This window comes from Camelus bactrianus, chromosome 31, assembly GCF_048773025.1.
Source record: "Camelus bactrianus isolate YW-2024 breed Bactrian camel chromosome 31, ASM4877302v1, whole genome shotgun sequence".
Lineage (NCBI taxonomy): Eukaryota > Metazoa > Chordata > Mammalia > Artiodactyla > Camelidae > Camelus > Camelus bactrianus.
The window spans coordinates 10,338,100-10,459,995 of NC_133569.1; the positions used below are offsets into that span (position 1 = coordinate 10,338,100).

At 45.5% G+C, this 121,896-nt stretch overlaps 3 long non-coding RNA genes and 2 pseudogenes across 3 annotated transcripts; 3 read left to right on the forward strand and 2 right to left on the reverse strand.

The window, feature by feature from the left end:
• Nucleotides 1-7,350: 7,350 nt before the first annotated feature.
• On the forward strand, nucleotides 7,351-29,792 carry LOC123618459 (uncharacterized). Its single transcript, XR_012503488.1, has 3 exons — nucleotides 7,351-7,531; nucleotides 20,479-20,591; nucleotides 28,979-29,792. It is a non-coding gene; the product is annotated as an uncharacterized LOC123618459 (long non-coding RNA).
• Nucleotides 29,793-45,793: 16,001 nt separating this feature from the next.
• On the forward strand, nucleotides 45,794-67,365 carry LOC123618458 (uncharacterized). The gene is made up of 6 exons (XR_012503489.1): nucleotides 45,794-48,921; nucleotides 49,699-53,125; nucleotides 64,049-64,860; nucleotides 65,079-65,580; nucleotides 66,040-66,134; nucleotides 67,229-67,365. It is a non-coding gene; the product is annotated as an uncharacterized LOC123618458 (long non-coding RNA).
• Nucleotides 65,579-121,690, reverse strand: LOC105073359 (uncharacterized). The gene is made up of 10 exons (XR_012503490.1): nucleotides 121,389-121,690; nucleotides 120,457-120,566; nucleotides 116,851-117,185; nucleotides 112,968-113,017; nucleotides 100,023-100,112; nucleotides 96,897-96,939; nucleotides 93,020-93,293; nucleotides 90,979-91,794; nucleotides 67,544-67,747; nucleotides 65,579-66,717 (listed from the first exon to the last, which is right to left on the reverse strand). It is a non-coding gene; the product is annotated as an uncharacterized LOC105073359 (long non-coding RNA).
• On the reverse strand, nucleotides 111,315-112,673 carry LOC105062922 (EMI domain-containing protein 1 pseudogene; annotated as a pseudogene).
• LOC105062923 (uncharacterized) lies at nucleotides 114,020-114,903 on the forward strand (annotated as a pseudogene).
• Nucleotides 121,691-121,896: the final 206 nt, after the last annotated feature.

A 121,896-nucleotide genomic window follows, 5' to 3' on the forward strand; every position in this document is an offset into this window, starting at 1 on the left:
TGTCATTATATCTGGATGACATGACACTATATATAGAAAACCCTAAAGGCTTCACAGGAAAAAAATTGACTAGAGCTGAGGAAAGAATTTGGCAAGGTAGCAGGACACAACAACAACGTACAGAAATCAGTGGCATTTCTTGACACGAAAGTAATAATCCCTTTTAAAATGGCATCCAAAACAAGACAACACTTAGGAGTACATCGGACCCAGGAAGTGAAAGACTTCTATGCAGAGACCTACAAAACCCTGGCGACGGAAATTAAAGAGGACTTCAAGAAATGGAAAGACATCCCATATTCTTGCACTGGAAGAATTAATCATGTTCCAACGGCCACACTGCCCAAAGCAAGCTACAGATTTAATGTGATCCCTATCAAATTACCCAGGACGTTTTTCACAGAAATACAACAAAGCATCCTAAAATTTACATGGAATCACAAAAGTCCCAGAATGACCAAAGCATTCCTGAAGAAAAAGAATGAAGCTGGAGGAATAATCCTCCCAGACTTCACACAATACTACAGAGCTACAATCAAAACAGCACGGTATTGGTCCAAAAAGAGACACATGGGATCAGTGGAACAGGACAAAAGTCCAGAAATAAACTCACACACGTATGCTCAATTAAACGATGATAAAGGAGGCAAGAATATACAGCGGAGGAAAGACAGTCTCTCCAATAAGTGGTGCTGGGAAAACTGGACAGCTACCTGTAAAAGACTGAAATTACAACATTCTTTGACAGCATGGACAAAACTAAACTCAACATGGACGAGAGAACTCAATGTAAGACCAGATACTGTAAAACTCCTAGAGGAAAACACAGGCACAACACTCGCGGGCGGACATTACAGCCATGTATTTTTTTGAACCAGCTCATGGAGTATTGGAAATAAAAGCAAAAATAAACAAATGGGATCCCATTAAACTCACAAGCTTTTGCACAACTAAGGATACCATCAACACAACGAAAAGACAACCTACACAATGAGAGAAAAATCTTTGCAAATGATGTGACTGACAGAAGACTAATTTCCAAAACATACAACCAGCGCATACGCCTTAAGACCAAGGAAACAAGCAACCCCATCCAAAACTGGGCACAAGACTTAAACAAGCAATTCTCCAAGGAAGACACACAAATGGCCAACAGGCACAGGAAAAAATGCTCAGCATCGCTACTTGTCAGAGACATGTAGATCAAAACTGCAATGAGATATCACATTACACCAGCCAGAATGGCCACCATTGAGAAGTCTACAAATGATAGATGCTGGAGAGGGTGTGGAGAAAACGGAACCCTCTCATGCTGCTGGTAGGAAAGTAGTTTGGTGTAGCCATTATCAAAAACAGTATGGAATTTCCTCAAAAAACTAAAAATAGACTTACCCTATGATCCAGGAATCCCACTTCTGGGTATATATTCAGAGGAAATGGCAATGCGAAAAGACACATGCACCCCAATATTCATAGCACCACTATACAGAACAGCCAAGACATGGAAGCAACCTAAATGAAACAGATGACTGGATTAAGATGTGGTATATTTATAAAATGGAATACTACTCTGCCATAAAAAAGATAAAATAATGCCATTTGCAGCAATATGGATGGAACTAGAGATCGTCATTCTCAGTGAAGTGAACCAGAAAGAGAAAAATGCCATATGACATCACTCATATATGCAATCAAAAAAAAAAAAAAAGAAGAAGACACTATGAACTCATCTACAAAACAGAAACAGATTCGCAGACTTAGTGAGTAATCATGATTACCAGGGAAAGGGGGTGGGAAGGGATAAATTTGGGAGTTTGAGATTTACAAATATTAGCCACTAGTTATAAAATAGATTTTAAAGAAAGTTTCTTCTGTATAACACAGAAACTTATGTTCAATATCTGGTAATAACTTATAATAGAAAAGTGGCTACAGCCGCCAACTGAGGAAGCAAGAGAAGAAAGGAGAGTGAGCCACGGAGCCCAGTCCTCCTAAAGTCCTTTCCCGCTGCTGACGCTGCCCCCTGACCGCACTGCGCCCTCCTTCCAGGAGCAGGCTGACATGAAGACATGCTTCCTGTGAACCTGGGGCAGCAGAGGCCGCCCCCAGGACAGGCCCCAGGGGACATGGGAGCAAGTCAACCCCCTCCCAGCCGCCCCGCTCTAACCGCACCGCTCCTGCCTCCCGGGAGCCAACTGACCAGGGAAAATGTGTCCGATGAATCTGGGACACTGGGGCCACTGCCGCACCGCACTCGCCTTCTGGGAGCAGGCCATGGCCTGAGGGCCAGCTGGATGGTCCCCAACACCCCTCAGCCTGTCCCCACTTCATCGCGGGATACCCCCTCACTCAGAGTGCACCCTACCTGGAGCTTATACCCTCACCCCTTACTCTGCGGGTGGGGCGGGGAATTCTGGGCTCCACCATGGCGACTGCCACCAGTGGGAGATCAGGCCTAGTGTGCCACAGCACAGCCAATGTCTGAGACTACAGGGTGCAGTGGTTACACATATTTAAGAAATCAAAATGATAATTAGTCCATTGGTGGCCTTATTATTATTATTATTATTTTTTAGAGTCATATGGCATTTTTCTTTCTTTCCCGTCCACTTCCCTTAGAGTGACAATCTTCAGGTCCATCCGTATTGCTGCAGATGGCATTATTTTCTTCTTTTTTATGGCTGAGTAGTGTTCCATTGTATATATATACCACATCTTCTTATCCAGTCACCTGTTGATGGACATTTGGGTTGTTTCCATGTCTTGGCTATGGCAAATAGTGCTGCTATGAGCACTGGGGTGCATGTGTCTTTTTGAATTTTATTTCCCTCTGGATATATGCCCAGGAGTGGGATTGCTGGATCACATGGTAGGTCTATTTTCAGTTTTTGAAGGAACCTCCATACTGTCTTCCATCATGGCTGCACCAGTCTACACTCCCACCAGCAGTGTACAAGGGTTCCCTTTTCTTAACACCCTCTCCAGCATCTATCATTTGTAGACATCTCAATGGTGGCCATTCTGGCTGTTGTAAGGTGACATCTCATTGCAGTTTTGATCTGCATGTCTATGACAACTAGCAATGCTGAGCATTTTTTCCTGTGCCTATTGGCCATTTGTAGGGCGGTAGGGTGGTAGGGTGGTAGGGCAGGCCCACCCCTTCATTGGGGAATTGCTGGGTTGTAGGCTGTGTTTTCCATAGTGGCATCCAGTTTATACTCAGATGAGCATGTGGGAGCTTCCCTTGCTCCACAGTCACCAAGCACCTGATGTCCCACTTTTCATTTTGTCTGCTGGCTTTGTGATGGATTCTGGTGGAGGTTTTAATTTGCATTTCCTTGGTGGCCAAAGAGATTGGGCATCTTTTCATGCTAACTGGCTATTCGAAAGAATTTTCTAAAGTACTTATTTAAGTCATTTGCTGGTGTTTTGTTTTGTTTTGTGTGTGTGTGTGTGTGTGTGTGTGTGTTTGTCTGTTGGCATGTCTATCTTAGGGATTTTTACAAGTTATTTTCCATATGCAAGCTTTCTGTCGGTTATACGTTTTGTAAATATTTTTTATTCTGTGGGTTGTGTTTCACTCTCCATCTTAGTCTTTTTGTACTGCTATAACAAAAACACCATAGACTGGGTGGCTTCGACAACAGACGGTGACCTCTCACAGTCCTAGACGCTGGCAGTCTAAGACCAAGGGACAGGCAGAGTCCATGTCTGGTGAGGAGAGGCTGTTTCTGGGTCGTAGTCTGCTGTCTTTTTCTGTGTCCTCTAAGGAGCTCTGGCGTTCCTGTTATAAGGGCACTAGTCCCATTCACGAGGGATCCATCCTCATGACCCAGTCACAAATGTTCTTAATTGTAATGTGGTCCTGTGCATTAATCTTGTTTTATGGTTAATGCTGTTTGTGTCTTGATTAAGAAAAATCCCCCTACCCTGAAGTCATGAAGATATTTTCCCCTGTTATTTTGTTAAGAGCTTTATTTGCCTTTCACATTCAGGTCTATAATCATCAGAGTGATTTTTGTGTGTCTGTATGGATTAGGGTGTATTTAGGTTTTTTTCCGTGTAGACAGATGGTTGTCTCAATGCTGGTTACTAAGAAAATAATTTTTTACCCACTATTATAGAGCCACATTTGATATGTATCAAAGGTCATATATAAAGGAGGGTCTATTTCTAGATTCCCTATTCTTTACTGTTGGTTATTTTTCTAGCTTTATGCCAAGAGCACTCTGTTTTAGTCACTATAACTATAAACATTCTCAGTACATGGTAAAGGAAGTCTGTTTGTCTTATCTTTAAGAATATCTCGACTATTCCTGGGCCTTTTTAATATTATCATGTAAATTTTAGTAGAGTTTGTCACAAAAATGTCTGTTGTTTCTTCTTTTTTTTTAAATTGAAGTATAGTTAATGTACAGTATGGAGTAAGTCCCTGTTGGATATTTTATTGACATTTTATTAAGTCTATAGATCAGTTTGAATCTTTCAATTCGTGAACATGGAATACTTCTCTATATATTTGGGTCTTTTTAAATGTCTTTAGTCTTTCCCATTGACTTTTGTCTTCATTCTTTTCTAGGTATTTTTTAATGCTATTTTTATTTTAAAATTTAATATTCTATCTGCTGGTATATTTTGAAATTCCATTTTGATTGGTTTTTTAAAAATTCATCTCCTTGTTTAATTCTTATTAATTCTAATGATTTCTGATGTCTTTAAGGTATAGTCATATCACTGGTAATTAGTGACAGTTTTGTTTCTTCCTAACCCTTGTAGCTTTCCCCTCCCCATCCGCCTTTCCTTGACTGCACTGGCTAGCACCTCCAGTAAACTGTTACATGGTGATGGTGATTGCAAGTGTTTTTTTTAAAGGACTGAAAAAACAAAATAGAACATGCAAACCCTAATCCAGAGAAAATCGAGCCAAATTCTGCATTGAGGTCTGTCTTAACTATGCAGCTCTGGGTTTGGGGTTTTCTTTGTTTGTTTGTTTGTTTGTTTTTACCATATATATTTCTATTATTATTATCTAGTATTGCTAAAAGATAATGATTCTTTTAAAGATTATTACATCTAAAAAATGAATAAGTCCTTATAATCACATTTCCCCAATTGTTTCATTAAAGGGGCTTAAAGGTTGGGCATTAGACGTTGTATATAGTTATATAGTTATAATGGTATATTCATCTACTGTGCCTCCCTGATTCCCACACCTCAGAGAGGTTGTGATTTATCCAGAATCCCACATCAAGTTGCGGTTAGAATCAAGGGTGAATTTGGAAGTGGAAATACCTTCCTTTCCTGAATTTTAAGCCCTTTTTTGTGCTGCCACTTTAGTGTTTTTGTTCATCGGAGGTTACATCTTGAGCATCCCATCCCCTCCTCCAGCTGTGCCTAGGAATTCTTGAATTTGTCTTCTTTCTTTAACTGTAATTCAAGTTCTCAGTCTGATAATATCTAATCCGTGTCAAAGTCCTTCAGTCCCACCTTCCAGTTTACCTTGTCCTTTTCTAAAGTGTCCTTTGAAAGCTCTTTATCCTGAGTAATAATTCTTTCACTCTAAGAGAAAGTGGCAGCCATGAACCTCATAAGCATGAGAATTTGTCTGAAATTTTAAAAAAAATTTTCAGATTGATTATTACAAAAGTAATCACTTATTTAAAAAGTAAATAAGTAATATATTTGTTTTAAAATTTTCAACAATGTGGAACTATATGAAGTAAAACCTGACTGTACCACGGTCCTGCCCACTTCTACCTCACTGCTTCCTCAGTGCTAACAATTGTTAAGTTTGCACATCTCATTCTAAACTTAACCTTAAATAGATACACTCTATATATTATATATACATGTATACATACATAATTTTTTGTTCTTTTAAGATACTCAAAAGGTTTTACTTATGCTACAGAACTTTTACTTATGCAACAGTCAATATATTTTACAGGAAAGGTATTCTTCCCCCTGCAGTTAGTGCTGGATAGCTGTCCTTTCCATTTTTCCTGTATGACTACGTTGTAAATCAGGAAAAACAGGTTAAGAGAGTGCCTACAAATACCAGGAAGACCTGTAGGTAGATTTTCACTTCATATAAAGGCATAAAAGGATGTAAGTAGTATGAAAACTAAACCATTTATAAATGCCATAAAGCATGTATTTTTGAAAAGTTTTTGTTTGTTTCTTTGTTTTTTAGTGGAAGTGCTGGGGATTGAATCCAGGACCTTGTGCATGCTAAGCATGTGCTCTACCACTAAGCTATATCCACCCCCCCTTAAAAGTCTTAAAATAGAACTTAACCTACCAAAGTACCAAAAAGGACCAAATTTACAATTAGTTTAGCAAAGTTAGCTTGTTTCAAAGTTAGCTTTCCTTGTTAAAAAAAAATTTTTTTCAAGAAAATTTGAAAAATACAGAAAACAGAAAAAAAAAAAAACCTACGCATGGTCATATCATAAATGTTAATAGCCAGACTCAGGTAGATTATAGCAGTAAGTAGTCCGGATTTCTTTCTCAGAACCCTTTCCCCCAAATCCCAGGTGGGATTTTATAAGAAGGTCTCTCTTTCTGAGGCTCAAACTTATTGCAATATAAAAACTTTATTTAATCTAATTTTTAAAAGATCCCAAATAACTAAAATGTACTAGACAAATTGAATAGAATTTCTCTCTTCTCTTTATTGCCATGAGTCCACTCTTTCCTTCTCTTGCTCCCAAGTTTCATATAAACGCACTGAATTGGAGAAAACCTTAGGGTTGGCCCGTTTGGTACTTAGGAAAACAAATTTTACAAAGTCCTTTGGCATCGCTTCTAATGAATAGCACATTTTTGTTTAGTGGCCCTGCGGCAACATAGTATTTCAGAAGGAGAATCTCCTAGCCTAGAGGAATCCTCTGAGAGCCGGCTGTGACAATTTGAACTCAGCTTCAATGAGCATCCGCTTTTTTTTTTTTTTCCTCCATTTGGAATGACAGTTTGAAACTTTAGAAAGAGTTCATTTCTGAATTTTATAAAATTTCTAGCAAAGAGACAACTGAAGTACCCCTCGAGACACATTTCACTAAAAGCTTTTTTTTTAATTTATTTATTTATTTATTTATTTATTTATTTATTTATTTATTTTTTTGAGCACAACAAAATCTTTGTGAGGTAGGAAAAGGAAGAAGCTGGGAGAGAGGAAAGCCTCCCACCTAGGAAATCTCTCTGCGCATATTTCATAACTAGCTAAGGTACTTGGCACGGTAAGTGCCTTTCTCCTCCAGCCTGGACGTGTTGCTGGCTCGCTCCTCCAAGGAAGGGAACGAGCGGTTGACGAGAGCCGCCCGTCGCCCGGGAACCGGCGCGCGCGGTGACGTCACGGTGGAGGCTGCGCCGCGCGCCCGTTACGGCGGCTCCTGGGGCTGCAGGGGCACGGCAGTGAGCTCGCCGCTCCGGCCTCGTCCGGCGTCAGCCATGGACGCCGCCGCCGGGGGACTCTTCCTGCCCTACGACGGGGGAGGAGACGCCATCCCGCTGCGGGAGCTGCACAAGCGAGGTAAGCGGGCGGCGGTCCCCGTCCCGCCCGTTCCCCGCGCTCCCGCCGTGGCGCCGGTGGTCACGGCCCCCGGCGCGCGTCCAGGTGCCGCGGGTTCGCCGCTGCCGGGCACCGTGCAGACGGCGCGCAGGAGCAGCCCTGCCTGCGTCCTAGAGCGCTCCGGCGGCGGTAACGATGAGCGCGCTTCTATAGTAACACTTAATTTTATACACGTTCAAGTGGTTAGCTACAGTGCCTGCCATAGGGATCTCGTAAGAACTTACTTGATGAAAACATAGAGGATAATTTTCACACGTCAGAAAAAATAATAGTAGTTTGTAAAAACCAGAAAAGCGCCCAGCATACATGTAAACCGTTTGGCAGGCACTGCCAAAACTGATCACATGTTAAACTGCCTTTTTTTTTTTCATTTTTCTTAGACTGATTATTCTAAAAATAGGCTGACAGTTCTAGAGAGATAATTGAACCTCAAGAAAAATCTCTTAGCTAGATGACTTTGTTTATGAGCCACATTAGTTTGAATTTCCTGCATATTGTAAACTCATTTTATGGTTTAACCCGAACTTTAATTTATGAAGAAAATAAGGAAGTCATGATTTTCCTGAGCGTGTTTAGCCTCTTTTATTTAAAATAGGATTTGTATTCTGAGAACACTTTTTTTTTTAAAGCATTAAGTTCCATTAGGATTAAGAAATGGTAACATACCTAACAAATATTTATCGGTTGCACTGTGTCTACCAGACCAGACAGTATTAGGCTCTGAACAGTGGTAACATTATTTATACATATCCTGTAGTATTCTGTTGCTAGTAAAAGCTTGATTTTCAGATTTTGAGAAAAAATATATGACGATCATGTTATGTATGTTGTGCTTTCTGTTAGTTACCTTCTTAGTAAAATACATATATGTATATATAAATTATTCTGGTGCATTTGTGAAATATCTAAAAGCACAAAGAAATTAAAATTTAATAGTCTTAGCACCCAGAATTGTTGGGTTTGTTTGTTTTTCCAGTTCAAATGTGTTCCTAAGCTCTCCTTTTTCCTCTGTTCCCATCATTCCTTTTTTGGTAAGGCTTTAAACAGGAAGCTACGTGAATGAATGGTGACCTTTAAAATGTCGCAGTATTTGCTAATCAGTGATTAAACTGTGTTTTCTCTGAGCTATTATAACATTTGTTTGTTGATTTATAATAAGCCAGAAGACCTGGGCTTGGGAAGTTTAAATTCCTAGTGTTAAGTTTGACCATCTTGGACAGAATTTATATATGGACCCCACCTCTGCATGGGAAAGAAGTCATAGCTTATGTGAGTGTAGGCATGATTACTGGTATGGTTATTACTAAAATAAAAGCTTTTTGTTTCTATTATATTTTCATAAATAGTCCTTCAGGAATCTTGCTCAAGGTGGAAATCAGTCCCACTCTTGGCAGCCTAAGTAGGTTTCTTATCCTGTGATGAGCGCTTACTCAGCAGAAGCCAGGGTTATTTGAAAGTAACATTGTGTCTTTGAGGTGCAGAACAAGCTGGGAATTAGGCTCACTTGACTCTACTGTAGTATGCTCGTATCTATGGATACGAGGTTATTTGTTATCCATAGTTTATGACCTTTTGTGGCCAGGGGTCAAAACAAAGGAACTGGAGATGCAGAGACAGGCAGCTAACATAAATAAAGAAGAGGAGTCGGCTTCCCTGTGAGGACAAAATTAGAATGACTAGAAACATCTCTTGGGGCTGATAAAGAGTGAGGTGGCAGATAATCAAAGTATAAAATTGTAAAGGATAGCAGCAAAGTAAACACGACTCTTCAGTGAATCCCTGAGTGCTGGAGTTAGGGATTACCTTTGTGGAGCAAACTGAATTTGATGCTACTTGTCACGGTGAGATGGTAAATGATGAAGGTTCCTATTTAAGTGAGTAATATAGACACTGGAAATGCACGGAGATTAGAATTTGTTAATATATTGCTGGTAGATCAGAAATTAAGGTGACATTTTAGAAATTATTATCTTTTGGGGTATATTTCTTATACAGAAAGTTAAGTTCTTTCATAAAATGTCTCTTACAATTTTATCAGGGAAAATAAAAACCTTTGGTTTATTTAGATTGTAAGTTTTATGCTCTGACTTTCTTCCCTGTTAATGACGTTTAGGTAGCTTGGAGGTTGAATGACTCTAACAGACCCTTAGAGTGGTTTGATTTGGGGGACCTTCAGCATCATTTAAATATTTCTTGTTTCATTGGAAGTGTTTATTGAGCTCCTGCATCTGAAAGACACTTGTCAGGTGCTGTGGAGAACCCATGGTGGTAGTAATAGTAAAATTAACAACAGCTAGTACTTAGACGCTGTTGTAAGTGCTTTATGTGTATGAATTCATTTATGTGTAACAAGACGTTAATCCTCGTCACAGATTATGAAGTAGGAACTGTTATAGTCCCCGTTTTCTGTTGACAAGACTGAGGTAAAGAAATGTTACAGAGAAGTCAGGGCTTGTGGCGATGGGGAGGTTCATACTCTCACCTGGGGATGCACTGCTTTGCACTCTGTGTCCCTTTAATAGCTTGCGGGGTGGAGTCTGGTGGGGCGTTAGAAGGGTTCCCGGGTTTAAAGACAAAGAAACAAAACCTAAGGAAGTTAGTATGTGTCCTGTGAATGGTATAGGCTGCATGTTCTGCGGGACTTTGGGGGTTGGGGGAGATCAGTCTCCTTTTAATGAGCGTTATCCAAGTCGGCGGAGTTTCCACGTGCACACGGGGGTTTGATGGGCATCCCTGGTGGACAGGGTAGCAGCGCACGTGCTCTGGTGGGAGGGAGTGCCTAGTGTGCTGTTCCCTGGTCCGCGCGTCAGTAGAAGGGGTGCTTCAGGAGGGGAGAAGAGGCCCGACCCTAGAGGAACTTGAAGGCCAGACTCGTAGCAGTCTCAAACCGCGAAAAATGTGGCTTTCCTTTGAAATAAAGTTTGAAGTCTTATTTTTTGTACATTTCTACCTGAATTCATTTCTTGACATCCATTAGCTCAGAGATCTATTTAAGTAAAGGTTTTTCTTCCTGTTATAATAGATGAATTTGTTCATTTTTATTCCCTCCTTAAAGTATCAGTAGTTAGCATTTTTTGCACATTATTTGGAAATCTAGGTGTTAGATGATATTCTTATAGCCACAGAAGCAATCCTATAGATTCTTTGTGAAATGATTTTGGGATTCAGGTCCTTATTATACTTTTAGTCAACTAGAAAACTGAGACTCTTCTTACAAATTATTTCATCTAAAGTGTCTATAAATTAAAAAGACAAATAGAGATTATTTGAGATCAGAAACTCTTTGTATTCTAAAATAGTATAAAACAAAACTGTGTTTAAGTTTATGTTGCCCACAGTATATGGATTTAAAATCTTCAGTAAAATATGGTTTGTTTACTGCCTCTAGTTCTATTTATTAAAAACAACTGGCACTCTTAGTATGATTAATTTTGTACCATCTCATAGCTTGTTGTGGTTAAAATGCTCTGTGTTTCAAGGTATCAAAACATGAGCAGATCTCCTGCCATGTAGATTAGATTTGGGATTTTGGCTGTTTCCCAGCATTGGAGTCTCTGTTTTGTGCTGATACAAGACCACAGGAGACTGGTGGCTTAAATTGTATTTTACAGTTTTGTTTCTGTTTTTCAATAGACGTGCTTAATTTGTAGTTTTTTGCAGTTCTATCAATTTATTCCTGCCTCCATTTAAAAGAGCAAGTTTCATGAATCTTTTAATTTATGTGATATACAAATCATTTTACATGCAGAGGTCCTAAACAAACGTGGAACTGGTTTTCAGTTATGCTGATGTCTTAATATCCGTTTTATCACCCCAGCCTACGGATACAGCCTTTTATTTTCAAGTATCAATAGAATGGAGAAGGAGACAGTGAATTGGGTGATTCAGCATCGCCACTTACTGATTGTGTATCTTCTGTCAACTTTGGAATTTTGATGTCAAGCAGGACTCTGTGGGCTCCCCCCCCAACCCCTGCCTCTTGTTTGTAGAACAGCTGACATCTCCCAGGCCTCCCTGAGTCATAGAAGAGCAGACTCCAGCAGCTGATTAGGACAAGCCTACAGGCACTGGGGGAATGACAATTCTGACTACCTGTCTCATTGATTAACTGAGATTACTCCCCCGTTTCCCTTTAAAACTTTCATGGCTGAACAGAATCTTTGGAGATGATTTCTTGCGGTAGCATACTGGGTCCACCAGGTTGCAGGCATTCTGACTGAAAGCAACTTTCCTTTTTGTTACCAAAGCTGTTGCCTCCAGGGTCAAACCCCTGCCCCTCCCTGGACTACAAACCAGTTACTATTATCTAAGTCTCAGGAGGCAGCTTCAGAGAGAAGAAACAGAACTGGTTAGAACCATAGGAGCCCAAGATGACAGGATCTGGCTTCCAGTGGACCTTGGGCCTCCTTATATGCTCCTTATATGCTCGTAGTAATATGTTAATGACATACCCACCAGTGCCACAACAGTTGGCTGTTGCCATGGCAACAACCAGAAAGGCCCATACAAGGGCTGACTGGCTCCATCACACCCATAAGGAGGACATGATGGCAGAAGCCTCCCATAAAAGTCCACATGGCCCGACCTAGGTGGAGCTGTCTCCACCGGCCAGCTTGGCTGCCGGCTCCCCATTCAAGCATCTTTTCCTCACACAAGCACTCTTCTTCCCTTCTCTCTGCTCCAGCACTTTCCTTCCATTTCCTCGTTTCCTAGGTTGAGAAAGAAAGCAGCTTTTGCTGTGTCCCTCTGCTTCAGCTGTGAATTCTTTCCAGCTGGCAGGGAAGATCCCACCTTTTGTGGGGTCTCCATCCTAAGGAGGAGTCTTCTTCTGCTGACAGTTGGCTTTACTTTCCAAGTCTTTGCAGTTTAAATAGATGGCAGTTAAATATGACTGTGGATGGCGGGATGAAGTTAAGGAGCAAATGCTCCATTACCTTCGTTTACCCAGCAGACGTGTAGCTGGCCACCTGCCGAGTACAGGCTCTGTGTTACCTTGTTCATCTTTCATTTGGCCGTTTGCTGACATTCTGGAACTTCCACTGTCAGCGTACCACATTCACTTTCCCCTCCCTCACCAGGGTAACCATTTCTTGCCAGTAAGGTGGCCGAGGGTGGGAAAAAACACCCTGGGAACTAGACTTCCGGCTCCGAATGTACGGCTGAAACTGGGTTGTCAGGGAATATGTAGAATTTTAGATTTCTGCCTGCCTTCTTTCATAATTTTTTTTAAAAAGTATGTTTTGTGTGTGTGTGATAGGATAGTCATCTGCCTGTAAGCTTAAGTGGCAGGGATCACTGCTGTCACATCTTTTGGGATTGACCCCGGAGGTGACAAGTAGCAGTCTCAGTAGACAAATAAATACCTACTTTTGCATGTAGAACTACTGTTTGGACATTCCTCTTTGAGAAGAGGCGTAGACTGCTGAAGGTGTGTGATGGTGAAATTTACTAATGAATTCATTCAGTTTTAGGTGTAACAGTTTAGTATTTTTTTTTCAGATCAGTTCAGCAAATGTATGTTGAGGACTAGTGGTGGGAATATAAAGGCTTTTATTTATGGGAAAGCAGATAATTTCACTAATGTCTGTATTTCTCTAGTTACGTTTGTCCAATTACAGGTTTCATCATGTTGGGTTGTGACCAGTATTTTAAAAAATAAAGGAAGGAAGGAAATAGAAAGTAGAAATATCAGAATATATGCCAGATATTAAATATGCTAAACTTTGGTTTTACTCACGTGTGTTATCTGTACACTGCGTCAGTGGGAAATGTTTCTTGCTCTGTGGGCCACAGTCAAAAGAGTTTCAAAATCAGTTTCTAAGTATATACCTGGAGGGGCACTTGGGTCTACCTGAGGACAGAAAGAGTGCGTGTTCTGTCCTAGACCTCTGCTGAGGCATGGGGTGTGAGGCCGGTACCAGAGCAGCGCTGGTGACAGCTGTTGCAGCAGAAGGCGGTCTGGAGCCAAAGGCAGAGGGGGCTCTGATGGCAGCTGGGCTGTCCTGATAGTCTGAGTGCTAGGTGCATCCTGGGAGGAGGTAGCACCTGACAGTTCCTAGCCTGCTTGGAGAGAGGCGTGTCTATGTGTCCTAAAACCTGCCAGCCAGTAAACCATAGAATTATTTTTAGGCAGTATTTTAGGCCATACAGCGTGTAGTGGTAAGAAATATCTCTGGAATCAGAGTATTGAGTTTGGATCCCTGTTCCACTGCTTCCTAGCTGTGTGGCCTTGGGCATGTCTCGTAACTCTCTGGGTCTCATCTTTCTAGTTGATAGAATGGAGATCTTAATACCTGTCTCCTGGGTTGTTGCGGGGGTTAAATGAGCTAATACCTGTGAAGTGCTGAGAACCACGTGTAGCACACCGTACTTGCTCAGGATGTGTTAGCTGTTTTGTCACAACACAGCGCCTGGCCTCTCAGTGGGAAAGGTTGGTTTGATTCTGATGTCATCTGGTTTACTATGTGTTTTCTTCTGCCACCTGTGCTTGTTTTATCTGCACCCAGGATCACAAAGATTTGCTCCTCTGTTTTAGGCATTACAGTCTCAGCTCTTACATTGAGGTCTGTGACCCGTGTAGAGTTAACTTTCATGTATGGTGCGAGGTAGGTAGGGTCTGACTTCGTTCTTCTACATGTAGGGAGCCAATTGTCCCAGCATCGTTTGTTGAAAAGACTGTTCTTTGCCCACTGGTGAAAATATTTCTTTAAATAATAACATAAAATTTAATTTTCCTACAGATAATTTTTAAACTTTTTGTTTAGATTATAGATATTAATAAATAATAAATTTGTGTTTACATGGGTATGCATGAATTTTACAAAGTTTTGTGTCGGGAAAAAATAAACAAGGCAAAAAGTCCTCTTATCAATAAAGTTATTTTTGCAAGAAGGCTGCAGGCCAGTTACAACTCATTGACTGGACAGTTTTCCCTCCTGGCTGAGGTATTTTAGTGTTAGTCATGCTTGAACTATGAGGTATTGTTGTGATATTTAAATTATAGGATGTCCACTTCATGGAAAGATTGGTCACTGAACATGCATTCTAGAAATTTGTTTTTCTGTCCATACCAGGCTTGATTATCTGTTAAAAATCTACAGAATTTTTGCTCAGTATGCAGTTGTAGAGGAACCCAGAGCTTAAATTTGTGAAACACTTTTTTCTCCTCTTTGTCATATTATTCTTTTGGTTAAGATTAATACCATGTGAGTAATGAAATACAGCTTGATGAAATATTAAATGCCAAAATATTTAAGCAGAAACGATAACTTGCATTTATTGATCTCCTATCTGTCGAGGTTATTAATAGGTATCTTACATGTTCTGCCTCTGGCCCACGCCCCATGCTCTGGAAGGCTCTGGAAGCGGGTGAGAAGACCCAGGCACCTGTAAGAGGTTACTAAGTGGTCTGTGCTGCGCCTGCAGCCGGGCACGCAGTGCAGCTGGAACGTGACTCTGGGCTTTCTGACCTCAGAGTGTGCTAAGGTCATGGAATCTCTCTACCAGGCCACTCTGGAAAGAAAGTGATCTTTAGTCTTTTCTAGATGCTGTTTTCAGCCATTAGGTAGTAGAAGGGTGGTCACTGGCAACTGGTAGTCAGACCTCCAGAAAAGTTTTTGTCTTAATTTTGGGTGTTGCTACTTTGAGATCTCACTGTCTTACAGTCTGAGGTGTAGGGATCTAGGTAATGGGGACTGTCCTGTGTCCTTTAAAGATCAGTCGTTAAGATTAATAGACTTCCCCTGTCTTTGTATCACTCTGCTCGAGGCTTGCATATCCAGGAGGCAGAGATTGATGAGCCTACCCTCGGTAGCATGCTGTTTCCTTAGCTGGGGAGGGGAAGATTGCTCTGGTTGACATCCTGCATTCAGTGCTTGCTAGAAGTTTTCAAAAAATAATTGGCTTGTTTCAGAAATTTGGGGAAAGGGTTACCAGGTGGGCAGAAGCAGCATTCATTGTTTAAAATAGTAAACCTTTCTGTATTAATTCCTGTTCTCACTGCCTTTCTGAGTGATCAGGAAGGAGAGATTGCAGCCCACAATGCAGTTCACTTGGCTTCTGCCTGCACAGTCATAGAATTGGTCCCCGTATTGGCATGGTGGCTCTGGGTACCTCCCTTCCACCTCCTGCAGTTGATTCATGACTGTCTTCTGCTCTGATCGAGGCAATTCTGATAGCGGCAGGGGAAAATCCAGATTCCAGCTTTGCCGCACAAGCATTTTGTGAATGGCTCAGCATTTACAGTAGTTTCTTTGTTGGTAAACAAAAGAGGACACACGTCAGTTTAAACCATCAGACTTGTAGAAGAGGAGTTTGGGAATTTTGCTTTTCTCTTAGAAGCCACAAAATAGAACAGGTTTCATTTTTACAGTGCTTGTGTATATGTTAGTAGAGTGCCATGCCTTATGTTCTGTATCAACTAGTACATTTCCATTTAAATGACACACTACTAGGTGTTTATTTTTGGCATGAGGACTGTATTACTGCCACAGAATATGAAGATGTAATTAATCACTTATGCTAAAATCATCTATTTGAAAAATTATGTACCAGCTTTGCTAAGTTTTTAGGGCTTTAGAAAAATTTTGAATGCCTTTTTGCTTATACATATGTCTTTATTATAAGGTATAACATATACCTTGTAGATGCTTAATATTTAAAGATGACTTTGTCCAAAGTTACTTAGCTGGGTAGGACTAGAATCTGGGCAGTTGGTAGCAGAAACAGTTCTGTTTTGTGAATAAGTTCATTTGTGTCATTTTTTTAGATTCCACATGTAAGTGATATCATATGATACTTGTCTTTCTCTGACTTACTTCACTTAGTATGATAATCTCTCAGTCCATCCATGTTGCTGCAAATGGCATTATTTCATTCTTTTTTATGGCTGAGTAATATTCCATTGTGTGTGTGTGTGTGTGTGTGTGTGTGTGTGTGTGTGTACCACAGCTTCTTTATCCAGTCATCTGTCAGTGGACATTTAGGTTGCTTCCATGTCTTGGCAGTTGTGAACAGTGCTGCTATGAACATTGGGGTGCATGTATCTTTCTGAATTGGGGTTTTCTTTGGATATACACCCAGGAGTGGGATTGCTAGATCATATGTTGGGCTACATCCTTTTTAAATGCTGCATTGTATTCCATTGCACAGATGTCCATCATTCATTTAATTACCTATGAATGGGACATTTCTGTTGGTTTGACTTTTGCAGTATACAAGTAAAGTTTCAGTGAGAACTTTTAAGTCTTTGTGCACTTGTAGAATTGATTCCTGTAAGTGGAAACTTTATATTTTGATAGATATTTCCAAATTGTCCTTCCATATGTTTGCATCAGTCTTTACTTCCACTAGCAGTGGAATACTCAAGTTTGATAATTTTCAATCTTGGGTTAGGGTAAATGTTTCTTAGCTAGGCTGGTTTTTGTCCTTCATACTCTTTCCTAATGGTGTAATATAAGCTTTCACAGTCAGTATTCATATCATATACATGTTTCTTTTTTCAGAAATAGGTATAAAGATACCTAACATCAAATATTTAGCTGTAATTATTGTGAAACCGTAGCATGATGGTTTCAAATTACAATTTAAAATTTACATTCTTAAAGAAGTTTTCTTAGACTAATCCCACCTAATTATAAATACTTCAGTCTTAAGATTTCCTTATAACAAATTAAAAATAGGTAACGCAACTAAAATTGATTTTATAGTGCTTTGATATTAGAACTTGGTTTTAAAGTATATTTTGAATTGGGAATCCCCAACTTGTACCTTAAAAGGGATGATATTTTTGTTACCTTTGTATCTCCTGTACTATCTAGAAGAGTGCCACTTACATAGAAAGTTCTTGGTAAGTGTCTTCAGGTGACTTTGGCTTGTGCTGTGGAGACTGCAGGTCTGGGGTCGAGCCACACCTTGCTCTCACGTGTGTCATAAATAAAGTGTGATGATTGAAACAGCCATATCCGTTCATTTATGTGTTGTCCATGACCTCTTCAGTGCTTCTGTGGCAGAGTTGAGTCGTTAATGACTGTACGGCCTCCAGAATCTCACATGCTTATGCCCCAGCTCCTTTGCCAACCCCTCTTTCAGATCATAAGCGCTTTGGCCTTCATTGTGCTTGCTTTCTAGAGCACTGGGAAGGTGTCCTGCCCCTGTGCATAATTTATGGATTTATGCAGGTTTAAGTGCCGAAAAATTCTGGAGGTGTGCTTGCTGGGTTGGAGGGCATCTGTGTAGCTTTGCCTTCCCAAAGAGGTTATACCATTTTATATTGGAACTAATGATTTTTGTGCCAGGGGACCTTTTCTGCATAACTTTGCCAACTCAGTGCATTAGCTAACTGTTTTTATCTTTACTAATCTGATAGAAGAAAATGAAATTATAGATTTGATCTGTGTTTCTTCTTTTTTTTTTTTTAAATGCACCTCTACTTTTTATTTTATTTTTTGGGGGAGAATAATTAGGTTTGTTTGTTTATTTTTTAATGGAGGTACTGGGGATTGAACCCAGGACCTTGAGCATGCTAAGCACACACTCTACCACTGGGCTGTACCCTCCCCTCTCTGTTTCATTTTTTTGTGTTAGACTGAACTTCTTTTCAAGTTTAAGAGCCACTTCATTTCTTTATTGTGAATTGTCTTTCAGTCTCCTTCCTTGTAGCTTCAAATCTGTTACACTCTTATAAGGTATAGGGTGGACACTTGTCAAAGATTTCTGTAACTCTGGTGAGGGGACCAGCTGGATGAGGAGCTGATTCAGAGGAGGATGTGCGAGGCTCCCAGACACAGGTAGTGCGTGGAGGGATGGACTTTGTTACAGGTCGCAGTCAAACAGCAGGACCAGCACTGCAGCTGGGGATTCTCTTTTCTACTAGACAGAAATCATTTACATTCTTACTAGATGACAGTCATAACTTTTGATTTACCAATCTCCTATAAGTCATTATCTAACTAACTTTGCAGAGTCTGTGCCGTAATCAACAGTAAACAGTAAGTTCAGCAGAGTTCCCTCCTCCAGAGCGTACGGTGACTGTTAGGCAGGCGTGTTTGATTCTCCAGCAAGAGTTTGAAAGGATAGGCCATAGTCTTTCTGCTTTATTTCCATTTTCTTAATGCTTTCCTTCCTCTATTTTATTGCAGTTATTTCAAGTGATACTGTTTCTTTATGAATCACTAATGAGCTGCTAAGAAGGTCGCATAGTTCACCATTGTCCCTCATAAAACAGGCTCCTTGTTCCTGTTTTGCTCCTTAGGGACTCATTACACCATGACCAACGGAGGCAGCATCAGTGGCTCCACGCACTTGCTGGACCTCTTGGATGAGCCGATCCCGGGTGTCTGCATGTAGGATGACTTCCCACACCATCGACTGGGTGTGGGAGAAGTGTCAGGGTTCCGGGGGCGGCGTGGGTAGGGAGCCTGTAGCGGGGAAGCCAGTCCATTTGCTCCCATCTCCCCCGCCGTCTGTCCTGGGGACAGTCCTTTTTGCCTCAGGTTCGCCAGATGCCTGCCTCCAGGTCAGCCTGCTCCCCAGAGGAGGCCACTGTGAGGTCAGGGGGCGGGAGCGGTGGCGGCTGCGGGGGGAGGAGGCAGCCTTGCGGAGCTGGTGGATTGGTTCCCGTCTTCCCAGCGGCCTGGTTGGGAGTAGCCTCTACTGCCCCAGGTCGCCAGACACACCTGTCCCACTCAGCTTGCTGGGGGAGGGAGGCCGGGAGCGGTGCCGTTAGGGTGCGGGGATGGAGAGGGCCGGGGTAGAGGGCCTGCCGCAGGGGAGCCGGTCAGTTTGCTCCCCTCTTTCCCGGGGCCAATTCTGGGGGCGTCCTCTGCTGCCCAAGAATAAGGTCAGCTTGCTCCCGGGAAGCGGGCCCGGCCCGGTCATGGGGCGGCGGCGGCGGCGGGTGGAGAGGGGCTGTCCCGGCTGGCGGGTCCATTTCTTCTCTCCTGACCTGGCCTGAGAGTCGCCTCTCCCGCCCAAGATTCACCTGACACCCCACTCCCGGTCAGGTTGCTCCTGGGAGGCGGGCGCGGTGCGGTCGGGGGGCGGTGGCGGTGGAGTGGGTGCTGCCTGGGTCCAGCCAGTCAATTTGCTCCCTTCTCCCACGCGGCCTGTCCTGTGGGCGTTCTCTGCGCCCAGGGTCGGGGGGACACACCTGTCCTACTCAGCCTGCTCCCAGGAGGCCGGCGGGGTGAGGTCGCGGGGCGGAGCTGCCCCCGGAGGAGATGGTGTATTAGCTCCCATCTCTCTGGCGGCCTGGCCTGGGGGCAGCCTCTGCTGCCCCTCGTTCGCTGATCACTCTTCTCCAGGTCATCCTGGGGGCTGTGGGGTGGTGGCGGGGGTATGGAGCCTGCCATGGGGGAGCCGGTGGATTAGCTCCCGTCTTCCCTGCAGCTTGGCCTGGGGTCGACCCCTGTTGCTCCAGGTCGAAAGACACAGGTTGCCTGACGGCCTAACCACTGGAGTCAGGGCACGTTGCCCTGAGGGGGCTGCCCCTGGCCAGCTGGTCAGTTTGTTCCCATCCCCCCTGCAGCCTGGCACAGGGGCAACCTTTGCTGCCCCAGGTTCACAGGACGCCCATCTCCAGTTTATCCTGCTCCTGGGAGGCAAGCACAGTGGAGTCAGACCAAGAATTGGGCTCTCCCCTGGGGAGGAGCAGAACTCTCTTGGTCTCCTTTGTCTTTATTCTTCAACAAAGGGGTCAATGGAGCCAGTTCTTCACCCTGAGAAAATGTAGCCTGTGTTACGGAAGAGCTGCTGGACACAGTGTGGTTTCTGGGTCAGTTTTCACATCAGCTGATGCTCCAGGCAGGCAGGAAGGCTATTACTCAGAGCTTCTTAGCCTGGAGTTGGGGGACAGTCCCGCCATCCTCACCATGTTTTTTCTAAATGTGTTACTCCCCTCTTTTTCCTAGGTGACGTTTTAGGTTATTGGGTCGCAGATTGCTGGCACACTCATCCCTGTTCTCAAACATCTTTTAAACTTGTGTGAAGTGACAAGTAGGGGAAGAAGATGATTTACTGAAAGGTAAGACTACTTAAATTTGCATTAAAGCTGCATTCTGTCAGTCTTTCTCAAATGATTTTTCTGAGTCTAAATCCACAACCTAGTGAGTATTGCACTCCTGTGTAAATCATTGATCTTCACATTTGTTGAGTGGGCGATGAGATCTGTTAATCAGGCTTACCCTGAAAGGAGAAACTGAGGCTTTTGAGCACAATTCCTTGTCTGATGTCACCCAGGCAGTCACAGTAGAAGACAGAGCTGATATAAAAGTCTCTCAGCTGCCTCAACTGCAAAGCTTCTGGGATTACTGATCCTTGAAGTGCAGGTGACTCGATGATAATTTGGAGGTTAGTTCATATGATCAGGTTTTTCCCATCCTGTAAATGGGTTCCGTGGCCCCAGCCCCAGGAGAACTTGGTCATAAGGGCCATGTTGTGAGGGGTGGGTGGGAAGGCAGAGGCGTAAGAGCTGGAATCACTGAGATTCCACACTTGCTAACCACAGACTCCAGAGCCGAAGTGTTGTCAGGTTCTGCTCTGGATTTGAAAGCGTGTTCAGACATGATTCTTGCCCTTCAGGAGTCACTGCCTGGGTGGAAGTAACCTTTACATAAACCTGGAAAGGACAGCGATTAAAGTAGATGGGCAGTTACGTTACTCAGTGTGCCCAGGCTCACTCTTCCAGGCACTTGTGGGCCTAATTGAGAGTTATGTTATTCATTCATTCACTGATTTGTTACCCTTGAATTGATCATTTGTCCCACAGTAAGTGAAACAAGGGATCAGGAATCTGAGTTTTGTCCCCTCTCCTATCACTGATTTTATCGATCAGTAGGGCAACCTGCGTATGCACTGTGAAATGGTGTGGCATTTCTTGCCCAGTGGGACTGCACTGGTCAGTTTTGAGGATTGGGAGATACGTGGATAGGACAGTGCTTTGACAAACATGAAACCTCTTTACATTGTCACCTGGGAACTTCTCTCTCCATAGCTAGCTCTGTATTATTATTGTTGTTGTTGTTGTTGTTGTTGTTGTTATTTAGCTCTGTATTATTTTTGTTGTTGTATCTTATGCAGCATTACTCAAAGGTTTACTTAAAAAAAGATCCAAATTAGCTCTGTTCACCTGTTTACAGACCTGAAAGCTTCAGTTCTAGATTATCTGTTTGAGTTTTCTTAAAAATGCATTCCAGTATATTTCTCTGATGAAAATCTTTATCCTGTTATCTATTTCCCCATCATTTCCTTATTTTCTTGAATATATTAGAAGTAATCATTTTATAGTCTTTATTGTTAACTCTGAGGCCAACATCACCTGGGGGTTTGCATCTGTTTAATGTTTCTTGTTCTCATAGTATCAGTCATATGGTCTTGACATGTTGCATGTCTAGAAATTCTTTATTACGCAGCAGACATTGTGAATGAGAAAACCATATGTTGTCTTCCATGAGAGGTTTTCTACCTTCCCGTCAGGCAGACAGGGTGAGGGACTGATCATCTCACTCCATTCAGGCGCTGAGGTGGATCAGGACTGAAGTGCCTTTTTTCTTAAAACAGCTTTGAGGTATACTTGGCAGAATAATTTTCACATATTTAAAGCATACAACTTAATACACTTTGACATAAGTATATCACCAAGAAACCATGACCACACTCAGGACAGTGAACATACCCATCACCCACAAAACTTCTCTCCTGCCTTTTGTTGTCCCTCCCTCCCCCATCTCTTCCCCTAGAAACCATTGATCTGCTTTCTATCACAACATATTGGTTTGCATTTTCAAGATCCTTGTATGAATGGATTCACGCACTATCTACTCTGTTTTGTCTGACTTCTTTCATTCAGCATAATTATTTTGAGAGCCATCTGTGTTGCTGTATTAATAGCTCATTTTTCTTACAGCAGAGTATTGTTTAGTGCTGAGTTATTGCTGAGAAGTTTATTGTGTGTAGTGTTTGGATAGACCATCATTTGTTTATCCATTTACTTCTTGATGGATGCATGGGTTATTTACAATTTTGGCTATTATAAATAAAATTGCAGTGAATATTTGGTTACAAGTCTTTGTATGGACGTATGCTTTTGTTTTTTAAAGCACCCAGACGAGAAATGTCTGGGTCATATGGTAGATAGCTGTTTAGCTTTTTTTTAAGAAACTGCTAAACAGTTTTCCAAAATGATTGTATTACTGTAAATTCCTCATGGTGTGTATCAATTCTGGTTGCTCTACTTGCTTGCCAGCACTTTGTGAGGTCTTTGTAATTGTATTCATTCTAGTTTGTATGTGTAGTAGTATCTCATTGTGGTTTTAAAAAGCATTTCACTAATGACTAAAGGCATCTTTAATCAGCATCTTTTCATGCTGATTAGTCATCTGGATATCTTTAGTGAAGTGTGTTTTCAGGTCTGGCTCATTGTCCTTTGATTTATTACTGAGTTTTAAGAGTTCTTAATTCTGGATCAGATACAAAGAGAGACCTTTATCAGATATATGATCTGCAAATAGTTTCTGTCTATCTATGGCTTGTCTTTTCACTTGCTTAGCAGTGTTTAGGAAGAGCTTTGAAGAGTCTTCATTTTGATAAAGTTCACTGTATCAGTTTCTTTTTTAAATAGATTTTGGTGTCATAGCAAAGAAATATTTGCCAAACCCAAGGTCATAAAGATTAAGCCTATGCTTTTTCTCCTGGATGTTTTATAGTTTTAGATTTTCTATGAAGATCTATGATCCATTTTGAGTTAATTTTTGTGTATGTGGTGAGGTGTGGATCAGAGGTCATTTTTTTTTTCTGCATATGGATATCTAATTGTTCCAGCATTGCTTGTTGAAAAGACCCTTCCTCCACTGTATCCTTATTGAGAATCAATTGTCCATGTAAGTGTTGGTTTAGTTCTGAACATTCTATTCTGTTCCATTATTCTGTTTTCCTGTTTTACATCAATACCATAATTTCTGATTACTGTAGCTTTATATTAAAAAGTCTGAAAATCAGATAGTGTAAGTCTTCCAACTTTGTTTTTCTTGTTCAAAGTTGTTTTGGATATTTGGGATCCTTTGCATTTTTATATGAATTTTAGAATCAGTTTTTAAATTCTCTTCCTTATTACATCCTGTTCTGCCAAAATTCCACCCATGCCTTTGGCCATCTCCAAAGCCACATTTTCTGAAGTCTCTCTAGACCCAAGGTGAAACGAATTCCTCTTTCTTCTGTGCTCCATTCACACTTCATGATATTTGATTGCATTTATTCATATTTGGCTGTTTGGACTTGTCTGATCTTTCCTGCCATGTAGTAAACCTCTCAAGATTAGGAATTTTGATGTGATTCCCTCTGTCTGCTGAGAAAACTAGCTGTATGCTTTGCAGGAGTGAGCCCTGCAGTAAGAGGTATCTGCAGCCAACATCTAGCTCATTGCTCGCATACTGTCAAGGAATCCTGCAGATTTAGAATTGTTGTTTGTTATCTCCAAGGCAGCTCAGTCTTTATTATTTCTATTGCTACTGCTGTACTTTCAAAGAGCAATGGGCTAATTATTTTCCAAATATCAAAACATGCTGTAATTGACTTGTGATGCTAATTATGTGCTGCTGTGTCTTAACGTGCTTAGTGTTCACAGGCTCCTTCACTCATGGAACTTTTGGGAGGATGTCATATCCTTAGAGGTAACAATGCTGTCTTTGGCTACCTGAGCAGCAGTATCTGAACTCACTCCTGCTGTATTCCCAGTGTCCCCTCTAGCCCTCCTCCAGCCCTCCATGGGGGACCTGCAGTTCTGCCCTCTAAAAGCCTACTGTTTCTCAGGAAGACTTCCCTATGAAATATAATCTTGTCCCTCTTGTGGGGATATTCAGTCCAGAGATCTGGCAGCAGGGGAAAATGTTTAGCCTGCTTTTGGTAGAGTCTAAACTGTTCTATGCTTATTTTAAGCAAGTCCAATGAGGAAATCATGTTGGCATCTAACAAATCAGCATAAATGTCTGATGAGGAAGGTCAGCTTCCCCGTCCCACTCAGGCGTCATGTTGATGTGACGCTCACCTTGGCTCACATTTTCTCCTGTGAGCAACGTAAGGTTCAAGACGTTATGAATGGCTTTTTGTTTCTCTTCTTTAGTCTTTCCACATTCACTGTGTCTGGTGAGATTATATGAATCCTGTTTATTTCCAGACCAGCACTCATCTTTTTAGAATCACGTGTTTAAAAGGCCAGTGGACAATTTGTTAGAAGATAGAAATCCTCTTAGATTTCAGTCCTAAAGTCAAATTTTGGTTAGTGGTGAATGAAAATTCCCCCTTAAAATTTTAAGTACAGTGATACAAAATTTTTAAAATAATTAAATATTAGTCGATTTCATTAAACACTGTATCACTTATTTACCTTTAAGCCTGTTTCTGTGGCAGTTTTGCAATGATTCCCTCTCTTTATTGATTCCCTATGTATCAGAGTCCTTGAGAGGCCCCTGTCATCACTGTCAGGATCATCAGCACCATCATGGAACTGATTCCTCTGGGAGATTCTAGGAAAATAGAGATGGATGGGTGGGATCATGTAGGTGAGTGTGTGCATATACAATAAGAACAATTATCAGACGTTAGATGCACAATATCCACTCCATTTAGAGAAGAACGTAGCCATGAAATCCTGCTGTGGTGAACAAAGGAAGCGGTGGGAACAGAATGGTCAATGGAAAGGAGGAGGCAGTGAGCAAAGCTGGGAGCACAGATCCTCGGTTAGGAGACCAGCACATTGGTGTGAATGAGGGGAGTGTGGTGGCAGAACAATGTGCGCACCCCCCCCCCCCGGCAGCATAGCCACCTGTGACATGTTACTGTACACAGCAAAAGGGACAGCAGATATTTTAGGACAAAAATATTAGGGGATTTCTGTCTTCTAAATTGTCTACTAGTTGGCCTTTTAAACACATGATAGATTATTAAAGATTAGTGCTGGGCCACAAATAAACAGGATTCATACAATCTCACCAGACGTACTGAATGTGGAAAAACTAAGGAAGAAAAACAAAAAGCTGTTCAGTGTCTTGAATGTTAAATTGCTCACGAGAGGAAACATTACCCAAGGTGAGTGTCACAGCAGCATTCATAATGCCTGAGTGGGGTGGGACAAGGGGATCCTGAGATGAGGTGATAGGGCGAGTAGCCTGGATTGTCCAGGTGGGCCCATTGTAACCACAGGGGTCCTTAAAAGCGAAGGACATTTCCCAGCCGAGTTTAGGGTCAGAGGGAGGTGTAGCCATGGAGCAGTGTTCAAAAAGGTTGCTGGCCATGAAGATGGAGGAAGTCGTGCGGCACAAGCTAAGGAATGTGGGTGACCTCTGGAAACCGGAAAAAAAAACAAGGAAACATTCTCTTCTAGACCCTCCAGAAGGCAGGCACCCTGCTGGTACCTTGAATTTAACCCAATGAGAACTGTGCTGGATCTCTGACCTCCACAGCCATAAAGTGATAAATCCATGCTGGTTTAAGCCATTAAGTTTCTGGGAATTTGTCACAGTAGTAATAGAAAAGTAACGTAGGGAGGGGTTGTGTAAGGGATTAAAGGTCTGGGATGGGGTGTGGAGAGGATTCTGACATTTACACCTGAAAAACAACAAGGTGAGGTGGGAAAGTAGTACCCTCAAGCCGAGTTTTAGAGAGAACTACCTGGCAGGGCTGTGAAGCAGACTGGAGTGAGGAGAGCATTGGAGAAGAGGAATCAATGAAACCTCTACCAGGAAAATAAGGAGTAAAATGTCACAGGGCTTCAGTAGTAGTGGACGTAGGAATGGAAATGGGCAGAGAGATGTAAGTGTTACTTTGAAGGAATTAGTATAGGTTTGATGACTGCATGTTGGGGAGAGTTAGCCAATGTGCGGACTGAATGTTTGCGTCCCCTCGAAACCTGTATGTTGAAACCTGGTCTCCCACTGTGGTGTTGTTGGGAGGTGGGGCCTTTGGGTGGTGATTAGGATAAAATGAGATCATGAGAGTAGAGCCCTCATGAATGGGATTTGTGCCCTTATAAGGGGCCCCAGAGAGCTCGCCTCTCTCTGCTCTCCGCCTCATGAAGATAGTCGGAAGACAGCCATCTTCAAGCCATGAAGCCAGTCCTCTCCCAGATACCTTGACCTTGAAAGTCTCAGCCTCCAAAACTTGAGGAATATGCTGGTTGTTTAAGCCACCCGACCCATGGTGATTACAGCATCCTAGACTGACGAAGACAGAGGAGAATGCCTCCGAGTATGGAACTGATTGCCTTGAGAATGCTGAAACCCAGGGAAGTGGGCAACACATACGTTAACTCACTTAATCCTGCCAGCACAGTAGGAGATAGTCTACATATTCCTCACCACTTAAAAGGTAAGGAAAAAGAGGCACAAATAAGTAAATAATTATAATAGTAATAATAATAGTAATAATAATAATAATTAATAATAATAATAATAAGTCATCAAAGATTCACACAGAACCCCCTGGAGGCAGAGTGAGAATTTAGACTCAGGCAGGCTGGCCCCAGAGCCCCTGCTTTAACTACCAAATCAGATGGCCTGGCTTATGTGGATCAATTTTTTTCAACTGTGATATGAGGGTACTGTGTCCAGTAACTTATAACTTCAAAATACCTCACTATAAGGGAGTCGCTAGTCATAGGCATTACAAACCACAGAAAGCTAGACACACAAAACTTAACTCATTAGGGCAAGAAAACCACTAATGTTTCTAAACATTATACATGCTGAGCCTTTGTAGTAAAATGTTTGTTTATAATTCTGCCTGGCTACAGAATAACTTCATAATTCTACACCTGGCTGGTGGTTCCCAGGGTAAACAGCACTGGCCTAGATAATTTAAATGACTTGCCCAGCCTTGGCCAGGAAGCTCGTGGTGGGATCAGTTCTACAGTCTGGGACATTTCCTTCCTATCCAGCAAGTCCCTCATGGGGCCTTAGAAGCTTCTCCTTTGGTGCCCAGCTGTCTATCCGTACTTATGACATCTTGTCAGGTGTCCCAGCCTGCTCCTGAACACCAGCCAGTACCAACTTCTGCTCTTTTCTGACCAGGTAGTAACTCTTAGCAACTTCCATTGCCTTCTTGGCATCAGTTCTTACCTGGAAGGGTAATGGCTCGAGATGGAAATGTGTCTACATGAGCAGCTGACAGATTTTTCATAAACAGCAGGAGTAGGCAAGAAAAGGAAAATTCAGGAAGAAAGGCCAGTGGAAGCAAATCATTAAATACACCAAATGGATACTTTCAATGTATGTTTGTGTTACCGAGTCCATACTCGTTTTGCTCACTGCATGACAGGCCAGTAAATCGGGAGACCAGGTTTTGGGGCAAGGAATGGCAGCTTTATTCAGAAAGCCAGCTGACCAAGAAGATGGCCAACTAATGTTCTGGAGATCCATCTTCCCCAAGTCAGAATTCAGGCTCCTTTTATATTAAAAAGGGGAAGAGGGAATGCCTGGTTGTTGCAGACTTCTTGGTGTAGGTATTCTTTGTTGTTAGAATCCTTTGTTTTTGCAGCTCTTCACCTGGGTCAGATCCCTGTAAACCTCCAACAAAACAAATGTGATTTTCTATTCTGCAACTTGTTATCTTTGTAGGAGTGCAAAAGTGTTAATATCCTTAATGGTCAGAGCCTTGAGAACAGGCTCCCCTGTCTATTTCAGGCTAAAGGCAACATTGTTTCACAAAAGGTGCAGAGCTGGCCAGACTGAGCCTGGAAAACAGGGCACAGGGTTAAAGCCAGAGGAACAGATCTAGTATGGAGTCAGATTTGTTCTTTTCTATTAAAGGGGCAGAAGCAACTTGAAGATGATGTTTATTTGATTTATAATTTTCTCTCTCATTCTTTTGAACTCTTGCTCACTTCCATTCCATTTGCTTGTTTTGAGTCGCTCACGGTCTCTGTACCCTTCAGTATAATTTAATGTGATCTCAGTGCTGTCTAGCCTTTGTGTTGTTTGTGCTACTTCCATTTCACCTTTTTTGCTCTGATTACTTTTACTTTTCTATTTATTTTCTGTAGTTTGCCGACTCATCTTTCTGTAGGCTTCCCATATATTTCTGAAACTCTTGTTTATCTTTGTTGTACTTTTGTTTTGTAAAAATGATTGCTTTAAGTCATGTTTCCCATAATACATTAAGTAACACCTTTCATCATTCTTGAAAAGCTGTTTTGTTTCCTAGAGTGTTCCATTATCTGCCACTTTATTATATTCTTTTTTAATAGTATTTTTGTATAAATACTAAAATACTAACTAGCTCTTTTTTTTTTAAGAACTTTTTTTTTTCATTTCAACTAGAAATCTAGGCCGAGCTCTTTTCCAAATATGTAGAGAGGTACCCAAGTCATGTGCCAGTCCAGAAAGATGAAATTAGAATTTTTTCATTGTTGTTTCTCCCCAGTCTGCCAGAATCAGTTTTGCAGAGCTGCTCCCAGTGTGCGTTTTCCCCGTGTCCATTGCCTCGTGTCCTGCTTCCTGCACATGCAGCTTGTCTGTGAAGATTGCCCGTGAGCTCTCCTCCTCTCTCGGAACCAAACCTGTGCACATTCCCAGTGATGTCCTCTAGGCGCTGGTCCTGTTGTTACAAAGAAAAAAAATGTTGCTTTTGCTCTAGAGTGTGCTACTTACACTAGAAAGATAAGCATTATCAACACTTTCTGAGCTCCGAAGTCATGGGCATTCTGTAGCTTCATAAGCACAGTCTGAAGTCAGGAAGTGTGACACCTCCAGGTTTTGTTCTTTTTCTTCAAGATTGCTTTGGTAATTCTGGGTCTTTCTGGGTTCCATACAAATTTTAGAATTATTTGCTTAGTGAGATAAGTCAGACAGAGAAAGACAAATACTCTATGTTATTACTTATATGTGGGACGTGAAAAATAATACAAACAAATGTATAACAAAACAGAAACAGATTCATACAGAGAACAGTGGGGAGAGGGAAAGGGGGAGGAGCCAGATGGGGGTAGGAGATTAAGAGACACAAACTACTATGTAGAAAACAGATAAGCAACGGGGATATATGGTATAGCGCCAGAACTATAGCCATTCTTTGGCAATAACTTTAGATGGAGTATAACCTATAGAACTACTGAATCCCTATGCTGTGCACCTGGAACTAGTACAATATTGTAAATTAACTGTACTTCAATAAAAATAAGTGAATATAAATAACTAAAATATAAGTGAATAAATAAAAAATAAAACTTGGGACATTCTTTTCCCGTGTCCTTCTCTGTTTTATATTTACTGATTTGGGCAGCCCCCTCCTATTTTGTTGTTCAGGAATTTAAGTAGTCCACATACCTCAACAAAACATTAGATTTATATTTTTATTTCTAATTTTTCCAGTTGCTTTTTTATATTTCAGAGAATAAGTGAGAAATGAAGGCTTTGATCAGCCACATTAGAATGGAAACTTTTCAGTGCCCTTTTAAGAACACATTTTGTACTCTATTTTGTGTATCTTGTTTATTTGTAATTGGTCTGTCAGGATTATCTACTCTTCTTGCCTCAATTTTAGGAATTTTCATTTTTCTTAGAAACTGTACTTCATTTAGATTCTAGATTTTTAAAATATATGCATTATTTTACATATATAGATCTCTTTTAATGAAGAAAGTTTTCTCATTATTTGTAGTTATATTCACTTACCTTATTTCCTTCAACTAATTTGCAAAGTAGGTTGGTGTGGCTCTTTTCAAACTACCATGTATATTTTTATATTTTAAATACCGTTTAATACATTTTTCTTAAAAAGTCTATTTTGCTTACACATTACTTATCTGTTTATAGATTTTGAGTAGAATACTTTAAAGTTTTTTTCAAGTACTTTAGAGCATCATGAATTAACTGATTATTGCTTTTATTGTCTCATAGGAATTGATGAATATTATTCTCACTAATTTTAAGTTTATTTTTTATTGAAGCATAGTTTCAGGAGTACAACATAGTTGTGTTAAAAGAGTTTGTAATGCCAATTTTGATTCTCAAAATTCATATTAAAGGCCAATAAAGAATTGTAACAGTTACCCATTTTTTTATTTCTATGTGAAGTGATTTATTTGGCTATTATTTTATTTCATTGCACTGTAGTTTAAGGGTATAGCTTGAGTGTTATCCATTTCTTATTTTAGTTTGTCAGTTATTGAGATAGTGATTGATGCTTACCATATGGTAAATTATTTGTAGGTATTTCAATAACGTTAGGGAAATAATGAGTATTCCTTATCTGGGTTATATACTTCTATGTCTAGTAAACAAGTGTTGCTCGTTGCAGCTTTTAAATCTTCTATACTTGGTTAGTTTCTAAGAAAAAGGCATTAAAATGCTATGGAATATCAAAGAGCAATTCAAAGAATGAAGGAATCTTTATGTGCCAACAAGAAAGGTCCTCAGGATACAAGTGCTAAAACCCAGCTTGGGAAGAAGCCCTCTTCCAGGGCTTTGCTCAGACCTTCCCTCCTTGGGAAGCTGGCTGCACGCCCTATTTAACATTGCAGCGCCCTACACTGCGCACACAGGGGCTTCTCACTCTTTACTCCGCTTTGCTTTTTCCACGGCACTTGATATATTCTGCAATTTTAAATTATTTAATTTATGTTATGTTTACTGTTAATTGCCTGATTTTCTCCACTCAGATATAAACACCACAAGCCCAGTGATGTCTGCTTGTCTTGGTTGCCCATGTATCCCAGTGCCTGGTGTTTAATAGATACATATTAAAAAAATGTTTATTATTATAATTCATGTAAGAATAAAAATCCAAAACTATTTTTTTATTTTTTTTAACATTTTTTATTGAGTAATAGTCATTTTACAATGTTGTGTCCCAAACTACTTTTAAAACACATAATATGGAAATACATAGAAGAGACCCATAAATAAACTCACAGATTTGTTAAGTGTTTGATTCTAGGAGGGAATTGAAAAATCAAGGAGGCTTTTTACTTTTAATGTGATATCCTTCCTCATTTGATGGTTTTTATAATAAAAAATATGTAAGTATTCAGTATGTAATCGCAGTGTAAAAAATTAAATTTGAAATGACAAATAGCTCAGAATAAACAAGATGTTTTGATAAAGAAGAGTAATAGGTGAGAATGAACCTTACTGTGTATGAAAGGAGACTTCTAAGCTTCTCTGTAGGATGGCACTGATAAAGCAATAGACCTACACATCACAGAACCAGCCAGATGTTCTGTGGGATCGATTCCTTAGCAGAGATGAGAAAATACTACATAAGAAAGGCATGTCAAGTCAAGGAGGGATAGAAAAACGTGGAAATAATTACTGAGCTCTTGGGGTTTGGAGTGAAACAGTGTGAATTTCACCTTACATCAAAAAGGAAAATATAAATAGAGAAATACAGACACATTATAGTACTCACCACAGGAAACACCATAAATAAAATGGAAGGTCCAATGCTACCTTGAAAAAAGTGCTTAACAAATATAGAAGATACTGGATTGAGATTCTTATTGAACCAAGGTCCATGCAACCAAAAGAAAAACACTAAAACTCTGGTAAGTGTACAAAGCTCTTAGACATGCAGTACTGATTCAACCAGAATCCACCAATTTGCTTCTTTCCTTAATGGTCAGATAAGCCATTTACAGATGGTTAGTTTACACTGAGTGACCCTAAGAGCAGTCTGAAATCTACAAACAGTATACTTGCAGAAGTTTTAAAAGGCTTTAGGATCATAGAGCACTGGTTTTGAATAAAGTAAGACTTCCTACAGTTATTTTTTATTGTAGTTTAAACACAAATCAAGGATGCTGGTTCAGTGGCAGACCCATGCAAAGGAAACTGGGATGAGAGGCTATTTAATTGCCCAGAACAGGGAGAATCTGTCTATCATCCCTGTCAATAATAATTAGTGCTTTCTGAAAAGGATGTTGTAGATACACAGTCAAAATGATCCTTAAAGGGGGGATGTAATTTGGCTTAGGGAAATCCATCACCAGGAAATAACTGCTTGTGAAGGAAAAATACAGCAAAGCACCACACTTGGAAGTAATAACCACACAAAACACGACCCCACACCCAGGCTCGGTCTTATATAAGAAACTATCATATTGTCAATTAAATAGTAACTTCTCAGTGATGACACTTTGAAATGGCTAAATACAAAACTGAGAGAAGAAAGGAATTGCTCCCAGTCACCTCTCTGTCCCCCTTCCCTGCCTCCACAGCCCCACAAACAAAACAGCACAAGAGAAAACCCAACAGCCCTGTTTAGAGTGATTTTCCTGGCTCACTTTCACAAGAGACCTAGAAATAACATCGCATCAGTATGTAAACCAGACAGGGCCTGGCCTGCTGTGTCAACACAGAAAATCAATCCTGGAGTCCCAGCCCTGCCTTGTGGCCTTTAGGACTGCATCAGAAATCAATCCTGGGGAAGAAAAAAAGGGCAGCGCCACCGGGCTCGGGGACACCCCTCACAATCTGAGTTCCAGCTGTGGCTGTGCCAGGGAAAACAGTCCTGGCCACGCACGCATGCTCTTTCTGGGTGCTGCCAGCCCTTTCAGGCTGAGATGCTGGAGGACTTTGTGGGTTAGCTACTGAGCTACAGTTTTGCATGAATTACCTCATTTCGTCTCCACAGCAGCCCTTTGAGGAAGATGCTATTCTAGTTCCCTTTTGCACAAAGGAATAAAGATCCTTAGAGGGAGTCAGTTGGCTAAGGTGCTGATCCAGTGTGTAAAGTTGGCCCTTTTTACCTTAAGTATTTAAAAAATAAAATATTTTTCTGGCATCTTCGTGTTCATTTATTTGGACAGCCAGGGCAAAGTACCACGGACTGGGTGGCTTAAACAGCACAGATGTCTCAAAGTTCTGGAGGCTGGAGTGGAAGATCAAGGTGTTGGCAGGGTTGGTGTCTCCTGAGGCCTCTCCCTTGGTTTATAGATGACTGATCGTTCCTGTGTTTTCACATGATCTTCCTTCCCTTTATGTGTCTCTGCCTCCTGGCTTTCTCTTCTTCTAAGAACACCAGTCATTGGATTAGGGCCAACCCTAATGAGCTCCTATAACCTAATTACCTCTTTAGAGGTCCTGTGTCCAAATATAGTCATGTTCTGAGGTACTGAGAGTTAGGACTTTAAACATGAATGTTGGTGCAGGGTGGGGGGGACACATCTCAGGCCATAGCAACTTTATTATTGTAATTTTTACAGACTTAACCATTTGAATACTTTATGAAATAATGACCATACATCCCACTCTGCCTATCCAATAAAAAATACCTCATTTTGTCTGGAGAAAACCCTGCAAGACGCTAGCTGACTCGTCTCACTTTGCATGTTCTTGGCATTCGAGGTAGTTAGGGTGACCCCCAAAATCATGCACTAACTCCCTGTCCAGCGGCTTGGAAACCCCAGTGTGCATCAGGGCTTCGGGGGCCCGGCTGGGCTGAGCCTCCGAAATCAGGTCTGAAGTGGGGCTGAAGGAGGTCCTGGGAATCTGCATTTCTAGCAAGTTCCCAGGTGACGCTGTTGCTGCTGGTCCGGGGTCGCCCTTTGAGAAGCACTGTTCTAGTTCATTCCCAGCCCCCTCTCTAGGTGACTCTCCCGCACCAGCCTGCCCCTCGTGAGACGGGACCTGCTGAAACTCCCGCCGCTGCCTTCCCCCAGCACCGGAACCTGTGCTCACTCGGCCTGCCTGGCTGTTTGGAAAGATAAGATTCTCTATGGTCTTTCTAGAGCCCGTCCTTCCACGTGGCTACTCGATCCCAAAACCCTGTTGCACACTCAAGACATTAGTCCATGCATTTTCCCTGTCTCTCCTACATTAACAAGTTTTTTCTCTTTAGAAAATCATCCTCATCAGCACATACGCATGATATTAATTCGCTCATCTTAAAAAGCAAAACAGAAACAAACAGAAAACACATCTTTTACTGTCCTCTCCCTTCCCATTAGTTGTTACTCTATTTCTTCTAGTCTTTGCAACAGAACCCCTGGAAGGGATGGTCTTTACTCAGTCTCTCCAGTTTCTCTCCTAATCTCTCGTAAACTCCCTGTGACCAGACCTTCACCCCCACTATTTCACCAAAACTGCTCTTACTAAGGTCACAGATGACCCCCAGATTGCTAAATCTCATGGCCCACCTTCTGCCATCTCACATTTTACCCCATGTGGCAGACGTGACATTCCTTGTTCATACACTTCTTTTGGCTTCTAGGGCAGCTGGTAATGGGATTATTATTGTCATCTAGAATATATGAATGATTAAAATTCCAAAAAGCCTTTAGCTTTCTTTCTAATAAGGTAAATATAAATAGCTATGATCTACATTAAAAAAAAAAAAAAAAGTCTTTGGGGCTTTCCATGATTTTGTAAGACTGTAAAGAGGCCCTGACACCAGAAGCTCGAGAAGCTCTGCAGTCCTGAGTGCTCCGGAGTTCGGGGCTTTCTATTCCATTGTGTCTCCAGCGTTTCTACGTAGAGTTCTGGGGAAAGGTGGGTTATGTATTATTGTCCCATGGATGATGAGGATGTGATTCTCAGAAAGGCACCACCACACACACAAAATACACATCTTTTTAATGTGGTTAAGGTTTAGATTTTTCTCCTTAAAGAGGAAGGAGCAATACAGAGAAGGGACAAAGCTTTCAGGGTTTCAAATCCTACAAATTCCCCAGATGCCAATGGTAAGACCCCATCAGGTTCTTTGAAAGGTGTTCCTTTGCCAGTGGTATTATTTCAATTACACAAATAAACTCTCAAACAAGGATGATACAGCAAACTGAGAAAAGTTGGTATTCTGTCCTGGCAAGACCCCATACTGCATTCCTTTAGGGGGAAAAAATACTGATAGCCAAATTTTATTGAAATATTGCAAAAAAGAAAAACAAAAAAGGAAAGAAAGAATTAAACAATGCATAGAACATTTTTATTATTTTTCCCTGAGTTTCAAAATACAATTCAGCCATTGTTTCTTCCCTGGGAAGCCAAACAAATATTAGTTTACAAACTAAGCAAATAACATCAAGAGAAGAAAATAGACTTCTTTTTATTTTCTCTGCCATTGAAGTGCTACTAATGTTAGCAGAGAAGAATCCGTTAATGCATAACAAGTTACAGTGCCCTATGACTTTTATTCTATCTCAACCTAAACAGGGAAATTATAATTCTGAGTATGCACCTCTTTTTTCCTCTTTGTAAAAAGCTTTCAGGGATAAGATATTGCATTCCACTCTTTCTGAATCCAAAGAACTGTTTGCCCATGAAAAGAAATCTCACCAAGTTAGAGACATTATTTTAGAGAAGCAGTAGAATACTCTTTCTGCGAGATAAAGACCGCAGCTCCTACAGTTTACTCTAGCACCTGGAGGTAAATGGTCTTCTCAATCTACATCACAACCACAACCTTTCCACTACACAGGGTAGCTGTGTGAGGGCAGAGGCTGTGACTTCTTGGTCCTTGGACCCAATTATTCCCTGCTTCAAAGTAGGTTCAAGAAATGTTTGTTAAATTGAAAATTAAATATTGTCATCTGAATCTTCAACAAGCACTACAAATTCAGTATCTTCTCCCATCGTTATCTATCTTTGTAGATTGCTTCATCACCTATCATTTTCAAAGCCAAAAATGTTGGCTTCAATGACCAGGCAGTCTGCCACTTTGAACTTTATATCCAATTAACGAATCCAACAGACTGCAAATTCTCTATTGGTACACAAATTTGGGTTTTATTATTACTTACCAAAATATTACTTTAGATTCATTCATTTTCCCTAGTATAATGCTTTCTCCAACTCCTCACTTTAAAGTTGGCAGTATTTGCTTTCCAAAAGGTGGAAAAAAGAAGTATAATTGATATGCTAAGACAGGAGAAAAAAATCAAATCATTAATTGTTCAATTAAAAACACAAAAGGCAGAAAAAAAGTGGAAGACAAAAATAGTGACAAAAAACAAGGGCAACAAATAAAAAACAATAACAGATATGGTAACTATTAATCCAAACTATATCAATGATTACTTTAAATATCAGTGGTCTAAATGCACCAGTTAAAAAACGGAGATTGTCAGTATGGATCAAAAAACAAGACCCAACTATATTTTTACATAAGAAATCCACTTTAAATATAAAAACATATCTTGATTAAAAGTGGATGAAGAAAAATAGGTCATGCTAATATTAGTCAAAAGAAAGTAGCAAGACTAATTTCAGACAGAATACAATGTAAGGAAAGTTATCAGGGATAAAGAAGGGTACTACATAATGATAAGTAAATTCTCCAAGAATACACAACAATTTTTAACATATAAGCACCTAAAAACAGAGTGTCAAACTACATGAGGCAAAAACTAATAAAACTGCAAGGAGAAAGAAATGAATGCACTATCATAGTTGAAGACTTCTACAGCAGACTTCAACATCAGTTGAAGACTTCAACCTCTTTCAGAAATGGACAGATCCAGTAAGCAGAAAATTAGTAAGGACATAGCTGAACTCTACACCACCATCAATAAACTGGGTAGTTAACAACTATAGACTACTTCATCCAACAGACAAGATAGACCACATTTTGAGCCATAAACACACCTTAACAAATTTAAAAGAATAGAAATCATACAATGACCACTCTCATACCACAATAAAATTAAACTAGAAATCAATAACAGAACAGTAACTGAAAAATCTCAAAATACACAGAGATTAAACCATATTCTCCTAAACATAACACACAGATCAAAAAAGATATATCAAGAAAAATGTTTAAATGTTTTGAACTAAATGAATATGCAACTTATCAAAATTTATGAAATACAGTGAAGGTAGTGCTTAGAGGAAATTTTTCAGTATTGAATGTATGTATTAGAAAAAACAAAAGGTCTAAAATCAGTAATCTAGGTTTCCACTTGGAAAAGAAGAGAAAATTAAATCAAGCAGGCAGAAGAAAATTAATAAGAATTACAACAGAAATCACTGAAATTGAAAACAGGAAATAAATAGAGGAATTCGACAAAACCAAAAGCTGGTTGTTCTGAAAAGATCTTTAAAAATCAATAAGCCTCTAGCCAGGCTAACTAAGAAAAAGAGAGAAGGGGCACAAATTACTAATATCAGAAATGAAAGAGAGGACATCACTACAGATCCCACTGGCATTAAAAGCATAATAAAGGAATACTGTGAACAACAAAATGCCCACAAATTTGGTAACTGTTGGTCTGCACCCTGCAGGCCTGTAAACCCTGTGCTTGCCCAGCCTCGAGACTGAAGAAAGAGCTCAGAGTCAGTGACAGAGACATCAATGGTTTAATAGATGGGGATCATATACGTCCAAAACAAGAGGGTCCTGGAGTTACATCCCACTATGGACAGCCAATGGCAGGAAGGACATAGCAGCAGTCTGCAGTACCAGGGGAAGAAGGAGGTTACCAGTTACAGGGGAACTTGACATCAGGTTGGCTTACCAGTTACCGGAGAAACCAGCAGAGGAGCTTGCCCCTCACCACCCTTTTGATAAACTAACATAGTGGAGTCATTTTGATTTGAAGATTAGAACATCCACTAGCTAGGAACAGAGGCAAGTACATAAGCATTTACTGATTAGGCTCTGTGATTAAGAGGGAAGGTCAGTCGTGTGAGTAGGGTGTTGGTAAAGCAGGGACTAGTCAAGCAGAAGGTGTACAGAGAGCAAGAGAACAGCCATATTGGATGGCCTGATCATACCGTAACTTAGATGAAATAGGTCAATGCTTTGAAAGACACAATTTGCCAAAACTCACACAAGAAGAAATAAACAATCTGAATGAGTCTATATCTATTTTAAAAATTGAATCAATAATTAATAGCTTTCCAAAACAGAAAGCACCATGTCCAAATAGGTTCACTGGTGAATTCTATCACAAATTTAAGGAAGAAATTATACTAATTGTCTACAATCTCTTTCAGAAGATTAAAGGAGAGGAAATACTTCCTTACTCATCTTATGAGGCCAGCAGTACCCTAATACCAAAACGAGACAAAGACATTACAAAAAAAGAAAACTATAAACCATTTTTCTCATGGACATAAATGCAAAAATTGTCAATAAAATAATAGCAAATTGAATCTAAAAAATATTTATAAAAAGAATTAAACACCACAACCAAGTGGTATTTATCCCATTCATGCAAGGCTGGTTCAGCATTTGAAAAGCAATAATGTAATCTCTTCCAACCACAGACTAAAAAGGAAAAACTGCATGATCATATCAATAGATGCAGAAAAAGCACTTGGCAGACAACACACATTCATATTAACTCTCAGTAAACTAGGAATAGAGGGAAATTTTCTCAACTTGATAAAGACTACCTACAAAACTAAAGCTAACAGCCACAATGGTGAGAAACTTAAAGCTTTCTTACTATGATCAGGTAGGAGGCAAGGTTATTTCTTCTTACAACTCTTTTTTAACATCAGACTAAAAATCCTTGCTAATGCAATATAAGAAAAGGAAAGAGGTACACAGATTGAGAAGGAAGACATAACAATGTCTTTGTTTACACACGTTCTTCTTTGTAGAAAATCTGAAATAATTGACAAAAAAAAAATCCACACAAACAAAACCTTCCTGTAATTCATAAGCAATTATAACAAGGTTGAAGGATACAAAATTAATACATAAAAGTCAATTGACTTCCTCTCTAACAATCTGAAATTACAAACACAATACCATTTGCATCAGCACACCAAGAATGAAATACTTAGGAATAAATCTGACAAAATATGTACACAATCAGTATGAATAAAACCACAAATTCTGATGAATGAACTCAAAGAAGCACTAAATAAATAGGGAGATATTTCATGTCCATGGACAGGATGACTCAATATTGTCAAGATTTCAGTTCTTCCCAACTTGATCTATAGATTCAGTGTAATCCCAACCAAAATCCCAGCAAGTTGTTTTGTGGAAATCAACAAACTGATCTAACATTCATATGAAGAGGCAAAAGACGTTTTAAGACTTACTGTAAAGCTACAGTAATCAGGACAGTGGGTACTGGCAAAAGAATAGGCAAATAAGTCAGTAGAGAGCCCAGAAATATGTTCCCACAAATAGTCCACTGATCTTTGACAAAGGAGCAAAGGCGATGCAATGGAGCAAAGACTGTCTCTTCAACAAGTGGTACTGGGACAACTGGACATCCACAAGCAAAAAAAAAGAAACTAGACATAGGCCTTACAGCTTCACAAAAATTAAATCAAATGGATCACAGACATAAATGTAAAGTGTAAAACTATGAAATTCACAGAAGACAACATAGAAGAAAATCAAAACAATGTTGGGCATGACCTTTTTAGATGAAGTGCCAAAGACACAATCCATGAAAGAAATAATTGATAGGCTGAACTTCATTAAAGTTAAAAACATCTGTTCTGTGAAAGATGATGTCAAGAGAACAAGAAGACAAGCTGCAGAATGGGAAAAATATTTGCAAAAGATACATCTGGTAAACTATTTTCCAAAATATACAAAGAATTCTTAAAACTCAACAAAAAAACAGCAACAACAAAAATACTGATCAAAAATAGACCAAAGATCCTAATAAACATCTAACCAAGAAGATACATAGATTTCAAATAAGCATAAGAAAAGATGATCCATATCGTGTATCATCAGGGAAATGCAAATTAAAACAGTGAGACATCTATTAGAATGGCCAAAATCTAGGGCACTGACAGTACCAAATGCTAGTGAGGATGTGCAATCACAGGAATATTCAAAGATTGCTGGTGAGAATGCAAAATGGTACAGCCATTTTGGAACACATTTTGATGATCTCCTATAAAACCAAATATACTCTTACTATATGATCCAGCCCTCACACTCAGGTATTTATACAAAGAAGTTGAAAACATGTCCACACAAAAACCTGCACTCAAATGTTGATAGCAGCTCTGTTTATAATTGCCAAAACTTGGAGGCAACCAAGATGCCCTTCAGTAGGTGAAGGATAAATTAAGGTACATCCTGATGCTGGAGTATTAGTAAGCCCTAAAAAACAAGCTGTCAACTCATGAAAAGGCATAAGGGAAACTTGAATGCGTATCTCTAAGTAAAAGAAGCCAGGCTGAAAAGGCTACATGCTGTAGAGTCTAACTACAGAACATTCTGGAAAAGGTAAAACTATGGAGACAATTAGATCAGCGGTTCCTGGCAGTTGATGGGGAAAGATAAACAAGCAGAGGACAGAGGATTTTTAGGGCATTTTTAGTACTCTGGATGATATTATAATGATGGATATATGTCATTGTACATTTGCCCAAACCTTTAAAATATACAAGACCAAGAATGAACTCAAATGTAATCTATGGACTTTGGGTGGTTACGAGGTAAAACAGAGATGACAGCACTACATGGTGATGTTGAAGGAAACTGTGAGTGCAGGCTTCATCCTTGCTCATAACGGTACCATTTTGGTAAGTGGTGTTGATAATGAGAGAGGCTTTGCGTATGTGGTGGCATAGGGTCTGAGGAAAATCTCTTTACATTCCTCTCAATTTTGTTGTGAATTAAAACTGCTCTAAAAATGATCTTTCTTTAAAAATGGATATAAAATATTGCTTCTGCTTTCTTCTCAGTTTTCCCTCTGCTTAGACTTTCAAAGGCTCTTTATTTTCTGTATTAGTCACATACTTACAGTATTCTGCTGGATTTTACTATATGACTCCAAACAACAGTGTCCTCATCAGCTCCCGTCTACAATTTCCATACGCCCTGTATTCCCAACAGGTGTCTCTGTCTTAAGGTGGTTTCCCCTGAAGCAGATCCAGAGGCAAGGATTTGTGTGCAATTCTTTATTATATGGGAGATGTCCCCGTGAAACACCATAAACATTCAGGAAAGGAAGACAGGGAAAAAAGAGAAACAATAAGGTGTGCATTATAAGTAGGTTTTAGAATGAGGGCAAATACAGATCAATCTCACTGGGGAACCCTGGGATACAGTGAGGAACACTCTTCCCTGTTATCCAGTGCCCAACCCCAATTGCTTTCAAGGGGTATGTATTCTCCGATCAATTTGCCACTGGCCAAGAACTGCTGCTGGATGCATCTACTCCCTAGCATTTTTAGCCTGCCTCGTGCATGAACAGATAGAATGTCTCTGGCAGAGTTACAGGTGCTTCCAGCTGAACGCATGTTACCAAAATGGTGACTGCCAAGGACATATGGGTGGGTGCAGACACAGGACTATTTTAGTGGACATGACACAGTCTCACTTATACTTCTGTTGCTGTGCTTAAACAGTTACTTGTGTAGGGGCTGCCTTTTTGGTTGTTGTTACCAGTGAAATTCTGCTCAACCTCTAGTCCCAAGGTCAGCCGTCACTTACTCTAATTCCATCCCTAAGGAAGAATTAATGATTTCCTCCTCTGTACATCCATCATACATCCCTAGAGATCAAAATGTCAACCTGTACTTCCACATCACCATGCAGTGCAATCATCTCTATTTTACAAATGAAGAAACAGACAGGTCTGCCCAAGAATATCTGACTCCTAAAAGTTGGAGCCCAGACTCCAACCTAGTACTGTTAACCCAGAATCTTCCACTTAGCTCAAGAAACCAAACAACTTTGAAATGAACTCAACTTGTATCTTTTCCATAAAATAACCGAAGACCAACTGGCCCCAATAAGTCCCCTGACATTCCAAGAATCAGAACCGCAGTGTGAAACAGATTTATCTGAACACAACCACTTTATATAAATGATTTCTATATGAATATCTCCACAAAATCTGACTGCAGATATGAACATATCTGTATTTCCTATCAACAACTCAATCATTACCTGCCTTATAAAAAGAAGTGCGGTTTCTCCCTCTTGATGTGCCTCATTTCCCTGTTTGTTTGTTTGTTTGTTTGTTTCCAGAATCATGGCAGTTTACACAAACTAAAAAGATTTTACAGCCTTCCACACCCAAGCCTGCAGAGATTCGGTGTCTCAAATAACCACTTCCTTTGCATCCTGCCGCAACACAGTGGACAATGGAAATCGGTCCCACACAGTCTGCTTGTCAGTGCTAGTCTCCTGCTGTGACTGTCTCAGGGGTCTAAATGCTACGCAGCTGGTTTTCAGGGAATTGCACTCATCTTGTGCCCTCGGCCTTCCAGCACTGATTGAAGCACTTAGTGCTCAATCTTTTCAGTCTCCTATGTCGTCAGCTCACGGGGTCTGCTGGCCCCAGAGTACAGGATAGGATGGTTCTGGTACCTAGCACTTTATGTAAGGATGTTCTTTTTCCTTCCCTGTTCTCCCTTGTCAGCCCCACTCCCTGTATCCTCAGTCCAAAATTAGAGTCCTTGTGCTTCTTGACCCTATTAACAGGGGTGATGCTCAGCCCATAAATTCAATTAAGCAAGAAACAGACAATCCTGTGCAGCATAAAACTCAGCTTAATTTTTATTGAGACTCACCTTACCCACAAAGGTAATGGGAAACTTAAGCTCAGTCCCACTCATAATTTTCTGTCTCCTTCTGGGGTCTTGGAGGGTGCCTTGGGATTCAGGAGTGGGAACTCTCTGATCCTCAAGCACTCGCCCATACAGATAGCCGCTGGGACACCCTCAGCGCTAATGTGCATGCTCCCTTCTAACCCACTGGCTCACCCGTGCTATCAGCACAGCGGGGTGTAGGACTCCTCTCTGAGCTGATCTATGAATCCCATCTCCTCAGACACCCACATAGCCATGTCCACTCAGAGATTCTGCCCTCGCTCACCATGCCTGGTGACGGCCGAGGCCCCAGCCACTACCACACCGGGGCCTGTGCGTGCTGTCTTGTTTTCTCCCTCCAGACTGACACATCCCTCTAGCGGTGCGGGGCCGAGTCCCGCTCTGCCTGCTGCTTTGGGCCAAGTATTTTGTCCAATCTGCCACTGCTCTCTCCTCTATGGGGCTTTTGAAAATCAAACAGATAAGATAACAAATAAAAAGCCCCAAAGATGAGCAAGCTCTTTCTACTTTCTGCTCTTTCATACCTCTTCCCTGAATTGGATGGAAGGAAGAGAGAATAATTTAGGGAGAAAGATTCCAGAGCAATATTGCAAACTGTTACCTTAGATACACGTACAAGATAAAAATAACCCTTTCTACAGGTTCTGTCTTTACTCTCCACAAAGCTAACACCCTAAACCCTGCTCACAAATATCCCCTTTATACTGCATTTCTCTCCAAACACGTCCTTTTGCCCTGTCCTGCTCTTGTATATATAAAAAAATTTCAATTCTAGAAAGTCCTGTCCATCTTTTAAAGATTTGCTTCCTAAAAGTCCAAGGTGGTTCTCTGAGTACAAATTTATTCTTTAATGGGCTATTCTACAAAAAAAAATATAATAAGAAAAAAATTAAATGTGTCAACTGATATAACTTGATAAACCTTAATATCAACAGTTACTCCCAGAGGACACAGGTGGAGAGGACAGTGAAGCTAATAAGTGATCGGGAAACTTAATTCTGAGTTAGAACCTGGTCTTCTGTTTCTAAAAATATCACTTCATTTTAAAAGACCTAAATATTTCTAGATAAAGCAAACCTTTACTTTTGCCCAAACAGGGAAAAATAGTTTTATGAGTGTCTGTTCTTCTATTTTAACAAGCATCATGTTAGACAATAAAAGAAATGATCAGAAAATTGCTTAAAAAAACCCCCAAATCTGCTATTCAGATACAGGGATCATAGTCCTCCTTTTATGCGATACTCTGACGATGCTGCTCAGAGACTGCTCAGGAGGAAAAAAAGAAAAATGCAACCGTTAGGTCTCAGGTAAATAACTGTCTATTGCAATTTAAGCTAATAGTTATTCATTATTCAGTCAACTATTTGGTACAGATAAAATATTCTCCCACTTGTTAGTCCCTGGGGCCTTTCTTAATCCTATCTGGGTTTACTTTCAGTGAATTTCTGAGTAAGCACGTTATAGGTTGGCTGCATCTTGAGCTAGGGACACCCAAGGTGTAACTGCTTCATTTTTTTTTTTTTCAAAGGAAACAGTCCATCCGAAGTGAAACCTGCTGTGTTGTTTTAGTGGTAGAGGATGTTTTCGTCTTTGTTGGTGGTGTTACAGTTGCTGTTGTTTTAATCAGACAGTTACATCAAACAGAAGCAATCAAGTTTCTTTTTTCATTGCCACCTCCCTCCACCCTTTCCACTCAGTCCATGCTGTTAAGAAAATACCCTGTTAGTAAAGTGATTCATCTCCTTTTTGTGCAGCTGAGCAGCTGGAAAGATCATTGTAAAGGAATCCTTCCAGATGGTCAGTATAAGTTAAAATGTCATTGGAAATAAGGCAATGCCTCGGGGTCATAGGTATTTTCTGAGGTCTAATGTGTCTTCCAGAGAAAGAAAAAGAAGTTTCCACTCAACAAGGTGCCAAAGAGGACATTTAACTCCAAGCTCCACAATCTGGCATTGGTCCATGCAGCTCCATCTGTCCCTAAAACTGGAAGCCACAGTCAGTTTCTCTTCTCTTCATCCACGTGTTTACTGAGATGAGTAGTTTCTCTACAGACAAGCAGAAAACGCACTCCTCTCTGTTTAGGTAAACATGAACATCCCACTGTGAATGCCATGACTCTGGGCTTTCCGATGGACAGCTGCCAAGTCTGCATGCTTCTACTCAATAACGTGCTTTGGTTTACAGGCTGAATCCCATCACTCCACTGAGAGAAAACCTCTGAGGGGCTGGGATACAAGACAGTAAAGCATGACGGCAGGAAGGCTGAGGACCTGAGGGAAGGCCCGCTATCTGGAGAAGTCAGGTTCAAAGTGAAAGCAGAGCAAAGAGAGAAAACACCCACCAAACCTGATCAGATCTACACGCACAGCATTTTAGCTGATGCCACTCAGAGCGTCTCCTTTCTAAACAGAGGAGTGTGGATTGTAAACGCTGGTTGTGCCGCATGGTAGCTGAGCCAACTTACCAGAAAACCAGCTGCATTTTCTCCAATTTAGTGTTGGATTATATGAGTCACAATTAGAACTTACAAATTACAAAGAAAAAGACGATTTCATGTTTTCTTAAATGTAATAAAAAGTTTCCTGTTTTTAATCAAAGTCAATGCATTCAAAGTGACTATTATTCTATCTGATTTGTAGTTATTTCTTCATGTGTTGTTTTGACCAATTGGAAAAGAAGCTCTAAGAAGAGGGCTCCAAAGACGAGCTCGTGCACTTCTTCCTCAGCACTTCTGCTTCAGTGGAGGTGAGCCAGAGAAGGGACCATTACTGAAATATAGTCATAACTTTTATGGGTGGTTTGAACTTGTTAAAAGTTGTAACTGGGATTTTCTGTTCAAAGTTTCCTCAGCCCACATATCCAGAGGTCATCACAAGAGTGTTGACTAGCCAGCTTCAAAGTTCCTGAAGGCCCACCAGTCAGAATGGCCATCATTCAAAAGTCCACAAATGACAAATGCTGGAGAGGCTGTGGAGAAAAGGGAACCCTCCTGCACTGCTGGTGGGAATGCAGTTTGGTGCAGCCACTGTAGAAAACAGTATGGAGATTCCTCAAAAGACTAGGAATACACTTACCATATGACCCAGGAATCCCACTCCCAGGCATATATCCAGAAGGAACCCTACTTCAAAATGACACCTGCACCCCAATGTTCATAGCAGCACTGTTTACAATAGCCAAGACATGGAAACAGCCTAAATGTCCATCAACAGATGACTGGATAAAGAAGTGATATATTTATACAATGGAATACTACTCAGCCATAAAAATGACAACATAATGCCATTTGCAGCAACATGGATGCTCCTGGAGAATGTCATTCTAAGTGAAGTAAGCCAGAAAGAGAAAGACAAATACCATATGAGATCGCTTATATGTGGAATCTAAAAAAAAAGAAAGAAAGGAAGAAAGAAGGAAAAAAGAAGAAAAAGACAGTAAGACAGAGAAGTAGGATGGTCTGTCCAAGGTGCCCTAAAGTGAAAAAGAACCTGTAAAGAACTTCGGAAGCAGAGTGTATCCATCTGCTTAGATTTTTATTCTTGCAAAAGAGGATCTGAGTGCCCAAGATGTGCCAGACACTGAGGACCAGGGGGCGTGATTCCAACAAGCCAGGTCAGAAGCAGTCCAGTGGCTGGATACATGTGCTGGAGAAAATTTGAACAGAAAAGACTTGAACCCAGTATCAAGAGATCTAATTTAACTGCAAGTCCTGAGGCTTTGAAACCGTGTCACCTGTTAAATGGCCACCCTTTCCTGTCCCTCCAAACACCCAAACTACTTGAAAATTTTCCTCTGAATGCTCTTGCATGGTTGTGTGTGAAACCCCATTCCCCCTTCACTTTAATTAAGTAATTATTCCTTTCACCAACTCTGTCTTCCTGACAAGTTCCCACTTATCTTTCAGGGCATAACATCTAAATTTCAGCCTCTGGGAAGTTTTCTCCTGACTCTCAGCAGGCAGGCCCTTCCTTCTCTGCCTCACCCCTGGGCTGGAGGCTTCTAAAAGGTAGGCATTGTGATCTGCTTGTCTTAGCCTCCTCAGCACATGGCACAGCTTCTGGAACAAAACAGATCATATCAGGAGGTGAGAGAGTGAATCAAGGATGGTAAGAACAAACTCCAAGCAAAATAAGGAATGCCATGCTCCCTGACTCTGAGAGTTTTATAACATGTGAGAATGCCTCAAGTACAAAATACCACACAATTAGCAAACAGCTGCATATTGTGTGCCCATATATACTAAGCATAGAGTGTGCGCTGTTAGGCACCAAGCCAAGGGTAGATGGTGTGTGCTTCTTGTGACTTTATTAAAAGGCTTTCCAGGAAAAAAAAAATCCTGTCTCTTCATTTTAAATATATTCTCCAGGAGACTTCCATTTCCCTGGAATTTAGATTAATAATTCCATTTATCCCAGTAACACAATATGTGTCAAACATCACAATGTCTGAAAGAGATTAATTAATTTGCCTTGACACATAAAAAGAAGAGATTGATGAAAAAAATCTCTGGAAAGAGATTTTGATACCAAATTAAGATTTCAAAGTAAGTTGATAAACAGCAGCTTAAGAACTGGTTTATTTCCCTATGAATCTGTTTTCAGGCCCTGCCTCCGGTACACCAAGTGGTCGGGATTCTCCTTGGGTCCCCGCCCCTCAGCACTTGAATTCTGACTTGGTCTCTGTGCCCGCTCCTCACATGTACAAGTCTGGTCTTGCTTCAAGCTCTCTAGGCTTTTAAATATATTCTTTGTTCCCATTATTGCATACATTTCTGCTAGTTGGGTTCTGAGACGTATCTTTTGACAGCAGCTTTCATTTTGTTCAAGCTAGGTTTCCTCAGGCTACTTTAGATAAATCCCCTGCCCAGGACCCTCTGACCTCAGGGTTTATCTTTTGCTCAGTCAGAGCCCACAACTTATGAAAAGTGACATATGGTGTCATCAGAGTGCGCACAGCTCTGAGCCCAATGCCGGACAGCTTGAGGGCACTCAATAAATATATGTGAAATGTACTAATTGTATACTTGTTTCTAATCTATAGTGTGACTATAGCTTTTGTCATATGAGCCAGAGATAATAGAAAAAAATCAATGAAATGAGATTTTAAGCCAGGGTAAGGATCACACACACACACACACACAAAGCAGAATGAAATTTAGGAGCAAACCCATGGGGGCAGTGTGGAGTAAGAAAGGAAAAAGGAACAAGTGTAAAAATAAGAGGCAGAGGTGGATTTGAGGAAAAGCTAATGAAAATTCATCTCTGGGCCCCTTAGTTCCATTGCACAGATGAAGAAACTGAGACACAGAGAGGTAAACATCATTGTGGCAGGCAGAATAATGTGCACCCCCTACCCTTGATGTCCAGGCTCTAAGGTCTGAAACCTGCAAATGTTACCTTATATGACAAAAAGGATTCTGTAGGATGTGATCAAGTTTACAGACTTTGAGATAAAAAGTGTTCTGGATTTTCCAAGTGAGCCCAATGTCTTCATTGGAGTCTTTAATAAGTGGGGAATATTGAAAGTGGAGGGTTGGAGAGATGAAACAGAAGAAGAAAGAGGAGAAATGAGAAGCATGGGAGGAATGAGACTCACAGTTGTCGGTATTAAAGACGAATGAAAAGGGACCACAAGCCAAGGAAGGCAAGTAGCCTCTAAAATGTGGGGGACAGCACTCAGCTAACAGCCAGCAGCAACACAATGGGCACTCAGTCCTACAGCCACCAGGAACTGAATTCTGTCAGCAACACAATGAGCATGGAGTTGGATCGTGAAAGGAACCCCAAGAGCCCCCTGAAAGGGACGCAGCTGTGCTCACACCTTGATTTCAGCCTAGTAAGGCCAGTAAGCAGCCTGACTTCTGCCCTGCAGAGCTATAACATAGTAAGTCTGTGTTGTTTTAAGCTGCTTACTTTATGGGAACTTGTCACACCCATAATAGAAAAATTAAGGCAATCATATCTAGACCAAAGACTATCATGCTGAACAAAGGTAAGCCTAGAACTCTGAGCTCCTGACTACTAGCCCACCTTGGATGAAGGGGTGACTCAAAAGTGATAAGAAATCTAAAGTAAAGGAAGTACCCAAACATGGAGGTTTGATAAACCAAAAACCAGACAAGCAATTCAGAATAAAAGTCAAAGAAAAGTCAGTAACTAAAGCAACAAATAACCAGCAACCAGAGCCAAAGCCTGTGCCAGATCAGTACACGCTTCTACATGTGCTTCTTCTTCAGTAAGAAAAAGGGCAGACACCTAGAACATGACTAGCATATAGCACACAGTAAAAGTGATATTCAGTGGAAATTTATAATATTAAGTTATATAAAAAATGAAGGGAAATTAATAATTTAATGGTCTAACTTTAGAATTTGGAACAAAAAAAGAACAAAATAAACCCCAGGAAAGTATAATTAAAGATATAATAAACAGAGGAGCAAAATTAATAAACTAAAGGATAATATGGAGAGAACCAACAAAGCCAAAACTGGCTGTTTGAGAGCTATGGCCCAGCATGAATACAGATGAAGCATAATTATAAACGAATTTAATGTTCACGTAGCAAGAATCATGGCACACGCACTGATGTCACCAAAAAAAAAGAGTACATTCCAACCTTTGCAGTAAGTAACATACACTGGTTTCTCCTCGTTTTCCCTAGGTGCCTCCTGCAGTCTCTAAAAAGCAGGCTTCACGGCCACGCAGAGTGTCACACGCAAGGTTAATTTGGTTGGGGCCGTGGTGACATCCGTGCAGTGAATAATGCTATTTACACATCTGTGTGAGACGGACGTGAATGACGCAGCCCGCAATAGGGCTGCCTCTGAATGACATGGAGCTGTATTTTGCTGAGGTGTAAGAATGTCACATGTCACGTGAGCCCCTTCTCCTTAGATGGAAGCTTCCAGGTCAAAGGTGAAGACTCCGAGGACCTGTTTACATAGGATTACGGGATGCTAAGGTTTGACTCTTCTGGTTGTTTAAAATAATGGATTGAATGATCATTTTGTTTTTGTTTTATCCCTCTACTCTGTTGATCTATTTGACTCAAAAATACAGGTTATTTGGGTATCTTTAAAACTCAGCTTATACCAACTTCAACACAACAAAGGACCTTTTTTCCTCGGCTGCTGCCGAGGTGCTCCGACCTTCCGAGGGAGCTAAGGCGGCGGTGGGGTGAGGCCCCCACGTCACCCGGCGCCCAGCACCGCGCCCGCCCGGCCGCGCCAGCCCGGAGCTCGCCGCGCCCGGCCTCGCGCTCCCAGCTCGCCTGCATCTGCTCGGCCCTCGTTCTGCGCGACAATGAGGTGACCGTCACGGAGGACAAGATCAATGCCCTCATTAAAGCAGCCGGTGTCGAACCTTTCTGGCGGGGCCTGTTTGCAAAGGCGCTGGACAATGTCATCACCGGCGGCCTCATCTGCAACGTGGGGGCCACTGCACCCGCCCCCCATCCCCCGCTCCCCCCGACCCTCGATCCCCCCCCCTTCTCCCGCAGCCGGCGCCGCCCCTGCAGGGGCCCCGCCCCCGCCGCCGTTCTGCCCCCGCTGAGGAGGAGAAAGCGGAAGCAAAGAAAGGCGGATCCGGATCCGAGGAGTTTGATGATTACACGGGCTTTGGGCTTTTTGACTAAACTTTTGCAGGAGCACATTCAATAAAAAGCTGAGCTCTTTGCTGCTGTTGGTCTTGCTAAAAAAAAAAAAAAAAGTAACAACAACGGACCTGAAGCCCGGTTAGCCTTAGTGCGGATGTAAAATAAGAGGGGATAATTTACCAGTTTATCGGCTAATGTGAGACTCACCCAGCTCTGTTTGTGTGGAAGAATGTGATGCTGATGGAAAAGGTGGCTTCAGAGAAGGGTAATTAACTGGCTCAGATGGAAGGGACGAGGGACATCTAAGCAGTCAGACCTACAGCCTCCTGCCGCTCGGATTCAGTGATGCCTTGGGCCGCTGGCCGGAGGGTGGAGTGTGACTCTTGAGAAAAGCAAGCCCCAGACACTTTCTAACTCAAGTGCCTGGGTCAGAAGAGCTGTGATTCTGCATTTCTGTTGCTGCCTTGTGCCTCTGTATGTTTGCCCTCAGAAGATAAAAAGAACATGTCACAGAGTCTCTGTAAAGGGAACACAGGAAGGATAAATTATCTTAATTATTTATTTATTGAAAATATGTGCAGCCGTGGGGAAGACTTACCTTTTCCTCCACCCGGTGGGCCCTTTCAGCTCAGGCTGACTTGCTGCGCAAGAGAAGCACTTTCGGCTTTTTGTTGTTGTTGTTGTTGTTACAAAACTCAGCTATTTCCCTCACATATTACCATTTTGAACATTTTTTTTTAAACAATAGATGGTGTTGGCTCCTAACAAGACAGCAGCTTTTGGCTCCGAACTAGACATTTCCCTTCCCTACCCCCGAATTTAAAGTTCTTGTTACTAGTAGCCTCCATTTCAAAAATGCTCGTTGCCTTGAATAGATGGTGGCATATAGTACATCACAGTGCTGAGACTCTCTCTCTTCGCTGTTAAATAAAACCAAAATGAATCAACAATTTCATATTTTAGAGAATTGGAGAGCATAAGGCGGTCCTGTCCCAGTGCCAGAGTAAAAGCCCCATAAAGCATTTAAGAAGTTTATTCTTCCCAAGACATAAAAACAAAACCCACCTTAGCTTTCATCTGAGTTATGCACACCCAGTGAATGGAAGGTAGTAGACCACTCAACTAAAATAGAAAGTTAAGTAGGGAGGTCTGGAAATCAGGAGAAAAGTGCAGGCTAAAATATACATTTAAAAGCCATCACTACAGAGATGGTATTGAAGTGCTGAGAAGTTGATGTCACCTCTTGGGAGAGGGCATAGATAGAGAAGGTGGCACAAGATGAGGAGGAAATCACAAAGGAGGCTGTGAGATGGAGCAGCCTGTGGGGTGAAAGAAAGGGCAGATGAAAACAGAAGCCAAAAGAAGCAGTAAAAAAAAAAAAAAAAAAAAAGTGGAGGAGCTGGAAAAATGTTGTGTACGTGGTGACAAAGATGAGGTCACAGAATTGCACCCTGGATTGAGCAACATGGGAGTCACTGACCAGAGCAATTATGATGGAGTCCTAAGTCCAGCTCAGGCGGCTGATGGGGACAGTGAACATGAATGACAGAGCACAGAGACACGCTGACATCCAAGCTCCATGATGGCAGAGATTTTATAGTTAAGGCTTCTTTTGGTTCTCCAATGTCTAACACCTTACCCGGCAGAGATAAAATCGGTGCCCCTGGAGATGAGTATGACATTTGGGTAGCTCCCATTTTTTGGCAATTATGAATAAAGCCTGTATAATTTTCATATAGGTTTTTGTGTGAATTGAAAATTCCCATTTCCCTTTGGTAATATCTAGGGCTGGGCTTGACGGGTCATATAGCAAGGGTATGTTTAATTTTTTTAAAAATGGCTATGCCTTTTGTCAAAGCGGCTGTGCTCTCTCTTCATTCTCACCAGCAACGTATGGGCGTTCCATGTGCCCCAGCACTTTTCACTTTCAGTGTTTCATTAGTAGTAGTGGTGGTGGCAGTATTTTAACCATTCTAGTGGGTACTAGTGCTAGGTCATTATCATTTAATTTGCATTTCCCTAATGACTAAAGATATTTAGCATCTTTTCATGTGAATCTTCTCTGGACTTTCAGCTCCACTAGCACGCAGTTTACATGTTGATGCTGACCGCTGTACCCTCAGCTCTCACTTCTCGGGTATATATTGCTTTTCAAAAAGTTCTTGTTAAACAAAAGAACAGGAGAACCACAAGAAGTTATAGAACCCAGTCTTTATTCCCAGTCTTGCTAGCCTCCATAAAAGTCAGAGAAAATGAAAAGACAGGAAGTAAAATGAATGCCTAAATTACAAGAATTCCTCGTAATTCTAGAGTCAGGGCAAGAATGGAACCCCGGAGGCAGGCCGTGGTCACCACTGCCGCACCAGAAAACGCCCATCTGAGCTGGAGACAGGAAGCAGGGCTCAGAGGTGCTCAGCATCCCAAACGAGGAGGTGCCTGTGACAACCAGTGTGGCTCCAGCAACATCAATATCACTCTCTCAGAGACCAGTCAGGTACGAGACCCCTCGCCCCCTCCTTCTCCACTTCCTCCTCCTCCTCTTTCGCATCATCACCACATCTATGGAGCAATCACAGTGTGCCAGCACCGTTCCGTAAGCACTTTGCGGGAGGTGTGTCACACAGTCCTCGCAACAGCTCTGAGGACCTTGTAATACTATTGTTTCCATTTTGTAAATGACTAACTGGTGCTTACAGCCTGCTGGAGGTCATAGCTGACCTTCACAACTGGTTTCATGACTGGGCCTCAAAGTCTGCCCTGTCGGACAGCGAAGCCTCTGCTGCTGTGCTGTATGCAGCCGCCTGCTCAGTGAGGTTTCTTTGCTGTCTCTTCCAACAAGATTCATTCTACAGTAATCTGCTTCCAGTTTGTCCATTTCCTTGGAGGTGAGGCCCCTCAGGCCAGCCTACTGCATAGACCAATCAGGTAATGCGATTTCAGGGACACCGGGGAGGCCCAGATGGCCTAAATTCTCTTTGATGCAATGATCAATAAATATTTCATCCTTTAACTTAAGAGTTTGGGCTGCAAGGTTGCCAAAGAAAGATAATGTTTTAGTAGCTTATAAAGTTAATATGGGTGGGAAAAACCTGAGAGAAGGTTTTGATGGAAGGAGGGGGGAAAAGAAACATGAGAACAGTGAGTACTTGAGAAGACAGAGGTACAGGTGAAAAGATACAAACTAGAGAGACTAGGGGAACCAAAGATAGAGTGCTTGATACGCATTTAGTCAATAAAAATAAATAAAAAGTAACCTTGAGCCACTTCTCAATTTTACGCCCTGGGAGCTCTGGCTTTTCTTGTGCTCAGCGTTCTTCCTGGCAGAGTGACAGGCTACAGAGCCCCCGCATCAGCTCTGTCCTTCACCTTAATCAACTGGGGAGCCCTGGTGGGTGGAGACTCTCATCCAGCATGAAAGCTAAGGAAGTAACTGCCAGGTGATCCCCCCTCTTGCATCGGCCTTGATTCCACTGAGCCAAATGTCATCCTGCTCAAAGAGACCATCAAATGGTTTCTGAGCAGCTTGAGGTTCAATAAAATGCAACACATTTTTCCTCCAGCACTTTGCCCTTAGTCTTTGTGACCAAACAGCCAAAGTAAAACTCATTTGTGGAACTGAGTAAAATAGAGAGATGAAGACACAGAGCGTGGTTGGCCAGGCCAAGTCCCTCACCTACCACAGTTTAAGAGTTTGAGGCTCTTGTGGATGAAGCAGGGGTACCAGGAGGACAGACAGACAGTCTATATGGTGGGGAGACTGTGATGATAGTGGGTCGTGGGTGTGATCAGGAATAAGAGCAGAAAAGCTTGGGAATGGACTAGAGACAAACTAGGAGCTTCTAACCTCCCACTCCTAATTCCTTCCACACTGGAATTGAACACTGACTCATCCGGACCCTTTTTCATGCAGGCTGCTCTGTCCACTTCTTGTATTTACAGGGACAGATGATATGACCAGGAAGTGGTGATGCAATTAACCAGGAGTGGAAACTGGAGGGTGAAGTTCGGAGAAGAAAATGAGTTTTGCATTATGTATACTGTGAATTTCTGGTAGATAATTCATGTGAAGATGTCCAGTGGGGACATGAGTCTAGAAATTAAAAGAAGTACATGGGGCTGGACCCAGAGATGTCAGAGTTATCAGCAAGTGGGTTGCAATCAAAATCAGTCCAGTGCAGCTCTCATTCAGGAACCAGTCACCCTTGCTCACCTTGCTGAATTTGCCAGACACTGGACTAGATTATGCTCCAGTTCCTGCATCTGGATCCCTGCCCTATCCACAATCCCTCAACTCCTCTTTTGGTCCCTTACATCATTATTCTAAGACTGAGAAACCCTCCCTTGCTCTTTTGGTACCTTCCCATCTGCCCCTTAACACTGCCCTATATGAGACAAAGATTGACCCCCCTTGCTTGTGCCTGGTGTATTTGCCCATCACTACAGTGTGGGCACTTTCTGGCCTTTACTGCTCCAGAGGAGAGTTTCACTGATCTCCACACCTCATGCAGAGGTTACATGTCCCATCTGGGCATCACTGCTAGAGCCACTTGTGAGACCACCCCAGAGGTCCATCCCTATAGCTGTCTGACCTCGAATTCTATGTTCACCAAGCTGCCATGTAGGGAAAACATTGATTATCCTGGATCCATCTCATCCAGTCTCTTCTTAGTCCTTTTTCTGCCTCTCTAAACAACACTCATTAGCATCCACCCAAACTCATCTATTCTCATTGCCTTGGCTCCAACTCTGCGTCCCACTTCCTCTGTAACTGGAAAGCTGCTGCTTCTCCGTGGGGCTTCTGATAAACCTACCCAGCTCTTTCATGTATGACTACAACATTAGGTTGGAATTCCCGGGAAACAGACCCTCAGCTGGAGCTCCGCAGGCGGGAGGCTTATTGGGGGCACTCAATGGAGCAACGCTGGTCAGGAAGTGAGGGGAGCAGGACTGGCTGGGCCGAGGGGGAAGCTGGACTGTGTTGCTTTTGCACCCGGGGTCTTAGCCAATCCTACACGGGTGAGCCCATTTCTTATCCAGCCGGCCGTGCCTGTCTTAGGTTGTCCTCCTCTGAGGATCTTACCCGTCACTGGCCGGCCAGCCGTCCACACTGGACACATTAGCCCATTTCTTATCCAGCCGGCCGTGCCTGTCTTAGGTTGTCCTCCTCTGAGGATCTTACCCGTCATTGGCCGGCCAGCCGTCCATACTGGACACATCAGGCCATCTCTGATCCAGCCGGCTGTGCCTGTCTTAGGTTGTCCTCCTCTGAGGATCTTACCCGTCACTGGCTACCCAGCCGTCCACACTGGACACATTAGGCCATCTCTGATCCAGCCGGCCGTGCCTGTCTTAGGTTGTCCTCCTCTGAGGATCTTACCCGTCACTGGCCAGCCAGCCGTCCATACTGGGTACATTAAGTAGGCCATTTCTTATCCAGCCTGGATGCATGACTTTCCTCACAGCTTGTTTATCAGTTCAGCCCATGGCTTATTCTCTAGAGCCTTCAGATGGGGACATACAGAGGGGAAAGCTATCATCCTAGAACTCCACACCAAGTAAAAATGAAGATGATATAATACCAGGCAAACACAAGCTTAGAGGATTCACTGCCAGCAGGGCTGCACTGTGAGACACGTTAAAAGAAAGTTCATCAAGCCAAAAGAAAATGACACCATCTAGATGGAAATGTGAATTTAAAGGAATGGTGAGCTGGAAAGTATCAATACTTGAGTAAATATAAAGATTTTTTCCTCACTTTTATTAAATTTAAAAGATGATTTAAAGCACACTAACAATAATGTATTATGGGGCATCATAACATGAAGAAGTAAAGGAGGACTAAATAGGAAGGAAGAAATGGAAGTTTATTGTTTCAAGGATCGTACACTCTACGTAACTGGTATATTATTTGAAGATTGGCTATCATCAGTTAAAGATGTGCAAAGTCTAGAGTAACCATTGTGAAACAACAGAAGCAGAGCTAATAAGCCAGGATTGGAGATAAAAGGGGTTCATTTAAACAACAATAACAACTTAACTCAAAACAGGGCAGGGAAGTGGGAAAAGGACATAAAGAACACACAGGACAAATAGAAAACTAGTCACACTAAGGGTAGCTTGAAACCCAAACATATCATAATTACATTATATAAAATGGTCTTTTTCAAAACAAAACTCCAAGTAAAAGTCAGAGATGGGCAGACTGGATCAAAACAACAGCAACAACAACAAAAACAAGACCCAACTCCATGCTGTCTACACACACACAGACACAGATTCAACACAGAGACAGAGACAGGTTAAAAGTACAAGAAAAGATAAAAAACATCCCACAAAAACACTAACCAAAAGAAAGCTGGGCAACTACACTAGTATCAGCTCAAAAAATACTGAGGATGGAGAGACATTACATAATAACAAAGGAGTCAATGGACCAAGAGGACAGGACAACCTTAAATGTCTGTCAGAAGTGAACTTCAAAATACAGGAAGCAAAAGCAGAACAGAAGAGACAAATCCACAGTTACAGCTGGACAGTTCAACATTTGTTTCACAATAACTGACAGAACAAGAGGTCAGAAAATGAAGCTGACCACCTTGATCTAATGGGCATTTACAGAATACACTACCCAGAACAGCATATAAACATTCTTTTCATGTACACTTAAAACATTCACCAAGACAGATCATATTTTAGGCCGTACAACAATTCTCAATGAATTTAAAGAGAACTGAAATCATACCAAGTCGTTTCTCTGACCACAAAAGGATTAAGTTAAAACAGTAACTGGAAAGTACTCCAAATACTTGGAAATTAAGTAATTCACTTCTAAATAAACTATGAAGGTCAAGGAAGAAATCACAAGATAAAATAAAAAGGATTTTCAATGGAAATGTTAAAAAAAAAAACACAACACTGTTATATGTAGCTAAAACAGTTGTCTGCAGGAAATTTATTCTTTTTTGATTTTTATATTAGGAAAGAAAGAAGTCTCAAATAAATGACCTAAGCTTCCATCTTAAGTTATCAGAAGGGGAGCAAATTAAACCCACAAAATCAGAAAGAAATGATAAAGAGTAGAAATTATGGAACTAAAACCATAAAGGCAATAGAGAAAAATCACTGATACCAAACATTAATTTTTTGAGAAACCAGTAGTATCATATAGCTATAGCCAGACTAATAAAGAGAAAAAGAGAAATGACAAATTCTCAACATTAGGAATAAAAATAATAACACTACAGACCATACATGTATTCAAAAGAGAAAAATAAAACACCTTTATGCTCATAAACTTGACAACTTAGCTGAAATGGACAAGTTTCTGGAAAGACCCAAAATATCAAGACTCACTCAAGAAAAAATTAAAAAGCCAGTAACAGCACTTTGTCTATCAAATGAATTAAATTAGTGGTTAAAAACTTCACAAACTCCAGGCTCTAAATTCACTGTTGAATTTCACCAAATTTTGAGAAAGAAGTAACACAAATCCTACCAGAAAGCAGAAAAGGGAACAAATTCGAACTCATTTTATGAGACTACGACTACTCTAATACCAAAATCAGACAAACATTTTACTTTAAGTATGCAAGGTTGTAAGTTTAACACTGAAAATCAATCAATGCATTTCATATTAAAAGAAAAACCACAGGATCCTATCAATAAATGTGGAAAAAGCATGAGATAAAATTCAATATATAATCATGACTTTAAAAAAGAAAAAAAAATTTTAACAAACTAGGATTAAGAGGAATTTCCTCAACATACTAAAGGGCACACATGAAAAACTTACACCTAACATCATACTTAACAGTGAAAGACTGAATGTTTGTCCTTAAGACAGAACACAGCAAGGACCTCTCACTAATTCTATTCAAAATATACTAGAGATTGTGGCCAGTGAAATAAAGCAAAAAAATAAATTTAAAAAATACACACACACACAATCATATATATGAATAAAAGGAAAATGTAAAACTTTCTTCATTCACAGATATGTTCCAAATAGAAAATTCTAAGAAATCGACAAAAAAATGGTATTAGAACTACTATGTGAGTTTAGCAAAGCTGCAAGACAGAAGGTCAGTGTATAAAAATCAACTATACTGCATGAAAATATTAACTACTCAGGAATAAATTCTACAGAATATGCGAGAGATCTCTACTCTGAAACATATACAATATTGCTGGAAGAAATTAAAGAAGACTAGACCTAGAACAGTTGAAACAATTTTGGAAAAAAACTAAGTTGGAAGACTTACACTGTTTGATTTCAAGACTTACTATAAAACTAAAGTAATAAAGACAGTATGGTATTGGTTAAAAAAGAAAAAAGACATGTACATCAATATAACAGGAAGAAATGTCCAGAGATATGCTATGATGTCAAGATAGATCAATGAATAAATTAACACATCACAGTTACTAGGTGAATAAATTGTGTACAACCCCCTCAATTAGCATGTCCATTTGCACCCAACATGTTTTCCTAGGAACAACCACAGCTCCTGTCTTGCTTCTAAGCCCTCTCTGAAACAAAACCTTTCAGAAGGGATGTGAGGATCACACTAGATTTTTGGGCAAAGGCTCAAGATAGTAAAAATAATCAAGTTAGTCAGTTTACTAGAGATAAACCATTGCTTTACTGAATGTGAATTTTGCTAGGCCAATCTTAAAAACATTTAAAAACTAAGCTCCTAAAACCAGTATCACACAAAAACAAAATATCATAACAGAATACTAAAACAACTATATGGAAACAAATTGGACAACCTAGAAGAAATGGACAAGTTTCTGAAAACATACAGTCCACCATGATAGAAGAAGAAATAGACCACTAGAATAGACCAATCACTAGAAATGAAACAATTAGCAATAATTAGAAATCAGCAAAAAAAAAAACCCCTGCAAACAAAAGTCCAGACGAGATGGCTTCACTCAGGAATTTTACAAAACATACAAAGAACTCATACCAATCCTGTTCAAATTCTAAAAAGATTGAAAAGGAAAGAATACTCCTAAACTCATTCTATGAACCATCACCCATATACCAAAACAAAACACACTACCAAAAACGAAAATTATAGGTCAATATCACTGATGAACATACATCTAAAAATCATCCATAAAATATTAGCAAACAGAATCCAACAACACATAAAAAACATCATACAACATAATCAAGCTGGATTCATCCCAGGGACACAAGGATGGTTCAAAATACACAAATGAATCAATGTGACATACCACTTCACAAAATAAAGGACAAAAACCACGTGGTCATCTCAATGGATGATGAAAAAGCAAAACAAAATTCAGCCATCTATGATAAAAGCTTATAATAAAGTGGGCATAGAGGGAACATATCTGAACAAAATAAAAGCTATTTATGAAAAACCTACAGCTAACACAGTACTAAAAGTGAAAAACTGAAAAATATGCCACTAAAATCTGGAACAAGACAAAGATGCCCACTCTCACCCCCTTTTATTCAATATAGTATTGGAAGTCCTAGCCATAGCAACTAGACAACAAAAAGAAATAAAAGGGGTCCAAATTGAAAGAGAAGAGGTAAAATTGTCATTATATGCAGATTACATGATACTATCTATAGAAAATTCTTAAGGCTCCACACAAAAATGACTAAAGCTAATTAAAGTATTTGGCAAGGTAGCAGAATACAACATCAACCTACAGAAATCAGTGGCATTTCTTCACATGAATGTAATACTCCCTTTTAAAATTGCATCCAAAAAATAAAATACTTAGGAATAAATCTACCCAAGGACGTGAAAGACTTAAATGCAGAGACCCATAAAACACTTAAGGGAATTAAAGAGGACTTAGAGAAACCGAAAGATAGCCCATGTCCTTATATTGGAAGAATATTGTTAAAATGGCCATACCTGCCCTGAGGCATCAACAGACTGAATGCAGATCCCTACCAAATCACCCAGGACATTTTTCACAGAACTAGAAAAAATCATCTTAAAATTTATATGGAATCAGAGAAGACCCAGTATTACGGAAGCATTACTCAAGAAAAAGAACAAAGCTGGAGGAATAACCCTCCCAGACTTCAGACAGTACTACAGACCTACAATCAAAACAGCACGGTATTGTTACAAAAACAGACATATGGATCAATGGAACACAAATGAGACCCCAGAAATAAACCCACAAACTTTTGGTCAATTAATCTTTGACAAAGGAGGCAAGAACATACCATGGAGGGAAGACAGTCTCTTCAGCAAAGGCTGCAGGGAAAACTGGACCGCTGCATGGAAATCAATGAAGTTAGATGACTGTCTAACATTGCACACAAAAATAAACTCATAATTGCTTAAAGACTTAAACAGAAGACCAGAATCTATAAACCTCTAAGAAGAAAACATAGGCAACACATTATCTCACATACATCTCAGCAATGTTCTCCTAGGACAGTCTGCCCCAGCACCAGAAAGAAAACCACAAGCAAACACACACATGGGGCCTAGCAGAACTCACAAGCTTCCACACAGCAAAGGGAACCGTAAGCAAAACAAAAAGGTAACATACTGAATGGGAGAAAATACTTGCAAATGATTCGACTGACAAAGGCTTAATTTCCAGACTACATAATCAGCTCGTACAACTTAAAAACCAAAAAACAAGCACCCCAATCCCAACATGGGCAGAAGACCTGAACACACATTTCTCCAATGAAGACATACAAATGGCCAACAGGCACATGAAAAAAATACTCAATATCTTTATCAGAGAAATGCAAGTCAAAACTACAGTGAGGTAACTATCACCTCTCACACACAGTCAGAAAGGCCATCATTCAACAAAAGTCCACAAAGGAGAAATGCTGGAGAGGCTGTGGAGAGAAGGGGACAATCCTACACTGCTGGTGGCAATGTAGTTTGGCATAGCTACTGTGAAAAACACTTGGAGACTAAATAAAACTAGACTTGCCAAAAGATTTTGATCTCGGGAGGAAGGCCGACAAGTTCCCAAAGCCCCGGGCCTCGTCTGTTATTCCAACCTGGAGGGTCCAAGGTGGCCCGAAGTCGCCAGGCAGGTCCACCTGAGCAGGAAGGCCATGGCCTGAGGGCCAGTCGGAGGTGCTCCAAGGCCAGCCCGGCGCCCTCCCACCTCCCGGGGCTGCTCCCACTTTCCCAAACCCACGTGAGCGGCGATGAAGACATCAGGGTTCAGTGACTACTAATGGCGGGGGCGATGCACCATGAACCAGGGCGGCAGCCCAGACCCGCATCAGGGTCCTGACGGGCTGTGTGGCCCGGGCCTCACCTGCGCAGCCCTCCCTGTGTGCCTCCCCAACGCAGCCCAGGCCTCAACCACCGGCTCCCCGACCTGCGCGCCCCCACCAGCGCCCCCTTACCTGCCAGGCGACAGCAGCAGAGGCGAAGGCATGTGGCAGCCCAGACCCTGGGCTGTGTTCCTCCTAGGGAAGCTGGTCCAGGAGCACCCGGCTCGGGCCCAGCTCCCACAGGCTCTGGGCGGGCTCCCGCGCCTTCGCGCGTGCGCGTTCACGTCCACTCCCCTCCCCCGCCCCCTGCCAGTAGCAGTGACAATCGGGCTGGGGCTCCCGCACTACGGGACATGGCCAGTGGGGCCGAGAGGGGCCGAGCCCGGCCATGCAAGGCCAGGCCGTGGGGCGGTGGGGCTGGTCCACCCGGCGGCCCAGGACTGGCCAGCGAAGTTCCCACCCCTAATGCCCCCCCAACCCAGCCACCGACAGGGTCCCCTCCACCCCAGCACCCAATCAGAACCAGCACTGGCCCCGGGCCAGGCCACACCCCACAGTTCCAATTCCCCCTGCTGGCCACCACACAACACCTCCAGCCCCGTCACAGCCCCCACACCCCCCGGCCAGGCCTCATCCATGACATGGTCCCCAAGACAAGGCTCCTTCTCCTCATACTGAGGTCCCCACCCCACACTCCACCCCACTAGCTTCTAACTTACAGCCCCTGCAAACAAGCTGACCCCTCATGCTTCACCCCGGGTCCACCCATCATCCTGAGATGGTCCCCTCACCCCAGGATTAGCCCCCATCCCTCAACCGGGTTCCCCTATTCCAAGCGCCCCTTACCCCGGGATGGCCCCCTCACACTTCAGCCAGGTGACTTCCACTCTGGGCAGCCCCTCACTCCTCAACCTGACTCCCCGCGGGAGCCCCCCCTCATTCTGCACCCCTAACCCGAGCTGACCCCCTCACTCCTCACCCCACTGGGGGTGGGGCGGTCTGCGCTCAGGTCATCATGCTCACAGCCACCAGACAGGGATCCCGAGCAGTGCGCGGACACACACCCCAGTGTCCGAGGCTCCGCTGGGGCGTGGTGGGCTGGGCTGGTGCAAGGTGATGCAAAACTGTCCCCAGTCTGGCACAAAACATTACAACTTCAGGGGTGGGGAGGGTATAGCTCAGCAGTAGAGTGAATGCTTAGCATGCACGAGGTCCTGGGTTCATTCCTCAGAATCTCCATCAGTAAATACATAAATAAACGCAATTACCACCTTACCCACCAGGGGAAAAAAATTACTACTTCATAAATTTTAATAGGCCCATTTCTGTGATAGAAAGGCTTGTACACCAGAAATTGACCTATTGTCTCTGACTATACTTTAAAAATTATTCATCAGCCCTCTAAAGTGACACATTTTCCAGGCCCCCACTTAGGAAGCTTACATTTGTGTACCTCTAGCCCTGACACTCAGAGGCCTGAAGTTCCAATACATCTAAATTTTAAGTATCCTATTTGGAAGGATATGTTCCATTCAAGGAGCTATAAGGGGTAACATGTAGGTACCCACAGGGGATTTTTGTATGTTTTTAGCACCTGCTGCCTAAAAGGCTGCAAACTGAACTTTTATACAGTTTAAAAAAGAAAACTGAAGCTATTATGAGTAGTCTTTCCCCATGAAGCATGCACACCTCACGTCAGAAAGCCCAGTTCTCTCGTAATATGTGTGCAAGAGTGTGAGAACCTTTCTCCCTTGAATTAAGAGCAAGCACTGTCTGAAGTAAACAAGTAACATGGGTGTGCGCATTGCTTCTCAGACACTCGCAAGATTCGGGATGGGTGAGCACCAGACCCTGTCAGCCGGGACTAGTGCTAACACGGACACAGAGAGCAAGGCCCAGCTGGTGGTGGGGGCTTTCTCATCATTGTCACTGCCATCCAGACTCTACTGTGATGCTTCTAGTTTTAGATGGAGAGAGTCCAAGCCCCTCCTTCTGGGTGTGCAAGTCTATAGAATCAAAGCCCAGCCCTGCCTGGGTCACAGACTGGCAGTTGCGAAGGAAGTGAGGCCTGAACGGAATTTTTCAACTTAATGTTTTCTCTGTTATTTCTCCAATATGTATTTATAATAATAATATATATCTTTTTTTTTTAATCTACGGAAGGATTTTTTTCAGAACATCGAAGGAAGTATTTTTACAGCCAGTCTCCACAACAAATGGCTCAGTGTCCTTGATGAACGGAATGCGGAGGAAAAAATAACTGCCACCCGGAGGTAATGACAGTCACACTCCAAAAACACAACCAACATCCTCTTAGGAAAATATCAGCTCATAGTTCACAGCTTTGTCTACTAAAGTAATGACCAGTGTCAAAGGGCTGCATCTGCTACCCACAGAAGCCACCTGAAAAACAGATGCATGCACTCCTGCTGTTACTCAATTCCTGTTTTTATCCTAATCTTATTAATATGGACTCCAGACCAGTTAACACCTGCTGAAGACACGGAACTGCTGCAGATGAAATCCACTGGTCAAAACAGAGATGCCAGAGAACGAATCTGCCAGTGTTACAATCTTAATTTTTCAAATACTTAACCACAGAAGTTAGTATCTGGTCCAGAAATTGAAATCAATGAAACATTTCTGTGTGCATTCACGCTTAGAACTCTGCGAGAGAGGACTGTGTGCATGGTTTACAATCACGTACTCTATTCTCTGTCTCTGTATTTCCATTTTCTAAGCAAAACGACATGCTTTGTTTAAAAGTGCATTTTCCTGTCTGTACGCTTTTGGACCAGCTGCCAAGAGCCAGTGTTGACCTCCTGAGACACCTTTTTCGAGTGCTGCACAACACTGAGCAACACTCCTCATTCAATCAGATGACAGCTTATAACTTATCACGCTGTCTAGCCCCAAGCCTTCTTGGTCCACCTAATGCCACCAGCTCACAATCAGAAGAGGACTTCACAAAAAAGGTAATGAGACCTCTCATCTTCATGCCTTGTGGGGCATGGTCCCCACTTTGAACCTGAAACCTGAGGTACTAGCCATGATAGTCCAGGTTTTTCAAGTGCACATCTTAAACATGCTCCCCTGGAGTGGCAGAGTCACTGACCTGGTGGGGTGAGGGGAGGTGGTGGGTCGTTAAGTGGGAAACTGAGAGCAGTAGAGGCATTTCTCCTTTCCCATCCAGGAGACTGAACCACAGAGAGCTAAGAGCAGGATGATGGGACAGAACAGAACCTGAGCTTTGGGGTCTGACAGCCGAGGCTCAACTCTCAGCCTAATCACTGAGGGAGTGTGAACTACGGCGAAGGTCCCATCGTTTCATCATCACAGAATGACAACACCACCCAGCTCCTCTGGTCACTGCTGGCACATCGCGTTGGCTTGGGCAAGATGAGCACCCACGGCTCCACATACACTGGCCTTCCTCTGCCAGCTGTGGTCCCTCACAAGGACACTCGGCTCCTATGTCACCCCCACTGCAGGGTGAGGGGGCTAGGAAAAGATTCCAGAACATCCAGAGACACAACAGGCCTAATCATATCACAGCTCTGCCCCAAGCTCAACCGGACAGCCAGCATGAGATGAGGCAGTGCAGACACGTCTCCTCTCCAGCTGCTTCCTTCCTTCACAAGAAAAATCACAGAAATCTCTGCTTCTGAACTTTCACATATTTCCTCACTTAAGAAGTAAATTTCTCAAGTTTTTGTCTATTGGATGCTTTATGAATTTTTGTAAGATGCTATATGTCAATTTATCTCAATAAAACTGAAGAAAATGAAACAAAAACAAATAAAATTTAGTAAGAGAATATGCAGATTCATCTCAAGAATCCTTCATAGGTCACTTGAAAATTGTCCTAGTTTTAAACATGTAACCATCGTTACAAAAACATTAGCTATTGAACAAGGCCACAAATTATAATTTTAACCCACTGATTTAAAAGAATTTTAAAATCTGTACCCAAAGTACTCATGAAAGTATCACTATTTCTTAGAGAAAACTGATTTGTAGACTCATTTTTTTAATCAACTCTGAATTTTTCTCAGAATTCTCTTACAGGTTTTAGATCAAAGACTTACATATGAAATGATTTCTAACTGTGCCATATGGAAAAGAACACCCTGCTGCGCCCTCATGTGTTTCAGGTTTCTCTGGTACAGTTCCTCCTTGAGAACTGCCTCCAGCTCCGGGGAGAAGACACCCCTTCCCTCTGGGAAGCACGCGGCCACTCCTGACAAAGGTGACATCGCTACTGACAGGGAGGGGGCGGCAGGGTGTGGGAACCATGTAACTGGCTTTGGTGGGAAAGGCAGCAGGGCTGCCAGGGCTCATGGGAGACGCTCGGACAGTGCAGTTCTGGAGCCCAAATCACATCGCAAGAGCAGTGATCTCCACCTGCTCCACGTCAGGGCCGCTTTCATACTGTCCTGAGACCAAAGAAAGGATAAGGCAGATCTGACTGCAGGAAGTTGCTAGTACAGCATTAGGAGACATTAGGGTATAATACAGTGTTTGGAAATTTTTTCAAACAAAACTTTAAATGGGACTCATATATATGAGATGTGCTCAGGCTGAAACTAGAGTGAGGGGCCAGAGCACTGCCTTGTTTATTCCCCACCCCCTTTTTTCCTGCTTAATGGTACCTGAGGTACCACAGGTTTCCAGTGCCTTTGAAACAGGTTGAAAAGAACCTGCATCAATGAGAAAAAAAGGACTTGATTTGATGTGAAACCACCTTTCCAGACTGTCAGCGCCTGGGCCCCTGTTCACCAGCTGTGTTACCTCTGGCCAGTTATTTTAGCTCGCTTTCAGTTTCTTCATCTCTAAAATGTGAATAAAAACAACATCTAAATTTTAGGATTATTGTCAAGATTAATCATGGATGTAAACTAAATTTGTGAAAAAGCAATTACTGGGGCCAGTAGAAGTTCCTCTGAGAACCCTGAGCTAGGACTGTCTGAGCCTAGGTCATCACAGCTAACTGGCTGCAGTCCATTTCATAACGATGAGGTTAGATTCAGAACCTGGGGACATGGATCATGAGACTCTTTGAATGAGGGGGGGCAGGTAATTAGGTTGGTTTGTATGTTTGTTTTTTATGTTAATGGAGGTACTGGGGCTTGAACCCACAACCTCATGTGTAGTAAGTACGCACTGAACCACTGAGCTATCAGCCTCTCCCAATCCCTTTGCAGTTTTGACATTTTTTGGTTTTATGACATTTATCTCACTGCTTTGAGGAAATCTTTAGGAAAATCTATTTAATCAGGAATTTACTTGAGTCTAGAACCTGAGACTGTGCTTTACTAAGATAACTGTTTTTGAATTCATCAGTGACAACAGGACAACCCCTGGAATCAACACGAATGACAGTGGCAGTTATTTTCAAAAGTCCACAAGGACAGTATGAGGCCAAGTGCCCAACTACCACGGGTCTGCACACATGCCTGTCCACGATTCTTGAAGTCCCTGAAGAACAGAAGTGGCCATAATCACATTTGACCCTTCCTCTCTTCTATCTTTATTCCTCACATATTGTTTCACTTTTCTTCCTCCTCTATTCTGCATGTTTACAATGATTTATTAAAAATGGGTTAGTAACCACTTTATTTGCTTATGGCCCATATTAACACCTTGGTGGAGGCTCACCTGGGCAGTCTGCGTCTCAACTAAGGTCACTTCTGCACCTGCAGTCAATGGGCAGCTCAGCTGGGGCTGACTCACGTGTCTGTTGGCTAGTGCTGGCTCTAGGTGGATCCTCATCTCTTCAGCAAGCGAGCCCAGCCTTCTTCATACGGTGGAGGAAGAGCTCCCAACAACAAGACGCTTTTCAAGAGTCCATGTAGGGGAGGGCTGCACAAAGGACCACAAGGATAATGAGTTATTCATCACTTACTGAGGGCTGTGACTGTCATCGACCACACGATACCCAGAACCCGAGATGCATTCCTACCGCACACCTACTCTTCTTCATGAGCTGTTAATCCTCTGTTCTTTACACCAGCATTTTCGTAGGATATTAAGACGTTTGCTAGGGAGTATCTTTGAAATAATCATTGATTTTCCCCTTACGTATTTCTTGCTCTATCTTACTCCCTGCCTTAAGCTGTCTTAAGAGACAGACCATTCCTCAGAGAACAGAAGTTACAGAAGAATATGAGGAATAACAGAGCTGTTTGTTGCCTATGAGTTTTAAGCATTCAGTTTTCTAGGAAACAAAAATAATTCATGGCATAAAGATTTAGGTGGGAATCTCATGGGGAAAGCCCAGAACAACGAGGTGTACAGGACATGTGCACCGTTTCCTGAATAGAAAACAACAGGAATCAGGAAGCCCTCACAGAACAGCGAACTCACATCTCTGAGACCGAGCCAGGTAGAGTCGCACAGAACTTCCTGCACCTCAGCAGGGAACAGATCAGTGAAATGGTTCCATCAATCTGAGCATAGTAGGGAAGGAATAAAGTCATTGGATTTGCTGAGACAGGTCTCAGCAACAGCTGTGCAGGCCAGCTCCCCAGGACCAGACAGCAACTAGCACAGCTCAGCAGGTGCCCAGTGTACGCAGGGATCCCCAGGCTTACGGCGCCCAGCCCAGGAGACCCCAGAGGAAGGTGGGGCGGGGGACCTGGTGCCCCCAGGAAGGTGCCCCCTCATCAGGCAGGATTGGCCCCCGTAGAGGTGGAGGGTCAGCAACATGGACAGGGGGTGAGTTCAGTGGAAACGGGAGCAGAGGACGTGCTGAATCCTTCGAGGTCTGCTGCCCTCGCTCTCCGAGACCCCTCACTCCCTGCTGACCCCCTGCCCTACCCGCTTGATACCACAGTCCTGACTCCCAGCCTCATAACCTCTCACACAACCACAGCACTCCGAGCCTGGTCTGCCCCACAACCTGCCACTAGCCTACCCATCCAACAAATGGTGCCCAGGATCCTTCACAAAGGCCACTGGGACAAGGACAAGTGAGTTAGTTAACACACATTTCCAAACCTTGTAAGAGCTGGGCTGATGGACGCTGGGCAGAGGGCCACACAGCAGGTCCTTGCAGAGGGGTGACCTGTAGGTGGCAGGACAGGCCCCAGGAGTGCAATGGCAAAGATTATATGTCGGGAGAGGCTGAGCTGCAGGCCACACAGGGCCGGCACCTCCTCTCCTGGGAACACCCCTCCTGGCCACACTGCTGTCACATTTGACCACAGTCCACCCTATGCTTAGGGGACATTCAGCCCTGAGTCCTTAGGGAGGCAAGTGCCTGCACGTGGCTGACATCATCCTGGGCGTTGGCAGCCGTGAAGGGAGCAGGTGGGCGCAGCAGTGATGCCTTCTGACAGGTGCCCCTTCCCCGCCCGCACTAAAGCACATCCTAGACATGAACACTGGTCCCCACCCAGCAAGGGAGAAGGCGCTGTCCTCCCCCAACCTCCACTCTCACCCGTTTAGACGTTTGTATGGCCAACCCCAGCAAGGACCGCTCCTGGACTGACACCACGGCAGAACAGAAGTGACCTTGCACTTGCACCTGTTGACCACTTCCCAGGCTTTCCATCCTGCCCGCAGGACACCACCCTTCCCCCTATGGAATGTGGTCCCCACAAATGGGGGTCCCCAGGGGCTCTGGCCCCCTAGGGGTTGTGACCCCCCTGCCCTCTGAGGGGCTGGGTCTGCATCGCTGTCTCCTGTGGTCTCACAGCCTGCAGTTCTGGCCCTGCCAGAGAACCAGCTGCTTGGGCTGGCAGCCCAGGAGGCGGGCAGCTGCTCAGCTCACTCAAAACTTGCAGGATTGCAACGCAGGCTCCTTGGCCTCGGCCTCTCCCCTTGACTCCATAGTCCCTGGTGGTGATGATCAGGGGAGCATGCATGGGCTCCTAACCTCCAGCACATGGAAAGGAAGCTTCTCCTTGCCCTTTCCCCCATCTCAATATTAACAGCTTCCTGCGCATTTTATCATTTAATCTTGGAAATAATCCACAGCTCAGCTGTGTAGATACAGAAACTGAGGCTCAGAGAGGTGGTAGGATTGCCAGATGCCACACAGCAAGACAGCAGGAGGGCCAGGATTCCAGTTTTTATCTGTCTCACCACCTCACATCCCCTCCACCTCGCCAAAGCCTACAACATCTGAGCTGTGCAATCAGGATTGGGAAACAGACCTGAAAGGGACCCTCAAGGATGGCCTAACACCCAGACCAGGTGGAGGGGGGCCTCCCTAAGGCCAATTCCACACCAGGGCAGAGCCCCCATCAACGGAGCTTTCCCAGGCCGTCTGCAGAGCTTTCCAGGCTGCCCTGGGCATCAGCCAAGGACTGGCCCCAAGCAGGACATGTGGGTTGTGGTCTCTGACCGGAGGACCCTCACTTGCATCTCAGGCACACCCTGACCTGGAAAAGGTCAGGGGATCCTTGGCCCTCCTTCTTTCACTTAGACCTCTAGGACACATCCTCTTGTACCCACAACATCTGGAAGTCCTCCTCCATGTCTGACTGCAATCCTTCCTGCTGCAGGGGACACCTGTTACCATCTCTGCAACACAAGCAGGTCCTTCCTCCCTCAAGCACACAGTGACCGCTCCCACATGTGGGAGACCATTTGCTGCCTCTTGTCCAAACTTCAGAAATTTGGAATACCTGGGTCACGGACCCAGGCCCCAACTCCTGGGCTCAGACCTGAGGAATCAACGTCAGTGACATCTGATTCTCCCCACTCCCCAGGTCCAGGGTGACAGAAGGAGCTGGGGCAGGGGCCCCTCCCTGCCTGAGTTGAGGGGAGGTTGCAGGGGACCCCGGGCCCCTCAAATCAAAACTCCCAGAGAAGATGCTGTGCCTCCCCCATCAGACCAGGGTCTCCAGGAAGGCCCAGCCACTGCCCACCCCTCTGCAGGCCACCAGTTCCTCACCACAGGCTCCTCCCAACCCACTCTGGCCAAAGCCCCCATGTCACCAAACCCCAGGGACAACCACCTGGCCCTTTCGCGCCACTTCTGAGCTCTCCTTCTGCCCTCAGTCAGCACCCCAGGGCCTGACCCTGAGCTGAGACTCGAGCTTCCTCTGTGGCTCCCCAGCCCTCAGATTCCTTGGTCAGTCAAGAATACAGCCAGCAACCTCCTTCCACCCCCACATCACCCCCATCCACCCAGCGCACTCCCTGGACAGCTGGCCTCCTGATCACATATCCCCCTGATGCCAAGTTGTCCTTGACAGCGTGTTAGGCCAGTCACTGCCATGGTAAGCTGCCCCTCTGGTGGCTGTCCGAGGCCTGCACACCCGCCGGCTGCATACCACCTGTATGTCCTTGAACCTCTGTCCAGTTGTCCCACTACGTGATAGCCTTATGTTCCTGCTTGCGTCCTCCTCTGGGAGGGCGGGACCAGGACCTGGCTTGCTCACCCCATGCCTGCACCCCAGTAGGGGCAGAGTGCCCAGCCAAGACTTGCTATGGGGGGACAAGTGAAGCCACGTGGCCGGGCAGCATGGCCCCTCTCTGCCCCTCCAACCTGGCGGCAACCTCCAGGAACCCTCCTACCTCCCTCCCTCTCATACCCACACACCCATCATCAATCAGCCTTCATGTCAAAATGCACCAGGACTCTCACTGCTGTTTTCCATTCCGTGGCCACCACCCTGGTGGGACCCACTGCCAGCCTCCCCCCTGCCTGCCTCTGCCTGTCCCCAGCACACTGCCATCACTGGAAATATGCCAAGACACATGCTCTGCTCAAAACCTTCCTGCTGCTCCCTCCTCACTCAGAGCAAAGGTCATGCCGCCCTCAGGGACCCCACAGGCCCCAGGGACTGGCCCACCTTTCCTGACCCTCCCCACTCCCCACCTCAAGTACACTCGTCCAGCCACACTCAGACGGGGAACCCCAGCTCCCTGCAACCCCGCCCTCGGAGACCTGCCTTATTCCAACTTCAGCCCCTGTGCGGGGCCACAGCCTTATCCTGGTGTCTCACGTGAGGTTGCTCAGAGAAGGCTGCCTGGCTCCTGTCACCAGCTGCCAGAGCGGAGTAGCCTGGCCCCCATCCAACTCAGAACGCCCCCCAGGGGACCTCCCCTGGGGCCCCAGTGCGTCAGAGCCTGGGAGGAGGCTCAGCCTGTGGCTCCCTGCCATCCTGCTCCCTGCAGAGCTCCCTGGTGGCTCAGCCCAGCCCCAGGAGGGGGAACTGGACAGCCAAGGCCACTGCTGGCCACTCAGGGCCGAGCTGCCTCCCCTGCGAAGTAGGCACACATCTTCACCCCGCATGCTGCTCAGGGAGACAACAGAGATACAGGGCTCAGCACAGGGCCCGGCACGCTCATGGGAGATCAGCAGACAGTAACACAGAGGGTGCATTGGGGGCGCAGCCTACCTGCTCACCCACTGAGCCTGGGCCTTCTCAGCATTCAGGATGCCTCCTGCAGGCCCGCGAAGCAGGCGTTATTATAGGACTGTGGGAATCAGGGCCCCCTGGGGTTTGATGGGCTAATTCACACTGGAGTGGGAAGGCCTCATACCTGTCCTCCCACACAGCAGAAAGAAGCCTGGATGGGAGAAGCTAGCCCCACTGAGGGAACAGGGAGTGGCCAAGATGTCTCTGCAGGCAGGGGCTTCTAGGAGCCCTTCAAAACTTCTCAGCTGGTCCTTTGTGCTCCTGAAAGCACGCATGCCAGGTACAAGCCCCGCCAAATCATGCTTCACATGTCCAGAGTGCCAACCGCCCACCTCTACTTATTGCCGTCTGACCCACAGACCAAGGCTTGTGCTGGGTTGCCTCCTCCAGGGAGCCCACCTGGATAAGCTGGGAGTTCCTGAGCACTGCACCTGGCTCCTCCAACAGGTCCTACCAGGCTGCTGGGCTGGGGCTCCCTGCCCAGGCCCCACCTCCCCCAGCAGCTGGAGCTCATCAGGGCTCTCAAGCCCCCCCGCAGCCCTGGTGGCCCTGCTCCCACACGCCAGCTGGGATGGAGCCACTAGGGACTCAGAACACAGCACCCTCTCCTGCCTCCAGGCCTTCATCTTGGCCGTTCCCTCTGAGCACATCCCCTCCTGTCCCCTGCCTGACTCAGCTTCATCCTTCAGGGCTCTCCCGAGGCCCTGCCATCTCCTGGAAGCCTCCTCAAACTCCCACTCTGTGCCCAGCTCCCATCTGACCACTAGCCTGTCAGAAACCCCCTCCCCGGGCAGGCCCATGTCTGCTTCCCGAGATCAGTGCCATGTCCTCTCTGTTGAGGGTCTGGGGGCAATGTTTGTGACCTGAGGGGACCCTGGGGGGTGGAGACCTGCCTGACTTTGGTCTTGCTGAGTGAGCTGCTGGGTGAGAGCCATGCACCCTCAGGCCTGTGTCCCTGCCCATGGGGGGCAGGCTCTCCGAGCACTAACAATGTCTAAGGCTCACTTAGCATCCACAGGTCTGTGACCAGGGCCTCAAAGGCTTCTCATGTAGCCCAGGGTGCCAATCTCCTGGCTCCCACATGGTACTGGCCACACTCTGAGTCAGAGCTTCCAGCCGCAGGCCTGCCCCAAGGCTGGAAACCTGGCCATCCTCAGGGTCTGGTGGCTCTTCACCAGACCCAACCTACCCACCTGAATAGGGCCAGAGGCCCAGGGCAGCCTGCCAGGCAGAAAAGGGCCCCTGCAATCCCCAGCCATGCAAGCAAGCGGTCTGCACTGTGGATGCCAGGGTCTCGCCAACCCCAGGGCACCTGCCAACTACGCCCAGCTCAGAGGCCTGCACCTCTGCCTGAGCTGTTTGACCCTCACTCAGACCTTCACCTGGTGCACCTCTGACCCAGCTCTGTCCGGCCTGCCACCTACTCATGCCAGCTGTGGGGCAAGCCCCTCGACACCCACACCCCATCATGCTCCATCCACTGGCGCAGCTGGACTTCAAGCCGATAGGTCACTCACTCAGCCAGTGTGCCCCTGGCCTGCCCCATCAGGCTCCATGCTGAGTGCAGGGTGCTGGGCACATGCATGGGCTCCAGTAGATCCCAAACCCCTCCACCCCCACCAACCCAGCTCTGTCTCCTCCAAGATACCTTCCCAGACTGCGTGGCCCCATGAGCTCTCCTGTCTGCCCTCCCACCCAGGCTCCTCACCTACTCAGCCTGGTTAACTGCCTCGGGTGTGTCCTGGTTCCCAAGAGGATGGGGGGCTTCATACTGGAACAGAGGAGATCAAATCTGACTCTATATTGGTCTGTTCCTTTAGTTTTAACCACTGTGCCCTGTTTTCTAGGCTTAGTCTTGCCAGCTCTGCACCTTTTAGGAAACAATGTTGCTTTTAGCCTGAAATAGACAGGAGAGGCTATTCTTGGGGTTCTGCACTTAAGTAGGGCTGGCAAATTGCAAAATACAAAATAACCTTTGTTTTGTTGCAGGTTTACAGGAACACCATGGCCTGACTCACATGGATGAATGCAAGAACTAAGAATTCCTACAGCAAGAAGTTTGCAACAACGAACCACACCCCATCCCAATTTTTTTTTTTTTTTTTTTTTTTTTGTATACAAGGAGCCTGAGTTCTGACTTGAGCAGGATGGTTCTACAAGACATTACCACCAACCTCAGTCTGCTGGTTTTCCAAATACAGTCACTATTCCTTGCCCCAACACCTCGTCTCCCCATTTTTTGGCCTGTCGTGTGGTGAGTAGAACGAGTTTGGACTGTGACGATTTCCCCCCAATTGCTGAGACCACCCCCAACACCACCTTAACTGTCACCACAGCCTCAACCATCACGGCTCTCACCAAAACCACCACCAGCACCATCACCACCACCAGCATTACCATCACCACCACTGGCACCATTACCACTCCCAGCGCCCCGCAGCAACCCTGCACACCCCACACCAGGGTAGGCATCCTCCCAGAGCTGCCCTGAGCTGTTCCCAGCCTGCCCAGCAGATCCCGTGAGCTCAGGGCTGTCCACACTCGCTGCCTACCCTGACCGCCAGGCCCACCCCTGACCCTCAAGTCACTTGTGAACACCCTACTCATACGACTGCACGTCCCCACCACCGACACACGGGGGGCCCACAGGGGTGGGAAAACACAGGGATGAGACGCAGCCAGATGCAGCCCCGCAGGAGACTCCTGTGCCCTGAACTCCACCCAGGAAAGCTCCCCACACCCAGACGCCCCCTGCCCATGCCATAACAGTGTATCCTGACTCTCAAGCATGTGTCTGTGATGTTCGCACCAAACAGGACCCCTTCCCTCCCCTCTAGACACCAGGGCCACCACTGGCCCAGCAACAGCCAACACCGCCCTTCAGCCAGCATGGGAGAAATCAGGCTGGGAACTGGCCGCCTCTGACAGGGAGCTGGACACCCTTCTGCGTGCCCCCCTTGGCCTGCCCCCTCGCTGCCCTCTCCAAGGAAACCAGGGACAGGGATGAGGCAAGGCTGTTAAAAGGACCAGGACTTGCACTTGGGTGAGGACTCCAGGGAGGGCGCTGGGCCTGGGTCCTGAGCGTCCCCCAGGACAGCTTCATCCGGCAGGGCTGGGGTCTGCCCAGGCAGAGAGAGAGCACAGACTGGCATGACTCATGCGGCCACCCTGGGCCTTCAATGGCACTCCATGCCCGTCTCCTCAGCCAGGCGTCTCTAAAGGTGCCTGGAGTGGGGTCACGCTTTGAGAAAGGGCACAACAGACTCTGCGGGAAGGTCACACCACCCACCAGTGTCTGCTCTGCCAGCTCAGTAAGGGTGCCAAGTGCCCACTAATTAGGGAAACCCCAACCCAACTGAACAGAAGCCACTTACAGGACTTCTCAGAGCCTTTATAGTTGCTGTGCACGTGGACCCAGGAGAACAGGACATGGTGGGTATGGAACTCTGTCCTTCCTGGAGCCCACGTGGGATTAGCGTCAGGCAGAACACCTCCTGAAATGCTGGCATAGCAAGAGGAGCACCGTGGAGAGTGTCTGGCCCAGGCCTGGCCTGTACTGACGTCCCTAGACTGGGCCTCACCTCCACCATTTTCAAGTGACAGACAGCAGGTGATTTCCAAGGATCTTGCCAGCTCTCACTTTTCTGCTCTACGTAACTCTGAGTTATTCTTTTTTAAAATGGAAACTGCACAACACATGCAGCCGCCATGAGTGAAAGACCCAGCGAGCTGTCCGAGCTGAACCACAGGACTGAACTCCCTGGATGTGCTCCTGGCTCTCCTTAACCCCGGCACCAGGCCATCCTCCTGGGCCCGTCCTCCACCCACCCACCCAAACATCTGGGAATTCTGCAAAGATCCCTCTTTCCCCACTAATGGCCCTGCTCCCAAGGCCCCCACTGCCATTGGCCAGATGGTGCAGGGGTGTTAGGGGGTTGGGGCCATGAGCCCTGTTGGGAGAAGTCACCTCACGTGTACATGTTGAGCCCATGTGTGCAAGTGTGTGTGTACAACTGGGGGTGAGGCAGGCCAGGGGTCTGTGATGTGGGTGGAAACCTCTGACTCAGACGTTCCAAGACGAGCATGTCACATGGCTGACAGTCGCACGTGGCTGGAAGAGGGGGCAGCCCTCCAAGAACATGACACATGCATACTAACACACGAACGAGCACAAGGGACTCCAGATGAGACATGGGGTCAGGGCTCAATGTGTGACCAGTGACCAGGACCAGGGCTCAGTCTGAGTCTGGAATCTAGGTTCCATCAGACCAGGGACAGAGTCATGGACCACGGTCATGGATCAAAAGATCACCTACTACTCAGATGATGGTCACATCACTGATGGCTCTCAGCCCCCAGTGGCACCCCCCTACACACAAAGTTCTGTAGACATGTGAGAACCTTTCTCATCCAAACACACACAAACACAGGCCAATGACAGCACAGACCCAATCTCTGGGCTCACTGGTGGACATAGACCTCCGGCCCTGTCCCTGGTCCCCGCTTCAGGAAACACTTGGTTCCTCTGAGCCTGTTCATGTGAGGAGTGGCCCCACTTGGGCATGGAAAGGGGTTCTGTCCAGCACACAGCAGAGCAAAGGGGGAAGAGTGAGGGAGGGTCAGAGACAGCCCTCTCCCTCCCCCGCCCTGTCCATCCCTGGTCTTTAGCCCCAGGCTGTTCATTTCTCGATCAGATACTGCAATCCTCATCCTGAGCTGGACCACATTCCTTTCTAAGCCTCAGCTTCACCAGACGTAACAGGCATAGTTAGCCAGGCTCCTAGCGCCATGCCCAGAACTGAACAGAGAGCTTGGGGGCCAAATGTGTTCTGAGGCACCTTCCTGCTGTCCTCAGAACCCTGGGCCCAGGCACAGAGACCCTAACAGTGCCATCCACTCAGAGGTGACCGGGAGTGGGCAGTGGGTGGGCCTCCCACACCTGAGGTGGAGGCCACAGCCAGTGGTGAGCACCCCATGGACTTGGTTGCAGCCCACTCCCCATCACCTTCTCTGCCCACACCCACAATCAGGCAGACTCTGATCCTGAGGATGGGAGTCTGAGGCTCCCAGAGGGTGGAATCTGCCCCAGGTCACACAGCCCTGGGGACTGAGAACTTCACACTCACTGGGCTGGCCAGACTGCTCACAGCCTGCTGCCCTGGAGACCAAGGGGCTGGGTCCACATCTCTGGAAAGCAATTTACAACTAAGATCTTGAAACCGTTCAGGGGACTCAACGCCTAGGGAACAATCAGAAATGTGAGCAGAGCTGTTCAAGCGAGGGTGCTGGGCCACTGGGTGAACGGGCATCCCCAGGGCACTGCAGGCAGCCTTCCAACAGCCACTAGGGAGGGTTTCTGGGCTTTGGGGAGGGGCTTATGCCGACATCAGGGGCCAGATTAAACAGACCTGCAACCGCGGTGTAACCTCCCACGATGGCCAGCCTGGGCCCTGAGAGCACGTGGGCCTTCTTTGTTGCTTTTTCTTTTTTTAACCGTTTTTGATACTTCACTTTGAACAAAGAGCTTGCGTCACTTGCAAAACCCAGAGAAAAGCACCTGACAGCAACCAAAGCCAGAGAGCCAGTTTCCAAAGGCTAGGCGGTCCGCCCAAGCTCTCCCCCACCCCAGGCCCCTGCCCCTGCTCCTGTCCTCACAACCCCAGACCCAGAGTTGGAAAGAGAAGTGCAGTCTGCCATATGGCCCTGGACACTCCCACCACAGGGCCTTTGCACTGCCTGTTCCTTCTGCCAAAATGCTTGTCCCCAGACACCCACGTGCACAGTGCTGTCAGGCCTCTGCTCAAGCACCACCCCTGAGAGGCTTCCCTAAACCTGCCCTAAAAGGCACCTCACCCCACACACCACTTGGTACACTGGCTCCATTTCTTGGCCTGTGCCTTGACCTGACAGTTTCACAGGAATCCATAGGTTCCCACTTTCCTGTCCCTCCTCACTGGGGATCAGAGGAGGCTGAGGTCTTGAGTGATTACTGACCACCGACAAGGCACACTGCCTTGTCGGTGGTCAGTAATCACTCAAGATTGGATGGGTGGGTGGATAGGTGGATAAGTGGATGGGTGGATGGATGGATTGGGGAGCTGGATGGGTGGATGAGTGCATGAATGGGTGGTAGGTAGGTGGGTGGATAGCCAAGGGAGTGGATGGATAGAAGGTGGGTGGGTGGATACCTAAGCGAGTGGACAGGTGGGTGGAGAGTGGATGGATGCATGGTGGTCACACCCCTCCCTGACAACTTCCACAGTTGCTGACATGCAGCCCTACAAACTGGCCCCACACCCCTTGCAGCCTCCCCCCGGCACCTATCCATCCTCCTCTCCGGTCGCCTACTCGTCCTGGCCTCACATTCTTCCTGTACCCTCTAACTTCCACACCGTTACTCAAAGTGTGTTTCTGCCTAGAGAGCTTCCTCCTGTTCTCTGCCAGAAAACACGTCCTCCTCTAGGATCAGCCACTGCGGGAGCCTCCCTGGCCTCCCTGACACATCTCCGTCACTGCACCACGCCCAGCAGCAGGGACTTGCCACACGTACCCCCCGGCCCACAGGCTGGCCTGGGACGGGCGGAACCAGGGATGAGAGAGGTGGGTGGTGACAATGACATGCAGCTCTTCAATGGACATACCCACTTCAATGGACACCAAACCTCCAGAGGGGAGGCCCAGCCACCACCAGGCCCATCTGGCACATCGGGACCCGGTCACTAAGTTCTCACCCGCCCTGTCTCCACAAAGTCTGAACCTCCTCTCCTCTGGATACTGCCCCCATTATGGGGCTTTTTGACAAATTCATCCCTGTTACTACGTAGCCCCACACCTCTCTCTCTGCTTCCCTGTGTCTGGGAGGACACCTGCCTCTGGGCACCCACGCAGGGCCCTGTGACTCTAAATTGCAGCCTGGTCAGTCCAGCCCGGTGCCCCGTCCCCCTACTTCCCACTGCTGCAGCACCTGGTGTGGGCTGGTGCTACTGCTTGACAAGGAGCTGGGCCCAGGGCCCCAGGAGCCCCCACATCTGCTTCCCATCTGATCACTCAGGGCCTCACCCTGCTGCCCAGTCCTTGGCAGTGCTCTTGCAAAGCTACACCATCTGCCTGTCACCTGGCCAGTGTGAGGGGGGCTGCCACACCCCTCTGGATCCCCAACCGTGGACTTCCCTGGGAGGGGTGGGAAGCCAGCTGGGTGGGATCCTGCCGCCTCAGAGCCTCACCTGGGCAGGGAGAATGTGCAGGACAGAAAGAGTCAGGGAGTCAGTGGCCCCCGAACCTGAAGGCTGTGCCCCGCCTCTGCTGGGTCAGCCTCCTCCCAGGCCTGAGGCCCCAAGGACACAAAGCACAGATGAACTTACAAGTCAGTCTTGGCCCACAGGCTACAAGTCTGGTTGGTGGTGCCCTGCGAAGGAGGGGGAGCTGTCAGGCCACCTGCCCGCCCCACGAGCTTCACCCAGCCGTCACTCCAGGGCTCACCCTGTGCCGGGCACTCTGCCTACCCTGTTCCCACAGAGACAGTTGGAGGAGGAGGAACTGAGACCCAGCTCAGGGAAGGGACTGGCTCAGGCCCCCAAGCCCCACTGTGTGGCCTTGGGCAGCTCTTGTCCCCTCACTCAGCCGGGATGGGGAGCAGGGTCTGAAGCCCAGTTCTAGATGCCCTAGTGGCCAATTCAGCGTCTGGATGACCTGGGAGACCCCTTCCCCGGGCAGTCCACACTAAGCCTTTCCCAGTGCTCTGGGATCTGGAAGATCGAAGGGGTGGAGGCCATCACTTGCAGGTCCCAAGAACCTCCCACACAGAAAGTCCTCTCCAGCCCTCAGTCCTGGCTGTGGCTGACTTACGTCCACAGAGTGTGCCACTGGGTACACAGGGTTATGTCAGAGGACGGAGGGCAGAGGAGGGCCATGGAAAGATGGGCTGGGCTGGGTAGGAGACCCCTGGCCCGGCCTCACCATTATCTGTATGTTTGGGCAGTCGGTAGAGACACAGCAGAAGTAGATGGGGGCTCCCAGAAGGAAATACCTCCTCGTGCAGCTCACAGCATCACAGGATGAGGCCTGGGGAGACGCTGGGTCAGCTGTCTCCTGATTCTCAGGTGGGTGCCCGCCTCCAGCACAGGAGTTTCACACATGGCTCCCAGGCACAAGCCACTCAAGTTGGAACACTTAGCGCCAGAAACGGACACTTGCCCAGGACCACATTCCAAATGAGCAGGCCCAGGGGACAGGCTTCCCTAAGTTTATTTCATTCAAAACATTTTCCAGCAGATGCTTCAGGTCGGGCACTGCACCAGGTCCTGGGACCGGGCAAGAGCCAAACCTTCAGGGACAAACCTGCGTGGGGGCAGAGCCCTTTCCTATCCAAAGCCCTGGGGAAAACCAACAGCCAGGCATACCCTGCTCAGCTCCACCCACGCGGGCACGGGACCCGCTGGCCTGGGTGTGCCAAGCAGACGCTGGGCAGGCCTTGGGGCTGATGGACGTCAGGTGTCCACTGCCTTAAACACGGGCACAGCCTGTGACCCAGAACTTACTCCCAGGGAACCAGGCACACTTGCACACACACACGGTGGCATGACCCTAGGCGACTGCCACAACCCTGTCACCCAACAGAAGCCACAGGACAGGATAGGACACCTGCTCCACTGCATGGTGCAGAATCAAAACAAGGGAAAATACGGTCGTGCACGCAGACAAAAGGCCAGACAAGTCACACCATCCCGCGACCTGGGTTTTCTTCACTTTACTTCCGTGGATTGCAATACGCTACCCAGACATGTATTGCTCTATAAACAACACACGGCAGGGGGGGCTGCAACCACCGCTGGGAACACACAGCCCCCACTGGGGGAGGGGCCCTGGGCAGGGGCAGGGAACCCACAATGCACTTGTTTTACAGAAAGAAAACAGGCTCAGAAAGGGTCACTTCCTCAATGTTGCACAGCAAACAAATGTCCAACCTGCACGCACTCTTCAAATACGAGGGGCAAAGGACATCAACCCTTCAACGTGCCAAGCCCCTTCTGGGAGCCCACTCTGCCTTTTCCACACCCCCCATCATTCCACAGGGCTGCATGGGGATTAAGACCACCACGTTCAAAGCTGACTTCCCACCTAGTGGTCCTGCAAGCCCACAGCTAGTGTGTTAATAACTTCTCTGTGCCTCAGTTTCCCACGTGTCAATGGGTGGCTCCGTGGGGCATCGCACTAAAGGGCTTCATGCAGGCGCTGGCTTCTGGTGAACGCTCAGTCACGGTGGTCCTGAGCCCCCATCCCCTCCCACCTGTACAGCCCCGGCTTCAGGGCACGGGCTGCCTGGGAATGGTCTGGGCCGAGTGTCCTGCGCTGACAGCTCCTTGACCGGCATCTCAAGGGTAGGAGTCCCCCACGACACCCGCCCCTCAAGCCCTCACCTGTGACACTGACAGGACACAGGACTGCGGCCACCTCTCTGGCCAGGACCTCCTTCCAGAGCACAGCACCGAAGCTGTCCTCATCACAGATCTCACAGGGCTCTGCCAAGGGGCCGGGACGTGAGTGGGGGTGGGGACAGGAAGAGGGGTGGGGAGCTGGCAGCAGGGCCAGGAAGGCGAAGACCCCTCTAGGAAACCCACCATCACAAGGGGAAGTCATTTTCCAGGAGAGCTGATCCCCAAGCCCACCCAGTCTTTCAGGAAGCCCCTCCCCAGAGTCCAGCTAAGGGGTGGGGGGACACTCACTGGGACATGGCTGGGTGCTGCATTCTTGGTGCTAATCTTGGGGGCTCTGGCTGGCTGCTCCCCCAAAGAAGGGCCCCAAGCAGGCACGCTCCTGCTGCTGTGTGCCACTCCAACATGACACTGCATCTGCCCCTTGACTCCCAGGCTGCCACTTCAAATCCACTGCATGATGACGCCACACACAGAGGACCAGGGATGGGGACAAGGAGGGTGCAGGTCCAGGAGCCACAAGAATGCAGACAGGGATGAAGGGGCAGGAAGCCATAAGAAAGAAACAGAGACCCTGAGAGTGGGAGCCAAGTTCAGCTTGATACAGGATTAAACAAATGCCTCACGTGCACTCATCCCCTCACCATCAACCCACTGCCCCCGGCATCCCCAGGGACACTGCAAGGTCCCACAATGAGCCACCATGGGGTCTAACTCCTCCTTCATGGTTCATGCCCACCAGGTCCCCCACCCACAAGTCCCTTGGCACAGCCCTGACCATGCAGGAAGCAGTCTCAAGTTTCCACCCAGTGGCCCTGGCACTCAGTGCCCCTGTACAAAGGCCCACTGCACTCCTGTGTGCCCTGCTGCTGGCCTGTGAAGCAGCTAGTGGAGCACAGATTACAACTTGTCTTTCAAGGGATGACCCCTCCCATGCAGGGATCTGGGGAACAGAAGCCTGGTGGTCAGGAGGCGAGTGTGGGCCTAGACGGGATTAGTAATGGGGTGTGACGCAGAGGCCGGCCGGGCAGTGAGGGGCAGAGACGCCGGAGGAGTTGGGGCCTGGTGCCTACCTCACTTCACCCTGGAGGCTCGGTGCCCTCCAGCACTGTCTACAGGCAGCTGGGCCAGGGTATCCACTGGCTTTGCATCCAGGTTCCCAGTGTGGGGGCTGGAAACAGAGCTGGAGCCCCAGCTAGGTCTAAAGAGTGAATGAATGAGTGAATAAATATAAGACGCCCACAGCCATCCCAGTGCTGCCTGACACAACAGGGTGATGGGGTGACGGGGTTGAGGATGGTGCTCGGGCTCTCTTTCCTGGGCACAGGTCCTCACGCCCTGCTGCCCTCTCCCGGTGGCCCTCCGTCCAGTTTCCTCTGAGCCTCAGTCTCCTCATCCCGCTCCTGCCCCAGCCATGACCTGTGAGCTTTGTCCTACGCCCTGCAGGAACATCGGGAGTGATCAAGGTCTCGCAGCTGCTGGCGGAGCACCAGGCCGAGCCTCCCGCACACCAAGCAGACTGCTGCTGAGGGCCTCCAGGCCCCTCCGGCCACCCTCCTTCAGCCCTCTCCTGGGTCTTCTCCATCCTGGCCCTGTCCCCCCAGCAATCATGACCTCATGCCCCCAAAGACCTGAATACCTTAGTGGCCCCAGTGCCACCAAGGACACGATGAGGGACAGCCTCTAAGGGGAGCCACTGAGGAGTGAGCAGTGGAGAGGCCTCACATCTGGGGCCCGCACTCCAGGCTACGCCGATGGGCTCAGGAAGAGGCTGCTTCACCCAGGCTTTCTGTCCAAAAGCCACATTTAAGGTTCCCAGATCACTCCCTCTGTGAGGGACCCTGGTGCCACCATCCTATTTATTCTCAGGGTCGCCCTGAGGCCCCTGCCCTCCCAGCAAAGCAGGGTCAGGGCAAAGTCAACAGGGGCACGCAGCCTCACCAAGCATCTACTGTGGGCCAGGCTCAGGCCGGGCCGGGCACCCTGCATGACGTGGCACCACGTACCAGGAACCAAGGAGATGGCACTGCCAAGGCCCAGCTCTGGGACCCATGCTAGACCTGGGCCACTGTCCCATGCCACCTACTCCCCCGGGGCTGGAGCAGGGGAGCTGGGCTGGCCAAAGGAAGGTCATACCTGGCCCGGCAAGAGGGTTCCCAATGTCTCTTGGATCTCAGCTTCTCTGTGGCCCCAAGGAGCAGACCCACCTCCTGGGGTGAGAATGCGGACAGCGCAGATCTCAGACGGGCTCTGGAGCCCAAGGGCCAGGGTCACGTGGTGGCCCCACCACCCACCACCATGGGCCCATCATGTACATCCCACCCTGGCCTGACACCTCTCCTCTGAGGACAGACTGATGCCTGAAATGGCTGGGAGACGACACGTGTGGGCACATCACTGGGATCACAGTTGATCCCAGGGAACCCACTTTGATGGGCAGCAGGTTCAGTGTCCAGGTACTCTGCTCTGGAGAGGGCAACTAGAGAGGTGCAGAGCCTCCTCCCAGTGGTCCCCGTGCCTGTGCTGGGAACTGACCATCAATGAGGGCCTGATGAATGAACTGGAGGCTAGGAAGGGACACCCCTAACCCTAACTCTCCCAATTTGGAAGGCGGGGCTCCTTCTCCCTGCTGAGTTATGTAGCAACTGAGAATTCCACACCCTCCATGCCCTTGCAGAAGCTTCCCCTCCCCCCTCACAAAGCCCACCTTCCATGGGTCCCACTGTCCCCTGAAGCCAGAGAGGCAGAACACCTCAGCCACATAAGAGACAGGTAGGAGGGGTGGCTCCAACCTTACTGGGGTGGGCGTGCACCATGCTTGACCCCTGAGCTCCCAGCTGTGCAGCAGAGGCCCAGGGAGGACTTGGCAAAGAGGGCCGCAGGGCGGGGGCAGGGCTGAGCTCTGCATGGACCCTGACTCTGGGGGGCCGAAGGGCTGGCTCTGAGCCCCATTCTGGGTCTGGGCGCGATGCCTTGTGATCCCACAAGGGAGGCAGCCTCTCTGCTCTCATTGTTCAGATGGGATGACACGAGCCTGCCCACGTGAAGCAATGCCTGCTTCCCTTCCCCCATTGAGGAGGAGGCCGAGTGGGACTGGGCCCCACACACTTCAAGGAAGGTTGCTCCCCCCAAGGTTGGCTCTCTGGGGAGCATCCTGGGCAAGGGAGTCCTGACTCCCCCCTGCACCTGCTCTGTGCTGGTCACCTCAGTACACAGAAGCCTTGAGTCTCAGTCCACCCAGGAACCAAATGCTCACCCCACGTACAGCAGAGACAACTAGGCTCAAAGAGGCATGGTCCAGACAGCCAGGAGGGTCTGCCCTGGAGACGGCATGGAGGCCCAAGTCTCAGAAGACAGGTGAAGACGCGGTCTCAAGGATACTGCACAAATACGACTTCACTTTGAACTGGGAATGTCGTGCAAGGACCCTGGGGGCGCAGGAGAAGGGGAGCAGACCAGAGCCTGAGGGAAGGCGGGGAGCCCCAGGACTGCCTCTGTGCCCTCGGGACAGGGCAGGTGAGCAGCTCTGAAGGTATGACAGCCGAGGCTGCCCAGACATCGGGCCTTCATCGCTGCCACCTCACTCAGGTGATCACAACAGCCCCATGACCACGCCCGTTTGGTGGATACAGACAGAGCCCAACTTATCCACCAGGCTGACAAGGAGAGGAGCTGGGATCAAACCCAGGATCAGATTCCAAGTGCTCCGCTCGCTGGCCCCTAGACTAAGGCTGCCTGCCAAAACCAACCACAGGGCCCCCCGCCTGGCACTCTAGACCTCAGTGGTCTCCCCTGCTGAGCCATCCCATCCCATCACTCTGAAACAAAGGGACAGAGGTCTGGGGTCCAGGAAACAGCACTGGTAGCAGGGCCTGGGTGGGCACGTCCTGCCCATTCCCCTTGCTGCCCCAACCCAGGTCCCAAGTGGAAGCCTGAGTGACATGGAACCTGGCAGTGGGTGGGAGAGAGAGGATGTCACTTGGTTCCCATGGCAACTGCTGCAGAGCTCAGTCTTTCAGATAGACTCAGGTAAGTCCTCAGCTGCTAAAACACCCATTATTTCAGGGCTGGTTACCTCGGTGACCCAGGTGGTGAGGATGTGGTGGGAGGAGGGGGCGGAAAGGAGGGGTCAGATCAGGAGATCCCAGGCAGGGGGCCACCGACTCAGAGAACAGACTGCCCCCCAGGCCTAGACATGACCCTGGTCACACACTGAGCCTTGATCTGCATCACAGACTGACTTCTGATCCTGGACACAAGGTGCCTGGCCCCCCTCACAGACAAGCCCTGATCCAGGTCACAGACTGCATACCGAACTTGGCTGCACTTCCATCACGGAGGTACACTCAGCGAGTGGTGGCTGCTCCCCATCTTGTACTGACCCCTGATCCAAGTCACAGACTGCCCCTTGACCTTGGCCAAGCTCCCACCATGGAGGAACACTCAGCAAGTGGTGGCTTCTATTTCTGTTATCGTTGTTGTATCTTTAACGTGTGTCCCACTCACAGTTGACCCCTGACGAGTGTTATTCAGACCAATGCAACCACAACCGGGGGAGTCCCCGCAAGGACTCCTGGGGCCCGCAGAGCTGGGCAGAGGCTCTCAGGACCCCCTTTGCTGGGTGGCCACAGGGCTCCTGGGCTGGGTGGGCTATAAGGGGGCGGCAGAGGAGTGGGCAAGGCTGGGGGGTGGGCTGCCCCTCCAGGCCCAGAAGGAAGCAGCCATTCTTCCCTGGCTCAGTGACCCGTCTGGAAGCCTCATTTCCATCTCATTACAGGATGAATAGAGCCAATTAATGGCAACCAGGCAACCTTGGCCACCCAGGAGAGAGGGCACATGGTGAGGGCTCCCAGCCTCCTTCCACCCTGGCGTACCAGCCTGGAGGCTGTGGCCTCCCTGGCCCCTGTGGCCCCAGAAGGCCAGGATGAGGGTCCTGGGAGAGGCCCGCATCCTGCTAGGCCTTCCTGCTTCCTGGGCAGAGCTCTCCCCAGCCCAGCAGATGGGCCAGCAGAGGCAGTGGGTCAGCCCCTGTCCATTCCTGCCCTGCCCTAGCCCACCAGGCCGGTTCTCCAGGCATCCAGGGCATGCTCCAGGGCCTCTGAAGTTAGGGCTTGTCCTGGGGCACGGGAGTTCCTCCTCAGCCCCCTGCATGGATGTCCAAATGAGGACCACAGGGAACAGGACAGCTCTCTGAATTCCCCCACCCAGTCCCCAGTCACCTCCACTCCAGCCCCCATAGGTCCTGACTTGACCCATCTGGCCAGGGGTAGGAAAACACAGAGAACACTACCATGAGAGAGAGGGGGACATGGAGCTGAGAGCCCGGGGGAGTGGGAGGGCGGCTGCAGAGGGGCCGCCAGGCAGGGGTGGAGGTGGAGGAGAGGGGACAGTTGCTCTGGCCAGAGAAACACTTGCCAGACAGATATGTGGCCATGTGGCATCTGGACAGGCCGGGTGGTGGCAGTGCTGAAAAGAGGCCACGTGTTAGCCTGGGCCTCCTGCTGACTCCCAGCTTGGCTGGGGGTGGAGGGACACAGGTGACACAGCCTCCCCTAGGCAGTATGAGGGGCAAAGATCCCTGGCACAGGCTCAGACAGCAAGAACTGGGACAAGCACCTGCCTAGCTCAACTGTGTGTCTTCTGAATGACTGCTGGACCTCTCTGGTCTGCGTGCCACCCCACCCTGACACACATGCATGTACACACACACACACACACACACACACTCCCAGTAGAGTGCTCTGCAGGAGACACCCCAGGTGGGACCACCAGCTGTCAAGAGCTGGCTCTGCCCTGTCTCTCCCTTACAAGCTGTGTGACCTTAACTGCTGTTTAACCTCTCTGTGCCTCATTCCGCTACATAAGCATTAATGCAGGACCTGCTGTGTACCGGGTTTCATCAGCCAGCAGAGCAAACTCCCCTGCCCTGTTGCGAGGTACATCGTGGAAGGACAGAGAATAAGGACACAGGAAATTACCCAGCGTTCACAGGCGATGCCGTGTGGGAGGAGAAAAAGACACGGGATATGGTGAGAGCGCGGCTGGGGCTGCTGCCACTTGAAGCAGCATGGTCAGAGGGTCAGGGCGGCCAGGGCATGAGCAAGCTGAGGGAAGGGGCCCTGTGGGCATGTGGGGAAGAGTCTTCCAGAGGGGGGAACAGCCCATGCAAAGGCCCTGCGCAGATGGCCGCCTGGCTGGGGAGCCAACCCCCAGGCTGCTGGGAGGAGTAAACTGGTTGACAGGTGGTGCTTCCTGCACAAAGGAGACAGTCAAATGCAGCTGCGGTCACCACCACCAAGATGATTTTCATTCCCAAGGTCTCAAAGCATCAAGGCCTTCGGAGTCCCAGGCACGTGCATGGCGGTCTGAGCTGACCCTGGGCCCGGGTGACCGTGTCCTGTCCTGCAGCCGAGCTCCCCGCTTCACACTGTGGCAGCCGCAGCCCTCAGGCCCTGCAAGCTGTCTTCCCCCAAGGCCCCCAGCCCTGCCACACAGCCTTGACACGCACTTTGCCACAACTACTGAAATCGGCCTACACACACACTCATACACGGTGGATGCGAGTACCTCCCACGCTCACACACATGCACAGGAGAACGCAATGCACACGCACACATACTGACATGCTGGAAGGGGGCAGGCGTGACCGTGTGCACACGTGTGCCCCATGCACTGCACACATGCACACACACCCCTTGCCCACACTACGTTGGCAATGCACCTGTGAATGCACACACGTGCAGTGTACACACGCACGCACAGTACTTGTAAACATGGATGTGTGAAGACAGACATGCTCGGAAAACACACAGCACACGTACACACTCATGGATGCAGGAGCACAAATACGTTCACACACACACAGGCACAGTTCTGCCCGCCCCCTTCCGGCACCACTCCCCAGCATTTCCATTCTCAGAATCTCTGCGCACGGCCATGGTACCCAACCCCATCTCCTAACCTCCCTCTCCCTGCCCCAGCCCTCCAGATTCCCTACCAGATAATGAACAAAGATACAGGTGACTTTTCATCAGTAACATTGCTTAGAAACACTTTCACCCCGGTTCTCATTCCTCATGACAATCAAGGAAAAAGATGTTTTTACTCTCAGTTTTAAAGACGAGGGGTCTGAGGGAATGGAAGAGCTGATGGGTTGGGCCCAGGGACACTCACTGCGTATGTGTCAGGCTGGGATTTGAACCTGACCTGGTCCTATCCAGGGGCACTAGGTCCCAGAGCTCCCTCCTCCAACGACATTTCCACAGGATGACCCATGGGCCTCTCACAACCAAGCCCACTCTGACCTCCGAATCGTCCTCCCCAGCCCATTCCTCCCACTGCTTCAGCACCTTGGCTGACATCCTCAGTCTCAGCCAGGAATCTGGGAGTGGTCCACCCACCTCCTTCCTCCATGTCCACATCCTTTGCATCCACAAGTTCATCAGCTCCACCCCTACCCCTCAGACCCTGCTCCTTTCTCCAGACTGGGCCAGCTTTCTGCAGCATCAACAGCACACTTGTCACACCAGCCCTGCCTTCTTGATCTTCTCCAGAGAGCTCTGCACCGCTGGGTCTACCCAGTCTCTCCTCAGCACACTCCCTGCCCTGATGCTAACACAGACCAGCTCCAGTGTGGGCCAGGCCCCAGGGCCATCATGTCTGCTGTGACCCAGCAGTCCACAAAGCAGGTGGCATTTTGCCAGCAAAGACACTGAGGCTCAGGGAGCAGGTGACCACTGGGGCGTTGCCGGGTAAGATGTACAGCCAAGCCACTGCCCACCTGGTCCTCCTGCACCCTCCCACCTCCAAAACCAGCCACTGCCCTGCATCTCTGCTCCCTGAAAGACCCATCTATAGTCTGTTCCATTCACCTCCTCCCTACCCGCTGAGGACCACTCCCGTCAGCATGCCAGCCTGGGGGAAGGAGGGGGAGCTGCCCCAGCCAAGGTCACAGTGCCCAGCCTGAAGAGCCCTGGGGGCCCTGATCCCTGATGGGAGACGGGGATTTTCTGATGTTTCCTGGATGCCACACCTGCACCCCCTTCCCGGGGCTCTGGCCACTTCTTCCCTCCTCTCCTGATCCTCTCCAGCACCTCGCTGCTTCACAGACACTTCTAATCTGGGGTCCTCTCCCTGGGCCATCAATAGAAACAGGTCTAGAATAACCAGCTTCCTTTGTAACCCCACTTAGCTTATGCTATGCCTCTGCAAAGGCTATTCTGTGGAACCCATCAGTGCTACTGGCTCAGGAAAGGCCAAGGGCCCTGGACCACATCACCTGGCCCTGTGATGGCCAGTCGGCATGAACACCGAAGCCTAGCCTGGCACCTGCTGCTCTTCTGCCCTGGCTAATGCTCCAGCCTCCTACAACATCCTGGGCTTTCTGCAAAGGGGGGCTCCCCACCTGCCCTGCTGCCATGGAGGCCCGGCCAGGTTCCCAGCCCACTGCTCATGCCCTCCTGTAGGAGTGGCCTTCTCACCAAGGAAACCAAACAACAAAAAAGGTGGACTGTGCCCCAGCCCCTCCTTGCTGGGACCCGCCCAGCACACAGGTACCCCCGCCTTTGCCTCCGACACCCACAGGGCTTGCCCACACCTCTTCCAGCATCTTGAACACGGCCCCCTGAACAAGACAGCCACTGACTCCGGATGACACACAGCAGGGACACTCCCACCCTTCACCTGACCCCTGCTTCTTGTATGGCTGCTAATGCCTTCCCCCTCCAACCAGGAAGGCAGCTCCAGGACACAAAGGACCCTCCTTGTGCCTCTTCACTGCACCTCACCCCTGGCACCAGAACACTTCGCAGGCACTGGGTAACTAGATGCTCGGTAAGGATTTGTGCAGCCACAACACGTGCAAACCCCGAAGGACATCTCCTGACCACACTTCCCGACAGCCCACTCTCATTTTTTCTCCCAAGTCCCAGGAGGTCCCTGCAGACCCTGGCCACAGGCCACAGCAGCCTGCTGACCCATAAGAAGCATCCTACCTGCAAACGAGGAGGGACCTCCCCCAGCCAGAAATGAAAAGCTCCCTCATCCCGGGAGAAACCAGACCCATCCTGCCCTGAACACTCAACAAGCACCTCCCAGTGTGCCGGCACCACGCCTGGCCCTGGGACCACAGGCAAGCACCCCAGGACCCTATTCTCACAGTGCAACTGGCTTCCCTGAGGGTGCCCTCAGGGACAGATGGCCAGGGCAGGCCTGAAGAGGACACCCTCTCTTCCCTGCCCTCTGCCCAGAGGGCTGCCCCCTGGGCCTCTCCCCACCGGTCACTTACCTGGAGTGCATCCCCGCCCTGGTCCTGGGTCAGGCTAGTGAGGCAGTTCTCAGGGCCACCAGCCATGTCACTGGAGCTGCCGTTGCCCGTGACCAGGTGCTCCACGGAGAAGTCATTGCTGGAGTAGGAGGGCCCCACTCTGGGGCCCGCAGTCACTGTCCTGGGGTGGCTGCTGTCCCTTTATCTGCAGGAACTGCTTGCTGGCCTGCAGGAAGGCCAGGGGCCCCAAAGGGTCACAGAGCCTCAGCACCTCGTCACAGCTCTCCCTGCCCAGGTAGGTGCGCGTGGACTCCACAAAGGAGTCAAACTGGTAGGTGCGGATGCGGGTGGGGCTGCTGCAGGTGGTGCCTTGGCCACCCTCATGTAGAGCTTGCGGTGGTGCGGGTCTGGGTTGCGCAGCATCCAGGAGCAGCATGAGACGCTGGCAAGGAACTCAGCAGTTGCCAAGAAGTACCCCCAAGAACTTGCCCAGCATCAGCGTGGGACATGGCTCAGCCCCAGGAACCACGTCTGCCCCCAAGGACACACGCTCCTGGTGCCCCAGCAGCAGCAACAGCAGGGGATGGAAAATCCAAAGGGTGCCTGGGGCAGTGCCTGGCCCCTCATCCTAGCTGGAGGGGCTGCCAGGGTTCCACGGGCTGGGCAGGAAGGCACGGGCCAATCCTCGGCATGCCAGGATCCAGAGGCAAGGCTGGGGCCAGGTCACAGGGACTCTGAGCCGAGGCAGGAGAAAAAGAGGGCTTCAGATGACCAAGAGGGAAGCAGTGGCTCCTAACATCCAGGGCCTGGACGCCGGCCTGGGGCTGCCAGCAGCGGCTGAAAGAGAAACCAGAAGAGGGGACTGTGAGCCCCATGGGGAGGCTGGGACTCGGACATGCTGGGGGCAGTGCCTACCCCAAGCTTGGGGCCCTGACACAAGCTCTGGCCCTGTTCTCAAGCACCTGCTCTGTGCACCTGTTTGCCACCTGCCAGTGTGTTCACCTGCAAGGGCAGGAGGTGACAGGAAGCCAAGGGCCTGGCAAGCCCTCTCCCACCTAGGCCTGGGTGGGAGCAGTGGGCAGCCCCAGCCAGGGCCACATGCAACAGTAGCCTTGGCTGTTCCCATCTGGATGGACAGACTAGCATGGCCCCGTGGGCTCTGGGCCTGCCTGCAAGCCCCATGGTGGTCATGGGGGTCATTACCATTCTGGGCCTCTGTGGCCTCTCTGACCTTACCCCTCCCCAACCCCATCTTTCAGGGAAGGATCTACAAACCCAGCCAAAGGGGATGCAAGACAGCGGGGCAGAGGAGAAAGGTCATTCCAGGCATCTCCCAGCCCCGCTGCAGCCCCACTCTCTGAACCTGAGCCCATGTCAGTGCAGAGACCCCTCCCACCTCTGCCTCCTCACATCAAGAGTGACCTATTCTTTAGAGGATGAGGGTGGGGTCAGACCTCAGTCTCTGGCTGTGACTTTGACATCCAACTGCCTCCTCTGCCCCACCCACCCCGCTGCCTGTCACATGACCCCTCAGGTGCCCCTTCAGTCTCCCACCTGCACTCCTGCCAGGAAGCTCCCTTCCTCCCCTTAACCCCTCCAGACTCTCCTGGAGCTAAAGCCTGGACACACCACTGCCTCCTGCCTTGGCCAGGCCGGCACTGTTACCCTCCCCTCATTTCAAGGTGAAGAAACTGAGGCTCAGACAGGGTCACAGTGAGGAGGTGGGAGTACCCACCCCTGAACTCACAGACTGACGCCAATCTCGTGACCCTGGGATGACCCGCCCTGCTCACGGAGAGGGTGCTGGCCGTGTGCCAACCGCTCACACCGGGAGGGGGGGCGCTCCTGGCCCGGGTGAGCGGGGATGCAGCAGAGCTGTCCTGGCCTCAGGAAGCCAGCACCGCCCACCCTGAACTCGCCCCCACATGAACCCTGGGAAGTTCCTTCTGCCTCTAACTTCACTTTTTCCATCCTTCCTAAAGTCCCTGGCCAGCCATCGCCCCACGCAGAGCTAGGCCAGCAGCTGGAGAAGGGAGACTGAAGTCTGCACCCTAGTGCCCACCTGGCCTCCTGGTGCCAGCACCTCTGCTCTGCTGTCCGTGCACATGCCGGCCTCCTGCCCACAGGGACTCGTTGCTTCTTGCTGCCTTGGCCCAGCAGTGACCCAAGGTCGGTCACTGTTCTGCAGTTCCCTCCTGGCGTCCTTCCTGACAGGTCTTCTAGGCACAGCAGGAGCTGGGCGTGGGTGGCCTCCTGGTTAAGAAGGCACCATGAACCTCCCCTTTCTTTTCTAATAGAAAGGCAGTGACTTCATGAAGTTGATACTTCCGGGTAATCTAGGAAATAAAAGATAAATCTTCACAAATCCTGTTCCTGGAGTCTGAAGATCCTATTAAGATGGGGAAAAAAAATCTTGATAATAAATAATGAATTCAAACCCTAGTAGTACACTACACTTTATAGTATCGTGTGCAAACATCTGACTTTCCAGTCTTTGAGTGGCCCATTTGGGACACTAACTGAACCAGGGTCATTCATTTTTTTCTACTTTTTTATTTTAAAAGTTGTTATGCACCTGAATTATGTGTATCCATGACACAAAAGGTAACATGAACATATAAACAATAATAGTATACACCAGAAATTGACAAGTATAACTATACACAAAATATTTAGAAAATGACAATGACACTACTAGCTTGTGGAACCGAATAAAAATTCATAAACTAAGAGTTTCTAGTGAGTAAAGAAGAAATACCGATTAAGCTACAATAAAACAAAGTAGTACAGAAAACAATGTCATAGAAAAAAACAACAGAGAAACAACAGAAGTTTTAAAAAATCCCCAATTAGTCTCTGAAAAGATTAATAAAGTAGAATAATACTTTCCTACTAAGAAAAAAGAGAAGCACACATAACATATTAATAGGTTAACACTTTAAGTCAGCCCATTTATAAATCTCCGCCATCTGTGACGCCTTCCTGTCTGCCCCTTACCCGCACACTCAGACAAACTGTGTTGTTACTTCTACGTCCATGTTCTCATACGCCCACTCCTTTCACCCCAGGGGCCCTTCCACACCTCGACTGCACTCCTGCAGCCGCCCCTACGTTACACTGTCCAAATCTTGCCTTCCTCATTCCCTTTTATACCAATACTAGAGCTCTCTTCAACACAAAGCCAAACACATCAGTCTCACTCACAAAAGCCATCAAAGACGTCTATTTTTTTAAAAGCAGAATGTCAGCCAACCTCTGACCCTAAGTAAACACAGGAAACATTCTGCTACACCTTCTCACCTCCCACTCCTATCACTGGGTCATCTCCTACTCCCTGAGGGGACCAGCCAGGAGCTTTCACGATCATGTTCCCCTCAGCCTACAGGACACTTCCCTTGCTTCTGCCTCTCAAATTCCTATTCATCATTCCAGTCTTAGTTAGTTTCAACGTCACATCTTCCATGAAAGTACCTCTGATCCATCAGTTACAAATAATTCCCTAATTTCCCACAATCCTTTGCCACTCTCACTGTACCTCTTTTGTAAAACACAATTCTACCTGCATTAGAAGTTTTAATTTACATTATCTGTCTCCTTCAAGAGACTGCAGTTCTTTGGGTGATGACTGTGTTTCAGCCATCTGTGTGTAACCCTTAGGAACTAGGACAGTGTCCTGTAATTAGCAAATACTCCAGAACTCTTAAGTGTACAGTCAGAACTGGATCTGACAGTAAATGATAATTATGAGACTATTACTGAGAAAGTTATCTTCACTGGAATTCAACGAACTGACTTCTCCAGACATATCACCCACAAATCACTATAGCGATCTTGGGGAAGCATTATTCTACCTACATTTCCCTCAATCTTTCATGTAATGTCTGCAGAAATTACTTTCATAACAATAAATTGAAAAATAAAAATGCAATAAATGCAACAAACCTAACAGCAAATTGGCTGAACACATACTGACAGTACAAAAATAGTAATTAAGATTTAGCTGAACTAAACATGAAAAAGCCAACCAAGCATTTATGGAAGTTCCAAAAATAAATAATCTACACAGAATTAGGATAAAGGTATTTAAAGGAATGTGTAGGCTAAGGAGTCAAAGAAACGTATCAGTGTGTTAAAAGGGTAAAACTACCCTTTTAACTAAAATCACCTACCAAGTGATTCTCTGAACCTCAGGAGGGCTATTTGAAAACATCAAGTCATAGGAAAACAATCCAATTCAAAAGTGGTCAAAAGATTTTAATGCACATTTCTCCAAAGATGACATACAAATGGCCAATAAGGCCAAGAAAAGATTCTCAGCATCACTAATCATTAGGGAAATGCCTATCAAAACTACACTGAGATGCTACTGCACACCCACTAGGCTGGGCACTATCAAGAAAACAGACTATGACAAGCATCAGTGAAGATGTAGAGCCTTGCAACTCTTTGTGCACTGCTGGTGAGAATGTAAAATGATACACCATTATGGAAAACGATACGGTGGTTCCTTAAAAAATTAAAAATAGAATCACCACTTAATCCAGCAATCCCACTTCTCGGTGTATACCCAGAAGAACTGAAAGCAGGGACTCAAAAAGATATTTGCACACTCATGTTCCTAATAGCGTTATTCACAATAGTCAAAAGGTGGAAGCAACCCACGGATGGATGAATGAATGGATAAACAAAATGTGGTATATACATAAAATGGATTATCATTTAACCTTAAAAATGAATGAAATTCATTTACAAAAATGAACTTATTTATGGAACAGAAAAAGACTCACAGACAGAAAACACATTTATGGTTGCCAAGGGGGAAAAAGAGTGGGAAGGGATAAATTGGGAGTCTGAGACTTGCAGATACTAACTACTCGACATATAGAATAAATATCAAGCTTCTTTGGTATAGCACAGGGAGCTATATATTCAGTATCTTGTAGTAATCTATAATGAAAAAGAACATGAAAAATAATCTATCTATGTATATGTATGACTGAAACATTATGCTATATACCAGAAATTGACACAATATTGTAAACTGGCTATCTTTCCATTTAAAAAAACAAAAAGGATGAAATTCTGACATGTGCCACAACATGGACCAATCTTGAAAACGTTAATACTAAATGTAATAAGCTAGACAAAAAGGGACAAATGTGGCTTGATTCCACTTATACAAGATACGTAAAATAATCAGATTGAGAAGGGAGAATGCTTAACAGGGCTGCGTCGGGAGGAGGGATGGGGAGTAACTGTCTAAGGGGCACAGAGTTTCAGTTTGGGAAGCTGACATGGTTCTGGAGATGGATGGTGGTGGATCGCACAACAATGTGAATGTACTTATCGCCACTGAACTGAATACTTAAAAATGGCTACAACAGTGAATTTTATGTTATGAATATTGTACCACAATTTTATAAAATCAATAATTTTTTACTATCAAGGAATGTCATGGAAATTATGTATCTGTGACAAAGATATTTAAAATTCTAAACTGTCAAATTTTGCTGCATTGTGCTAAAATTATATAAATTCAATACAGAAAAACTGGCTACTACTTACTGATTAGAAGCCCACTTTGCTGTTGTTCAGCACATTATAGTAATTTTTAGGGTGTTAGTAGGTACCTCATTTATAATAACCAAAACACAAGTACAAAAACATAGCCAAAAAATTCATCAGGATCAGTGAAAAGCACCTAAGTTCTTGTACAATGACCTCTCCTGACAATTAGCAGCACAAAAATACAACGGTTTCTTTGACTTCCTACTAGAAGCCCTTGAAAACAAAGACAAAATTGGGATCACTATTATAGTGGATAAACAGTAATTATGCAGGGCAATGTAATTACTGTTTAACAGATAGTTATCACTTAATATTTTTTAAAACATGGGGTCCACGGAAAAACAAGTCATCAACTATACTCAAGAACTTACATTCATCTTGATGTGTTCTCTCTGGAAGCTTGCTTTGCAGTCTCTAGGAGGTAAAAGGAACACTTTATATCTCTAATCCACCAATATCTGAATTAACATATTTTAAAGATAAAACCCAAGAAACAACAGATTTATTGAGTGATCTCTGTCATTTAGATCTCTGTATACAGAAAGCATCACTAGTTGCACTGGAACAGATTCAAAATACCAAATATCACCAACTGTGCCCCACTTTCGCTTCCGTTGTGCCACCACAGTGTCAATAATGGCATTCTTTAGGCAAAGCAATGAAGATTAGGATTAATCCAAACTTGCAGTAAGGGAATAAAATTCATACTGGGTTATGAGAAAGAGAGATAGGTGGGAATAAAAAGGACATGACAAGTCTATCGTGACAGCGTAGTGCACAGCCTCGGGTGTGGCCTCTCCTAAACACACAGCCACAAGATCCCCTACTCTGCTGAATTCTGGACTCTTACACACCCTTAACCAATGTTCCAAAGGCTTCTTGATACAAACTGAAGCTGATCTTAATCTATCCCTTCTACCCAAATGTGCTCCTTTCCCTGAGGTTCCTCATGGGCTCATGTTAAGCTGAAGTTCAGAGTCATCAGTAACTCCTTCTCATTCACCCCATACCACATTCAAATGATCAGTAAGTTCTCAAATCCACCTCCTCTCACTCCACAACCACTGCCACGCCCAGCTCACATCCTCACTGAGTCACACCTGTGCTACTGCAGGACCCCCCTAGTGCTCTCTGCTTCCGGTGTTCCCTCCCCCTTCTCCACCCTCGTCTCATAGATCCTCCTAGGATCCACAGAGCAGTCTTTATGAAACACAGTATCACATCAGTTCCTTGTTGAAAAACCTTCAGTTGATCCTGTGCGAAATCATTACCAGTCCTAATTCTTTATAGCACGTCTTACAAAATCTTTCCAAATCTGGACCTAATTTCTGTCTCTAGCCTGACCTGCCTATACATGGACAGTTGTGCCCCCGTAAGGCTGCTGGTTCCTCTCCTACAAGATCGTATTTCTTCACATCCCTATGCCTTTGCAAATGGCCATCTCACTCCCTGGGAGGATCTCCCGCTGCCCCACTCCCTATCCATGCCACAAGTACTTTTACTTACCCTTTAATATTAGGTTCATGATATCATCAACAAACAAATTACAAGGGAAAAAAGAAATGTTGGGGTAACGCAGAAACTAAAAGAGGGTAAGAGCCTACACAAATGCTCTGTGGAACAGTGTTCCTGACCTGTTTCACAATCATATGGCTAGAAAAAAAACAAGAAGCCAATACGAACCATTTTTTTAAATTAAAAATAGGACATCCCTAATCTATTCCTAGCTAGGTGACAATGTTTAGAAACTGATACATAACACTTCACACCCATGATGATGACTACCATCAAGAAAACAGGAAACAACATGTGTTGGAGGATGTGGAGAAGCTAAAACCCTGGTGCACTGCCGGTGAGAATGTAAAGTGATACAGCCATTATGGAAAATGGTATGGTGGTCTCTGAGACAATTAAAAATAGAATTACCATTTAATCCAGCAATATCATTTCTCAGTATATATCCCGAAGAATTGAAAGTAGACTCAAAAAGGTATTTGCACACTCATGTTTGTAGCAGCATTATTCACAAGAGTCAAAAGGTGGAAGCAATCCAAGTGTCCATGGATGGATGAATGGAAAAACTAAATGTGGTATATACGTAAAATGGAATACTACTTAGCTTTAAAAAATGAATGAAATTCTGTCATGTGCCACAACATGGATAAATCTTGAAGATGTTATGGTTTAAGTGTAATATGCTAGAAACAAAAAGGAAAAAATACTGGGGAGGGTATAGCCCAGTGGTAGAGCGCATGCCTAGTGTACACAAGGTCCTGGGTTCAATCTCCAGGACCGTCTCTAAAAATAAATCTAAATCTTCTCTAAAAACAAACCTAATTATCTATCACCACCAAAAAAAAAAAAAAAGACAAATACAAATATTGTTCGATTCCTCTTATATGAAGTATCTAGAGTAATCAAAAGCATAGAGTCTAAAGTAGAATGGTGGTTGCCAGGGGCAGGGAAGAATGGGAGTAATTACCTAATGAGTTTGGGAAGTTCAAAAAGATCTGGAGATGAAAGGTGATGATGGCTGAAGAACTATGTGAATGTACTTAATGCCACTGAAATGGTAATAAATTTTGTAATTTTACAACAATTAAAAGAATAGAAAAAAATTTTTGAAAATTGATAGGACACCAACTGTTGGTGAGAAATGTGGAGCAACCACAACTCTCATACATCATTGGTGGAACATGAAATGCCACAATCACCTTGGAAAAATGCCTGCTAATTGCTTTCAAAACTAAACCAATGCCTACCCTGCGATATCCCAGCCCCACTCCTTGGCAGTGACTCCAGGGAAAGGAGAGCATTTCTGTACAAGCCTGGTCACAGCAACTGTACTCGTAACAGTCAAAAACTAGAACCAGCCCGGGCGTCAGTCACCAGGAGAACGGTGAAGTGGTGGTGTCTTCCTAGAGTTAAACAGTGCTCAGCAGTAACGGGCACAAGGACTGACACGTGCAGTGACAGAGATAAGCCTCAAAACCATTACGCAGAGTGAAAGGAGAATTATACTAGAGTATCTACTGAATGATTCCACTAGTATGAATGAATAAAACAGGCAAAACTCACCCACATGGAAAAGAAAATCGGAAGTGTGGTTATCTCTGGGGGACAGAAGTGGGGACTGACTGTGAAGGGACTTCCTGGGTTGAAGGTGATGTTCTCTATGTTGCTGGGGACTAGGGTTACACAGATGTATGCATTTGTTAAAACTCAATAAAAGCCACAATTAAAACTTATGCATTGCATATGGTTATTTTACCTCAAAAAAATGCCACAAAGAAAGCAACTCTAGTCAATGACACATGTGATAGAAATATTTACAGATAAAATGTACTACTGTCTGCAACTTACTTTGAGACATAAGAAATTAAGATGGAATGATGAAAACTTAACAGTTTTATACATCAAATAAAAAAAGATGGGATTGATAAATGGATAGAGGGCTAGGTAGAAACACAGACAAAGCACACAGAGCAAAATCTTACCTCTAGCATTATTAAAAAGACACCATGAATATCTCCTTTCTTTTCTAATAGTTAGGCAATGACTTCATGAAGTTGATACTTCTGAGTAATCTAGGGAAAAGGAAATGACAAACCTTCACAAATCTTGTTCACGGAGTCAGAAGATTCTATTAAGAATGAAAAAAAAAAAAAAAAACCCTGGATAATAAAAAATGAATTCAAACCCTAGAAGTATGCTACTTTACAGTATAATATGCAAATATTTGACTTTCTAGTCTTGGAGTGGCCCATTGGGACTCTAACTGAAAAGGTCATTCATTTTTTTTCCACTTTTTTATTTTAAAAGTTGTTTGTGCACCTGAATTATGTGTATCCACTACACAAAAGGTAACATGAACATATAAACAATATATACCAGAAGTTGACAAGTGTAACTACATACAAAATATTTAGAACAAAATGACAATGAAACCACTACACATTAGCTTGTGGGATCGCAATAAAAATTCATAAACTAAGTTTCTAGGGAGTAAAGGAGGAATAGCAATTAAGCTACGATAAAACAAAGAAAATAAGTACAGAAAAGAATGTCACAGAATAAACAGAGAAACAAGAGAGGTTTTAAAAAATCCCCAATTAGTCTTTGGAAAGACTAATAAAGTAGAATAATACTTTCTTACTAAGGAAAAAGAGAAGCACAAATAACACATGAACAGGTTAACAGATCACAGAAGGAAAATATGTCATCATCTCAATAAATAGAGAAAAAAATCATTTGATTAAATGCAGCACAGCACCCATTCTTGAGAAAAATAAAAACAATATAAAACACTCTAACTCAAACTGGGAATGGAAATTTTGTTATTTAATAAAAAAAAAAGCTATCAAAATCCTACAATAAAAACCATATTTAATATAAAGTTAGACACATTCACTTATAAATCAGGAACAACAGTGCACACTGTCATTGCCTCTTTTCAATAAAACCCCAGAGCTCCTAGACCTGACAGGAGACTGAAAAAAGCCTAAGATTGGAAAGGAAAAAAACTACCATGGTTCTCACAAAAAATTAGTCATAATAAAAATCTAGACACTATTTGAATGAAAAAATACTTCAGCCTCGTTGCTAGATATAAAACAACATGCTAAACTTAGTAACATGCACCAACAGTAATCAGTAAAAAATGTCATTTTAAAAAATTTCCTTTAGAATGTTAACAAAAGTGTAAGTATCTGGGAACAAATTTAAGAAAATATGCAAGAGACAAGTAGGATATTATATAAAGTGATAAAACCTCACCAAAGAGCACAAAGGGCATTTTTAAAAGGCAACCATGGTCCTGGATGTGAAAACAATACCATAAAATGTCAATTCTCCTGGACTCAATCTATAAACTCAATGCATTTCTTCATCAAAATCCTAGAAAATGTATTATTTATAAAGATATGTGACAATGTGGTTCCTAAACTGATATGAAATAGTAAGAGGCCAAGAACAGCCAAAGGGTTTCAAAGAAAAAGAATGACGAGGGAAGAATTTTCTTCCAACTAATAAATCTTATTCTAAAGCTGTTTTCATTAAAATCTGTGGTATTAGTATAAGGAAAGAAAAATGACCCAAAAAAAGAGAACAGCAACCACAGAAACATCTACATATATTTGGGAGTTTGGTGTATGGCATTAAAAATAAGGGAAGGAAGGAATAAAATGACACGTGGACCATCAGTCATCCACATGGAAAAAAATATATAAATCCCTCTCTTGGTCTGTTTACAAAAATAAATTCCAGATAAAATGTAAAAAGCAAAACTATAAAACTCATATAAGAGGATATCCTTTATGCCATTAAAGTAGGAATGGAAATAAAAGTCACACACACAAAAACTTAACTTTAAAGGAAAATACTGATAAATTAAAATGGAAATCACTGAAAACGAATTTAAAAAACACGCCATAACAGCATGGAAGGAGGCACCTCTAACATAAAAGAGCACTTAGCATTAGAAATCCAGAAATAACAAGAACTTCGAGAAATCAGTACAAAGGGCAAATCCTCACTAGGGAAACGGGCCAATGATGTGAACAGATAGTTCAGGGACAAGAAAACCCAAAGTGTCATTGAACACATGGAAAGAGATGCAGTGTCATGAGTGATCAGTGAGAGCCATCAGAACTGGCAGAAATTAAGTCTAAAACAAGGCTACGTGTCATGCTCCATCAAATAAAAAAAAGACGTAAGACGTCTAAATATTAGGAATATGCAAGGATGTGGAAAAACAGTAAACTAAAAACACGGATGAGGAGAATGGAAACAAATAAGAAATCAACTTGGCAAAAACCAGTGGAATTAAGCTACTCTACTGTCTAAAGAATCCCACTTCTGGGGATATTAAGGCACATTACTTAGAGAAACCTCATCTGAGTACTTAGGAGATATGCACAAAGACGTCCCATGGAGCAGTTTGTAACGGCCAACTGCAGACAATCGGAACGTCCATGACAAAAAGGACACTCATTTCAATAGCCAAACTCTGATTTCAGAGCTCTCACACATAAATGCTATTACGAGATTGATTAATCTACATAAGATCATCATATTTCTATTGCATAAAATTTAACTGATGTTTTTCTTGATAGTGAAAATTCATAAAATTAATTTTTCCCAGAGTCCAATATATTATGATAGATGAAATACTTAAACTTAGGGTAAGATATTAATTAAATTTTATTTACCTTTGAAAACAATCCTGAACTCACTATGAAAGTCTCCTATGAAAGAGCCAGTTCACCAGCACCCTGCTGGGCTTGAGGCTCCAGTGGGTGCACCTGCACCCTGCAGAGGTGCGGCCCCAGCACCGGGAGTCCAGTGGGGGCCATGTCATTGGTCAGACTCCTCGTGCTCACCATGGTGGTTGACGCCATTGATGAGACAAATGCCCACCTGAGCGTGGTTGTTGGTCACAAGGACGATGTCAAAGACATCCTCACTCTTGGGTACAGCTCCCACAGCCACCTGTTCATAGCCTCCAGAGCCTGGATGGGAGGGTGGACCCTCCAGCTCAGACCCCTCCAGGGACTGACACCTAGAGGGGGTAGCCAGGGCTGGGGAGGTGGGGTAAGCTGGGATCCAACAGCGGGGAGAAGAGGGGAGGCCAGGGGCCAGGCTCAGGGCCCAGGCTCAGGGTAAGATCTCTGCCTTTGTGGGGGTTACTGCCCAGGGCTGCAGCACTGAAAGGGTGAGGGGGAGCCGAAATCCAGCCCACGCTCTGTGCACAAAGCTGGCCACCCAGAGTGGGGCTGCAGCAATCCAGAGGATGTGACCTCTTCTCCCCACAGCGACTGTCCCCTCACCAAGCTGTGCTCCTGTGGCTCCAGCGGGGACCCCTTGTCCTTACCCACACACCCATAGGAGTGCTTTCATCTAATGCTCATGAAGGTGCCGTGCGGCCAGGGCTGGGGCTGCCCCCTCCTTCACGAAGGGGAAGGCCGCCAGGGCTCCAGGGCTCGTTCTCGTGTTCCAGCTGGCAGCACACAGCGCAGTCTCCTCCATGCCCTGCTCCGTGTAGATCTGCTGCTCCTCATCCGCATGGGACAAGGCTCAGGACCTGACCATGGTGACTACATTCTGAGGCTGGGGCTGCAGGGGTGCAGGTGAAGGGGCCGTCCCTCAGACTTCCCTGGAGGCAGGTCTCTCTGGGGACTGGGGACAGGGAGAAGGCCAGATCCAGCCCCTGCCCTCAGGAGCTCAGCCCTGGATCCCGCTCAGTGCAGGCCCCAGCTGGGGAGTAAGGAACATGCTGGCTCCCCCCTGAGGAGGACAATGTGATGGGAGGCACATGCCCTTGGGGCATTTGCAATTTCCTGGGCCATCTGGACACAACAGAAAAATGAACACAGTGTATGCAGCCAACGTGGGACTGATGCTCAACACAGCCTCCAGATGGTTTCCATTGTAAAAGGAGAGCTACATGCCCTTAGGGAGAAATGGTGCCTAGAAACACGACCGTTTATGTAAGAAAAAAAAAGTCTCTTAGCTTTTCTTAGCAGCGTTATGTTACTAACAGCCTGATCAACAACAATACGTTTAGATAAACCAAAGAATAGAGTTTGAGATAACATACTTTCTTTTCAATTTGGGGCCAACAATTGGGACAGGCTTCAGGTTTGACTCATTTCATAGTTTTTTGAAATTACTCTGATCTCCAAAACCATAAAATGCTGACTTCCAGGTACTATCATGAATGCATAACCCCTGACGAAATAATTCAAGACTTAAAAGAAACATATCTTAAGGGATAATTACTCAAATGTAAAACCAAGTAGCTTATAATTAATACAAACAACATTTCACCTCTATTTGAGCAAGGCACAATCCTTTAACAATCCTGAGGTGAATGTCCACAACCAGCGAGGCAGCAGTAACGCTCATTATTTTGATCATAGTCACTATCTACACCCCATTTACATATTACATATTTACAACACATACCCTTTTTTCTTTCCTCATACCATTATTTCTGCTTCTTTTAATAAGACAGTGAGTTTCCCTTCATCATTTTCATTCAACTAATTGACCATGCACCTTTAAAATTAGCCTCTCTAGTCCCTTTCCCAATGTTGATTCTTCAAAATTTCAAGCTATGTTCATGAGCACCATTATGCATGCAGAAATAACGCACTGTCCATCAAGTCCTTCCCTGTGTATCTGGTGCCCCATCTGCCCCCAACGCCCCTCATTCTAGACCCAAGTTATATCAATGTGTTCCACAGGCTTTTTAAAACTTTTTTTTAATTTTAAAGCTTACTAATATGATATATATTTTAATTTCTTTCTCCACTTCAATTTCTTTCTGGTACTGTATCCAGCATCGAATCCTTGTTGGAACTTACCCGGACCCTCATTCATCCATTTATTTTTCATCTCTTTGATGAGATTCTTAGCTCTTGGTGCCTTCCATTACTTCCAATACTATTACACCTTCCACAACCCGTACCTCCAACTCTAATTAGAAATGACTGGCAGAGGGGAGGGTTTAGCTCAGTAGTAGTGAGTGCTTACCATGCACGAGGTCCTGGGTTCACTCCCCAGTACCTCCATTAATTTTTTAAAAAACAGCAAAAAAGAAAAAAAAAGATATGACTGACAGAAAGGACAGCACAGGGGAGGTTGTAATCTCAGAAAGTACTGCCTTACTACTGTCCCTTCTTTACCTAACTTCCAGGTGAGCCTTTTCATTCTCTATTACATAAATATTTTAAACTTCATTTGTAATTTTGATTGTACATGCCTGTATTACGTCCTGCCTTATATACCATTTACCTTGTTTGAATGAACTAAGTCATTTAGAAAGGTCCCAAACCAACTGCATCACAAGGCATTGAAAGAGGAGTACCAGTAAGGCAGATGTGAAGTTACCACTGACTGCTTTAAGCAGAATAAAAGAAACAATAAAACCATCAAAAGAGTCAGGATTTCATATCACAGCTTTGGTGACACTGAAAGATAGGGAGACACCAACCTGATTCCCATTTTGGTGCAGATTAATTTCTTCTGTTTTGTTAAAACTAAAACAGAGCTAAAAGTCTTAAGAGTTTATGAAACTATCCTAAATCTCTGTCTAGCCAATGTGACCTATTTGCAGACTTTCAAAAATCAGGAGAAAAGTTTTTGAAAACCTAAGGATATCTTCTTATATATATAAGCCATCAAAAAGGCAAAAATTACATTTCACTTAAAAACAGTTTTTACTTGATTTCATTGAAAAATAGAGAAGTATTTAAAATACAAATGTATAATTTAATGAAATTATAAAGCAAACGTCTATGTAAGCCCAGAATGCCTTTGTGGTAATCAAGAAAAATCCTTGCTTTTCTTTGGAGTTTTACTACCTAAGTAAGTATTCATTCCTAAACAGCACAGCGAGCTTTGCTTGTTTCAGAATTTTACAGAAATGGAAGCATACAGTGTATATTCTTTGAGTTTGGCTTCTTTTGCTCAAAATTGTGCTGTTGGGATTCATCATGTGTTAGAAGTACCTCCTACTCTGCAGCTGAACTTTCCATTTTCTTAGTGGTGTTTTTTTGATAAACAGACACTCTCAATTTTAAATTTATACAAATGTATCACTGTTTCTTTGTATTTAATGCCTCTGTGTCTTTTTTAAGCAGTCATTCCCTGTACAGCCTGGTGACTACAGTTAATACTATACAGCATATTAGAAATTTGCTAAGAGAGAAGATTTTTAAAGTTCTCATCACAAGAAAAACAATTTGTAACCAAGTGTGGTGATGGGTGTTAATTAGCAGTGATCATTTTGTAATATATACAAATATGGAATCACTATGTTGTATACCTGAATAGCATACTGTTATCTGTCAAGGATACCTCAATAAAAATAAACTAATAAAATAAAATTTACTTCTGGAAAATGGAAGCCATTCCCCATTCCTGACCTTGAGGCCATGAAATATATCATCTTCTCAAAGCTTACTGTTTTTCCTTATGCCTCTAGGTCTATAATCCACCTAAAGTTGACTTCTGTACATAGTGCAAAGAATGAATCCAATTTCATTTTTTCTCCATATGGATACCCATCATCTCCTGAAAAGCCCCTTTACCATAAGTCAAGTACTCGCACATGCATGAACTACTCTGAGCTCTTCATCCTGTTCCCCTGGGCTAGCAGTGTGCCTCTGCCAACACACTGACTTAATAAGAAGTCTTGATATTTGAGAGCATCTTTCTACCTTATTCTCCTTTAAGAATATCTTGGCTATTCTGGGCCCTCTGCATCTCCATATACATTTTAGAATTAGCTTGTCAAGTTGCACACCAGAATAAAACAAACAAGCAAAAAAAAAATCTGCTTGAGATTTTGACTGGAATTATATGGGATTATAAATCAATTTAAGGAAAACTGACATTTTAACAAAATCAAGTCTTCCAATCCATGAATAATGGTGAATTTTTCCATTTATTTGTCTTTCTTAAGGTCTCTGTATTTTATAGTTTTCTTCATAGAAATCTTATATATTTTATATCACTTATTCTTAAGTACTTGATTTTTTAAAATTGAAGTAGTCAGTTACAATGTGTCAACTTTTGATGTACAGCATGTTTCAGTCATACATATACATACATATATTTGTTTTCATATTCTTTTTCATTCTAGGTTATTACAAGATACTAACTATAGTTCCTGTGCTATACAAAATAAATTTGTTTTTACCTATTTCATATATAGTAGTTAATATTTGCAAATCTTGAGTTTATCCCTTACCCTTTGTTACCATAAGATTGTTTACTTAAGTACTTAATTTTTAAAAACTCCTATAAATAGTCTCTCTTTTTAAGAAACTCATTTTCTAACAGGGGGTTGGTATAAAGAAATGCAACTGATTTTTAAATTATTGGTGTAACCAGCAACAATAAAGACTAGAGCAGAAATAAACAAAAGAGAGAACAGGAAAAACAACAGAGAAAAGCAAAACCAAAAATCGGTTCTCTGAAAAAATCAACCAAATTTCAAAACCTTTGGCTAGACAGAGAGACAGAAAGAGAAAGAGAGAGAGAACTCAAATCACTAAAACCAGAAGTGAAAGAAGGGGCATAGAAAGGGGCGTAAGGCAAAACTACAAACAACTATATGCCAACAAATTAGGTGACCTAGATGAAATGGACAAGTTCCTAGAAAGATACCATTATGGATTAAACTGCGTGCCCCCTCAAACTCGTATGTTGAAGACCCAACCCCCAGTACCCCAGAACATAACATTATTTGGAAACAGGGTTGCTGTAGATGTAAACTGAAGCCATACTGGAGTAGGTGGACCCCTAATCCAAAACCACTGGTGTCCTTAAAGAAAGGGGAAATTTGCGCACACACATACACCATGGGAAGATGTGAGAGAGGTCGGAGTGACGCATCTGCAGACTAAGGAACGCTAAAGACCGTGGGCAAACCACCAGAAGCCAGGAAAGACACATGGACAGATGCTCCCTCACAGCCCTGGGAAGAAACCAACCTGCCAACACCTTGATCTTGGACTTCCAGACTCCAGAACTGCGAGAACAATAAACGTCTGTTGTTTCAGCAACCCAGATTGTGGTACCATATTACGGCAGTCCTAGAGAGCTAATGTGGACACAAACTACGAAAACTGACTTAAGAAGCAGCAGAAAACCCCAGGAACCTGTGAGAAATGAAGAGGTTGAATTCCTGTTATCTCCTCACTGACTTCTAGTAGAACTGCATTATAGTTTAAAACATACTCTAGAAAAGGGGCCGGCAAACTGTTTCTGTGTAAGGTCAAACTAAGATTTTCAGGCTGTGCGGGCCACGTGTGGTCTCTGCCGCACACCCCTGTCCAAGTGTAAACCACCCTTTCCCTGCAGCCACGTAAGCGCAGGCCGTGGCTGAGCCCCGCTCTCCAGCTACACCGTGCATCACGGAAGCCATCACACAGCACGTGCGGAGCACCTTCGTCACCGTGGGGACAGCTGCTGCACAGCACCGTGCTGACTACATGATTTCAAACCATGAATTTTTGAGTCGTTTCATGGTCTAACAGATAGTCTATGGTTCAATTTTTCATGTAAAATTAAAAAGTTTAAGGGGAAAAGGAGGATAAGAAGGGGCAGGAGAACAACCCAGTGCCAAGGGATGCAGATTCAAGGGCGTTATTTCTGCCCCATCCTTGTGAGATTAAGGTTCTGCACTTTGCTTTATGGGGAATTAGAGGGAGCTGTGCTGATGTGGATGCTTCAATCATCTGTTTCTGGGGTAAGCCCCAACTTTGAGTCCTTATAACAATAATACTTAATGACACTTGCTAAGTGATTATTAAGTGCCAGCCACTGTCCTGATTTGTAGTCATTGACTAATTGAATCCTCAACAACTGTATGCAGTGGGCACGGCCACCATCTCCTGTCGTACAGCGCCTCCTGCTGCTCTTTCCAGGAGGCCCCTCTCCAGCTCCACCTGTTTTCTCCCTGTCTCCCCGGGGTAGGCATCTGCTTTTTGTCAGTCCTGCACTAATCCCCTATAACCCTGCCCCATCTTCTGCTTACAAAACTCTTTTCTATTTGGAATTGGTTCCCTGTTGTTCAGAAGGGCTTGGCCCTATGATCCCCCTTCCAGAGGTCCACGACTCAGGCCAGGGCAATCTGATTACTCTGTTACCCCAGGTCACACTGACGGGCTTGAGGATGACCAGAGGACCCGGTGCTTGACTCACCTCCCCATCATCTGACATACAAACTCTGGCAGCTGTTCCCAGGAAATCGTGAACCTTAAGGACAATGTATACCTGGGGCTACCAGCACCTTCCCTGTCACTGCGAGAGCCCACATACCCAGAGGAACACAGAAGAAATGAAGAGACAGGAAGAGAAAAGGGACAAAAAAAAAAAAAAAAAAAAAAAAGAGTTCCAATAAGACCACTTACACATCCAGATCCAGCCACACTGTTTACTTGTGGACATCTGGTTATGCGAATCAACACACTCCTTTTTGTTTTGTTGGTTTAAACCAGGTGAGTTTCTTTTTGTTGTTGTTTGTTTGTTTGCTTTTTGAGGGGGAGGTATTAATGGGTATTTACTCGCTTATATGTAGGGGAAGTGCTGGGATGGAACCCAGGCCCTCCTGCGTGCTGAGCGTGCTCTGCGGCTCGAGCTACACCCCACCCCGGGAGCTGAGCTGCTAACACGCACTGCCCGGGGTCCACGCACGTCTCTCAGACTTACTTTGAAGCCGCTGTTTAGGCTGCTGCCTCTGCCCTTCCAGACGCTGGTCACTGTTCAAGGTCAAACTTAAGGCCTCTGTGAGACACTCCCAGCGACTCAGGCCCACCAGCGTCTCCCTTTATTCTGACGCTCCCGGGGATACTCTCTGTACCCACGCATTTTAGCACGGTTTACAGAGTTCTCTGTGTTCATTAATCTGAACCCACAACCCAGACAAACAGAACCATACTTCAACACATACTTCAAACCATCCCAGTTTCATCGTTATTAAACTATTTCCTCTCCCTAACCCATAGCCCCTCAGTACCAACCTTTAAAATTCCGTCTATATCCCAGCTCCTACAAAACACCCTTCGCCTCTAGCCTCCCCCAGATGTTCTCTCCATCCTCAGAATCCCACAGTGGTTCACCTGCCGCTCTAATCACAAGCCTGCTAATCTCCTGCTGAGCCAAATCATTACCCCTCTAAGGGCAGGGTTTGCATCTTACTCATTATGTGCCACACTACCTTGCACGACTACACAAAATTTGAAATACTGAATGTATTTAAAGACAGCAAATACTTATGAAGCCTCGACTATAGATACAAATCGGGTCAGACAGTACTGGCCATAGAAGTGCTATCATAAAGCATGGTCCTTTCCCAGAAGTGCAACTACCTTATGTTCTCTAATAGACCATATATTCAATAAGGTTTCATTTACATCATACATTTCTTGTATGGTCACAGGAGCACCTAACTCCAAGTTAGGCCCGTAATAAAAATGCACTGATTTGCACAAAGGTGACAATGCTCTTGGCTGACCACATTCATCACAAAACAAAGGGTGATCTTTAGTGTTAGGATGATGGTAATTCATTCTGATAGAATGAATTGTGCAGCTCTTGTAAACAAAGTCTATTTTGTTTTCTTCTGGGGGAAATTGCGCTGGGGGCCTCTACTGGCTGGTACACATCTACCTCCTGGTGTCTGTCACAAGTGTTTCTGGGAGCAGGGGGCCCCTCCCCCTGCACATACCCCCCTACCTGGGCACGGGAGGAACTGAGGGCTCAGGGGTCAGAACTGAGACTGAGACTAGGAGCCCTGAAGGTCCAGTCAGATCAGGTCTCTTGACCTCAGGGAAGTGAGCACGGGAAATAAGGAGAGGGGAGGTATAGGTGCACCCCCAGGCCTGGCTGGGGAGAAGGGGGTGCTGACACTGCCCTCCCTCTCACCCCTGCCTGTGCTGGAGGGAGTTCTGACTCCCTCAGTTGCTTGAGGCCTGGAGGGCCAGGCAGTGGATAAGAAGACAGAAGCTCCACACCCGCCATCCCAACCAGGCCTGCATCACCCCTTTACAGAAGGAAACTGAGGCCTAGGCCCTGAGCCAGGCCTCACATCTCACTTGGGCCACGCCTCCCTCTCGGGCCCCAGTCCCGGCTCAGCCCCATGGGAGGCAGACATGCACAGGGTGCCAGAACCAAGACCTGCCCACCACAAAGGCCTAGGTGGCCGAAGGGACCCTGAGAATATTAATAAGTATGGGTAGTAGGACCCTGGAGGCAGCTGGCCAAGCCCAGGCCGGGCAGGGAAGCCAGGTCCAGCCAACCCCGAGGGCCCACCACCACTCTCAGTCACTCCTGTTTTGGCTCCTGGGGGCCACGATCCGGTAGCTGGCCGCATGTTTTCCCCTCTTGCCCTGCAGGAGGCTGGGGGTGCCAGTGCCAGCAGGGCCTGCCCCCGACACCTCTGGCTTGTAGAGCCCAATCACTGCTTCCAAGATTAAAACCCTCTCAGCTAAAATCCTCAAAGCCTCACATAGCTGGTGCAACACCTCTCCCCAGTGGCTCTTCTCACCAGGGTCTCCTTTGGGGCCGGGTTCTCTCCGCTGCCCCATGGAGCCTTGAGGAGCCAGCTCCCTACACAGTCCTCTCTCGCCCTTCTCTCCTGGGTGGCTGAAGATTCCTTTGAGTCCAGAGGGGCCTGGGGGTCCCATGTATGTAAAACTCCCAAGGACGCCTATGGGACCAGGAGGTCCAGGAGGACCCATGAGCCAATGGCTGCTGGTCTCAGTGAAGGTGTTGGACAGAAATGGGTCCTCATGCTGGAAGATCCAGGCGGATCGTGGTCCAACAGGGGTTGGGGGTCCAGGGGCCTAAGTGGCCCTGGAGGGCCTTGAGGTCCCCTCTCTCTTGGGGAACCCACAGCTCTGGCCTGGCCAGGGCTCCTTCGGGGGCCCTGCAGACCTGGCAGGCCCCTCATCCCCACTGGCCCCAGCTGCCAGGGTCTCCCTTTGGGCCAGTGGGCCCAGGAAGCCCCCAGGCACCAACTCAATCATCTCCAGGAACAGTGAGGCCTTCACATTTTCTCTGGAAGCTTCCATCTCCAGGGCTGCCCTGGGCAGGTGGGGAGCCCCAGATCAGGGCGGGGTCCTTGGGAGCAACTGGGGTCGGGGGCAACTGGGGTCAGGGGCACTGCCCACTTGGTGGCAGTCAGCACTGCCACCTTGGCCTCCAGCAGCTTCAGCCGCTCCATCCGCTCCGACACTTTGCTGCAGTTGAGACAACCTGAGAAGGCTACGGGCCAAAGTGCCAACCACCGCATGGTGCTGCCCAGCCACCCGGGTTCCACGGGGCCAGAGGAGCTTGAAACTTCCCCACAGCTCGCCCCCAAGTGCCCAGGGCATCACCTCCACTCGCAGGCCATCACTGTCTTGTATGTCACCTTGTGTGTGGGTCTCACCACAGTTCTGTAGCTGTTCCCAGGGCGGCTCAGAGGCCAGGGGCAATTCTGCGGCACTCGCTGAAGGTAGGTGCCATTCTGCACATGGCACGAGACAGTGCAGGTCACCATGAATGAGCACCAGTTCCTGCATGCAGAGAACGGGGTCCCCGATGCTCCATGCGATGCTGCTCCCAGCAAGCAGGAGCCTGAAGCAGAGCAGCATCCAGCGCCCCCAGCCTGGTGTCCCCACCCTCATCCCCAGGATGCACGGATCCCGGTTCCAGGCCCCCAGTGCAGCAGCAGGAAAGCAGGCAGAAGGCGGGCACAGGTCCCAACAAAGTCTATTTTAAATCAAATTAATTCTCAGCCATCTTTTTTAAATTAGGCACAGTGACTTTCATACACTAAAAATTAAAACTATATATATAATTTAATCTAAATCCTATTAACAGGTGTGTATCATTTCCAAAATATTTTGAATATTAATATAGAAAACATGAGACAAACCAAAACTAACCTCAGGTCCTGAATGTAAGGTCAGGAAACTTTCCATAACAGTCAATGTACCTAAAAGAGGAAGAAAATGGTAAAAGTTAAATCAAATAAAAATCTACTGACCCAGGACAAATAATAATAATCTATTTCTATTTATTTAAGGAACGTTTTTATTAAGCCTACGACTGATATAATCAAAAAATCTGCACATATAACAGTATTAATAGGTTTTTGTAAACAGACTTAAGGAACTAAAACCAGGTAAATTGTCAAAAGGAGAGTAGTTTAGCATAAACTGACAGTTGGTACTGACAAAAGCTTTTCTAGTATTCAGACTGACAGAGCTGAAAGTCTCTTCCAGTAAGGCAACAATTCAGCTCACTCATTCTGGAAGGCCGTAGGTTCTCAAAACCACATCTATGGGAATTATTCTACTTTCCAATATGAGAGTTTTCAAGAAGACTTACTAGTAGTGACTTACAATGAACGTACAGAAAACCTACCAAAATGGGCCTTTGTGATGACTTACAAAATGCTACAGGGAGGCTGTTTTAATTATAAATAAAAATATAATGAGTAAAAAATAAAAACAGAAAACCAAGACCAGAAAAAAGGGGAGAAATCAATTAACCATGGGGACTAATACATAGAGATAGTGGTTTAAGTATTGAATTAATAATTTTTGAGCTTATCAAGAGCAGTAAGACAAAAGAAAAACATAATAGACTAGCTAATTCTCAAAATCTGGTAAAATGAAATATATTACTTTCTTAAAAGACATTGTTACTAGTTTTTTTAATTTCAAGAGAAAATTAAAGCATGGGGCTTTAGGAAGTTCACACTGAGCCAGGTAATGAATGACCACATCATCAACAATGATGTGACAGCAGAAGAGAAGCAAAGCCACATAAATGCTGCTAGTCTGACCACTGAGGAAAACTAAGCCTAGATCATTAAAATCAACTCACTAGAGATGATCCTGAGGGTTAAGAGAACGTGGCCTGGGAATATGGCTCTGTGAGCTAAGGCGCTCCTCAGAAAGAACATGCGCCACCTAAAGCAGTGACAGTAAAGATGGGAACCACCTGCAGCAGACATCAGCTGGGGGCCCAGGCCACCTGGGGGGGTGCCCCTGGGCTCCAAGCTCACACGGCCTGCCGTCCCCAGGATGTGCTTCTCATGATCCGGTGCCACAAGACCGCCATCTTCAGTGACACTAGGGAGTCAAGCATCGTGTTCCAGCTGAAGGGCAGTGTCCAGGGCATCCTCAAGCGGCCACTGGATGACCAGCTATTGGACGACAGCAAGACATTGGGCGAAGTGTGGCTTCACCAGCCAGACAGCACAGCTGCAGGCCCCAGTGGCCATGGGGCCAGTCTTCCGGGCAGCTGATGCCCCTGAAGTCCTGAGCACTGAGCCCTTCTCCAGCCCGCCCCAGCTGCCAGACATGATGAAGCCACAGGACTCAGGAAGCAGCGACAATGGACAAGCTGTGCAGCGAGTGGGCTGCCTCGGTGCCCCCCTTTCCCCCAATAAAAGAGATTTGAATGTCTGCCCTGTTGCTGCCTCTTTCTGCGCACCCTCACTGGGATGGGGCCCACTCCAGCCCACTCCTCAGGCCTACCAGGCTGGCCTGCTGGACAAGCCCTCTGGATCCAGCTATCCCTCAGGCAGCCTTCAGAGTGGCCCCCTCCCAGCACACTGGTTCCCAGCTAGAGCCAGTGTGTCAGTTTGGGAGGGTTCTATGGGGGATCCACAGCCTAGAGCCACCCCAAGTGGCTCCCCCAGGTGGCTCCTCCCCCCAAAACAGTCTGCAGGGCCCCCCTCCAAAATCAGCTGGGGTAGTTAAAATGCTGACTCCTAAGTTTCAGTATCTGGAAACAAAGTTTTAAATCTGCCATTTTGCTTCTCCGAGGGAAAACAGAAATTAAAGTAATATTTCTCCCTTAAAAAGAAAATGACTTATTCAAAATAAAAACTATCAAATATTTAAGAATAACCTCTATAAGAAATACATAGGACCATCATGAAAAAAAGCTAAACATTTTAGTAACTGGAGATTTTTAATAAATGGAAATATACCAGATCCACGGATTGGAAGAGTACATAAATATTTTAAAGATGTTCAATTCATGCCCTTCTCTTTACTGGGCATGGTTCCAGCGTTTCATCATTAAGTATGATGTTGGCTACAACTTTCTGACATTGATTGTGTTAGGAAAAGTATTCTGTTACTCAATTTCTAAAAATTAAGTTAGTAAATGGCATGAATTTTCAAATCATTTATTGAAATGTGCATATAGCTTTTTGCCTTTGATATTCTGATGTGATTATGTAACTTCCTAATAAACCTCAGCCTTGATATATTATCCTTTTAAAATGCCATTGGAATTTATTAAAATTCTATTTAGCACGTTCTTTTTACTATTAATTTCACAAGCAAGACTGATTTGTGGCTTTCTTTGTGTGTGTGTGTGTGTGTGCGCGCGCGTGCAAGGGTATCATCCTATCTTTGCTGGTCTTTCCTATATAAATTGGAAGAGTTTCCATCTTTTTAAGCTCTAGTATCGTTTATACAGAACTGGACTTACTTGCTTCAAGTCATTTTCTAGATGGACACTATTTATATATGCACATTACTAATACCCCTTATTTTTACTGTAATAGTAATTTTTCCATTCTTTTTGTTTTGATTTTTTCCATTTTTAAATTGTCTCCATTTTATAAATGAGGAAAAAAGATGTCAAAAACTTTGTTCAATACTTTCTAGCTTTGTTGGTTAAAAAAATTAAAACTTCTAATTATGGTATCTATATAAAGTATACTTTAAGATGTATTAATTCCTAAACAAAGCAAGTTAGAATTCATAATGCCTGCTGAATTTTTTTCCAGAAATTTTACAGCTGAAACCACAACCAGATTGAAACAATGGATAATTCCTTAATTTCAACGCTTTTAAGACTAACCATATCTCAAAAACCAAGTGTCAATAGCATTTCTAATATGTATAGCTATATTAAAATCAGAGCATATGTTTAACACTCCCCATCTATAGTTATGTTTCTTTTCCCAAGCAGATTTTAGTTCATCACAGTTACAAACTTGAAGTCTTTCTATTTCAAATTCCATGACTGCTTATTAATCAGTAATTAACATTCATTCTATTTTTGGTATCTATTACTCTCAGATCTGCTGGAATGGAGTCAGAGCCACTGCTTCCAATGATATAAACCTCCTTTTCTGCAGCTTTCTCATGATACTTTCAATATTAGTTCCAGAAACTAAACATTGAAGAAAAAAAATCTGAATCAGAGCTATACAGAAACATCTAGACCAGTATTAAAATATTTAAGAACAAAGCAATTAAACTTTTAAAATGCTAACCAAAATGGCTCTGCAGCAAAAAAATTAGGGCTTTGAAGGTAGCAAGACTGAAGTTCACACCTTAAATCCATCATCTACTAAATTATAGAATTTATTTACAAATCACTTACATAAACTACTATATTAATATACATTTAAACATACATATAATGGAAACAAAGTTGAGATTAAAATAAATACAACTCAAAATTCTGTTTTCTTTCTGTACCAATAGATCCCTTTGGGTAATCTTTACACAGAACCATTTGAAACTCATTTAGAGGTTTCCTTGGCCTTTCTCTTGGTCATTTTACCTCTAAATATCCCAAATTGGCCAGCAGTCCGTCTGTGCTAGAATCACCTGTGCCACTCGTTAAACACGCTGGTTACTCAGTCCCTCCCCAAATTCCCCAGGAGCAGGTTTTCTGGGGTAGATGCCAGTAACCTGCATGTTCAGTGAGTCCCACAGGTGCTTCTTTGTCCATTAGAGGAGGAGACTCGCCCCCCACCCCCCGCCAGACATGTTCCCTGGAAAATCTCACCTGCTGTCCTGACTCCAGCTGCATCACGCTGATGACTTCTGGCTTCTCTCTCCAGAGCTGCACAGGGATGAAGGTGCCGTATCTGTGGCCTCTGTTACAAAAGTCAGGACCCACAGAGCACAGGACCTGGGGCAAAACCAGTTTCACTTTGGCTTCATTTTCCCTCCACTATTTCCTCTTCAGCCAGGTTTCCTCACTTACTTAAAAAAATAATTCCACTATTTTGTACGTATTTCCTGTCTTCATTCAAAAATATCTGGCAGACACCTCAGTTTCAGCATGTCCAAAATCAGATTCATCATCTTTCTCTCAAAAGTTTTTTTTTCCTCCAGTTCCTGGCATAGGAGACAATAAAGAATAATGTTTAAAAGCAATCATTCAGTCACTTCTGTATTTTATGACAGAATGCTTGTTTATATATGCCTGACTAGGTTTACAGATACCATTTGATTCTCACTAAATAAACTGTCACAGATCAGAGAAATGAGTAAAAAAAACAAACAAACAAACAAAAAAAAAACCTGCAAAAAACCAAACTATGACCCCCACCTGGCAAAGTTAGCACATCTACCCCTGGGAGTGTAACTCGTATCACAAAGTGAAAACAGCCATGCAAGGAGCGCTTAGGGGTGAGCAGGTTTTGGGGGCAAAAGCTAGAGATGCTCAAGAATCATCCACGTGGAACCAACCAGACGACGGTAGCTAGATCCACCAGTCTGGAGTTTAAGGGGCAGGTTCTCACTGGTAATAACTTAATGTGGTATCATTGACACATATTACTTACAGCCAAGGCTTTCAGATCATTCTGACATAACCCTAAGAAATGCACTTCACATAGCAGCTCCATGCATGAATATACCTAGCCGAAACAAAGTGTTCATGAACCGGTCATTTACCAGTATTATGTGTAATTCACTCTATTTTCTATTTCAGTTTATCTGATACTTCCTTTTTAATGCCCGGTCTCAACCCACTGAATTGATTTCACAGTTTAAAAAATACTGGCTCAGGGGGGAGGGTACAGCTCAGTGATAGAGCATGCGCTTAGCATGCATGAGGGCCTGGGTTCAACCCCCAGTGCCTCCATTAAGGAAAAAAACATTTAAAAATTAAAAAAAATACTGGCCCAGTTACAGTTTCCGTGTGTGATGATGAAAAAGTTCTGGAAATAAAGTGGTGACAGTTAACACAGCATTGTGAATGTACTTAATGTCACTGAAGTGTATACTCAAAAATGGTTAAAAAGGTAATTTTATTTTATGTATATTTTACTACAATAATAATAATAATATAAAAAAGTGGTCAGGAAGTATAAACAGAGAAAAGTTTCTAAGGCTTAAGCTCTGAAGTCTCTGGCATTTGGAGGAGGATAAAAAGATCCAAAAGAGGAGACTGAGGCAAAGCTGGCGGGTAAAAAATAGCTAGGAGAGGGCAAGAATTCAGGGCCATGTGAGGAAAGGAGAGAGTGATGGACTGGGCGCAATGCGGGGAGACAGGACTCAGAAGAGGACTGAGAACTGCTGATGGGATGTGACGGGGGACCTGGGCAGAGCAGTTTCGTTTGAGAAGGAAGGATAAAAGCCTCACAAGACTCCACTGAGATGGAGGAGGAGGTGGGGAAGGAGAGACAGTAAGTAAAGGGAGCTCTTTCCAGCCGTTTGCTAGATGGCAGCAGTGGGAGGAGTGTGGAAAACTAAGGGAGGTTTTTCTTACGATGGGAGAGATAATCCCATGTTTGTATGTTGAGGGAAATAACCCAGTTGAGAGGGAGAACATGATGATAATTGTAAACCTGTAAACATGAAGGCTTTGAACCCCACGCCCAGTAGAAGCAGGGGCAGCTCCCTGTGATGAGAGGTGAGAGGAGTCAGGGTGCGATGCAAGCGCGCGGGTAGGAAGACCTGTGGTGGGAAGAAAAGGTCCCTTCTGACAGCTTCTACTGTCACAGTGAAAAAAAGAAAGAAAATCACCAGATAAGAGTGCAGAAAAAGAAGCGGGGTGCTAAAAGTGTGGGGAAAAGAAGTTATAAAACTGCTGCTTCAGAAAGTAGGGGAGAATAGCCTAGAGAAACAGAGCAGGATTGCTGGAGGTGCTGAGGCCCTGAGGGAGGCTTGTCCCCACATATTTAAAGTGGGACCAGTCAGCAGGGGGATATGCAGGTAAAGAGTGAGCAGGGAGCTGGAATAACCAGGGCTGGGGCTTTTCCAGGGCACTGGGAAGGGAAGGACTAGGGAGTTGGCTGAGAATGTACGTAAGACACTGATTCAAGCAACAAACCACAGAACCACATCCTAAGCTAGTTAAGAATGAAATAAATCTAAGTAAACAATTTAAATACATTTTTACTTGATAACACTCATAAAGACCTTTCTGCTTACATTTTTCAAATTATCAATAACTTTCAGATGCTTAGTTTTCAAATGTTTTGCCACTTGTGGTAGCCTTCTCAGAAAAGGTAACGTCACCAACATTCACCCTGTTCCACACACCAATAGTGTCCCCCTCACATCCGGTCCAATAGCAGAAGCTATGATTCTCCTCTCAAAACACCTGAACTGAGCCACTTCTCAGCACCTCTAACACTCCTACCCTGTGCTTGGCTTGCTTCGACCATCCACTCTTGGTCCTCTATCATCTATTTTTCTTCGCAAAAGCCAAAGAATCTCAAAACTGTAGATCAAATCATGCCCTTGCTTTCAACCATTCAATGAGTCTGTCATACTTAGAAGACAGTTCAAACCTCAATCTTGACCTTTCAGACCTAATGACCTAGCTCCAGGGTACCTCTCCTTCTAACTTCCCACCTCGCTGCCCAGCTCACCCAACCACACTGGCCTCTGGCACATTCCTCGGCCTTGCCAAGCAAATGCTCACCTCAGGACCTTTGCATCTGCTCTTTCCTGGAAGACCCTTCTCTTCAAATACTCAGATAGTTTTCTCCCTCACTTCATTCTGGTCTACATGCAAATTTCAATTCCTCACAGAGACCTTCCCTGACCATCCATCTAATAGAGACTGATGCGCCAATCTCTTTACCTCCTTTCCCTGTTTTATTTTTCTTCAAAGCACTTGTCACTACCTACTGCTTTAACCTTATTTCTTTGACTCTCCTACTTACTGAAGGCTCTGTGAGGGATTTTTGGTTTTAGGCACATTATGTTCCTAGACTAGTGCAGTGTACATATAATAAACATTCAAGAAATATTTTTTGCATAAATGAACAATTCCTTTTTTAACCTCTGTACATATTTTAACATATATACTGGTATAGTAATACAGAATGTAATTAAAAATAAATAAATTTAGATTAGGGGTACATGCTCAAACTTTTTTCTTTAAGGGGCATACAGTTTAAAAAAAGTCTGACAATTATAGCTGTAGCCACTAAATAAACCAGCATGTATTCCTTGAGTCTGGTGTCATTCTCCCAGGAGACCTTGGTCATATCCATTTGCTTGTCACAAGAAGTGAGAATTCCCCATATGGGGTTAAGGCCCTGAATCAACTCTTCCATCCCCTACCCTTACGTTTCTCTGGAATATAAAATACCAGATTCTGCTAGAAATAAATAGGTTGTTCTGATACAAAGAGAGGCTGATTACTTACGGGTCCTACACAATTGAGGACAACTGTTGCCGGTGTAGCCATTTCAAGTGAGGCTGGATTAGTGATATCACAGATTATTATTCCAACTTCAGATGACAGTGTTGGTCTTCCTAAAATAAGAAATAAATTGCCTTAAGCAAATCCTGATACAGTGTTAGATTTCCCAGATCTTCTTTTCATAGTAACAGGTGATGGTAAATTTACTAAATATATTGAAAGCTAACTCTCCCTCTCAAACAAAAGACGAAAGGGTTTTTAACCAGGTAATAAAAAAGGAAAAGACTATGAGGAAAATGGAGTTAATTCTAAGGATTGCTAAAAAACATTACTAACCTTTAAGAGAAAATCTAACATAAGGAACATGTAAATGGCGGGCCTTCTAATTTAGACGGCTCGCTATCGGCTAACAGTGGGACTGTTGGAGAATTCTTACAAGCAAAAAATAAATTAAAGCTTCAGGAATGTTATCAGTGAAACTCCGAAGCATTCTCTCCCACCTCCAAAACATAAGGCAAAGTACAAACAATTCCAAAGAAACCAGTGCTCCACTTTCGCGTCCATCAAATACCAAGAGAACTCCAGCCCCACCAGCTACTAAATGGGATGGAGCTGGGAAAAGAAAACCTAAAGTTATCACTATTTCCCCAGCGGGGCTTCCCAAGTAAAGGAAAAACTCAAGCTGGGAGATTTAATCTGTTTTTCTGTTCGATGGAGGGAGCAAAACAAAGCTGACACTACTGAAGCACCGCTCCCCTCCTCCCGGCCTCGAGCAGGGCTGGGGAGCTGGAGGGGCGCCGCGGAAGAAGGGACGCCCATTTCCGGCGCTCGGAACCCCTCAGTCCCGAGAAGGGGGCTCCTGGGTGCGAGCGGCGGCGGTGGCCGCGGGGCCGAGCCTGGGTCCCCGGAGCCCGGGCCCAGCCCGCCCCCCTCACCTGGCTTCACGGCAGCCTCTCCGGCACTCGCCGCAGCTTCTCCGGGGGAGCGGCCGGCGCGGCCCACGGCAGGTCGGAGGTCCGCTCCGGGACACCTGCTCTGTCATGAGCTGGCCGGTGAAGCCAGAGAGGCCGAACACCGCCAGGCGGAAAAACCTCTGCTGCGTCGTCAGCAGAAGCCCACAGCGGTGCGAGGCCACGGCGGGCTGCGTCCACGCGCCTGCGCCTCAGGCAGCTACCTGGGTACCGGGCGCAGCAGCCCCTCCGCCTGCGCGCCGCAGCCCCTCCGCCTGCGCGCCGCCGCGCCAGAGCCCCGCCCACGGCCCCGCCCACTCCGCCTGGCGCCCGCGCCCACCCCGAGCTTCAGGCAGCCACCGAGGTACCGGGCGCAGCAGCCCCTCCGCCTGCGCGCCGCCGCGCCAGAGCCCCGCCCACGGCCACGCCCACTCCGCCTGGCGCCCGCGCCCACTCCGAGCTTCAGGCAGCCACCCCGGTACCGGGTGCCACA